This window comes from Pan troglodytes, chromosome 1 (assembly GCF_028858775.2).
Source record: "Pan troglodytes isolate AG18354 chromosome 1, NHGRI_mPanTro3-v2.0_pri, whole genome shotgun sequence".
NCBI classification, from domain to species: Eukaryota; Metazoa; Chordata; class Mammalia; order Primates; family Hominidae; genus Pan; species Pan troglodytes.
In genome coordinates, this window is record NC_072398.2 from 193,549,455 (window position 1) to 193,672,136 (window position 122,682).

At 47.5% G+C, this 122,682-nt stretch overlaps 1 long non-coding RNA gene across 1 annotated transcript; it reads left to right on the plus strand.

The window, feature by feature from the left end:
* Positions 1 to 20,231: 20,231 nt before the first annotated feature.
* Positions 20,232 to 70,659, plus strand: LOC107976294 (uncharacterized). Its single transcript, XR_001720157.3, has 3 exons — positions 20,232 to 20,319; positions 61,889 to 62,027; positions 69,848 to 70,659. It is a non-coding gene; the product is annotated as an uncharacterized LOC107976294 (long non-coding RNA).
* The last annotated feature ends 52,023 nt before the right edge of the window (positions 70,660 to 122,682 follow it).

The following is a 122,682-nucleotide window of genomic DNA, read 5'->3' on the forward strand; positions in this document are numbered from 1 at the left end:
TTTCTTCTTCTTCTTTTTTTTTTTTGCAATGGCACGATCTCGGCTCACTGCAACCTCTGCCTCCTGGGTTCAAGCGATTCTCCTGCCTCAGCCTCCTGAGTAGCTGGGATTACAGGCACACACCACCATGCCTGGCTAGTTTTTGTATTTTTAGTAGAGATGAGGTTTCACCATGCTGGTCAGGCTGGTCTCGATCTCCTGACCTCGTGATCCACCCGTCTTGGCCTCCCAAAGCGCTGGGATTACAGGCGTGAGCCACTGTGCCCCAGCCAGCTTTTTTCTATAATGGCAATAATCAGTTTTAAAATACTGTAGCAGGTTATCTGAATAAGAAGGTCTTTTTTTTTTTTTCCAACCTAATGAAGCTCAGTTGGGGATAGTTGTTTTCTAGAAATCATGTTAATTTTAGGGGTGTAGACACATGTGAACTTGAAGCACACCCCTTATTTTATTTCATTTTTAAGTTTTCCGTTTTTGTTTTTGTTTTGAGACAGCCTTGCTCTGTCACCCAGCATGGAATGCAGTGGTGAGATCATAGCTCACTGCAGCCTCAAGCTTCTGGGTTCAAATAGATCCTCCCACCTTGTCCTCCCAAGTAGCTGGGACTACAGGCATGACCCACTACACCTGACTAATTTATTTATTTAGTTTTGTAGAGATGGTGGTCTCACTATATTGCCCAGGCTGATCTCAAACTCCTGGTCTCATGGGATCTTCCCACCTTGGCCTCCCAAGGTGCTGAAATTACAGGCATGAGCCACGGTACCCAACCTCTTCTCCTCCCATTTTAATAAAATCACCGGGACAGGTCCTTTATAGGAATAAGGCAAACACCACCTGCTTGTCTGGGAAGAGCCCTGGAAGAACGGTAAGTGGTGGAATGCAAACTCAGATGTTAAATATTCTGTTTCATAATGACTGCGTTTCAAGCAGAGTTTGCTATGGATGTGACCTGGTTTTATGGCCTGGGTGGGAGCAGAGAAGAACAGGGATTTTCAGGTGTGGGCAGGCCTGAGGAAGCTTTCATTGGTGGCTGTGCCCTCCCATACAATAGGGACCCTGAGAATGGGTGTACAGTCCAGGGTCCCAAGGGAACACTGTGTAGCTGTCAGTGTAGCCGTGTAGGAACCCTGACTGCAGCAAATGAAGACAGAAGGAGGAAAGACAGTGGTGGGGGTGGGGGAGCAGGGAGACAGAGAGAAAGAGAGACAGACAGACAGAAACACACACAGAAACAGAGACAGACATACATACATACACACACAGAGACAGAGAGACAGAGAAAAAGAGGCAGACAGAAAGAGACAGGCAGAGAGAGACACACACAGAGAGAGACAGACAGACAGACACACACAGAGACACACACAGAGACAGACAGACACACACAGAGACAGAGAGAGACAGAAAAAGACAGAGAGACACAGAGAGACACAGAGACAGAGACACCGACACACACAGAGAGACAGACAGACACGGAGAAAGAGAGAGAGAGACAGAGAGAGACAGAGAAAGAGACAGACAGAAATAGAGAGACAGAAACACAGAGAGAGGGAGAGACAGAGAGAGACAGACAGAGACAGACACAGAGAAAGAGAGAGAGATAGGGAGAGAGACAGAGAAAGACTGACAGAGAGAGACAGAGAAAGAGACAGAAATAGAGAGACAGAAACACAGAGAGAGGGAGAGACAGAGAGAGACAGACAGAGACAGACACAGAGAAAGAGAGAGAGATAGGGAGAGAGACAGAGAAAGACTGACAGAGAGAGACAGAGAGGGAGAGACACACACACACAGAGACAGAGAGAGGGAGAGTGGAGGGAGAGAGAGGGAGAGTGGAGGGAGAGAGAGAGAGAGACAGAGAGAGGGAGAGTGGAGGGAGAGAGAGAGACAGAGAGAGGGAGAGTGGAGGGAGAGAGAGAGAGAGAGACAGAGAGAGGGAGAGTGGAGGGGATGCAAGAGAAGCCGGCAGGAGAAGGAGCGGCGAGACAGTGAGTTGAGAAGTGGCCCCAGGACTGTGTGTGGAACATACAAGCACCTGTCTGGATCCCCCAGATGCCAAAGTATAATTCTCAAAATATTAAAACCATAATTCTCATGCAATACACAGTGAGCACCATCAAAATATTATTTAGCTCAATGAGAGAATCTTTAAACAAGGTGGTTCAAAGAAGAATATGAGAAACTCGCATGAAAAATGATGATGGAATAAGATACTAAATTAGATATGAAATTGGTTGATAGCCTATAGGACATTAAAACCATAACCTTTTGGGATTATTTTCTCTAGTGGATGGAAATCACTTGCCCCTTACCAGTTTTCTACAAGTAAACATCTAATTTTACAGAGACTGGGCCCTAAGCAATAGTCAAATAGACTAGTCAAATAGAATGTCAAACATTCTCATTACTCTAGACAGGCTTGTTGGCCAATGCTTGGGGTGTGGAGAGGAATTAAACCATATTTTTGCCTGTTTTAGAATCTCATGAAGAAATAGACCATGTTTGGTTTGGGTTTTGGGGGTTCAATGTCATTTTAAATGGACTCTGAGAAAAAATATGAGCCACACTTGGATCCCAACATGGTGAGGTGGGGCACAGAGAAGCAGCATCACGTGGTGCCCGTGGCCTGGGGACAACTTGTGGGGGTGAGGAGATGGCCTGTACCCACCGCTGTGCCGGACTTCGAAGCACCTCTCCTTAGACTTCAGAGTCGCATCAAGCTTTTCGTTTTGTGGAGGGTTTTTTTTTCTTTTACAACTTTATTTGTATTTATTTATTTATCTATTTACTTTTTGAGACAGGGTCTCACCCTGTCACCCAGGCTGGAGTGCAGAGGCATGATCATGGCTCACTGCAGCCTCGATCTCCTGGGTGCAGGCGATCCTCCCACCTCAGCCCCCTCAGTAGATGGGACTATAGGAAGGCACCACCACACATTTTTCTATTTTTATTAGAGATGGGGTTTCACTGTGTTGCCCAGACTAGTGCTTTTTTTTTAAATTAAAATTTTAAAATTGTGTTAAAATATACAAAACAAAATCGATTGTTTCAATATTATTTTATTTATTTATTTAGACAGAGTCTCGCTCTGTTGCCTGGGCTGCAGCAGCCTTGAACTCCTGGGCTCAAGTGATCCTCCCACCTCAGCCTCCTGAATACCTGAGACTACAGTTGTGCACCACCACACCCAGCTAATTTTTTGATTTTTTAAATTTTTGATAGAGATGGGGTTATGTTGCAATGTTCTCAAGCTGGTCTCAAACTCCCAGGCTCAAGTGATCCTCCTGCTTTGGCCTCCCAAAGTTCTGGGATTACAGGCATAAGCCACTGCATCCAGCCTACAATGCATGTTAAAAGGTTAAGCACAGGAGGAAACAGAGTAAAACAGGGTGAGGGGGATTGGGAGCGTGTGACGGGGTATTGGGTCAGAGTTGCATCATTGGGAAGACATTCAATAGTCTTGAAGGAGGTGAATTGTATTGGGAGGAAGGGTTCCAGATTGGTGAGAGTACATCAGTTATGTCTGAGGTCAGAGTGAGTGAGGGGGATGGGTAGTGGGAGAAGAACATGACCTTGGAGGCCATTTTAAGAACTTAGGTTTAACTCCAAGTGAGATGGGAAACCATGGTAGGATTTTGAGCATAGAAATGACATGATCTGACTTTTGTTTTATTTTTATTTATTTATTTATTTTTGGAGACAGAGTCTCGCTCTGTCACCCAGGCTGGAGTGCAGTGGCACAATCTCGGCTCACTGCAACCTCCGCCTCCTGGGTTCAAGCAATTATCCTGCCTCAGCCTCCTGAGTAGCTGGGACTACAGGCACGCACCACCATGCCTGGCTAATTTTGTATTTTTAATAGAGATGGGGTTTCACCATCTTGGCCAGGCTGGTCTTGAATTCCTGACCTCAGGTGATCCACCCGCCTTGGCCTCCCAAGGTGTTGGAATTACAGGCATGAGCCACTGCACCCGGCCTGACTTATGTTTTAAAGGATTCACATTGGTCTGTGTGTTGAGAATAAATTGAAGAGGGGTTGAAGAGGCAGGGACAGAAACGGGGAGACCAGTTAGAAGGCTGCCACAGTAATCCTGGGTCACAGGTACTGTGGTTCCAGTGGCTGGTGGATCATTACAGCACAGAGCCTGGCCCCTACCCAGCCTCCTCAGCAAATCTTCTACCTCTACCCCAGCCGTCATCTGCTTGAGGGGAAGCTTGGAAGAGAACCACTGTTACTGAGGACCTACTATGTGCCAGGCATTGTTTTAGGTGCCTTGTGTTGATGACCTCATTTAATCTTCAAAGAGACTTGTGAAGAAGTGGTTGTTCCACAGGCATTTCAAAGCCCATGCTATGGACTGAATTGTGACCTCCCTAAATTCCTAAGTTGAGGCTCTAATCCCCAGTGTATTTGGAGATGGGGCCTTTGGGGTATAATTAGATTTAGATGAGCTCAGGAGGGGGTCCCTCGTGATGGGATTAGTGTCCTTATAAGAATAAACACCCTGGAGACTCCCATCCCCCACCATATGAGGACGCAGCGAGAAGGCAGCTGTCTGCAGGTAAGGAAGAGAGCCCTCCCCAGGGACTGAATCTGCTGGCACTTTGCTCTTGGACTTCCCAGCCTCCAGAACTGTGAGCAATAAATATCTGTTGTTTAAACCCCCCAGTCTGTGGTATTAGTTATAGTAGTTGGAGCTAACTAATAGAGCCCATTTTACAGATAAGGAAACTGAGGCTCTGAGGTGTTAGGTGATCTGACCAGTCAGTTGTGGGGTGGCAGAGCATTGGGCTGGGCTGTGATGGGAGACTTGGGAGTCAGAGAGATTAGGGCTTGAGGGAGACCTGCCTGTGGGGTTGGGGGCCCTGGCATTGAGGAGTTGCAGAGGGACAAGGCCAACTCTCAGGGGTGTCTGGGCCTGGTGGACTCCTGCCTGGGGTGGGGAATGGGAAGGAGAAAGTATCTGGGAAAGAAAGCTTCGATCTGGGTGGTTTTGCGGGGAGTTCCTGCCTCAGCCTCTCTCTGCAGTTTCCCAGGGCCTGGCTCTAGCTTTTCCAGGCATGTGGGGGGTCTCCCTGGGGCCTACTGAGGCCCTTCCTGCTGCCTCTCAGCCTTGCTGGTGGCTCGAGCTGTCCAGGCTTGTGGTCCTGGAGGTGGCAGGTGGTGGTGGTGGGGGATGGAAGGGGAGGAGGGAGGCGCTAGGGGTTCAATCATGACTCCCTGGGGCCTGTTCATTGCTCACTCTCAGAGAAGGTGGTGAAGAGGGCAGAGTGTTAATGACAGTAATTGCTTTAATTTTTTTTTTGGTTTGGAGAGTCATAAAATGCAGCAGCTCGCTTAGCGCTAATCATGGTAATTAGGAGGGGCTGGGGGCTGTGCTTGGACTGCAATTGTTAACTAGGGGGAAGTAACAGCCTGCAAAGACACAGAAGCAAATGCTCAGTCCTCCTTTCTCCTCTCCCCCTTTCCCTCCTATCCCTCTCCTTTCAGCCTTTTATCTCCCCACCTTGCTTCCCTCCTTCTCCCTCTGCCATGCCTCCTCCACCCCGCCCCTTCAGAGGGAGGCCTCTTTGATGGTGGTGGCAGTGGGCAGCTGTAGGGATCCAGGGACTGACCTCAGGTCTGGGGAGAGTAGCTGTTCTGGGGAGAGGGGGAGAATCAGTCTCAAGCAGAAGTCTGTTCTCCCCTGGGCAGCCTCCTGCAGAGCTCCTCTAGGTCTGAGGAGCCTGTGACAGACCAAGTGCCTGTGCCCTTCCAGATGAGCCAGGAGAGACAGAGCTGCTCCCTTGGGCGCAACTGGGGGCAGATGCAGGGAATGGATGGACGTTGGGCTACCCTCTTGCTTCCCTTTACCCATCAACAACCAAGAAGCACACACTGAGCCACTTCCTGAATACCTACTGTGTGCCAGGGTGGAGATTCTTTGGGGGAATCGGACTCTGCCTTGTCCTCAAGGAGCTGGTATGGAAGAAGTAAGGACCATCCAGGGTGGCATCAGAGGCACAGAGCCCAGGCTGATGGTGTCAACCTTGGTAAGTCAGGGAAGGCTTCCTGGAGGAGGTGGCAGGGCCATCAGGGGGGACTTCCCAGAGGAAGCAAGGTTGTGCAAAGTGAATAGTGGTTTCCTGGATGTGAAGGGTAGGGATTCGGGTGGAGGGAACAGCATAGGCAAAGGACTAGAAGGAGGGTACAGGAGAGAGGAGAATGGGAGTTACAGCATGAGAAATGGCTTTAGGCTAGATTGTGAGGGGCCTCAAAGACCCCACCATGGGATTTGGGCTTGACATGCTAGCTTCTGAGACTCTATTTGCCTAGGGTTTGGGGAAGGGTTGGAGTCAGGAAGCTTTTTTTATGAGGAGTGAATGAAAACATGTAGGCAAAGCACAAAGTGGGTGCTCTGTGGATGATGTTGACAATGATAACAAGGTGATCAGCCAAGGATAGTGTCCCAGGGATACGTAGACATGCTCCTGCAGAGACACAAGTAGACACAGACCTGGGAGCTACCATTACACAAAGCACAGAGACAAACACACACCTATCCTCACCCCAAAGACATGTACAAAGTCAGGCTTGACACACCAGATCCACAACTGTGAGTTCATCTTTGAGGGGCTTGCTAAGGCCAGAGGTGTGCCCCAACTCCTTGACCTCGTAACTTTGCTCCCTGGGACCGTGGGCTGCATGGCTGGGGCCGAGTCAGGGAGAACATCCTCTGCAGGTCACCCCAGCATTCCCTCTGCTCTGTCAGAATGTGACCCTTGGCACTACAGCTAGAGAGCCTGAGGCCAGCTATCAATAAGAACTGTCCGGCTGAGAAGCCAGTGGTGGGGCAGCTTTCTGCAGTTAGGGCTGCCACTTACCACCCCAGGCCTGAGTGACTGGTGAGGCAGACACACCTGGTTTGGGGCAGGGAGCTGTTCTACCCCAGGCCAAACTCTTATCCTCTCCCAAGACCAGGGTCTCGGAGTCACTAGGGGCCCTCCCCTGGTATGCTTAGACAGCTCCCCTGGTGAGCTCAGTGTGATGCCTATTATGGGTGGTGCATGTAAATATCTGCTGTGGATGATAAGTGCCTTGCAACCGGAGGGATAGTGGTTAGACCTCAGGGGCTACTTCTAGATTGTGAGGGGGTGTGAGGAACAACAGAGGAGTAAAAGGAACAGCAGCAAGGAGGATCCTGGGATTTGGTGAGGGGCTACATTCCTGGGAGATGTGGGAGAAGGAGCTTGCTGTGTGCCAGGCACGATTCCGAAGCATGTTACATGTGTTAACTCCATTAATCCTTCTAACACTCAGTGAAGCAGGTGTCTTGAGTATCCCATTTTACAGATGCAGAACTTAAGTACTTTGTGCAATTCACACAGCTTGGAAGTGGCGGAAGCTGATAGGAGCCCAGACAGATGGGCCTCAGAATCTGCTCCATCATAGCACTCACTGATGGTCTGGCCCTGTCTGTTTCTCCAGACTGGGAGCTCCTTGAGTACAATGCTAGTGACTCCTTCTCCCTTGTGTTCCCAGGAGCCAGCACAGGGGGAGTACCTGGTAGTTGCTCACCACGTCTGGAAGGAAGAAAGGAAGGACATAAGGAAGGGAAGAAGAGAGGGAGAGACAAAGGAAGAAAGTATTGGAGGGCGGGACGTGGTGGCTCACACATGTAATCCCAGAACTTTGGGAGGCCAAGGCGGGCAGATCACTTGAGGTTGGGAGTTGGAGACCAGCTTGACCAACATGGTGAAACCCCATCTCTACTAAATATACAGAAATTAGCTGGGCGTGGTGGCGTGCATCTGTAATCCCAGCTACTCAGGAGGCTGAGGCAGGAGAATCGCTTGAACCCAGGAGGGGGAGGTTGCAGTGAGCTGAGATTGTGCCATTGCACTCCAGACTGGGCAACAGAGTAAGACTCCGTCTTAAAAAAAAAAAGTGTTAGAGGCAGGGGCTTGTGCAGAGGGTCTTGGGGCATTTCAGACCTCCCATCCTGTCCCTGTATTGCATTCCCTGCCTGTTGGGTGCCCTCCTATGCCTGCCACCACCCCTGGATCCTCCAGGTCTCCCGAAGCTCAGCTGCCTCCTTGTCCAATTTCATTTTCTCACCAGACAAATGAGGGGCTGGATCCGCCTTTCCATTCACACAGGCAGTTGTCAGCTGCAGTGGCATCTGTTCTTGTTGGAAAAATTAAGAAGGAAGTGAAAGAAGCCACAGCCCTAGAGCGGATGGCTAGGGAATCTGGGTCTGGCCTCTCCTGCGAAGACCCTTCCTGTTTCCCGTAGGAGGTGCCTGGGAGGCAGCTCAGGGCCGCAATGGACATGGGTTCTCCACCAACATTCTCTTCCCTTGAGAGGGAAGTGTGGGCCGGAGGCAGTGGCTCACATCTGTAATTCCAGCACTTTGAGAGGCCACGGCGGGTGATCGGGTGGATCATTTGATCCTAGGAGTGGGACCAGCCTGGGTGACATGGCAAAACCCCGTCTCTACAAGAAAATTAGCCGGGCGTGGTGGCACGCACCTGTAGACCCAGCTACTCAGGAAGCTGAGGTGGAGGATCTATTGAGGCCTGGGAGGTGGAGGCTCCAGCGAGCCACTGTGCCGCTGCACTCCAGCGAGCCACTGTGCCACTGCACTCCAGTGAGCCACTGTGCCACTGCACTCCAGCCTGGGCAACAGAGCGAGACCTTGTCTCAAAAAGAAAACAACGACAACAAACAAACAAACAAAAAACCAGGAAATGTGGTTAACATGGTTAACAGTATGGCCTCTGGAGCCAACTGCTGGGCAGGATCCCAGCTCTAGACTGACAGCTGTATGTTTGCTTGGGCAAGTTATCTAACCTCTCCGTACCTTAGGTTTCCCATCCAGCTCATAATAATGTTGTGAGGGTTAAATGAATTGATATATGTAAAACATGTGGAATCGAATACACATCTGGTACCTAGTAAGCATGTGCTTTAGTAGTGTCATAGCTGTTATTTTTTCTCTTCCTTGCCCTAGGGATTGCTTCTCTGAGGGAGGCACTCAGCCTACTGGTGTGGTGCACCCAGAGACAGAAGAGCTTTCTATGGACTGGGCAGGTTGGAGAAGGCTTCATTAATTCTACAGACCTTTATTGATCCCAGGTCCCTGAACCTCCCCTGCCCCACCGGGAACCCCAAGTCTAGAGGGGAGGGAGGCAGACACATAAACAGAGAATCAGTATAAGAGGCAAGTATGTAATGTTCAGGGGAAAAGAGGAGGAAGTGGCTAATGGATATGAAGGCTGGTGGAGGGAGGAGGTCAGAGAAGGCTTCCTGGAGGAGGTGGCATAAGTAGAAAGTAGAACTGCGAATGACAGTTTGCCAGGCAGTCCCAGGGTGGAAGGCCTTCCGGGAGACTAAGAAGAGATGTGCTCTGGGCAGCAGGAGCCAGGCTGTGAGGAGCCTGGGCTTTATCCTAAGGGCAGGAGGGAGCACCAAGGGCTGTGGAGTAGCAAGGACATAGGCAGCTGGAGGAAGGTGGCTTGGGCAGCTGTTGGAAGATGGCTGGGCATGGGAGGACTTGTCAGTTCCCTTCCTTATTCATCTCTGCAGCCCCAGCTGCCAGGACTGGTCAGTCCAGCACAGCATTGCTGGCTACCACTGAGTAGATGAACAAAGGAAAATACCTGTGATCATCTAGGCCTGAGACTGCTGGGACCAGAGAGGTAGCTGGGGTTTTGTAGGAGGGTGCAGAGCTGACGGTTTGTGGACTCTTGCAGAGGGTGTGGGGACTTCTCTTGAGGGCCATGTGCTTCTGGCTCCCCTAACAGCTCAGCCTGGGGCTGCCCTGTGTGGGAGAGGCAGGTCATGCCAGCAGCTGGGCATGACTGGCTCTGTCCAGCAGGGGGCAGCCGCAGTGCGCAGATGGGCGTGCCCGGCACCTTTTCTAAGTGCCACCGGTACTTAGAAAAGGGTCTTCGTGGTGGGTGGGTCGGACCCAGTGTGGCAAGGGCTTCCTTGGCGAGCTGAAGGGCAGAGAGGGGGCACCTTCACACCCTCAGGATCTTGTTGATTGGGGCAGTCCTGCGGAGACCAGGGATGCCCGCAAGACCCTGGGAGGCCTAAGTAATTTTCAACCCTGGGAGCACATTAGAGTAGCCTGGGGAGTGTTAAAAACCCACCCAGGCCTGGTGCCCTCCCCAGATCCCTGAATCAGAGTCTGAGGGTGGGGCTCAGGCACCAGTCATTAAAAAAAAAAAAAAAAAAATCTCCCCTGGCCAGGTGCGGTGTCTCACGCCCGTAATCCTAGCACTTTGGGAGGCCGAGGCGGGTGGATTACCTGAGGTCAGGAGTTCAAGACCAGCCTGGCCAACATGGTGAAACCCTGTCTCTACTAAAAATACAAAAAATTAGCCGGGTGCAGTGGCGTATGCCTCTAATCCCAGCTACTTGGGAGGCTGAGGCAGGAGAATCACTTGAAATCGGGAGGTGGAGGTTGTGGTGAGCCGAGATCACGCCATTGCATTCCAGCCTGGGCAACAAGAGTGAGACTCTGTCTCAAAAACAAAAAAACCCAAAAACAAACAAACAAACAAAAAACTCCCCTGGCAATTCTCTTTTGTTTGTTTCTTTTTTTTCTTTTATTTTTTTAATTGAGACGGGGTCTCACTCTGTCACCCAGGCTGGAATGCAGTGGCACGATCCCTTGGCAATTCCAGTACGCACTGAATTGCCCAGTGGCAGGGGTTTGAGAGGAGTGAGCCAACAAATGTCAGGACCTTCTTTTCCCTCCTGTGGGGTAGGTCTGGGTCATTTAGATCTCATGCCCACTATAGTCACAGCAGGGGGTCCGACGGCCCTTGGCCCTTGGCCTCAAGGCTGAGAGAAGGTAGGGAGCAGGGTCGCCTGCAAGGAGACACCTGCTCCCACCTGCCAAGGACGAGGCATTCAGAGTGGCTGTGGGGTGTGCTCGGGAGTGTGTCTCAGCACCGCTGCGCGTGCGGGGGCACATCCCTGTGTGCAGGTGCTGGGTACCTACGTGCATGCAAGTGTGTCTGTCCGGCATGTGAAGGGGCTTTTGGGGCTGGTTCTGTCTGCCTGGCATGCTGGCTTTTGCCTCTGTGCTTTGTGTATGTGTTGGGACACGAGTGTTGCTCTGCGCCAGCAGCTGTGAGCTGTCTCTGTCTGCAGGTTGTCTCTGCATACACGTTGCCTCTGTGTCTTTTGTGTGTCATGGTGTGTGGCTATCTCAGGGCTGGCCTGTGCACATCTGTGTTCTTGGGTCTTTTAGAGCCAACGACGAATATGAAGCTCTGCTGTTTGAAGGTGTTTTTTCTCTTTCTTTCTCTCCTTCCAGCCTGATCAGTATGCTGCTCCCGTGCAGCCTCCCCAAAGACCACACACTGGCGAGTTCTGTGTGGACAGAGTCAAGTGTGGGCTTAGAAAGATCCACCACAGCCCCTCTAGGAGTAATACCTCCAGTCAGCCTCCCACTAGGTGTGCAGCCGGTCTTGCTGGCCAGAGCCTCCTTGCGGCCAATGCAGCCAGCACCAGGCACCGTGGGCCCACCGAGCGTGCCAGGCCCACCGCCCCTCCCTGCCCACCATGTTGGAAAGGCCATAGGAGGGATCTCAGCTAAGCAGGGCCAGATGGAGACAGAAGGACCTCCCAAGCGGGCCAGTTTGGTGCCACTTTATGTCAATATTCTCTAAATATTTGTACAACATTTATTTAGTGGAGAAGGTAAAATGATATTCTATTAGTTAAAAAAACCCAAGTATATCTGCTTATAATAAAAAATGGAATTTATTGCATGCACCAAGCATCACATACATGTTAACTTAGCCTTTGATATTGGAGTTTTCCCATCATTTATAATCGGATGTACATTGTGATTCACTAAGGATGGAGGTAACTGTTACATAGCTGTGGATACGTAGTTTGTTCCCAGAGATATAACTCTTTTTTTTTGAGACGGAGTCTCGCACTGTTGCCCAGGCGCAGTCTCGGCTCACTGCAATCTCTGCCTCCTGGGTTCAAGTGATTCTCCTGCCTCAGCCTCCCGAGTAGCTGGGATTACAGGTGCCTACCACTAGGCCCAGTTAATTTTTGTATTTTTAGTAGAGACGGGGTTTCACCATATTGGCCAGGCTAGTCTTGAACTCCTGACCTCAGGTCATCTGCCCACCTTGGCATCCCAGTGCTGGGATTACAGGCATGAGCCACCGCGCCTGGCCCCAGAGACAGAAGTCTTTGTCAGGCATTGTTTGGTTTGAAAATTTCAGCCAGCTCTGCAGGCCATGTTTACCCTAAACCAGTACTGCCTTTTTGTGAGTCAGACAAAGGTGCCTCGTTCAGGCAGCTCCAGCCCCGTGGACATGGATATGCAGGTTTGGGAGTGGAGGTTGGCTGGGACCTCCCTCAGCCCTGTGTGTGGTGTGTAAGGGGCACCTGCCTGTGTGTGTGTGGTGGGCAGGCCAGCTTAGATGTGGGAGGGTGGGTGGTGTGTACTGGTTTGTGTGTTTTCATGGTGTGTCTGATGTTTGAGTACAAGGAACGTATGTTGTTTTGGGTGGTGTGGGTCTGGGTGGGGTGTGAGTTGCATGGAGTGTGTGATGTCTGGGTGTTTCCGGGGTAGTGAAGAATGGGTTTTGTGTGAGTGGTGATCATTTTTGGGGACATGGAGGTCAGTATGATATGAGTATCCAGCTGGTGGGATGTCAAGTGCATGCAAGGCAGGTGCCACGTGTGTGATTGTGGCATGTGCCTTCTATTGGGTCAGGTGAATTGGGTGTGCCTGTATGTGTGAGGGTGTGTGGTGTGTAATGCATGCCTGTGTGCATGACTATGAATGGGATTCCCTGGGACAGGTTCAAGGTCTCAGCCCTCCAGTCTAGCATTTGCAAGCCTTGACCAGGCCTCCCCAGGGCCCCTCCCAGCCTTTGGGCTGCCGCTGACGTGGGGTGGGCTCTGAACTACTGCTGCCCCAACCATACTGACCTTGGGAGGCCAGCAGGGTCCTGTCTGTGGGCTTGAAGGAAGCAGTCCTCTACAGTGGAGGGACAGTTGGATGGCAGTTTGCACAGGAGCTGTGCCCTGGCCCAGGAGACCACCTGGCCAGGGCACAGCTCCTGTGCCTATCTGGCGAGCCCAGTTGAGATTCTACTTCCCCACCCCTTACCCCAGACCGTTGTCTGGGTCACCACCACCTGAATGATTGCAGTCACTTTTAATTTGGCCTCCTTGCCTCTCCCCTGCACCCCTTCCCCTCCTTCTCCTATCCACTCTGCTAGCCACCCTGTGGCCAGTATGGTTTCTCAACACTCAAATCTGGGCACAGCCTCTTCACTTAAAACCCTTCTGTGGCCTCCCTACTGCCCACAGGATGAAGGCCAAGCTCCTTGGCCGGGCATTCAAGGCCCCTACAACTGGCCCTCATCTGCCTGTCCTAACTCCTCCCTCCACCCACACCATGCCCATGATGCTAAGGGCCACCTGGCACCATCTCCTTGGATGCCAGTGCAAGGTCCAGCCTCCAGCTCTTTCCTGCGCTGAGCCTCCTACCCCTCTGGCTAGTGCCCTGTCCTCACCCGGCCTGGCCAAGCCCACAGCTTCCATCCCTGGAAGCCTCCCCTGCCCTTTCCAGGTGGAGCTGCTGGCTCCTTACCCAGAGCTAGCTTCAATCCTGGATGGAAGCTGCCCGCTGTGCATAGTCACAGTCAGCTGGGGTGTGTGTCCTCACTGAACGCTGCCTCCTCTGGGGCTATCTCAGGGATGCGTCCGGGTCAGCCTAGCCCCTCAGAATCTGACTCCAGATTCTCGGGGATCCACCCTGAGTGGGGCTCCAGGGCCCACTCGCACACTGGTGAGGGCAATGCTTGGAGATGGTCACGTTTTCTCTCTTGTCTCCATTCAGGCAGGCGGCTGGCCTGAGCTGCCTTGAGACTGGAAGAGACTTTGTCTGCAAGACACTTCTCCATTCAGGTTTTATTTCCCTAAAGCTGAAGCCTCCCCTGGGAATTAAGCTGTGTGATCTGGTAGGAAAAGTGAGGGAATATTGAAAAGAGGAGGGATTCCCCTGACTGCAGGGAGGATGGTTATAGACTCCGGAGACTGGGAGGGAAGGAACATCTGGCATTGCCCAGGCAGAGGGGCTTGTGTGTGTTCCCTGGCAGGGCCTTGGAGGAGGTAGGATTTCCAAGGGGCTCTTTGGGTCCCAGCCTTGCCAATATGCTAAAGTAGCCCTGGGGTTGGGGGTCAGTGGGTGTCTGTCTCAGTCCATTTGCATTGCTATAAAGGAATACCTGAGGCAGGGTAATTTTAAAGAAAAGGGGTTTACTTGGCTCATGGTTCTTCAGGCTGTACTGGAAGCATGGTGGCGGCACAGGTGCTGCCCCAGGTGAGGGCTTCAGGATGCTTCCACTCATGGCAGAAAGTAGAGGGGACATGTGTGCAGAGATAACATGTGTAGACAGAGAGAGAGGGAGAGGGGGAGGGAGGGAGAGACAGAAAGGAAGTGAGGGAGAGAGGGAGGGAGGGAGGGAGAGAAGGAGGGAGGGAGGGAGAGAAAGAGGGAGGGGGAGGGAGAGGGAGGGAGAGGGGTGAGAGAGATGGGGGAGAGACAGAGAGGGAAGGGGGAGAGAGAGGAAAGGGGGAGAGAGAGAGGAAAGGGGGAGAAAGAGGGAAGGGGGAGAGAGAGGAAAGGGGGAGAAAGAGGGAAGGGGGAGAGAGAGAGGGAGAAGGGGAGAGGGAGAGAGAGAGCGGGAGAGAAGAGGGAAAGGGAGGGAGAGAGGGGGAGAGAAGAGGGAGAGGGAGCGAGAGGGGGAGAGAGATAGGGAGGGAGAAGAGGAGATGCTAGATTCTTTTCAACAACTAGTTCTCAGGGGAACTAAGAGTGAGAACTCACTCACTCCCACAAGAATGGCACCAAGCCTCATGACCCAAACACCTCCCACCAGGTCCCACCTCCAACACTGGGGATGAAACTTGGTGGGGCCAAACAAACCCTATTTAAGCCATAGCAGCGTCTCACAGCATCACTGTGGAGTAATGGCCACCATAAGCAAGTCCTCCCCGCCCTGAGCCCTGGCACGACACTGCCAATTCTTGAAACCCAGGGTGCAGTGGTGACGGCAGCTGCGTATGGTGGGAAGTAGGCTGTGAGCAAGTCACGGTGCCCCATCTGTAAAACAGAGATAAGAATACGATCTGCCTCTTGATGTCAAGATTAATGACATAATAATGGTCATCTCTTAAAAGATTGTATCTACCAAGGGCTGTTCACAGAATAACACATCTAATCCTCTTGACAATCCTATGTGGTAGTTGCTATTATTACCCATTTTATAGAAGAGAAAGCTGAGGTATTGACTCATTCAAGTCTTAAATGGGGGATTGGATACAGGTGGTCTGGCCCCAGCCTGGATTCTTAACCACTGCCCCTCTGGTTGAGGGAGGCGGAATCCTTAAACATAGTAAGTGCACAAGAAGTGTTAGCACCGGGCAAGGGAGAACATCCACTTTCAGCAGCACTCGCCTATGATGGATCAAAGCTGAGGGCTGTTGTCACTATGTGACATGTGCCAGATCCTTTCTGGACTGAACTGGAGACCCTGGACCTATGAGCAATGGGATTTGCTGTGTCCAGCTGTGTATAACCACTGGACTCATCCTCCATCCCGCCCTTGGTAGAGTGCTAGTTTTCATCTATGAGTAAAAGAACCACAATAAACTGTCTTCACCCTTTCTGGAATTAAAAAACCTTCAATTTTCCCCTTCAGTGAACTACTTGGTGAATATCTTCACTGTCATATGAACTTCTGGTACATTAAAATACTCAGGTTTTTGTTGTTGTTGTTGTTGTTGTTGTTTGAGATGGAGTCTCGCTTTGTCACTCAGGCTGGGGTGCAGTGGCATGATCTCAGCTCACTGCAACCGCCACCTCCTGGGTTCAGGCGATTCTCCTGCCTCAGCCTCCCGAGCAGGTGGGATTACAAGTGCACACCACCACACCCGGCTAATTTTTGTATTTTTTAGTAGAGATGGGGGTTCATCATGTTGGCCAGGCTGGTCTCGAACTCCTGACCTCAAGTGATCTGCTTGCCTTGGCCTCCCAAAGTGCTGGGATTATAGGTGTGAGCCACCGCGCCCGGCCTGTTTTTTGTTGTTGTTGTTGTTGTTTGTTTTTTAAAGAAATGGGGTCTCACTGTGTTTGCCCAGGCTGACGTGCAGTGGCACAACTGTAGCTCACTGTAGCCTCGAACTCCTGGGCTCCAGAGATCCTCCTGCCTCAGCCTCCCAAGTAGATGGAACTATAGGCGCATGCCACCACACACAGCTCATTTTTAAAAACACTTTTTGTAGGGACAGGATGTTGCTATGTTGTCCAGGCTGGTCTTGAACTCCTGGCCTCAAGCAGTTCTTCTGCCTTGCCCTCCCAAAGCACTGGGATTACAGGTGTGCACCACCATGCCCAGCCTTTCAGATTTTGTTTTATTTTGTTATTATTTAATTTAGTTCTGCTGGTCTTTGTTTTGCTTCTTGACGTTTCTCAATAAATGTTAGCTATGGTATACGAATTTCAATCTGCATACTTAGGTATGTAAGAAATACCATTTTTTTGCCTCTTTCTTTTCTTTTCTTTCTTTCCTTCTTTCTTTCTTTCTTTCTTCCTTTCTCTCTCTCCCTTCCTTCTTTCCCTCCCTCCCTTTTTCTTTCTTTTCTTTTCTTTTCTTTCTTTCTTTCTTTCTTTCTTTCTTTCTTTCTTTCTTTTCTTTCTTTCTTTCTCTCTCTTTCTTTCTCTCTCTGTCTCTCTCCTTTCCTTTCTTCCCTCCCTCCCTCTCTCTCTTTCTTTCTTTCTTTCTTTTTTTTTTTTTTTTTGACAGAGTCTTGCTCTGTCACCCAGGCTGGAGTGCAGTGGTACGATCTCGGCTCACTTCAACCTCCGCCTCCTGGGTTCAAGTGATTCTCCTGCCTCAGCCTCCCGAGTGGCTGGGATTACAGGCATCCGCCACCAAGCCTGGCTAATTTTTTGTATTTTTAGTGGAGATGGAGTTTCACCATGTTGGCCAGGCTAGTGTGGAACTCCTGACCTTGTGATCAGCCCGCCTTGGCCTCCCAAAGTGCTGGGATTACAGGTGTGAGCCACCGCACCTGGCCTTTTTGCTCCTTTCAAACCAATTTTACGGTCCAATATTGAACCCCCATTTCTTCCTCTAGGAATGTGTGAAATTCAGGCTCAGATGCTCTTGGGGCTAAGTTGGAGATGTGCATGCGTGTGTGCATATGTGTGTGTGTGTGTGTGTGTGTGAAAGAGGTGCAGGTGGGGGTTCCTGTAATAGAAGTAGTGTGAAGCTGGGAGCAGACAGGCACCTGAGGGTAGGGATTACTGAGGGTGCCCCCTTAGGAGGGTGGAGTAGATAGACAAGAAGCAGTGAGTTGGTGTAAGGCATGCCACTGAGTGGGAGCTGCTGAGTTCGTGATCCCGAGCCTCATGAACTGTCCCACTAAGGAAGGTGTGGCTTGGTGTTTCTCCTTGGGGATGTGTCTAGGATGTTTCTGCAGACTCATCCATCAGAAGCACACTGCCCTACTCTGACCCCCTCAGAGGACTCTATTTGGGTCTCTGTGAGGGCACTGATCACAGCCTTGGTTAGTGTCTTGGGCTGTGGTGTGCATTCTATTTAATTCAATTCAATTCAGTTTGATTCAATTCAATTCAACAGTGCTAGACTCTGTGCCACACACTGAATTAGACTTAACTCCTGCCTTATGGGGCCTGTAGTTAAGTGGGGCTCTAGGTATGTAGACACAGAATTACCATGCACAGTACTGCCATGACAGTGGGGTACCAGGAGCATTGGGCAAGGGTTTCTAACTCAGGCTGGGGGTCAATGAAGTCAGTGAAGATGCCAGATAGATGTGGTGCCTCAGCCAAGACCCAAGGGATGAAGGGGAGAAGGCTGTGGGTGATGAAGGTGTTTCAGGTATTTCAGGCAGGGGTGGTGTGTAGTGGAGACTGGAGGCCAGAGAGTGTGGGGCCTGGAGATAACTTCTCTAGGTCACAGAAGGATCTGGAAGGTCATGGGGAGATGGTAAAGGAGGAAGTCAGAGGGTTGGGCTGGGGCCTTGGCATGCAAGGCTTTGGAGGCCTTACATTTAAGAGTTTGGGCTATACCTGGGGGCGATGCAGAGCCCTTGAGGGAGAGTGATACATGTGCAGTCTTTAAAGAGCAACTTGTGACTGGGCGTGGTGGCTCACGCCTGTAATCCCAGCACTTTGGGAGGCCGAGGTGGGCAGATCACCTGAGGTCAGGAGTTTGAGACCAGCTTGGCCAACATGGCGAAACCTCATCTCTACCAAAAATACAAAAATTAACCAGGCGTGGTGGTGCACGCCTGTAGTCCCAGCTACTGGGGAGACTGAGGCAGGAGGATCACTTGAACCCTGGAGGTGGAGGCTACAGTGAGCTGAGATTGCATCACTGTAATCCAGCCTGGGTGACAGAGTGAGACACCATCTCAAAAGAAAAAAAAAGCACCTTGTGTGTAGTGTGAAGGGTGGGTGTGAGGGTGTGCTGGTAAATGTCTAACAATGGTCACTTCAGAAAAAAAGCCTTTTGGCCAATTGCTGTGGTGTAAAATACTCCCACTGTGACTGTTCTCGAGGTATCAATGTGATGTTGCTGAACACAGAGTTGGGATGAGATGCTAATGGTCTGATCTCCTGAGCTGGCACAAGCTGGCTTCAGCACACCGCTGGTTGGAGTGGAGCAGGGAGGCCTCATCTATTTCCCTAGAGTGAGAGAGTGAGGGAGCTCTTCTCTCATTCCCTGTCTCCTCTCCCAGCAGCGACCATAAGCCCTGCACAGAGTTAGCTCTGAGGCCAGAAATATTCTGGAAGGACAAACAGTGGAGAAGAGCCCTCAGGAATGTCCTATCCCATTTCCTGATGGGATCCCTGAGAACTGGCTCTCGGAAGGAAGTCAGAGGCAGGAAAGGGTGTCCATGTGATCAGATTTCAGGGCTGAGGACGGGAGGAGGGCATGCTGGGATGGGAAGCTGATGAGCTGATGATAATAATTATGACAATTATGCAAAATACACAAATAATAATTACAGAAAATCATGATTATTATTTGTGGGTGTGAGATGTCTCCAGCTTTTTGGAACTGCACAGAAATGTTGGATGCCCCTTTTCTTGTGGGTGTGTGAGTGTCACATTCAAGCTTTGGCTGTCTGGCAGGAGCTGGGGTTTCCATCCCTCTCCAGACAGCTGTCTCCTGCCCTGGGTCTTGGTGGGATCCAACCTTCTTCACACAGTGCCAGGCCTGAGTGAGCTAGATCAAGTTCAGGAAAGGCAGGGCCTCCTACTTCTAGTTCCCACCTCAGAACCTCACTGAGGACACAGCCATGGGAGGGCTGAACAGGGATAAGGCAATGATTAACCTAGAAGAATAATTCAGAGGCTCAGGAGCCATGTGTCTTCCTGATGAGCTGGTCTCATGATTCATGGCTGATTAGATATCTGACCCAAATAGTGTTAATTAGACTTTCTTTTCTGGAAATATAGGGCTGGGACTGGGAGAGAGCAGGGTTTGTCTGTGAGTGATTGCATCTCTCACTGGGAGGCTGGGATTGGGCAGGTTCTACCCAGCAACCAAGTGGACTGTGGAGTGGGAGAGAGAAAGGACTGACATTCCTGCTGGCCTTCTGCATTCCAGCTCCAGTCCTCTTCCACGAAGTTCCTTGTATCTTTGTAGTAAGAGCCCCAGTGATGTCAGCTTGAGGTGGTGTCTGTTACTTGCAGCTAAGATTCTAAGCAGGGATGTATTGCAAAGAGCCTTGCATGTTTTGGTTTTATGGATCAGAGGTCCTCTCAAGCTAGCTCACTCGAGACACTAGTGGCATAATAAGGGCACTCGTGGAAATCCTACAAGAGAAACTGTCAGGGCTGGGGCCCGCAGGAAACTGAGGCAGACTGGATTTAAGATGGCGCCAGGACCTCAGCATCGGGAGGGAATTTATTAACTCTATTAACACAACTTGTGGTCAATTCCTTGTGGCTGCCTTTCCTGTCCTGCTAACACTTCACCAACTCTTCTCTTTTTCCTTCCGTTCAACCACCTGAGAGAAGACATTCAATTGGCTCAGCTGATGACTATTTTCTCTTTGTGGAGCCTTTTGTGTCAGGCCATGTGATAGGCTATGAGATAGCCTATAGATGGGCTGCCCTTGTTTCAGGTGCTCATTCATGGTCCAATCAGATGCCATCTCTGAGCTGGCCGTCTGGGCGGGGTAGTTTTAAACGGAAGTTAATTTTGTCAGCGTGGAGGCTGGTGAGTCCTGTGTGAATGCCAGGCTCGGTACGTAATTCAGCAGGTGATGGTGAGGCCTCTAAGGTTCTTGAGGATGTGATATGGTCAAAGCTGAGACTTGTGAATATTATCTGGTTGCAGAGAAGAGGTTGGTTGGAGGGTGAGAGGACAGGCAGGGAGGCAAGGTAGGTGGTTGCTGCCTTAGTCCAGTGAGAGGAGATGAGCTGAGCTGGCCTGATCTAGAGCGTGGGCCAGGCCAGGACCAGGGTAGGCAAGTGAGGCTCTGGGGACACCACATTTAAGTGGCCCTGCTCCCTCTCAGGGCCAGCCCTTGCAGGAGCCTCCTGAATTTTGCTTCACTCATCTCATCCTAGACCTGGCCCTGGGCAGGGTGATGGAGAAGACACCTGAATGTATGGGCTCAATAACTGGTGGGTTGCAGGTGGTGAGGAGAGGGACCCTCCTTTCTCTGGGGAATGCTGAGGCTTTTGGTGGTGTGGGCTGGAGATCAGGAAGCCAGGCCCGGAGATGGGGAAGCAGGAGGAGGGAATTTGGGTTTGTGGAGGAGGCTGGTAAGTTCACTTTGGGGTCTGAGGAGTTTGCGATGCCTGTGGGAGGTTGAGGGCAGGGTTTCTAGTAGACAGATGGGAATGTGGGTCTGAAGCTTGGAGAGAAGTCCGAGCTGTAGAGGTGGGCTTTGGCAGTGTCAGCATAGAGTTGATCCTGAGGCACCATGTGCAGAGTACTGGGCACCCTACCTGGCACAAAGCGTGTGCTCAGGAAATATTTCATAAGTAATATGGGATGTCATGGGAATCCACTTGATCCTTCGGGGAGTGTTGTAGGGAGGAATGGGTCTCTAATGGTGAAATGTCAGACAGCTGACAATAGCTTCTGGGTTAGGGGGCATTTGTGAGTAGGAGGGGATTCTTTTGGAGCTCGTTACATGACCCCATGCTTGTATCCACGGATGCACCCTGTTCTCAAGGATCCCTGGAGCACAAATACCTGGCTGAAGGGCTGAGGACTGATATGGTTTGGCTCTGTGTTCCCACCCAGATCTCATGTGGAATTGTAATCCCCAGTGTTGGAGGAGGGGCCTGGTGGGAGGTGATTGGATTATAGGGTCCCCTTGCACTCGTGATAGTGAGTGAGTTCTCACGAGATCTGGTTGTTTAAAAGTGTGTAGCACCTCCCCCTTTGCTCTCTTTCTTCCTCCTGCTCCTGCCATGTAGATGTGCCTGCTTTCCCTTCACCTTCTACCATAATTGTAATTTTCCTGAGGCCTCCTCGGCAGCGTGGAACCATGAGCCCATTAAACCCCTTTTCTCTATAAATTAACCAGTCTCAGGTAGTTTTTTTATAGCATTGCAACAACAGACTAATACAAGGACCAAGAATCAGGGGACCTCCACCTTTGTCTCTGACTGTGACGGTTGCTGCTTCTTTAAGAAGTGGCTTCCTGGTAATTACCCAGAGGTTATGCCTGGTCATCAGTGGAACTGGTAGCATAAAACCCCCACACTTGTGTGAAGTCTTAGGTTTTTTTTTTTTTTTTTTCCAGGGTGGTTTCACATTCATGAATTCATTTGAGATCTATTACTCTCTTGTGAAGGAGAAAGCCCAGGGCTCATCATCCCTGTTCTACAGGTGAAGCAACTGAGGCTCCAAGAGGTTAAGTGGCTAGCTGAGAGCCACAAAGCTCTGGTCAGGAAAGGCTGGCTTGGAATCTAGGTCTGCTTAAAAAAATACAGTCTCCTGAATCTAGAAGTCATTATGTACTCTAGGCTTTCCTTAGATATATAATAATAAGATAACATCGGAGTTAAATAAATGGCTAATGTTTATTAGAGACTTAAATGATGGGTACTGTATTTTACATTTAAACCTCACAACAATTCTATGGGATAGGTACTATCATCCATCTATTGGCAAGAATGCAAAAAGAATGTCCAGTTCTGGCCATGATGTGGGAAGAGGGCTTTTGCATCCATTGCTGGGGACTGAGAATTGCCGTGAGTGCTAGGGAACAAAATCAGCAGTGGCAATTAAAATTTAAAGTACGAACACCCTTGATTCACAAATTGCTCTTTGGGGAGTCTAGCCTGCGGGAATAAAAGCATCAGAACATAAGGATAAATGCACAAAGACATTTACTACTGCACCATCTGTAGTCATGAATGAAACAGTCGAACATCTATCAGAAGGGAAATGGTTAACTGATGGCTGCGGATGGTGACCCAGCTAATGACAGGAGGGAGAACCTTCCAGATGCACTGACCTCAAGGGTGGTTCATGATGTGTTAAGTGAACAAAGCAAGTTTGGAGTAATGTGAATCCTATTTTTATTAGATACATAAATAGAAATTTATTTTTTATTTATTTTTTTGAGACAGAGTCTCCCTCTGTCGCCCAGGCTGGAGCGCAGTGGCTCGATCTCAGCTCACTGCAACCTCCACCTCCTGGGTTCAAGCGATTCTCATGCCTCAGCCTCCCGAGTAGCTGGGCTTACAGGTGTGTGCCACCATGCCCAACTAATTTTTTGTATATTTTTTAGTAGAGACGGGGTTTCACCATGTTGTCCAGGCTGGTCTTGACAAGTGATCCACCTGCCTCGGCCTCCCAAAGTGCTGGGATTACAGGCATGAGCCTCTGTGCCCGGCCAATAAATAGAAATTTAAAAAGCCCACATTTTTTTGTGTGTGTCTGTAAGGGTCTAGAAAATTACAGCCGGCCCTCTTCATCAGGGGGTTCTGTATCCATAGATTCATTCAACCAACTACAGCTCAAAAATGTAAAAAAAAAAAAAAAAAAAAAAAAAAAAAAAAAAAAAAAAAAAAAAAATTTAACAGTAAAAATGAATACAAATAAAAATACAGTATAGCTACATAGCATTTACATTGCATTAGGTATTATAAGTAATCTAGAGATGATCAAAAGTATATGGGTGGGTATGTGTAGGTTAGTTGCAAGTACAATACCATTTTATATTAGGAACTTGAACATCTGCAGATTTTGATATCTGGGGGGGGTCCTAGAACGAATCTCCCTGTGGATACTGAGGGATGACAGTATATGAAAAGATGTGTCATCTGTTGTAACCTCAGGGAGATAAGATTGAAGGCAGGGAGGAGAAGAAAATGAACTTTTCCCACATATCTGCATTACTCAACTGGTATAGCTGGAGAGTCATGGGTGGCTCCATAGAGGTGGTGACATTTGAGTTGAGTGTTGAAGAATGGATGGGAGTTTGCCAGCCAATGAGGCTGGGAATGAGGGTAGGGAATGGCATTTTAGGCAGAGGCACAGAGATGTGGAAGCACATGAGTGGAGAAAGGACAGCAGTGTTGTGTGGCTGCTCACTCATGAAGAATGTTGCTATGAAGATTAAAATGAGAGAATGCAGGCCAGGCGCATTGGCTCAAACCTGTAATCCCAGCACTTTGGGAGGCTGAGGTGGGTAGATCGCTTGAGCCCAGGAGTTCGAGACCAGCCTGGGAAACGTGGTGGAACTCCATCTCTACAAAAAATGCAAAAATTAGCCAGGTGTGATGGTGTGTGCCTATAGTCCCAGCTACTCAGGAGGTTGAGATGGGAGGATCTCTTGAGCCTGGGAGGTTGAGGCTGCAGTGAGCCCTGATCGTACCACTGCACTCCAGCCTGGGCAACAGAATGGGATCTTGTTTCAGAAAAAAAAAAAAAAAAAGCATATGGAACCCCTCGGAAAGGCCACTGGATCTTAGTTCTTGCTCCTGTGAAGCAGTCTAATTCCTGTCATATATTGGAATATGGATTAAGGATCATGTGTGGCAAATGCACGTTAGGTATGGAGTGGGGTGGAGGGTGGTGGGGCATGTGGGCCTCCTCTTCCTTTGTCTCCTTCTTTATTCCTTTCTCCTCTCCTTTAACTCCTTTGTTTTCTCCCTCAATCCCCTCTTCCTTATTTCTCTGTCCTCCAATTCCCTTTCCCTCCCTCCCTTTTGCTATCTTTTTTTTTTTTTTTTGAGATGGAGTCTTGCTCTGTTGCCAGGCTGGAGTGCAGTGGTGCGATCTCAGCTTACTGAAACCTCTGCCTCCTGGGTTCAAGTTATTCTCCTGCCTCAGCCTCCCAAGTAGCTGGGACCACAGGCACTTGCCACCAAGCCAAGCTAATTTTTGTATTTTGAGTAGAGACGGGGTTTCACCATGTTGGCCAGGATGGTCTTGATCTCTTGACTTTGTGATCTGCCTGCCTCAGCCTGCCAAAGTCCTGGGATTACAGGCGTGAGCCACCGTGACTGGCCCCTTTTGCTGTCTTAAGTCCACTCCCTTCAGGTGCCTCTGTAGGGAGAGGATCACAGTGGAGGGAATGTCTTGCTGCAGAACAGTCAGCTGGGCATGCTGTGACCCTTCTCAATCCCTCTGATCTGGCAACTCAGGCAGGACCACAGGCTGTGATGCCAGATCAACCTAGGTTTAAATCCCAGCCCTACCACTTACTAGCTGTGTGACCTCAGGCAAGTGATTCAATGTCTCTGAGCCACTGCTTCTACGTTTATAAAATGCATGTAATGATTTTCTCATAAGGTCGTTGTCAAGATTAACTGAGAAAAGGTTTACATGTAGCATTTTCAAAGATCTAGAGACAAAAATATTTTCTTATTTCTTCATCTCCTTTTAGCTAGAGATGATTCTGGTGAACTCTTTGAACCTCTGATGTTTTGTTTCAGGGACTTCCTTCCTTCCTGCCTAATACTGGACCTTGAATTGTGGATTAGCCATAGTCAGTGTTCAATTCTCTGCATGTTGCAGGCTGCTTCTGCCCTTTCTTCCACTCTAACCCAAAGAAGCAAGTGAATCAAAATAACTCCAGGCAGCAGAGCCAAGATGGAGGAGGACAGCTCTGGGATGGCTAGGGCCCGGGCCATCTCCCTGGGGTGGATAAAGGGGGTGACTGCGGGGGCTGGGGCAGACAGCTGAGGACTTGGAGGCACCACTCTCTGATAAGGGGGTTGTTTCCCCAGCACTCATAGGGGTCCCTTCCTGGCTCTGTGTGTATGTTATGAGGGACATACACACTGGAGAAGGCCCCTTTGTGGTGATGGAAAGAGTTATGAGTTATTAATGGTGTTTGTAGTTGTAAGCGCCACTAACAACCATAATCATGTGCATTGTAATAATGTGTGTAATGAAAGCTCCAGCAATGAATTAATAGATCCGTCATGACTTTGATGACCATGTGAGCGTAAGCTAGTGTACGACTTTATGTTAACAGGCCCAGTACAACCTGGCAGGGAGATGGGTGGTTGAGGGAAAGAAAGGGCCTGGGGCTAAGAGGCAGTCCTGGAATGGGCAGACCCAGGCATGCATCTCTGCTCAGTATCTTCAGAGCTGTGTGACGTGGCACTGTTCCGTTACCTCTCTGAGCCTCAGTTTTCTCATCTAAATTAGAGATGATAATATTCCATCTCCTACAGAGGTGTGACGGTTAAATGAGATAATGCACCTGAAATAGGCAACACCTCTCAGCACCTCCCTTGCTTACTCTCTCCAGCTAGGCTGGTTGCATTGCTGCTCTGAGGAATGGCACCTGTGCACCTGCTGCAGGCCCTTTGCACTGGCTGTTCCCTCCACCTGGCATGCTCTCCCCACAGTCATAGTCATGGGTTGCTTAGTGATGGGGATGGATTCTTTTTTTTTCTTTTTTTTGTGTTTTGAGACAGTGTTTCACTCTGTCACCCAGGCTGGAGTGCAGTGGTGCAATCTTGGCTCACTGCAACCTCCGCATCCTGGTTTCAACTGATTCTCCTGCCTCAACCTCCTGAGTAGCTGGAATTACAGGCATGCGCTACCACGCCTGGCTAATTTTTGTATTTTTAATAGAGACAGGATTTCGCCATGTTGGCCAGGCTGGTCTCAAACTCCTGACCTCAAGCGATCTGTCCCCCTCGGCCTTCCCATGTGCTGGGAATTATAGGCGTGAGCCACCGCACCCGGCCCACTACTGTAGACTTTATAAACACTGTACACTTAGGCTACACTAAATTCATAAACTTTTTTCTTTTCTTCAATAATAAAAATGTAAGATTTTTACTCTTATCTTTTTTTGATTTATAAAAACTTTTGGACTGTTGTAATAACACATAGCTTAAAACATAGACATATACAGCTATATGAAATTATTTTCTTTGTTTATATCCTTATTCTATATAAGATTTTCTTCTTTTCATATATACCTTTTGTAAAAACTGTCAATATAAGCTTTTTTCTATTATAAAATTATTTCCTTTTCTTTTTTTTTCTTTTTAGACTTTTTTGTTAAAAATGAAGACACAAACACACACATTAGCCTAGGCCTACCTAGGGTCAGGATCATCAATATCACTGTCTTCCATCTCCACATCTTGTCCCACTGGAAGGTCTTCAGGGGCAGTAGCACACATAGAGCTGTCATCTCTTCTGATAACAATGCCTTCTGGAATAGCTCCTGAAGGACCTGCCTAAGGCTGTTTTACAGTTAGGTTTTTTTTTTTTCATAAGTAGCAGGAGTACACATTGAAATAACAATAAAAAGCATAGCATAGTAAATACATAAGTCAGTAACATTGTCGTTTATTATCAAGTATTATGTACTTGTACATAATTGTATGTGCTGGACTTTTTTATTTATTTATTTATTTTGAGACAGAGTTTCGCTCTTGCTGCCCAGGCTGGAGTGCAGTGGTGTGATCTCGGCTCACTGCAACCTTCGCTTTTGGGGTTCAAGCGATTCTTGTGCCTCAGCCTTGCAAGTAGCTGGGATTACAGGCATGTGCCACCATGCCTGGCTAATTTTGTATTTTTAGTAGAGATGGGGTTTCACCATGTTGGCCAGGCTGGTCTCGAACTCCTGACCTCAAGTGATCTGCCCTCTTTGGCCTCCCAAAGTGCTGGGATTACAGGTGTGAGCCACCGCACCCCACCCATTGTGCTAGACTTTTACACGACTGTGGCAGCGCAGTAGGTTTGCTTACACCAGTCCTACCATAAAGGCATGAGTAACCTGTTGTGCTATGACATTCCCACTGCTTGACATTATGACAGCTACCGTGTCACTAGTGATAGGACATTTTCAGGTCCATTATAGGCTTATGGGATCACTGTTTGTGTATGTGGTCCGTGGATGAACGAAGCGCTGTTATGTGACACAGGGCTGTATTTACATGGCTTGCTTCGCCTTCTGGCAGGTCACTCCTTAAATGTCACCTTATCAGGGGGAACTTTCTGACCTCCTTGTCTAAAGCAGCAACCCACGCTCTGTTCTCTCTGCTTTATTTTTATTCATAGCTCTTACATATTTATATGTGGTGGTTTACGACTTTCTGGTCGGTCTCTGCCTGTAGACTGTATCACAAGAACAGGGACTATGTTTTGCTTATGGTGGAATCTCGAGCACCCAAAACAGCACCCAGGGTATGGGAGGCACCCAGGAAATATTGAGTCAAGGAAGGGATATCTCCATGACAGGCATAGGGTAAGTGCTCAATAAATGGCAACTGGGGTAAAGCCATGTGAGCAAATGAACAGACACCATCGCAAAGGAGAAGCTATGAGGAAGCTCCTCCGCAAAGGCTGCCTCTGCACAGGAAAGCCCAAGGCATCTGGTTTTCTGCCCTTCTCTCCTCGCTTGCCTCCTTTGCAATTGTTGAGAGAACTGTAAAGCTGCCAGTGATCTTGGACGAGGCTTCCTCCTACACCACGGGGTAGGTATGCCAGTCTTGGGGGTTGTAGAGTGGTAGTGCAGAGGTTTCTGAAGAATGAGGTTCCTGGCCCTGAGCAGCGAGGAGAAGGGGTCTTAGAGTCCTCCTGCCAGACTTCTGGATTCTGTCTAAAGTGTCTCCAAAACTGGTGTGTGCTTGTGTGTGACTGTGGGGGAGTGTGATGAGTCACCATGCGGATGCTGGACTGTGTGTGTATAAGTCTGTATCCTGCGTTTGGTTCCTTGCACAAGTGTGTGGCTGTTTAGCATGTGCTTGCTTATATGTGTTGGGTGAACAATTGTGTGTGTAACTGTACATATGTGCTGGGTGCAGGCCTGTGTAGAAGGTATGACAGGGTGTGAGGGTGCGCGGGTGAGTATGTGTGCCTTGAGGCACAGCTTAAGGGTGAGCTGTGGGAGTGTGTGCATGAAGTTCATGGAGAGGCGTATGTCTCCATGTGAGCAGGTTTGAACATGTTTTATGTGTGTATTCTAGTTGTGAGAGGGTGTTGACAACCAAGTTTGCACACATGGATTGTGTGTGAACTTACCTATGAATGAAACTCTGTGACTGATGGATGAAGGGTTTCTGGGGCCAGGGGTAGTTTGTCCATAAGGACTTGGCTACTGAAGACACCAGTTGTATCATTTTGCTTGTGCTTGTGTTTCTTTTCTTTCTTTTTTCTTTTTTCTTTCTGAGACAGAGTCTAGCTCTGTCCCCCAGGCTGGAGTGCAGTGGCGTGATCTCGGCTCACTGCAACCTCCACCTCCAGGGTCAAGTGATTCTCCTGCCTCAGCTTCTCAAGTAGCTGGGATTATAGGTGCATACCACCACACCCGGGTAATTTTTGTATTTTTAGTAGAGACAGGGTTTCACCATGTTGTCCAGGCTGGTCTCAAACTGCCGACCTCAAGTGATCCACCTACCTTGGCCTCCCAAAGTCCTGGGATTACAGGCGTGAGCCACTGCGCCCGGCCTGTGCTTGTGTTTCAAGCTATCCTGACACAGGGCCATAGAAAGAGGAGTGGATCTCTTGGGAATATCTCTGCTGATTGCCGTCATTTCATTAGAAACACAATTATTTCGTAAGGCTGGGCTAACGGTGTTGGAAATAGCCAAGTGCAGCGCTGGAGTGACAGGGACCACATCCCATTTGATACTAATTGGTTTGATGATGGTAATTGTTGTATTGCAGACAGTTGTGACTATCTCCTAATTTAATATAATCAATAAGGTAACAACAGCTCAATGCAAATGAGATGTGGGGACCCATGGGGCCATTTGTAAGTTATGTTCTTAATGCATTTTCCTAATTAGCTGTAGCAGATTCCCCCCTCCCCCACCTTCTCTGGAGTGTGAGAGAAGTGATCATCTGAGATGCCATGCTTTGCTTTCTCCAAACTTTCACTTTCAGAGAGGCTCAGGGAGAGCTCATCCTGGAGCTCCCAGGAACCCCAAAGGCTTTCTTAGGACCAGCTGAAATGGAGTCAGGGAGTCAACAGTTCAATAGGATACTTCCCTTCAGATTCATGACACCCCCCAGCTTGAACCTATGTAGTTTTTCTGCTTCTTCCATCTGATTGGAAGGTTCTCCAAGACAGGGGTTGTACTTCTTCCCATCAGACTGGCCACTTTGTCACTCAGGGATCTATGTCTGTTTCACTGAATAAAGGCTCCAAATGCCGCTGCTGGTGTTTTATTCATGACAAGCCCTCATGGATGTGCGTGTGTGCATGTATGTATATTGCAGTGTAGCCCAGAGAGTGTGTCAGGAATGCAGCATGCCAGCAGGGATGTAACTTAGGTAGTGGTTAAAAGAGACTCTGGGCCGGGCGTGGTAGCCTACACCTGTAATCCCAGTGCTTTGGGAGGCCGAAGTGGGAGGATCATTTGAGCATAGCAGTTTGAGACCAGCCTGGGAAACATAATGGGACTCCATCTCTACAAAAAATTAAAAAATTAGCTGGGCATGGTGGCGTGCACCTGTGGTCCCAGCTACTCAGGCTGAGGTGGGCCTGGGAGGTTGAGGCTGTAGTAAGCCATGATTGCACCACTACACTTTGACCTGGGCACAGAGTGAGACCCTGTCTTAAAAAAAAAAAAAAAAAGAGTGGTTCCAGACTGCCTGGGTTCAATTCTCAGCTCTACCTTTTACTAGCCAGAGTGACCTTGGACAAGTTACTTGCCCTCTTTGTGCCTCAGCTTCCTCATTCTATAAATGGGGAAAATAATAGTACCTATTCATAGATCTCTTGTGAGATTTAAATGAGTTAATATATTAACTAATTTTAGTGTTTATTAAAGTTAAAAAAGTTCCTTAGTCCCATTAGCCACATAGAAAGTGCTCAATACCCACATGTGGGCAGTGACTAGAGTCTTAGAGCAGATAAAGAATATCTCCATCATGGCAGAAAGTTCTATTGCACAGTGCTGCTGTAGACCTTTGGTGTGGAATGGGTTGAACTCCAAGGAGGTCCCACACTTCTCTAGATTTGGGTATGGATGCACCTGTGCTTTCCCCAAATTCTTATTCAGTGTGTTGCACAAACTCCTCTCCTGTTGGCAGAAAGAGCCCAGCTCTGTGCCACCTCTTGTCACGTTCCCTGCACCTGATGCCCAGGTCTGGAGCCCCAGTTGCTGTTGTACCAGATGGCCCAGGAGTTATTAATGAGAGACTGTGTGTGTGTTCCTGTGCTGGATCTGTGTGCTGTGATCATCATTTTGGGGCTTTCCTTGGGGAAGTAACAAATGGCATCCCTGCCCAGGAGTCCTCTGGCAGGGACCACCTCATAAATCAGTGTGAAAGGCTCCTAGTTCCTGTGGAGTCATCCCACAGCCCCACAGCTAAGTGACCCAAAGACTCTGTGGCTGCCATGGCTTCATTTCCTACCACTGCCTCCCCAGATGTCTGGGCCTCTTGGGTACTGGGCTGCCTTGACTGTCAGCAGCCCCAGGCCCCAGTCCTGGTTCTACCATTAACCAGTGGCCTGACCTTGGAGGAGTCTCCTTTTCTCTCTAGGCCCCAACTTTCTCATCTGTAAAGTGGAAGAAGGGAAGGACCACTACATGATCTCTGTAATGCAGAACAGTGACAGTGAGAGCTGCCTCACATGAGGGTGATACCTGCCCCTGAGAAGTGTAGTATTTGGGATCCATAATCAGTGCAAACTTCCAGCCCAGAGAAAAGACCACAGGCCTGAGAGTCCAGGGCAGCATGGACCACCTGTTTTGGAATCACTTTCTTAAAAATCCAGATTTCTGGGCCCCACTGTGGATCTGCTGACTCGGGATCTCTGTGGATGATGACTGCATTTTCATTGCATTGCCCCAGTAATTCTTGTGCATTGTAATGTTTGAGAACCTTTGTCCTAAGGGCAAGTACTGCATCTCCAGTGCCCTTGCTTCTGGGGAGGGAAGGGCTGAGCACATCACTGGGTGGAGGGTTGAGGGGAGAGACTGGATGGGGGAGGGGTGGTGAGGAAAGCTGTGTCTTCAAGGGGGGCCTAGTCTAAAGCCACATTCCAGCCAGTTTGGCAAACTGGGGTCAGGTCTGGCTCAGAACAGAGCACAAGCCAGTAGGTCTGATCTGAGGGGAAAAGTGGGAGCAGAGGCCTTCTTTTGAGGTGGGGTTGCTTCTCTGGGTTTTTGGAAACAAGATCTGGCCCTGATGGGGTGGGCTGCAGTAACTAGGCAAGAGGGAGGTTGGTTAGTGTAATGGTCAAAATGCACAGTTTTGGGAGCTACACAGCATTTGGTTCAGGTCCGGGCTAGGTAGCATCTTAGCAGTGTGGCCTTAGGCAGGCCACTTAACCTCATCTGTGGAATGGTGACAGTGACATCTACCTCACTGGATTAAATAAGACAACATGCAGAGAAGCCCCAGGCACATTGAAATACTTACATGTTCTTCTGTTTCCCCAGCCAGCCTCCTGAATCCCCCTTGACAAGGATCAGAGTAACATGGAGACCTGGGTAGGATTTAGATAGTAATGATAACTGTCCCTTGCACCACATTCTAGAACTTACCAAGTACTTTCCTGTCCTTTATCTCATGATAGTATGGGGCAATCCTGATGGGAAAACTGAGGTTGAGAGAAATTCAGTGAGTTGCTCAAAGTCACTCACTGGGACATAGGAAAGGGGAGGGGTATACTTCTGCCCTGAGACTCACTATGCCAACTGATTGCTGCTGGTGACAAAGCCTTCTGTGTTAGCCCATTTTGCATTACTATAAAGGAATACTGGAGACTGGGTAATTTATAAAGAAAAGAGGTTTGTTTGGCTCACAGTTCTGCAAGCTGTACAAGAAGTGTAGTGCCAGCATCTGCTTTTGGTGAGGCCTCAAGAATCTTCCAATCATGGCAGAAGGCAGAGGGGGAGCTGGCATGTCACATGGCGAAAGAGGGAGCAAGTGAGGGGGGAGATGCTATCTCTTTTAAACAGCCAGCTCTCTCATGAATGAATAGACTGAGAACTTACTCATTACTATGGGGACAGCACCAAGCTATTTATTAGGGAACTGCCCCCATGACCCAAACACCTCCCACTAGGCCCACCTCCAACACTGGAGGTCATATTTCAACACGAGATTTGGAGGGGACAAAACATCCAAACCGTGTCTCCTCCCAAACCCCTTAAAGACAATTTGTGAGCCCACGTGTGGTGGGGTGGAGCAATAAGGAGACTCCCAGGGAATTTCTGCTTGGTCTGGGCTCCTATTTAGCTAGCTGATGTGTAGGCAAGGATTTCTGGACTGGGAAGCTGTTCTCTACCATTCTGTTTAGGGTGCACTGTTCAGGGTGGGTGTGGAGGGGTGGCTCTGTTTCTCCTGCATCTGACCTTTTGGCCTGGCCTCCTGGGTGCCCAGCCAAGGCCCAGTGCCCCTCCCTGTGGCTGATTCACCACCTCCAGCTGTGTTTTTGGGAAATGAATGGAGAATCAGGCTGCCAGACTGGGAAGGACTGGGGCAAATAGACCACACATGTAGGTAGCAGTTAGCGTAACTGGCCGCATGGTTCTGGGCAGGCAGCTGGCAGAGGTGTTAGGCCAGGGAAATCATGAATTGGGGCAGGCTGGGGGGAGTCCTGGTCAGGCAGGAAGTGAAGCTGGGCAGGCAGCTGGCTCTGCAGTTGGTTGAGGTCAGAGAGGACATAGTGTGGGCTGACAGCTGGTGTGGAGGATGGAGGCGGTCGGGAACCAGCCTCAGGGAAAGGCTCCAGCACCACGGACAGCTCTGGGGAGGCGTCCTTCTGTTGTTCAGATCCCGCCGCAGTTTGAGACCTTTAACTGAGAGTCACTTAAGCCCCTATATTTCTGTGGTTGTTCAAGAGCCTTTGCACACCTCCTTCTTAGCGTGGTCTTTAAGAAGTCACTCTAACAGCTCTCCAGCTCTGTTTCCAGAGGAATGCCCATGACTTTGACCTATTTGGGGTTTCCCTGAGGGGTTCACATCTTTCAAGAGTCCAGTTTGTTGGCGGGTGATCCTGTCATCCTCTGGGGTGCACAGATTTTAGGCCAGGGCCTAGCCAGGGACCCAATCTTGATTGTAAGCAGGCCAGCGAAGTTTGACCTGGCTTGGGGGAGGGATTCTCTGCTTCCCCTCAGCCCAGTCATGGTCCCCACCTCCATCATGTCCCCAGTGCCCTGTACACATGAATCTCCCCCAGCTCCTCTTTTTCCTCTCCTTTTGCTTGTGACTGCTTGAGTGAATCAGGGCTGAAGATCAGAAGTCCCCAGTCAAGGAGCTTTCCCCACTAATGAGCTCTCTGAGGGCCTCAGACAGCCCCTCCCTTTGCCCCGCCCCACCCTGTTCATTTATTTATAACACAGGGCACCATCCCCCACATCGCCAGAGAAGAAAGGGCCAATCAGCTTGCAGTGCTGCCAATCAACGTGAGAACGGGGGAGGGCAGAAGAGGATGACTCAGAGAACTCGCGTGGGGGCAAAGTGAGAAGTACTATAGGCTCTATAATTTATCTCAGCATAATATCATCTAGCCCAAGCCTCTCACATTGCAGATGAGGTGTCTGAGGCCCAGAGCAGTAAAGTGACTTCTTAAATCCACACAGCCAGTGATGACCAAGCCAAGAACTGGAACCTGGGTGTGTTGATTTCCAGTCCAGCAAGATTTCCACTACAGAACATCTTTAGAATGCATTTGTCTTGAAGACTGAAGTGAGGTCTGTGTTTCAATTGACAGCTTGGCATTTTTCTGTCTGTCAACACTTTGATAAATTTAGAAGAAATGGACTTATGTTGGCACATCTGCGAACTAGCAAAAAGATCAAGATTGTCACTGTGATGGTATCTTCACTCTACCATGTTGGAACAAAATAGCAGGTGACATGAACATTTTCAAGGTGACATGGTGTCTTTAAGTTGTAACAGATTCCAACATAATTTGACTTGTGGGTAGAAGTTACCATGGGTATGCCTGTATTGAGTTGACCTGTAGATCAGAGTCACTATTCCTTACATAAGGTGCATAGCTTTTCCCACCATTGACAAGACACTTGGAGGAGGTGGAGAAGTCAGTCTGTGCTTTGAGGGGTTATCATTGTCATTTATAATTATGGATAGAGAGGCATTTGGTGGTTAGTGTTCTAGTTGGACATAGGCCAGGAGAAGCAGAATATGGCACAGTCTATATAAGCCTGACATCCTAGGCCTTCAAAATCTCCTTTTCCATCCATGGATGCATTTCTCTTTCACCGTCAAACACTGGAGGACTGGAGATAACCCAACTGTCCTAGGCCTGAAGAGTCTACTGGGGCTATTTGAAGATGATATTGATCCAATTTCCTGTACTAATTTTTTCCCCCTACATAATCCCAAAGGCCAAAGGGTAGGAGCCTTGGGGGCTTCCTCTGGGGGTTTATCTGATGGATTAGTGCCCATGATCCTGGCAGGAATTGAGGAGGGTGCAGAAGGGGCCTGAGTTCAGCAGCCTGAGTGCTGGAGTACAGACCACTTGAGTGGAGAGGACTTAGAGGATGGTTTTTTCTTACACTGTTTCCTTACATCTGAGAGCAGAACTGACTTTCCCCAGCAAGATTAAGCCCATTGAAATCTTCCTCCTGAACTGAGGCTCTCCTACTGGACACCCCCATGCAGACGTCCACATCATGTCTCAAAATCAGCTCATTTTCCTCTAACCTTGCTCTTACCCCCGTGAACCAAAACAAACAAACAGACAATAAAACCAATCAACCAAACAAACAAAAAACAATCACTCTTGTCCAGGCCTGGTTCAGTGCCCCGGATGGATTTGTCTAAGGTGCCATGGGTGAGCCACTGGCACCTTAGAAGATGACATTGAAGCCCCCATTTCTCACTTTTAGCTTTCAGCCCCCTTGCTACCCTCTGTATCCCTTTGCCTTTTATCTAGATTCTCCATGTACTTTTTTAAGTTTCTTTGACTTATTGCCTAGTGCTTATGATGTGTCAGGTACTATTTAAGTGCTGTAGATGTATCAATTCATTTAATCTTCATAGTAGCTCTATGAAGCAGGAACTATTATCTCTATTTTACAGATGCGAAAACTGAGACAGAGGTTAAATATTTTGCCTAGGATCATACACTAAATAAGCAAAGTCTGCAAACTCTGTTCTCTGAGCACTATACTATGTTGCCTCCCAAATGCCAAACCCATGAGGCATTTGGTTTAGTTTTTTTTTTTTTTTTAGATTCTGTTTCAGATGGATGACCTTGGCTTGCCCAGCCACCCACCTACCCACCCATCCATCCATTCATCCATTCATCTATCCATTCAGCTACCCAGTTCTTCATTCAACAAATATTTATTGAATATATCTACTCTGTGCCCAAGATTCTGCCAGGTGACAGTAGAAGCAAAATCAGAAACAGTCCTTGCTGTCCTAGAGCTGACAGACTTATGGGGCAGACAGATAATACATTAACACACCAATGAGTGTGTATTTATAAGTAGACATAGGTGCTCTGAAGGACAGGGTTGCAGTGCCTTTGCATCACAGCTAAGGCTGCCAACCCAGGCCATGCATCCCATTTCCCAACTTTTTTTTTTTTTTTTTAACGACAAGGTCTCTCTCTGTCACCCAGGCTGGGGTGCAATGGTGTGATATAGCTCACTATAACTTCAAACCCCTGGGCTCAGGCAATCCTCTGGCTTCAGCCTCCCAAGTAGCTGGTACTATGCATGTGTGCCACCACGCCCAGCTCATTTTAAAACTTTTTATAGAGATGAGGTCATGCTATGTTGCTCAGGCTGGTCTCCTGGCCTCAAGTGATCCTCCCGACTTGGCCTCCCAAAGTGTTGGGATTACAGGCATGAGCCACTGCATCCAGCCCTATTTTCCAATCATGACCCACATCTCTGAACTTTCATCAGATACAATTTCCTAAGCCTAATAGTTTTCAGGAGCTTCCATCAGTCCAGGATCCCAATGTAATGTCCAAAGTGTCTTCCTTACCTGCCACAGTTTCCTTGGGATGAATAGCGTCTTCAGGTGTGGCCAATCCTAGCTCTTCTCCCAGCTCAAGGGAGGTAAAGTTTTATTGCCACAAACCTCCTTGGTTATTTGATCATAGATAGCATTGTTTTCCACTTTGAGCAGTGGTAGAAGCTTTTTTTTTTTTTTTTGGGCACGAATCTCTTTGAGAGATTACCGAAAACTAAGAACATTCTTTGCGGAAAAAATGCCTTCCTGGATTCCCAAGCTAGTCAAAAGTAGCCCCAGGTTTGCATCCCAGATTTTAGGACACTTTTTCTTTTTCTTTTTGGAGTCAGAATCTCACTCTGTCACCTAGGCTGGAGTGCAGTGGTGCAATCTTTAGCTCACTGCAGCCTCAACCTCCTGGGCTCAAGCGATCTTCCTGCCTCAGCCTCCTGAATAGCTGGGACCACAGGTTTGTACTACTATGCCTGGCTAATTAAAAAAAAATTTTTTTTATAGCGACAGGATCTTGCCATGTTGCCCAGGCTAGTCTTGAACTCCTGGACTCAAGTGGTCTGGAGGACACTTTTTAAGGCTAAGTGGATTGTGCTGGCTGCGTAATCAGGTGTGACGCCCCTGGAAGTTCACCTCCTGTTGAGATACAGGTGCTTCACCTCCCTCACCTTAGCAGAATTCACTAGTGTTACTTCATCTTGAGTGGTGATTAAAATCATTTATTGTGGGGCAGGGATCTCTTTGAGAGACTGACAAAAATGCACATACTAAGAACAACTTGTGCATGATTTTGAGGGGTTTACAGACCTCCTGTAGCTTATCCATGGATCCTAGGTAAGGAATTTCCAACCTGAGTTTTTCTGGCTTCTACCTCTTGACACAACTTCTGTACCCCTGGGCAATATCCATGCTCAAGTAGCTGGTCAGTGTCTGGCGCATTGTGTGGGTTTCCCAGGAGGGTCTCTAAGATACCATTCAGGATGCCAGGGACCAGTCATGCAAGGGCCAGCACTGATTCTCAGGGATGGAGATGCCGCCTGGTGCTCCTATAGACTAGCCGCAGGTCCACATAACATGGCTGTCAGCTTCATGTCTTCCAGCATAGCTGCTCATCTCCTGTGTGCATCTGCTGCTCTCTGTTAACTGGGCTGATTGAGAGACACCCAAGACTAATCTCACTAATTCTCAGCAGGCAGTCTGAGTATGCAGTACAGGGAAAGCAAGCATGAGATACATGTACTACCCCTCCCGACCCAGCACCCACGACACTCTGCTAATCAATCACAGCGTTCATCCCCACTGGGCACAGATATGGTCTTATAATCCTTCTCAAATAGTAATTTAGGTAGACACCACCAATCCATCAGAGTTGGCATGTAGGATGAAATATATTTGCCATCCTAGCTGCAGGTGATATGGGTTGGGCTCTAGACTCATCCCTTGCCGGTCTCAGATCCCACATCCTAGCTGGCCTAGAATGCCAGGCCTCTCTGTTGGTCTTGGAGAATCCTCAGACACCATCCATCTGGTTAGCCAAGATGTACCCCTGAGGGTGATCCTAGGTCTCCTTCTTTATTCCCCCATACTAATTTGCCCATTCTTCAGCTAAAATGTCTGCAGCATCTTTGTTCTCATCCCAGGCTCACTTTAGGTATCCCAGATCAGACCCTCATTACCTCTAGTCTGGAACTGCCAAGAGTCTCTTTTTTTTTCCTTTTTATTTATTTATTATTATTATACTTTAAGTTTTAGGGTACATGTGCACAATGTGCAAGTTAGTTACATATGTATACATGTGCCATGCTGGTACACTGCACCCACTAACTCGTCATCTAGCATTAGGTATATCTCCCAATGCTATCCCTCCCCCCTCCCCCCCACCCCACAACAGTCCCCAGAGTGTGATGTTACCCTTCCTGTGTCCATGTGTTCTCATTGTTCAATTCCCACCTATGAGTGAGAATATGCGGTGTTTGGTTTTTTGTTCTTGCGATAGTTTACTGAGAATGATGGTTTCCAATTTCATCTTAACTATTTCTTGTCTCCATTCTTACAACCCTTCTAATCCATGCACTATACTTCCTCAAACATACAATGCAACATATTACACCCCTTTTTGAAATCCTTCAGTCCTTTAAAAGAGGAAATCCATATATAGATGAAAACCATGGCATAGATAGCCATTTGCAGTCTGGCCCTGACTTCTTTTCCAGTTTCACTCCTTACCATTCCCCTGTGCTCTAACAAGATCTTGTAATGCACCATTTCCTGATATTCCAGACTTTCCCAGGCAATCTTGTCCTGGTGCATGCTATTTCTTCTGTCTAGAATGCCTCATCTACTTCCCTCTCCCAGCCTTTTTCTCTGCCTGGTGAACTCTTCTTTCAAGACCTTTCTCAAACGCTGTCTGCTCTGTGAAGTTCTATCTGTTCCATGTTGGGTTTGGAATTTCCACTGCCCCTTCCCTCACTCCACCAGCTTCCTCTGCATGTCTGTATCCTGAAATCTTTAACTCTGTTTTGCTCTGTCTAGTAATTACCTGTTTACTTGTGCAACAGTGTTCGATGCATCCCTGCATCTTAGCATCCAACCTAAGACAAATCACAAAGCAGGGAACTTGCCGACATGCACTGTGTGTAACTTGCAGTGGGTGAAGACCTCCAGCCCCCTCTCCCTACCCTAAGGCAGCATTTGCTCTATCATCATATCTTGCCAAGTGAAAGCAGCCTTCACCTTTTAAACGATGGCTTTTCTCCTCCCCACAGAAAGGGTTCCTCATTGAAATTCACCAGGAATGGGCAGTTTCTGACAGAGTCTCTTGGCTGGCCCGTGATATAGCTGCCAACACCCAGCACTCCTGGAAGCAGAAGGGCTTTTGTTCATAAGCCGCAAGCATACATTTTACCACTTCCCGAGATCCCAGGGGAAAAACAATCCTTCCCCTTTTTCCATTGGCCTCTCCAAGGCCCCTCTGGCTTCCCTTTTCTTGGCTGGGAAAATGAAGGGTCTGGGGGGGCCCCCAATGATGGTGGAAATGGGGGTTCGTGAGAGGCCTGTTCAAAGTTGGGGTTGGGGAAAGAGCTGGTGGACTGGGAGGGGTTGGGGACTTCAATTTAGACCAGGGGACCCCAACCTACGGGTCCATGGCCTATTAGGAACAAGGCCACACAGCAGGAGGTAAATGGTGGGCAAGTGAGCGTTACTTGCCTGAGTTCCAGCTCCTGTCAGATCAGTGGTGGCAGTACGTTCTCATAGAAACACAAACCCTATTGTGAACTGTACATGTGAGGGATCTAGGTTGCACGCTCCTTATGAGAATCTAATGCCTGACAATCTGAGGTGGAACAGTTTCATCCCGAAATCATCATTCCCACCCCAAGTCCATGGAAAAATTGTCTTCCACAAAACCACTCCCTGGTGCCAAAAAGGTTGGAGACCACTGATTTAGATGGAGCTCATGCAGGGCAGGAGACTCATCTGCATTATTTGACATAGACAGTGGGCTCCTGGGTGAGCCTAAGTGGTCTGCCGGATTATGGTAAGATGGTGCTTTTGGAGATAATAACAATAACATTACTAAAAATGATATATCATCCACATAACCCTGACTCTGAATGCTTTTCAGAGTGCTGCTGCTCTGAATGCTTTCAATGTATTAACTCCTTTAGGTCCTTAGTGCCAACCTTTGTAGTAGGTTTTAGTATTATCCCCCTCTTACAGATGAGAAAGTGAAGGCCACAGAGAGATTACCGTGTGCTAATCTTTCTTAGGGTAAATGGGGAAACTGAGGCTGACACCACTGGAGGGAGGTCATGGATGAGACTGTATTGTGAGCATAGGAAGAAGAGGAGTGTTGGAAACCTTGGCAGCCTGGCTGTAGCTTTGAGAAAGTCACTTCTGTAAACCTATGTTTTCTACTATGCAGTAGGGTAATTATGCCTTCTTGGAAGACTTAACATAAGGATTGGATGAACTCATATAAGTAAAATGCCCAGCACATTAAAGATAATCAATAAACCATAGTTGCCATTATTAATCACCTAATTGCTCCCTCCTTTGTGCCCTTTCTGTTTCATACACTTCTCTTCTAGAAGCTTATTAGACTATTTTAACTGTCTTGCTGGTATTCTCTGAGCCTCTCTCAAAGGCAAGACCAGCTCTTATCTACCTCTGGGCTCTCTAGCTGGCAGATGGAGGTTACATATGAGAAAATAGACCTGGAAAGGAAGGCATTTGCCCAATTGGACAAGCTGGGAAGTGTCAGGACCCAGGTCCTGCTGCAAGATGCTGCGCGGACTATTTCCTGATCCACGATCAGTGGGGCAGGAGGTGGAGGATCCCATTCCAGGGCCTGGGAATGCCTGGGTGGGAAGCCCCAGGTCCTTGGCAACTTCCAGAGGGGAAAATGGGAATGACAGTCAATGAGCCCTGTTAGGCCCAGGGAGGAGAAGGCTGATAGAGGCTGGATGAGACAGGGCTTAGTGAATGATCAGATGTGAGAGGGAGGGAGAGGGAGGAGTCGAGTTTGACTGCCAGGTTGCCTTGGAATACAGGACACAGATACAGGAGTTTGTGGAGTGGAGGAGAATATGATGAATTAGGTTTTGAAAATGCTCGGGGGAAACAGTTCATGGAGCAACCTCCTGGGTTCAAGTGATCCTCCCACCTCCACCTCCTGAGTAGCTGGGACTATGGGCACCTGCCACCATGCCTGGCTAATTTTTCATATTTTTTATAGAGATGGGGTTTCACTGTGTTGCCCAGGCTTGTCTTGAACTCCTGGGCTCAAGCAATCCACCTGCCTCGGCCTCTCAAAATGCTAGGATTACAGGTGTGAGCCACCATGGCTGGCCAATTTTTTTTTTGATTTTTAGTAGAGATGAGGTCTTGCTATGTTGCCCAGGCTTGTCTTGAACTCCTGAGCTCAAGCAATCCTCCTGCCTTGGCCTCCCAAAGTGCTGACATTATAGGTGTGAGCCACCACACCTGGCAGTGTTCATTACTGTTATTAGCTGCTTCTGCTGCCAGAATGCTGACTTTCTCGCCATTGGCACCCTTTTCCGTTTCAATCTCTCCTATCCCACCAGCACTAGGTACCCAGAGGCCCATAATAGGTGCTCTCAACCTCTTCATCTTTCAGAGACTCTTGTCCTTAAAACATTGCCTCTGGCCCTTTTGGGCAACGGACCAAGGAGGAGCAGAGAGTTGTTATTGTCCTCTTCCAATGAGATGTCACTTGAGTTTTAACTGTGCCTTCATGCCTTGACCCACAGGTGTGACTAATGGTGGGAATGAAGCTATTTCAGGGGCAGAGGGGTCTTTCTGGTGCTGGTCAGACAAACATATCCAGAAGTTATGTTATCTACTATGCCTTTGTGTGTGGACACTGATGATGAGTATAAAACTCAGACTAAGAGAAGATCTGGAACTTCTCACTTGGGATTAAGAGTGGGGTGCTTTATGCTCCTTTGGTTGAGAGGTCTTTTGAGGAGATCTGCAGTTCTCACAATAGGACTAGGGTACCCAGGCATTGTTCCATCTGTCCCTCTCTCCTGCCCCCAGGTTCTGAGAATGCAGGGAGACAATGGACAGCTGCCTGATGCATAGCACGTGTTTAGTAAATGTGGAAGAGAGTAAGGAGAAAGCCATTACCTGAGGATCAGGAAGCCCACATTCAAGTCCTGCCCCTGCCTTTACCAGGCGTCTGCTCTTAGACAAGTGACTTCTCTTCTCTGGGCCTCAGTTATCTATAACACGGGGATGATAATACCTGACTCCTTCAGTGGACCAAACGTAGACCCATATGTTCACTTGGTTAATGCAGAAATAGAAGCCCAGACTGCAGAAGGGGCTTGCTCTGGGTCATGAAGCCAGAGTTTAGCTGCAAAGTCAGTTATGCGGAAAAGCCTAGTCAAGTGTTACAAGAAAATAGGGATCACCTATCAAGGTGCTTAGGCTTTTGGACCCAGGGAAGGGAAGGAAAATCACCCTCTGTTAGATGACTTACAGCTATACTTTCCAAGCCAGTGGGAGTTTCTGAAGGTGGCTGTAAGGCTCAGGGAACCTGATGGCGTGTATGTGTCTCAGGGGTCACAAGCCCTGGTCATATTAAAGATGTAGGCTACCTTTGAAGCTCTTCTCAGTGACTCTCTTGCAAAGTTTTAGGTCTCAACTCAGCTGCAAAATGAATGAACTGCTCATCTCGCCAGCACAGAGCACATTTGGGCCAAACTCCTTGCTCAGTTTTATGGGGCCAATACATCTGCGGAATCACTTACCCGTCACTCTGCAGACGGAATGCATGATTTCGGAAAACTTTCTTTTCCCTTTTCCCAAAAAAACTTTTATTCCCCGGCGGAAATGGTTTATCAATGTCTTTTAAAAACCGCTCAGATCTTCTTGGCAACCCCTGATACCATAAAAGAGTGGCTGTACGAATGCAAATGAATTGGAGGGCATTAAAAAAACTCTCTTGCTTCGGCAGCTGAAGTGGAGAAGGGCCGGATGATGGATAGCACGCGGCTTTCTGCTGAGCAATTTTGTTCTTTTTATGCCTGCCAATGGCTGATGTATTTCATCTTTTGTTTCCTTTACTGCCGCTTAAGAAACCACCCTCAGGCTGGGGGTATGCCCCTGCGCACCCACTTGTTTCACCCCTCGGGGAGGACTCCAGCCAGCTGTTCTGCACTCACCCCTGATTCAGGGAAGGCAGGGATGGCCCAGCTGGAGGGGGCCTTGAGGGAGCACCCCTCCTGGAACTGCTGAGCTCAGTAGAAGAGGCTGCTGAAGAGGCGGGAATCCTTTCTGCTTTCTCAAGGGACATATGCCTCATTCCACGCCACTCCACTCCTGTTTATTGAGGCCTACTTTGTGGTAGGCACTGTGCTGGGCTCTGTGAGGATACCAAGAAGTGAAGGACACAGCCCTACCCTCCATGATCTTACCATCATTTTAGGGAGGAAACTCACCCCAGTTATACACATGGACATGCATGTAGTGCAGCCTTCCCACAGGGACCCACACTTACCCCCATGTGCACAGGTACGTGCTCACACTCATCCACACACCATACAAATGCATGTGGATACCCCACCCCACACAGGAAAATAAGTGCACACATCTGAGCATGCATAGAAACACACACACACACAACCAAGACCCAACAGCTCTCAAACCTGTGTGCATTCATACACATGCACACAAATGCACACATGCTCCTGCATACTCAGAGATGAGGAAGTTAAGCAATAAAACAAAATTATGTGTGATTCAAAGCTGGAATGAGTGGGCAGATGAGAAAGGATTCAGGGAGGCTTGCAGAGGAAATAATGCTGCTGTGGGAATTTAGTCTCAGTTTAGTCTCTTAGTACCTGTGTGGCCTTGGTCAAGTCTCTTAGCCTCTCTGAGTCTCAGTTTCCTTATTTGAAACTGAGGTCCTTCCAGATGCAAGACCCCATGACTTTGTGAAGTTGGTTCAGAAGTCAGTGTGGGTTGCTGTAATAGTAGTAATAATAATGACAGCTAATCTCTATTGAGTACTCACCAAGTGCCACATCCTGTGTTAAGCACTTTATATACACTATTTTTTTAAATCCTCACAGCAATCCTAGAAGATGAGTACTTTTATTAGCTGTGTTTTACTGGTGAGAAACTGCGACTCAGAAAGGTGTAGTTACTAGCCTACGGTTACACAGCAAATAGAGGTAGAGTCTGAATTTGAACACGGACAGGTTGGCTCCAGGGCCTGAACTTTTAGCTTTGTTGAACATACACTGAGTTGAACTTGTGCTGGCACTGGGGACCAGGAGATGAACAACATACAGTCCCAGCTCATCAGAGGCCCACAGTCCAATGTGGAGGTGGCTGCCTGCCAGACTGTCAGCATGAGCTGCGTGGCTTCATGCTGGGGAAGCTTGAGCTCCTGGAGACTCATCTCTCCCTGAGCCATGTGAGAGAGGCTTATTCTGCCCATCTGGGTGTTAGGGCAGCTACCTCAAGGAAAGAAGGTGATGGGGAAAGGCTATGTAACTGGGGCTTTTGCCCTGGCCTCGGTCTGAGCAGCTGGGTGCTCCCTGGACAGACTCCAGAGTGCTGGGATCTGGCCCTACCTCGGGGGACCAGCCAGGTTCCTGCCTTTTCCTGGTGTTTTCAGGACAAAGTCTGCCCAGACAAGGGGATTGTGAGGAACACCCTGTGATTGCTCTTTGAGTGATAATCGCCTCCTCTGGATCAACAGGTTCTCTCTGCACAAACTCGCCTTGACCCTCTCTGATGCTGGGCGAAGCCGACTGGTTCCCCTCCCCAGGCTCTGTTCCCCCTTGCTCGGTTTCCCAGGTGAAGATGATGTGGCTGACTCTCCTCGCTTCCCTGAACGTCATTCTACCTGCCGGTCCCCACAGCCTTCTCGCCATGTGGTCTCTTTCTTGCTGTCTCTCCATAGCCTGCTGACCAATGCTCCTGCCCAGTCCCCCTGTGTGGGTGCCTGTAGTCTCAGCTACCGGGGAGGCTGAGGCAGGGGAATCACTTGAACCTGGGAGGCGGAGGTTGCAGCGAGCCGAGATTGAGCCACTGCACTCCAGGCTGGCGACAGAGCAACACTCCTTCTTAAAAAAAAAAAAAAAAGTTTATTGAGGTGGAACTCACACAACATAAAATTAACCATTTTAAGGTGAATGATTCAGTGCCATTTTGTATATTCACAATGTACAACCATCACCTCTATCTACTCCAAAACGTGTTAGCCACCATCACCCCAGAAGAGAATCCCATACCCATTAAGCAGTTTCTCCACATTTTCCCCTCCTCACAGTTTCTGGCAACCACTCCTCTGCTTCCTGTCCCCATGGATTTGACTTGTCAGTCCCATCCTAAACCCACCTGGCATTCCTCATTACTTCCTGGTGATGATTTTCTTTTCTTTTTGAGATGGAGTCTCACTCTGTTGCCCAGGCTGGAGTGCGGTGGCACAATCTCGGCTCACTGCAACCTCCGATTCTCTTGCCCCAGGCTCCCAGGTAGCTGGGATCACAAGCGTGCACCCTGATGGTGGTTTTCTAACACCTAACTGAATAACTGGAAATTTAATATGTCAAATGGACAAAAGAGAAAAGAGTCAGCTCAGGTGATGCAGGAACCAGGGGCTTCCGCCCAGCTGCCCGGCATCTTCTTGCTCTGCAGAGCCACCTTGGGACCTTCGAAACCACTGGTCTAGAATGAGCCCCATGTTACATGGAAGGGGATCTGAAGCCAAGAGAGGGAAGAGACTTGGCTGTGGTCACCTAGTGACTTAGTGGCATAGCGAGGACTGGAACCAAAATATTCTGGCTCCCTGGCTCCCTATAAAGTGCTGTTTTTTTTTTCCCTGAGGAAACAATTACAAAAGTGATATATTCTTGCGGTAATAAATTCAAACAGTAAAGAAATATAAAGTAAAAACTGAAAATTTCTCTATCTCTATCGCCTACCGCAGCCTCTGGAGACAATCAGTGTGAAAAGTTTGACTGTGTCCTTCAAGACTTTTTTCTCTGTGCATGCACACACACCCACCCACTCACTCACCTATACACATACACACCTACATGAGTTTTTTGTTTGCTTGTTTGTTTTGCAAAAATGCGATTGTACTAGATTTACCATTCTGTGATTTGCTTTTTATGGTAGTTCTTGAAGTTTGGAAGGACCCATTTGAGAGCTTACAACTGGAGTGATACGCCATGGAAAAATGGAAGTATCTCAATCACATTTATGTACCCAAAGAAAGGAACATGGGCCTAGAGAGCCTGAAGGCTGGGCAGGGTTTGTACAGGTGCAGGTAGCATTCCAGGTGAGCACCAGCTGAGCAAAGGCTTTGCAGTGGTGACAAGTGAGCTGAGATGGACTGAAGAGCTTGAGTCAGGGAGGCTGGGCTGAGAGAAGGGGCCAAACTATGAAGGGCCTTGAATGCCAGGGAGAGAAAACAGCAAGGTGTCAACTAAGCAGCGGGGAGCCACTGGGAGAGAAAAATGGAAGTGGTGCTTCTGGGAGAAGGAATATAGATCTCTAATGTGCATGTGTGTGCCTGTGTGTGCAAGTGTGCACACGCATTGGAGATGAGAGGGTTTTTTTTTTTTTTTTTTTTTTTTGAGACTGAGTCTCGCGCTGTCACCCAGGCTGGAGTGCAGTGGTGCAATCTTGGCTCACTGCAACCTCCACCTCCCGGGTTCAAACAATTCTCCTGCCTTAGCCTCCTGAGTAGCTGGGATTACAGGCATCTGCCACCATGCCTGGCTAATTTTTGTATTTTTAGTGGAGATGGGGTTTTACCATGTTGACCAGGCTGGTGTCGAACTCCTGACCTCAAGTGATCCACCCACCTCGGCCTCCCAAAGTGCTGGGATTACAGGCGTGAGCCACTGCGCCCAGCAGATGGCAGGGTTTTGGGTGGAGGTTAGATAGCACTGGCAGGAAGGAGCCAGGCAGGAGGCTGTGGCCCAGTCATGGGTGGTCTAGGCAGAGGCTATGAGAATGGATTCAGAGATGACCTGGAGGAACCCTCTGGACTGGTGGCCAGTTGGCTGCAGAGAAAGAGAACCAGACTGATGTTAGGACCGGATCTTGTATAAATGGCAGTAGGGGTGGCGTCACTGGGCCATTGGAAGTCAGGACTGGGTAGCGTCTTGGGGATGTGGCGTGGAGAGGGGAGCTGGGGGTTTTGGATCTGTTTGCCTCAGGTGGAGGTGAAGGGAAGCCAGGGTCAGCTGCCCCTGGGGCACAGAATCACACTTCCATGACTGAAGGGGGCAGGGTCAAGATAGGCTTACTTGAGAGGCTCTCAGCCTGCCCACTCTCTCCCTCTGCCCCCAGTTTTGAGAGAGATTTTTCTTCTCACTCTGCTTCCCCTCCTGTACTCTCTAAGGACTTACTCTGGCCTTGCCAGCCTAGTTTTCAGGACTCTGAGCCAGAATGGGAAACCAAGCAGAGACCAGACTGGAGGGTGACACAGGGGTGGAGGTTCTAGCTGCAGGGTCCATTTCAGGGCTGTCTTTTGCTGTGGACAATGGAAGTATGAGGGAAATTAGAGAACAAAAGAACCCCAAACCTCAAACGTTTACATCAAGAATTGCTGAGAAAGAGGAGGAGAGGGGAAGAAACCAAGTGCTGGGTGAGAGGGGCAAGAATTTTAAGGTTTGGAGGATGTGAGGTTCTGGGGAAAGGAAGAGAAAAGAAGAAAGGGTCTTTATCGAAGAGTCTAATGGGGTTTTAACTGGATCCTTTTTAGACTTTGAGAGATTCAAGCGAAGATTGGAATTTCCTAATTGCTTTTGGCCATCATACTGTTTCTTTGCGTGTAGTACCAAGGCAAGACTGGGCCACGTGGGGCAGAGGAATTCATTTGGATTAAATAAGAAGTATTTCCCACCCCTTTCACATTTTGTTTCTGAAGATGGGATGCATGTCAAACAGATGTACGCATTGTTAGTAAATGAATGATGGAATTTAGGATTAGTAGTGTCAGAGATAGCAAGAAACATACCAGTTAGCATCTCGGTTGAAGAAATAGGAAACCACTTAAAGTAGCTCAGTTGTAAGGGGAACTTGGCTGTAAGGACATTGAGTGTTTCCTGGAGGGATGTGGCAGGTCCTTGGGAAAGGGCTGGAGCTGGCTGCTGGTGATGCGCTGTCATCTCTGTCTCTGCTTCTCACTGCCTGTCTTCACATCTGTGTCTTGCTTCTCTCCTTCCCTGCAGTCCAGCTTCCTTTGCTACTCTGGTCCATGTGCCAGGGAATCAGCCCCTTCAGCTCTGGGAGCTACATGGAATAACACCAGTGTCTCAGGAGGAGCGGAATGTTTCCCTCTGTTCCAATCCCAGGTTCTTGAAGGATGGTGCTGATTGGCTCTGGCAGGGTGAGATGCCCCAATCCCCACCCCTGTGGCTGGTGAGGTGGAGGGGGCAGGATTACTGGGAGCCCAAGTGGCTGCGGGAGCCTCTAGCTGCAGCCCCAGGACAGGCAGCGAAGAGCTGTCCTTAGAGACTGCTAGGGCTATGCAGGCAACTAGTGGCTGCTTCCTGAGACAGTGCTCCTTTCTTGAGTGCTTAATTACCATCCCAGTCAAGAATGACTATACAAAATCTGATTTTCCCTGCACTTGAAGACAGAGCTGAGTCCCCTGGGTTTCATCTGCGGCTCTGAAGGGGACCCAGGTGGCAGGCAGAAAACAGAGCCCCCTTTGGCTCCAGCCCTGCCATTTCTCTTCTCAGCCCCACCTGCTGGCTTGGGTGCCAAGTGTAGTCCCAGCCAGGAAGGATTTAAGCCCTTGCCCGCTTGAGCCTCTCTCTGCGTCCTTTTCTCTTCCTTGCTGCTTCTGTGCTTTCTCTGACAAATGAATCCAGACCCCGCCCCTGTGGTGTGGACCTGCTGGCCCTAAAGTGTGTCTAGGAGGGGCTTGTTTCCTGCCTTTCCCTGCCCTTTCTCAGTGACTAGACACTAACTCCAGGCTCTGGGGGCTCTGCTGATGCTCCCCCACACATGCTCCTTGTAGCCATGGCTCTGGCACAGTGCCAGGTGCTGGCCTCAGAGGGTCGTGGTGGTGCTGGCGCTGTCTGGGGAAATGACCTTAGTCCTCTTCATGCTCCTTGCTGGGGGCTGGGTTACTCATGACAAACCTGAGCCCATGCTGAGGGCAGCCACAAGCGGGGGCACCAGAAAAGGTAAAACACTTGGCATCAATGAACTTACCCAGAATTTTGCAATCTAAAAACCTAGAAAGCAGGTATTTTAATTTCAAGAGTCATAATAATAATAACATTTAATAGGCTTTCCCTCTGTGACAGGTTTTGCTCTCAGTACTTAATTTATGTTATCCTTAATCCTCACAAACACCTGAAGAAGTAATCTGGCGTCATCCCTTCCTTTAAAGATGAGGACACTGAGGCACAGTAAGGTCAAGTGACTTGCCCAAAGCCAGGATTTAAATCCAGCCAGCCGGTCTCCAGAGTCCACAACCCTGATCACTGCACAGGGATTACAGAAGCTTTTGTAATTCCTGTAACTTTTGTGTCATTTCAAAAAAAATCAAATTTTATTTTGAAATTTATAGTAGGGGAGGGGAAGGGAATGGTACCAAATTCTTTTCAGTTTTTAGGGCATCTAAAGATCTGACCTTGATCTTATCTGCTTTAAGCTGATTTGTTAGTTTTGCTTACAGGGACGTATGGGTTCCACTTCTGGCTCCCCTAATCCAGAACTTTCCTGTCCTGGTACAAAGCTCTGGCCAGGGCTCTGTCCCCTTCTGCTGAGGACCTGGACTTGGCCTCCCCCGTGTGGTGCTGACAGCTCGTGTCTCACTGCGGGATCTTACAAGTGGGTAGGGGAAGAGGTCTGACACGGCTGTGCCCTTCCTCCCACTCCTGCCCTGCTTCAAGGAGCACAAAACCCTTTCACACCCTGCCCCTGTTCCTCGCTGGCTCCCAACAGCTCTGGGCTAGTGGCAGATGGCTCAGCCTCTAGATGGAAGAGCCTGCTCCTAGGAGGCTCCGACACATCAAAAGCAGATTGGACTCCAGACTTTCGCAGCTGAGAGGCGAGTGTCTTCAGGAGGGATGTGTGTTTATTAAACACCTCTGGAGCCAGCAGCTCAGGTGAGGCTTCTGTGTAGGGCAAGTGCTGAGGCCCAGAGAACAGGGGTTGGGTCCTGACTGCCCCAGAGTGGTGGGACTTTTGTGGCAAGCTGTCCCTGGCCTCAACTCCTCATCCGAATAATGGGGACAGTGGTCCTGGAGGAAGCAGGGAGGGCGAGAGCCATGCCCAGGGATGACAATAATGGTGATGAAGATGATAATAATAGCTGACATGTATTGAATGCTTGCCATGTATAAACTCAGTGCTAAGAGCTGTACAGGCGTTATCCACTCAACAGATCTTTATTGAGTGTCTGCATGATGGCAGGCATTGTTTGAAGTGTTTGGGATAATGCCACAACCTTAGTAAACAGTGCTTACTATGAGCAGGCACCATTCCAAGCACTTAATGTATAATACATTCTTTAATCCTCACAACAGCCCTAAAGGTAGGTAGTATTATTATCCCAATTTTACAGCTGTGGAAAACTGAGACACAGAGAGGTTGAGTAATTAACCCAAGGTCACATGGTTGGTAGGTTGGTAGGTGTTGGCATCAGGATTTGAACTCGGCAAGTTGAGCTCTGGTGTTTCTGCTCTTTAATCTCAAATGCTCTAGATGTGAATAAAGCTGCCCTCAAGGATCTGATAGCCACGTGGAAGGAGGTGTGTGTTAAGCAGCTATATATATCTATAAAATGTATTTTCAGATTGTTGTAATTGCCCTAAAGGAAATACATTAATACACTGAGAGAAATTATTTTTTATTTTTATTTTTGAGATAGGGTCTTGCTCTGTTGCCCAGGCTGGAGTGCAGTGGTGTGATCATGGCTCACTGCAGTCTTGAATTTCTGGGATCAAGCAATCCTTCCACCTAAGCCTCCCCAGTAGCTGGGACTACAGGCACATGTCACTACGCCAGGCTATTTTTTTTTTTTTTTTCGTGGAGACGAGGTCTTGCTATGTTGCCCAGGCTGGTCTCAAACTCCTGGGCTCAAGAAATCTTCCCTCCTCAGCCTCCCAAAGTGTTGGGATTACAGGCATGAGCCACCGTGCCCAGACGAGAGAGATTGTTTTAGATAATTTGGTCAGAACATTCAGTCCTCTCCAGAACCTTATGGTGGGTTCATTTGCTGTCCCATTTTCCAGATGATTATGGTGAGGCTTCGAGGGATTAAATAGGGAGCCAGAAAGGAGCCAAGCAGTAACTCAGATTCAGGGCACTGGCCTCTAATACCTGTAGTCCTGGTCACTGCTGTGAGGCTCCCTGTGCTGTGCTTTGGCCAGGCAAAAGAGCTTTCTATAGGGCTTGGGGTGGGTGAGGTCTGTGGGTCTCTCCCAGAGGATCCACCCTGTTCTTTGTTGCAAAGCATCAGGAGGAAATCTCCCGTGTCTCTGACTCCCTTGCTGTCAGCCTTCAGGGCCTGGGGTGTGCACGTGTGTGGCCTGTGTACCCGTGTGGGGTGTGCGTGTGCATGTGCATCCCTGCACTCGCTCATGTGTGATTGTGTATCTGTCTCTCTCCTTCCCTGCAGGCTTCTGCTTCACAGACCATCCTGACCTTTTATTAGGTCACTTTATAATTGATTGAAATGTCCCAGGTACCTTCTCTTAACTCCAGGGTGATTATGACAATTATGATGATTATCAAGTAAAAAAATAAAAAAGAGAGCAAGAGAGGAAGGGGGCTGGGGACTGGGGGTTGGGAATTGCTGGAGAGCTAGGCAGTGCTGTCATTAAGCGACATTGTGTGAGATTGTTCGCCTTCAAAAGGCCTCTGTGAAAAGGAGAGAGTGTCTTTAAAAACAAGGCCCATTATGCAGGCGGCACGGGGTGCACGGTGCTGGTGGGAGGACCATGGGGTGTAATTAGGGCAGTGACAGCTGGAATTACACAGCGTCTCCGCAGTGGTGCCGCCTCTTGGTGGTGGGGGGGTGGTTGGAGGAGGGGACAGGTAATAGCTGGCAAGTTCTGGATCTTTGCCAGGAGCTAGAGTCCTTTGGCGAGCCAGGGTGACCTGGGATTGGGCAGAAGGGGCAGGGAGCGTGGGGCTGCCAGAGCCATTTATCTCTACCAGGAAGGCAGCCTCTTATTTTTGGAAGCCTTTTATGATGGCTCACCGCCCCTTCCAGGCTTTCTGAGCATTCCCACCCCTACAGGGAGTTGGCAAAGGAAAGCCAACTGTGTGGAACAGAGGATGCAGATAAATAATCTCCCAGCCCCCTCTGCACAGGAGTGCAACAGCCTCCACTCAGCTGTTCTTTGAGGAAGGGAAGCTGCACCTCCTGCTGGCCTGCCTGGTCCCTGTGGGGCAGGCTGGTGCTTATCTGCAGGGCTTGCTCCAGTCTCACCATTCCAAACCACAGGGTGGGATTAAGCAGCATTCCCATGGCAGGTGGAAATGTCGGATGCCTCAAACCCTTCCAATCTGCAACAGAATGGGGGTTAATGAGTGACCTAGTCTCTCCTCTTTTTCCTTCCAACACAGGGCCCCTCTAGAGCATCCTCCAGACCTGTGGTCCCATAGCTTCCGCTTATACAACCCCCAGCCCAGGGAACTTACTCCATATCTAACAGGCTCTGGAGCCCGACTGTTTGGGCTTAAATCCCACCATTTATTATCAATGTGACCTTGGGTGAGTGGTGAGTTCTGTCACCTCTTTGTGCCTCGGTTTCATGAAGATAATAATACTCATCTTTATGCCATAGGGCTGTTGTGAGGACTGTCCAAGACACTTGATATTAAGGACTTAACCCAGTGCCTGCCACACAATGAGGCCTCGATAAATGTTCTTCCAAGGTAGCTTAAGCAAATTTTACTGGAAGATAATTCTTTTCTTGCAGTGAGCTAAAATCTGGAAGTTTTTCTGTTGATCCTGGCTCTGCATCCTAGGGCTGTGCAGTTGGTCATTCATTAATTTATTCATTCAATAAATGCATATTGAGTGTCTATGATGTCAGGCCTTGTGCTGGTGAGGGCCTTGTCTGCAGAAAGTTGAGATGGAATTCCTGGTCTGTGCTTCTCCAGCCCCTTGTCCCCTGCTCTGCAAAGATACTGTGGTCTGTACAAGCCCAGTGGGAGGGGCCAGGCCACAACTCTGGTTATGACTTGACCTAAGAGTGCATGGAGAGGCAGGGGTGTTTGGGGTGGGAGGGGCAGTGACAGCCCAAGGCCTGGGGCTTTTCCCTCTCTCAGAGCCACTAGGAGAGGGGTCCTTAGCACTCCTCAACCCCAGGAACCCAGGCAGCTACAGGTGGGCCATTGGCCTTGGAAAAGGCCGAATGTCCCCAGCCCTGGGTCAGTCCCCTGATGCTGTAAACATTTCTGCTCTGAGCAAGCTGCAGCCAACGGACTAAGGGGTCACCACTACCTACTAGAGGGGATGTTTATGTTATTATTATTTTTTTTGACTCTTAACGAGGAAAGTCAGAACCTCTGTTTCCTGGAACTCCTCGCGCTGTTGTTTAGATAAGTTTAAATGAGCTGTGATTAAGCTAATTTTGAGGTAATTAACTTGGGGAAGGAATCCTTCACTTCTTAAAATTCTAAGTGACTGTTCATTAGAAGAGGGGGCACTCGCAGAGGAGCCACGCGGCTTTCAGGAGGCCCGCTTAATTAAAACATAAGGAACTCAGCCACAGAGCAAGGGTTTACCGTCATTAATGAAAAATGAATATTCTTTATCTAATTACACAGCATAATTAATTGGAGTCTCCAACCATGGAGGTGGAGGGGGGCAGAGGAAGCCACAGGAAGGCAGAGGCTCCTGTTCCCACAGACCCCAGGAAGGGTCGGAGCCAGACTCTGGGATCCTCTCGAGGTCTCCTCACCGCTTAGGGCCCAGGCCAACCCTGGCCCAGGATGCAGAAGGGCCGGGTGGGGAGCAGACTCGGCCCCATCTTTGATGCCCCACAGCCGTGGGAGCAGGTTCCTGCCTGGCCCCAGAGGTCTCTTCGGTGGCAGTTTGAGCCTGTGTCAGCCAATCTGCATCCTAGCATTTGATTCTGTATTCAGTAAATTTATCTGGCACCTCGTATGTGCCAGACTGTGAATGAAACAGATCTAAGCCCTGCCCTTCGGAAGGGCACGGGTTTGAATCCTGGCTCTGCTGCTTTTTCACTGCAGTGATCTTGGGCAAGTTCCTTCATTTTCTGTGTCTCAGTTTGCTCATCTGTAAAATGGGATGAACCATAGCACATAACTCAGAGGGTTATTATGAGGATTAAGGGAATTAATATTCATAAAGCACTTAGAACAGTGCCCGGCACATATAAGTGCTCTGTAATAAATGGTTATTTTCTAAATAAGAAAACAAATCGGGATGGGTGCTATGAGGAAAAAGAACAGGATGTATTAAATAGCAAGACAGAAGAACACGAAAGGACTGGCTTTAGAAGTGGCATTCAGAGGGAGGGTGGGAAGGGGATGTGGCTGCCTGACTGTGCCCCCTCCCCACCTGCCAGCCCCACTGTTGCCACCAGGTCCGGATATGCACCTTCTGGTGTCTCTACCTTCCTCTCCATCTTCCTTCTGGGGACTTCCTAGGTCAGCAGCACATTTTGATTCGCCCTCTGAGTGCCCCCAAAACATTTTGCCCAGGCAGGGAGTTCTGTCAAGGCCCAGCTGTCTACAGGTGAGGCCAGCACAGAGCACATGTGAGAAGGCATCTTGGAGATGGTGTCATCAACCCATTTTACTGGTGAGACTGAGGCCCAGGGGACACTGTCAGGGGGCTGGCTAGTGGGGCTGGCTTTCTGATTCCCAGCCCACTACTCTCACTCTCTGTCCAAGGTCAGCCAGCATCTTGCTTCTCTCAGTCTGGCTGGGCTGGCCATCCCCCTGAGTCCAAACCTGATCCAGGATCCTTTTGTCTGGTGCCTGAGGAATCTGCATTGCCCCGCGATTCAGTTTTCTGAGCTCTGGCTCAATGTGCTTTCCAAGAATTTCTTTCTCTTCCTGATTTCCTATCTCTTTTCACCTCTCACTCTCTCTCTGTCATTGCACAGAGCCAGGCACAGAGGCAGCTATTGGGGTTAAAAGATAAATGAGGTCGGCCAGGTGCGGTGGTTCACGCCTGTAATCCCAGCACTTTGGGAGGCTGAGGAAGGTGGATCACCTGAGGTCGGGAGTTCGAGACCAGCCTGACCAACATGGAGAAACCCCATCTCTACTAAAAATACAAAATTAGCTGGGCGTGGTGGCACATGCCTGTAATCCCAGCTACTCGGGAGGCTAAGGCAGGAGAATCACTTGAACCCAGGAGGCAGAGGTTGCAGTGAGCCAAGATCATGCCATTGCACTCCAGCCTGGGCAACAAGAGTGAAACTCTGTCCCGAAAAAAAGAAGATAAATGAGGTCTCACCCTATTTCTGGGCAGGTGCATCCAATCTAGTCACATTCTCTCTCTCTGCATCCTTTGCAACCACTGGGCCCCACTTCTCTCTCCCTTTCGTTTAATCTGGTTTTGAGGGGAACAATGGGGATGCTTTTGCCTATTGCAAGCTGCTGTGGGCATGGGCTCCAGGCCATGCCCACATCGCAGACCAGGCAAAGCAGTGCAGGTAGCATGGGGAGGGCAGTCACCAGGAGGTCCCCTGTCACCTGTCTCCAGGGAGGTTACCTGTCTCCAGGCAGGTCACTTGTTTCCAAGCAGGCTGCCTTCTAGACCCGCATGCTGGTGACTCTTCAGAGTTCTCAGGGTAATTTTGTTCCCTGAAAAGGAGGCCATCCCTGGGCCTGCCAGGCCGCTGCTCTGGGGCCTTGCCCTCTGGTTCTCCTGCCCATTTGGGAGAGCGTCTTTGTCGCAGGAGCTGTGACAAAGGGGGTGCAAGAGGCTTCTGGCTGAGCTAAACTGATCATATTCTGGATACAGCTTTCAGTTAATCTCTGAGGTGTTTTGAGGTTGTCTTTGGGGAAGAGGGAGAAGTAGGCCTGGGGAGGAGCTAGGTGGCAAGATAGAAAAGAGAGAGTGTATCAGGAGGGGCCTTATAAAGATAGACAGATGATAGCTATGGAGAAGAGGCTGATGGGAGAGTGTTGTTAGCTGTCCCCAAGGATTCACCGCTCCAAAAAGAGAATTTGGAATGCCTGCAGCATTTTGGAAAGTCCTTTGTTCCTCCCTTTCTGGGGGAGCCAGAGCCTTCCCAGGGGATTCACTGGGACCAGGTCTCAGATGGGCCAGGAGAGGGGACAAGGGGATGAGAGTGCACTAGTGGCTGCTGTGCAGAAACAAAGCCAGGTTGAGGACATGTCCATAGCTCCTCCTGTTTTGCTAAAGCGCCTCCCAGGAGTCTGGGTCCCTTCCTGGCACAGTGCTGTGCAAACCAGTCTCTTCCCCAAAGCCATGGCCCCTTTCATGCCCCAGTTAACTGCAGAAAATGCATGAATTTATTTCTGCAAAGCTAACCTGAAACAAAAAACATTATATGGGCTGGAAGGAGAAACTTTGTGGGCGGGAGAGGTGGAAAGTCACTGCTCCTGGCCCCTGGGGATCCCAGTCTCTTCAGAACCAGCTGCATACAGCCAGAAGCTGGGGCTGAAACAGACTCTCTGGTTCCTTATTAGCTCCAGGTTCTGCTTAATCTGATGATTCTTGAGATAGCAGGAAGCTCTTAGTTCCCTTCTCACAAGGGCGGGTTTGAGTGAAATCAAATAGACTTCTTGCGTCGTTTCAATCACCTGCCTGAAAGGCTTGATTTAGCTCTCTGGTCAGAAAGATGGGATTCAATCAATATTCATCCAAAAAAGCACATTCTTCCTAAAAAATTACTTTGCATATTATTAAACGGTAGTGACACTCCCATCTCCCAGGGAGCCCCAGCTTGTGTTTTGAGAAGAGGCACACAACACATGGGAAAGTTGTGATTTATTTCTTCACTTTCTTTCAGATTCATTTCACGGCTCTTTTGGCAGATGGGACAAGTGGCATTTGACTTTCCTTTTTTTTTAATTTTTTGAGACAGGGTCCTGCTCTGTTGCTGGAGTACAGTGGTGCAATCATAGCTCACTGTAGCCTCTAGCTGTTGGGCTCAAGTGATCCTTCTGCCTCAGCCTCCCAAGCTGGGTGACTACAGGCATGTACCACCATGCCCAGCTAAGTTTTTGTTTTTTGTAGAGATGGGGTCTCACTATATTGTCCAGGCTGGTCTCTTGGGCTCAAATGATCCTCCTGTCTCAGCCTCCCTAAATGCTGGGATTACAGGTATGAGTAACTGTGCTTGGCTGACTTTCCTGAAGGGAGAAGGAGAAGGTACTGGTGGCAGGACTAGGGAGGCAGGGCGGTGGGGCTACTGGTCAGGCCTGATGGCGTGAAGGTACACCCTGTCACAAAGACACATGCACCAAAGTGGTTTTCATGAAACAAGCCCAGTCTGCACTGACTGGCGGGTCTTTCCCTTGGGAGACACAGCCCTGGCTTTGGAATTGGTCAGAATCCTGGCTGTGTGGCCTAGAGCAAGCCACTTTGGCTTCTGAACCTCAGTCTCCTTAATTGTCAAATGGGGAGAATAGCACCAATGTGGTAGGGTTGTGCGAGGAATAAATGGGACAACACACGTGCAGTTGCTGGCTCATGACAGGCGCTCAGCTAATTTGAGTTCCTTTTTTGGAAGGTTGCTGATAACGTCTTTTTCATTTCTGTATATTGAATGTGGAGAAGGCATTTACTAATTTGTTGAATAAATGGAATTTTTATAAAAAAGAAATTTGTTCAGCTCTGAAATTTTACTTCCGTTAGCTAGAGACGTGAATTGTGAGCTTAAATGGTGCGGTGGCTCATGCCTGTAATCCCAGCACTTTGGGAGGCCGAGGCGGGTGGATCACCTGAGGTCAGGAGTTCGAGACCAGCCTGGCCAACATGGTGAAACCCTGTCTCTAATAACAATATAAAAAAATTAGCTGGGCATGTGGTGGTGGGCACCTGTAATCCCAGCTACTTGGGAGGCTGAGACAGGAGAATTGCTTGAACCCAGGAGATGGAGGTTGCAGTGAGCTGATACGGTGCCACTGTACTCCAGTCTGGGCAACAGAGTGAGACTCCATCTCAAAAAAAAAAAAAAAGTGCATGCTGCGGGCCAGGGGCGGTGGCTCACACCTATAATCCCAGCACTTTGGGAGGCCGAGGTAGGAGGATCACCTGAGGTTAGGAGTTCGAGACCAACCTGGCCAACATGGTGAAACCCTGTCTCTACTAAAAATACAAAAATTAGGCCGGGCGTGGTGGTTCATGCCTGTAATCCTAGCACTCTGGGAGGCTGAGGCGAGTGAATCACCTGAGGTCAGGAGTTCAAGACCAGCCTGGTCAACTGGTGAAACCCCGTCTCTACTAAAAATACAAAAAATTAGCTGGGCGTGGGGTGCACGCCTGTAATCCCAGCTACTCAGGAGGCTGAGGCAGGAGAATCGCTTGAACCTGGGAGACAGAGGTTGCAGTGAGCCGTGATTGCGCCATTGCACTCCAGCCTGGGCAACAACAGCGATACTCCATCTCAATAAAAAGAAAACAAAAACACAAAAATTAGCTGGGTGTGGTGGTGTGTGCCTGCAATCCCAGCTACTAGGGAGGCTGAGACAGGAGAATCGCTTGAACCTGGGAGGTGGAGGTTGCAGTGAGCTGAGATAGATAGTGCCACTGCACTTCAGCCTTGGCAACAGAGCGAGACTCTGTCTCAAAAAAAAAAAAAAAAAAAGTGCATGCTTTGACATGGGTACCTTTGCTGAGGTTGGGGGTGGGGAAACTACAGCTCAGAGGCCACACCTGCCCATTTTTTGTAAGTAATATCACTACACCCATTTATTTGCATATCATCTGTGGCTGCTTTCACACAACAACTACAGAGTTCAGAGTTTGCAACAGGGACTATCTGACCCGCAAAGCCTAAAATATTTACTATCTTGTCCTTTATAGAAAAAAAGTTTTCTGAATTCTGGCTTGGGCCAGTGGTTCTTGAACTTTAGTCTATATCAGAATCATCTAAGGAGCTTGTTAAAACAAATATTGTTGGGCCCCACCCCCAGAGATCCTGATTTAAAAGATCTGTGGCAGAGCCTAAGAATGTGCATTTCTTTCTCTTTCTCTCTCTTTCTTTCTTTCTTTCTTTCTTTCTTTTTCTTTCTTTCTTTCTTTCTTTTCTTTTCTTTTCTTTTTTGAGACAAAGTCTCACTCTGCTGCCCAAGCTGGAGTGCAGTGGCGCTATCTCAGCTCACTGCAACATCCATCTCCTGGGTTCAAGCGATTTTCCTGCCTCAGCCTCCCGAGTAGCTGGGACTACAGGCGTGCACCACCACGGCTGGCTAATTTTTGTATTTTTAGTAGAGATGGGGTTTCACTATGTTGGCCAGGCTGGTCTTGAACTCCTGACCTCGTGATCTGCCCTCGCTGGCCTCCCAAAGTGCTAGGATTATAGGTGTAAGCCACTGTGCCTGGCCAAGAATGTGCATTTCTAACAAGTTCCTAGGTGATGCTGATGCCCATGCTGCTGATCTGCGGCCACACATTGAGAACCACTAGCTTAAGGCTGTTTCTTATGCCTGGAATGCCTTTTCTCCAACTGCCTTTTAAATTGCAGCTGTTTTGAAAGATCAGCTCAAATGCAACCTCAATGACGCTTTATGAACTGGACACCTGCTATATGCCAGACACTGTAAAGGCATTGAGGATACAATTTGGTGGACAAAACAGACACATTGTCATTCTTTGTGAAGCTTTCAGTCTAGTGGGGACATGGACAATGAACAGTTAAAAAATATAAGTACAAATTGTGATGGGTATGATGAAGGGCATCATGAGAAAATTAAAAGTGGAGTCTACTCTACTTGGGGGGTTAGGAAAAGCATCTCTAAGGAGAGACATTTTAGCTGACATCAGGATAAGAGAAAGTCATCCTGGAAAGAACGAGGAAAAGATTCTTTCAGGCAGAGGGAAGAATTGTGCAAAAGCCTTGGAGTAGGAAAGAGTGTGTTGCATTTAAGGGGTGAAGAAAGGCCAGTGTTGTTGGAGTGAAGGAAGAGGACATGATACAAGGTGAGTATGGTGATGTAGGTAGAGGATAGGTCACAGATTGCATTGTTGGCCCCAACTTTTAACCCCTCCCTGCATTCACAGCCTTGCCTCAGTGTCATTGTGGGTGTAGACACCTGTCCTTTGCCTTTGGGCTTGGCCACAAGATTTACTTTGGCCAACTGATATTCCTATAGAAGTTCCAGCCTAGGCCTTGAGAGGATTCATATGTTTTAAATTGCTATCTTGTTTCTGCCAGCATCACCAGCAAAACACGTTAAGGCTAATGTGCTGGTCCAAAGCATGCAGAACGGTCGTTAGCCTAAATCAGCTGATCCAGCTGACAGATGGACATGTGATAATATGTTACTGTTGTTGTTAGCCCACTGTGTTTTGGAATGGCTTGTTTTGGGGATGTTTTGTTACACAGTAGTAGCTGACTAAGACTAACGATAATGAGAAATTTGAGCTTTATTCTAAGTACAATGGGATGTCATTGAAAGTGTTTAACCAGAAGTGTAACATGATCTGGTTTATGATTGCAAATGATCTCTCTGGCGCTGTGAGGAGGGTAAGGTGTATGGAGGAGGCAAGAGACCACCCTAAGCCATGTGTCCAGACTCAGAGCCCAGCACAGTGCCTGGCATAGTAGAGGTGCTCAGGAGCTGTTGTTCAGCCCTCCGTAGCTGGAATGAACCCACCCTTCCCTGTATCCCCCAATACTCTCTTTGGGCCCTCTTACCTGTGACTTGGTGGTAACGGTGCTCATTATACTCCTGCTGGATTTGGGATTCTTGAGGGTAGAGACCTAGGTCCTTCTATATGTCTCCTGGGCCCCTGTAGGCTCAGCTCAGAGCAGAAGTCAATAACCTCCCTGAAATGAATTAATATAAAGGGTTTTTCTACAGCTGCTACAAGTTGGATTTTCACTTCAGTGGTCTCTAATGGATCCAGACACTTAAGTGACTTCTACCAGGTCATGGGGTGGCTTCCTTTAAAACCTCATCAGCAAAGAGGGACTGCTTGAGTGGTTCCCCTTTAGTCCTAAGATGCGTGGAAGTGGATATTGCAGAGAGAGAGAGCTCTGAGGCAAGGAGCAACTGCTCTACGAAGGCTTGAAGAACTGGGCAGGAAAGCCAGCTGGAGCCTATTTACAAACCTTTCCTAAAAAACTAACAAACATGAGTAAACCCACTGTGGCAGGAACACCTGTTCTGTGGGGATGTTTCCTAACACTTTACTTCAAAATATCTGGAAAGCAAAAGCAGCCTGTACATACACTCTCAAACTTAAATAAGCAAATCTACTTTTTTTGGACGAATTTTGACTACCCTGGTTCTCACACTATTTACCCATGAGGCTCAGAGTATTTAACCAAAAAATTTTATGACTTACACTAGGATTATATCCCCAAAGAGCAGGCCAAAAATGGGGATAGACTGGATCCTTCTATCCCTGGAAATTTTATAGAAAGACAAAAGCTTTTTTGTCTCATATTAGTTGGTCTGGCTCAAAGGCAGAAACATTCCCCAGATAGCCTCTGTTGAGCTGCCTGTTTCAGGAAATGAGCTTTACTAGTTCAATAGTTCAACCCAGTGCATCAGAATTTGCTGATCGTCTAATATGCACCCCTCCCTGGGCTAGGCAGTGATGGGTGGCAAAGATGCCTAAATGCCGTTTTGGCCTCAGCAGTCTTAAGCCTGGTAAGGCAATACATTCATTTTTAGAGGAATTATTTAATTAGAGTCAGTTTCTCTGACTAGGTTGAGCAGAGACTGGGTGTGTTTCTTCTACAGCATGGCATTACCAATGCCTAATACAATGTCTGGCAGCACTTAGTAGGTGCTCACTAAAATTTGTTTTATAATCAAGGTATAATCTACATATGGTGAAATGGACAGATCTTATATCCATAAGATATTCCTGATGAGTTTTGGCAAATGTGCAACCAACACCCTAATCAAGATCTACAGCAGCATTGTCCCACTGAAACATAGTGTGAGCCACACAGGTAATTAAAATTTTTAAATTTTTCTAGCAGCCTCATTACAAAAGCAAGAAAAGCCTGGACACAGTGGCTCATGCCTGTAATCCCAGCACTTTGGGAGGCAGAGGTGGGAGGATCATGTTTAGGTCAGGAGTTTGAGACCAGTCTGGCCAATATGGTGAGACCCTGTCTCTACTAAAAATACAAAAATTAAGTGAAGGTGATGGCACACACCTGTAATCCCAGCTACTCAAGAGGCTGAGGCAGGAGAATCACTTGAACCTGGAAGGCAGAGGTAACAGTGAGCTGAGATCACGCCACTGTACTGCAGCCTGGGCAACAGAGCGAGACTCTGTCTAAAAAAAAAAAAAGGAAAAAGAAACAGGTGAAATTAATTTAGTAATATATTTAAGGCATCCATTCCAAGATGGCCAACTAGGAACAGCTCAGGTCTGCAGCTCCCAGCATGATTGACAAAGAAGATGGGTGATTTCTGCATTTCCAACTGAGGTACCTGGTTCATCTCATTGAGACTGGTTGGACAGTGGGTGCAGCCCGCAGTGGGTGAGCCAAAGCAGGGTGGGGCTTCGCCTCACCTGGGAAGCGCTAGGGGTCAGGGGATTTCCCTTTCCTAGCCAAGGGAAGCCATGACAGATGGTACCTGGGAAAATGGGACACTTCTGTCCAAATACTGCGTTTTTCCCACAGTCTTAGCAACCAGTAGACCAGGAGATTCTCTCCCGTGCCAGACTTGGCAGGTCCCACGCCCACGGAGACTTGCTCACTGCTAGGGCAGCAGTCTGAGATTGACCTGCAAGGCAGCAGCCTGGCAGGGGGAGGGGCGTCTGCCATTGCTGAGGCTTGAGTAGGTAAACAAAGCAGCCAGGAAGCTCAAACTGGGCGGAGCCCACCGCATGTCAGCAAGGCCTACTGCCTCTGTAGACTCCAACTCTGTGGGCAGGGCATAGCTGAACAGAAGGGAGCAGAAACTTCTGAAGAGCTAAGTGTCCCTGTCTGACAGCTCTGAAGAGAGCAGTGGTTCTCCCAGCATGGTGTTTGAGCTCTGAGAATGGCCAGACTGCCTCCTCAAGTGGGTCCCTGACCCCCATGTAGCCTAACTGGGAGACGCCTCCCAGTAGGGGCTGACAGACACCTCATACAGGCAGGTGCCCCTCTAGGACGAAGCTTCCAGAGGAAGGATCAGGCAGCAATAATTGCTGTTCTGCAGTATTTGCTGTTCTGCAGCCTCCACTGGTGATACCCAGGCAAACAGCGTCTGGAGTGGACCTCCAGAAAACTCCAATAGACCTGCAGCTGAGGGACCTGACTGTTAGAAGGAAAACTAACAAACAGAAAGGAATAGCATCAACATCAACAAAAAGGACATCCACACCAAAAACCCATCTGTAGGTCACCAACATCAAAGACCAAAGTTAGATAAAACCACAAAAATGGGGAGAAACCAGAGCAGAAAAGGTGAAAATTCTAAAAACCAGAGTGTCTCTTTTCCTCCAAAGGATCACAGCTCCTCGCCAGCAACAGAACAAAGCTGGATGGAGAATGACTTTGATGAGTTGACAGAAGTAGGCTTCAGAAGGTCGGTAATAACAAACTTCTTCAAGCTAAAGGAGTATGTTCTAACCCATCACAAGGAAGCTAAAAACCTTGAAAAAATGTTAGACAAATGGCTAACTAGAATCAACAGTGTAGAGAAGACCTTAAATGACCTGATGGAGCTGAAAAACATGGCATGAGAACTTCGTGACACATGCACAAGCTTCAATAGCCGATTCGATCAAGTGGAAGAAAGGATATCAGTGATTGAAGATCAAATTAATGAAATAAAGCAAGAAGACAAATTTAGAGAGAAGAGTAAAAAGAAACAAACAAAGCCTCCAAGAAATATGGGACTATGTGAAAAGACCAAACTGACATTTGATTGGTGTACCTGAAAGTGACAGGGAGAATGGAACCAAGTCAGAAAACACTCTTCAGGATATTATGCAGGAGAACTTCCCCAATCTAGCAAGGTAGGCCAACATTCAAATTCAGGAAATACAGAGAACACCACAAAGATACTCCTTGAGAAGAGCAACCCCAAGACACATAATTGTCAGATTCACCAAGGTTGAAATGAAGGAAAAAATGTTAAGGGCAGCCAGAGAGAAAGGTCGGGTTACCCACAAAGGGAAGCCCATCAGACTAACAGTGGATCTCTCAGCAGAAGCCTTACAAGCCAGAAGAGTGTGGGGGCCAATATTCAACATTCTTAAAGAAAACAATTTTTAACCCAGAATTTCATATCCAGCCAAACTAAACTTCATAAGTGAAGGAGAAATAAAATCCCTTACAGACAAGCAAATGCTGAGAGATTTTGTCACCACCAGGCCTGCCTTACAAGAGCTCCTGAAGGATGCACTAAACATGGAAAGGAACATCTGGTACCAGCCACTGCAAAAACATGCCAAATTGTAAAGACCATCGATGCTATGAAGAAACTGCATCAATTAATGGGCAAAATAACCAGCTAACATCATAATGACAGGATCAAATTCACACATAACAATATTAACCTTAAATGTAAATGGGCTAAATGCCCCAATTAAAAGATACAGACTGACAAATTGGGTAAAGAGTCAAGACCCATCAGTGTGCTGTATTCAGGAGACCCATCTCATGTGCAGAGACACACATAGGCTCAAAATAAAGGGATGGAGGAAGATCTGCCAAGTAAATGGAAAGAAGAAAAAAAGACAAAAAGAAAAAAAAAAGTAAGGGTTGCAATCCTAGTCTCTGATAAAACAGACTTTAAACCAACAAAGATCAAAAGAGACAAAGAAGGCCATTACATAATGGTAAAGGGATCAATTCAACAAGAAGAGCTAACTATCCTCAATATATATGCACCCAATACAGGAGCACCCAGATTCATAAAGCAAGTCCTTAGAGACCTACAAAGAGACTTAGACTCCCACACAATAATAATGGGAGACTTTAACACCCCACTGTCAATATTAGACAGATCAACGAGACAGAAGGTTAACAAGGATATCCAGGAATTGAACTCAGCTCTGCACCAAGCGGACCTAATAGACATCTACAGAACTCTCCATATCAACAGAATATACATTCTTCTCAGCACCACATCACTCTTATTCTAAAACTGACCCATAATTGGAAGTAAAGCACTCCTCAGCAAATATAAAAGAACAAAAATCACAACAAACTGTCTCTCAGACCACACTGCAATCAAATTAGAACTCAGGATTAAGAAACTCACTCAAAACTGCACAACTACATGGAAACTGAACAACCTGCTCCTGAATGACTACTGGGTACATAACAAAATGAAGGCATAAATAAAGATGTTCTTTGAAACCAATGAGAACAAAGACACAACATACCAGAATCTCTGGGACATATTTAAAGCAGCGTGTAGAGGGAAATTTATAGCACTAAATGCCCATAAGAGAAAGCAGGAAAGATCCAAAATCAAAACCCTAACATCACAATTAAAAGAACTAGAGAAGTAAGAGCAAACAAATTCAAAAGCTAGCAGAAGGCAAGAAATAACTAAGATCAGAGCAGAACTGAAGGAGATAGAGACACAAAAACCCTTCAAAAAATCAATGAATCCAGGAGCTGGTTTTTTTGAAAGGATCAAGAAAATTGATAGACCACTAGCAAGACTAATAAAGAAGAAAAGAGAGAAGAATCAAATAGACGTGATAAAAAATGATAAAGGGGATATCACCACCGATCCCACAGAAACACAAACTACCATCAGAGAATACTGTAAACACCACTAAGCAAATAAACTAGAAAATCTAGAAGAAATGGATAAATTCCTGGACACATACACCCTCCCAAGACTAAACCAAGAAGACATTGAATCTCTGAATAGACCAATAGCAGGCTCTGAAATTGAGGCATAATTAATAGCTTACCAACCAAAAAAAGTCCAGGACCAGATGGATTCACAGCCGAATTCGGCCAGAGATACAAAGAGGGGCTGGTACCATTCCTTCTGAAACTATTCCAATCAATAGAAAAAGAGGGAATCCTCCCTAACTCATTTTATGAGGCCAGCATCATCCTGATACCAAAACCTGGCAGAGACACAACAAAAAAAGAGAATTTTAGAACAATATCCCTGATGAACATCGATGCGAAAATCCTCAATAAAATACTTGCAAACCGAATCCAGCAGCACATCAAAAAACTTATCCACCATGATCAAGTTAGCTTCATCCCTGGGATGCAAGGCTGGCTCAACATACACAAATCCATAAACGTAATCCATCACATGAACAGAACCAATGACAAAAACCACATGATTATCTCAATAGATGCAGAAAAGGCCTTCGACAAAATTCAACAGCCCTTCATGTTAAAAACTCTCAATAAACTAAGTATTGATGGAATGTATCTCAAAATATTAAGAACTATTTATGACAAACACACAGCCAATATCATACTGAATGGGAAAAACTGGAAGTATTGCCTTTGAAAACTGGCACAAGACAAGGATGCCCTCTCTCACCACTCCTATTCATCATGGCATTGGAAGTTCTGGCCAGGGCAATCAGGCAAGAGAAAGAAATAAAGGGTATTCAGTTAGGAAAAAAGGAAGTCAAATTGTCCCTGTTTGCAGATGACATGGTGGTATATTTAGAAAACCCCATCGTCTCAGCCCAAAATCTCCTTAAGCTGATAAGCAACTTCAGCAAAGTCTCAGCATACAAAATCAATGTGCAAAAATCACAAGCATTCCTATACACCAATAACAGACAAACAGAGAGCCAAATCATGAATGAACTCCCATTCATAATTGCTACACAGAGAATAAAATACCTCGGAATCCAACTTACAAGGGATGTGAAGGACCTCTTCAAGGAGAACTACAAACCACTGCTCAACAAAAGAGGACACTAACAAATGGAAGAACATCCATGCTCATGGATAGGAAGAATCAATATTGTGAAAATGGCCATACTGCCCAAGGTAATTTATAGATTCAATGCCATCCCCATCAAGCTACCAATGACTTTCTTCAGAGACTTGGAAAAAACTATTCTAAAGTTCATATGGAACCAAAAAAGAGCCCACATAGCCAAGACAATCCTAAGCAAAAAGAATAAAGCTAGAGGCATCATGCTACCTGACTTCAAACTATACTACAAGGCTACAGTAACCAAAACAGCATGATACTGGCACCAAAACAGATACATAGACCAATGGAACAGAACAGAGGCCTCAGAAATAACACTACACATCTACAACCATCTGATCTTTGACAAACTTGACAAAAACAAGATATGGGGAAATGATTCCCTATTTAATAAATGGTGCTGGGAGAACTGGCTAGCCATCTGTAGAAAGCTGAAACTGCATCCCTTCCTTACACCTTATACAAAAATTAATTCAAGATGGATTAAAGATTTAAATGTTAGACCTAAAACCATAAAAACCCTAGAAGAAAGCCTAGGCAATATCATTAAGGACATAGGCATCAGCAAGGACTTCATGACTAAAACACCAAAAGCAAAGGCAACAAAAGCCAAAATAGACAAATGGGATCTAATTACACTAAAGAGCTTCTGTATGGCAAAAGAAACTACCATCAGAGTGAACAGGCAACCTACAGAATGGGAGAAAATTTTTGCAATCTACCCATCTGACAAAGGGCTAATATCCAGAATCTACAAAGAACTTAAACAAATTTACAAGAAAAAAACAAAAAAACCCATCAAAAAGTGGGCGAAGGGTATGAACAGACACTTCTCAAAAGAAGACATTTATGCAGCCAACAGACACATGAAAAAATGCTCATCATCACTGGTCATCAGAGAAATGCAAATCAAAACCACAATGAGATACCATCTCACACCAGTTAGAATGGCAATCATTAAAGTCAGGAAACAACAAATGCTGGAGAGGATGTGGAGAAATAGGAATGCTTTTACACTGTTGTTGGGAGTGTAAATTAGTTCAACCATTGTGGAAGACAGTGTGGCAATTCCTCAAGGATCTAGAACTAGAAATACCATTTGACCCAGTGATCCCATTACTGGGTATATACCCAAAGGATTATAAATCATGCTGCTATAAAGACACATGCACACATACATTTATTGTGACACTATTCACAATTGCAAAGACTTGGAACCAACCCAAATATCCATCAATGATAGACTGGATTAAGAAAATATGGCACATATACACCATGGAATACTATGCAGCCATAAAAAAGGATGAGTTCATGTCCTTTGCAGGGACATGGATGAAGCTGGAAATCATCATTCTCAGCAAACTATCGCAAGGACAGAAAACCAAACACCGCATGTTCTCACCACAGGTGGGAATTGAACAATGAGAACACTTGGACACAGGACAGGGAACATCATACACCAGGGCCTGTCACGAGGTGGGGGGATTGGGGAGGGATAGCATTAGGAGGAATACCTAATGTAAATGATGAGTTGATGGGTGCAGCAAACCAACATGGCACATGTATACCTATGTAACAAACCTGCACGTTGTGCACATGTACTCTAGAACTTAAAGTATAATAAAAAAAGAAAAAAATTTACCTAACCTAATATGTCCAAAATATGGTCATTTCAATATGTAAGCAATGTAAAATTTATGAATGAGATGTTTTATATATTTTGCCTATCCTAAGTCTTTGGAAACCAGGTTTTATACTTAAAGCACATTTCAATTCAGACTAGCCATGTTTTAAGTGCTGAATAGCCACATGTGGTTAGTGCCTACTGTGTTGGACAACACAGAATCAGAACCTTTTCATCACCCTAGGAAATTCTGATTTCTGCCTGCCTGTGAGTCAATCCCCTTGTTACCAGATGCAACTGCTTTTCTGATTTCTATCACCATAGATTAGTTTTGCCTGTTCTTGAACTTGTAAAGAGCTCAAACTCGTGTGTTTGGTTTCTTTTACTCTACATAATATTTTGGAGATCCATGTTGTGTTTATCAGTAATTTGTTCCCTTTTCATTGCAGAGTGGTGTTCCACTGTCTGCCTATGCCATGTTTGTGTATCCACCTTTAATAAATATTTGTTTTTGAATGAATGTCAGTGCAACATGGTAAGCTACATAAGGAGCCCCGGGCGAAGGACAAAGTGTTCTATGGATTCAGGGTGGCAGGATGACAAGAATTCAGGGGGTTGGATGGCCTAGGGTGGTGTTCTAGAAAAGGGGGGCATTTGGATTGGACTTAAGGAGATACTTAGAGTCTCGATAGGTGAAAGTGGAGGAGGGGAGGCATTCTACATGGAGGAAGTGTCTGGAGCAAAGGCCTGGACCTGGGTGGTCAGGACTGGATTTGGAGAATGAAAGTCTAGAAGAATTAAGGTAGGCTGGGGCCAGATCTGGAGGTCTTGAATGATGCCATAAAGGAGTCTGATCCTTCCAGGAGTACAATCAATTGCTGCTCTGGAGCAGGGACGCAGCCCTAGGTGAGAAAGATCTTCCTGGAAGAGGAGACGCTTGGCACAGGTCTTGACAGATGAGACAAGGTTTCACTATGTTGCTCAAGCTGGTCTTGAACTCCTGGACTGAAACAATCTTCTGGCCTCGGCCTCCCAAAGCACTGGGATTACAGATGTGAGCCACTGCCCCCGGCCTGGATGAGCTTTTCTGTGATTTTCCCAGCATCCCTTTTGCTGCTCATCTTCTTGCTTTGGTCCGGGTTATTGCCTCTATCCAGACCATCCTTCAAGCATCTTCCAGGAGGAAAGCTTCCTGTCACTTCCCTGGCCCTCATCCCCGTGATGTGGTTTCCTCCAAGTCAATCTCATGCTAATGTTTTTCCATTACAGCATCGTATTAACCAGAAGCTGCATTTACCTGGACCATACATCAGCCCGAGCCTGTCTCCAGTGAAGAGTTGGGTCGTGCTGGAGGGACCATTCATCACACCTGCCCAGCTTCTGGAGGCTCTCCTGGGCTTTGGTGTCTTAGGCCAGAGCTGTCACAAACATCCCACATTCACCTTGTCCCTGTGAGGGGAGGGAGCTCCAAGTACTCTCTGGCCTTGAGAAATGGCCCCTGATATTCCATTGCTTCAGCTATGACATCTCTGTAGCATCACAGTCTATGCAACTTGGATAGAGAGAGGCTATGGGTCACACCATCAAATCTGATTGAAATTCATCTTCAATCAATCATGTTGATGTTGTATCTGGAGCTGACCTGGAAGCCTGAATATTCCTGGTCTTATTTACTTCTCACACCAACCCAGCTAGCCCCATTTCAGGGATTACAAAATGGAGCACTGACTTGCTCAGGGTTACTTATGCTGCAGAAAAGGTGCAGATCGAGGGTCGGAACTTGGGTCTCTTGACTCCAACACCAGTGCTCGTGCCACAAAGCCAGCTGCCTCAGTGAGTGGCTTCCTGACTGGATGGCTGGTTTCTCAGGGTACTGACTTGCTTTGAATGTCCTTTCTCCCTTTGCCTCCCCAGAGGGCGGCTTATTTCTTTAAGCTCAAGAAGAGGGAAAAGAAAAAAGGAGACGGTGAAATAAATTTATTGCCATGTTAGAAACATTGGATTGAAGAATTGATCCCTACGGCTAAGTAATTTCCCTCTTTCGTGCAAAATGTAAATAAATCTGTATGGCTTACGCTGAATGATGAGCCCGGGCCGCCGGCTGAATTTCACGACATGAAATGCCCTTCAGAGTCTTGGGCTTCCTCTCCTTGACCCCACCAACGAGCTGTTCTAAATGGTCCTTGTGTTGTCCCTGAAGGAGGGATGTTGGCAGCTCCCTCGTCTTGCCTGCTACAGTTGGGCAGACTTAGGGACGTCTTGCAGAGTCCTTCCACAGCTCAGCTCGACCCTGGCAGGTGTGGCCCAGAACGGCTGATTTCCAGAACCGTAAATAGACCAGCTTAATTATTACTGTTATTCTTTAGGCAAAAGGGGAGGAGGTGGAGGGTGGGGGGTTGGTATCTCAAGTGTGTGATTATGTAACACAGAGCACTCCTTTTCCCTAAAGGTTTCATCTAATTTCTGGTAAGAGATGGCCAGTGTGGTGTGTCCAAATTAATCACGGGGGGAAGCTTTAGTCATACTGCTCTCGTTGTGGTTTAATTTTAGCATGTTTCCCTGGGGTAGCCCTCCTTCCCGGCCTCTACCTAGTCTTAGGTAATTACAAGCCTGGAAAGAAAGAGGGAGTGTTGGCTGGCAGATGCCACCCACTCCTTGGCTGGCTCAGAGACAGAACTTGGCCTCTGTACTCTCCTTCTGCCAAGTGGGCTCCTCTGGGCTTGGAGTGTCAGGAGAGGATTTTATAAAGTGTAGGAGTTTCCCAGGAGACAGATGTCCTGGCCTCTTTGTGTAGTTTTCCATCTTGGAAGGGCCCAGGAGTGCAGATAGACAGCCTCTAAGGAGTTAGGAACTTAGGACCTGAGGAAGAGGATGAAGTCTGGCTTCATGCTGGGGAACTTGTGGTTGCCTCCCAGAAATCTTGATGTGGGACTTCAAGTAAAGAAGCAGGAGCTTCCAGGGTATGTTTGGGTCAGGCTGTGGGGAGGGGGCCAGTCTCTCTTTGCCTGCTTGTTCTTTAGGACAAAGTCTCTGCAACTTTTGTCTTCAGCCCCTGCAAGACTGGCCATCCTGGGGGCAAGGGAGACAGCTCAGCTCATCACTTGGATTCTGCTGATGGCTTTGATTTTCCATCCCCATCAGGAATGAGTGTGGAGGGTCTGCCCAGGTGGGACCCTCAAGTCCCACTCTTTGCTGCTGGCAGGAGTTTATGAGGATCCTGGGTCCAACCCCCATCACTCCTGGTCTTGTATTTACTGCTTCCTAAAACTAAGAGAGCCTTGACAAGGATAGAAATTGGTACCAGGAGCTGGGTTGTATGAAACCACCTGCAGTGGGCATACACCATACTTACTGGTCTTTTTAGCATCAGAACCACCATCCCATGTGTATTAGTTAGGGTTCTCTTAGAGGGACAGAACTAATAGGATATGTATATATCCATATATATGTGTGTGTGTGTGTGTGTGTGTGTATGTAGGGGAGTTTATTAAGTATTAACTTACATGATCACAAGGTCCCACAATAGGCTGTCTGCAAGCTGAGAAGCAAAGAGAGCCAGTCTGAGCCCCAAAACTGAAGAATTTGGAGTCTGATATTTGAGGGCAGGAAGCATCCAGCACAGGAGAAAGATGTAGGCTGGGATTTTCACGTTTTTCTGCCTGCTTTATATTCACTGGAAGCTGAATAGATTGTGCCCACCAGATTAAGGGTGAATCTGCCTTCCCCAGCCCACCGACTCAAATGTTAATTTCTTTTGGCAACACCCACACAGACACATCCAGGATCAATACTTTGTATCCCTCAATCCAATCATGTTGACACTCAGTATTAACTGTCACAAGTCCACCCCTTGTCAACTTGAACCCATACGCACCTCTGAGAGCATACATAATCTTCAAATAAAGACAATAACAAGGTTGTAATTATGGCTAACATAATACAACTATCCTTCGTACAACTGGAAATGCACCAATCCCCAACCCAAATGCTATTACATAAAGTTAACAATACTTACATGCTGACATGAAGTCAATAAATCTTACATCACATTATAAAGGAAAAAGGAAATAAAATGAATTTTTCTTTGGTAGAAGTGTATACATGCATAAACATGTTTTTAACGAAAGAGGAAATACTCATGACAGTTACAGTCTTCATTTCTGCAGCTGGTCATGCGGTTGTAGCTGGTATTGACTACTGCCTTCTACTACTACTCATTCTGTATTCCCTTTGCCTTCAGCAAGTACCTCAGCAGGTCATGTGTGTGTTTGTTTTTTGTTTTTTTTTTTCCTGGTGGGGAGTGACCCAGACCTTCATTCCTGAAGGGTCTGGGCCATCTGTAGTCCTGCCTGGATTGGGCTGTTGTAGTTTCCCATTGACCTTAATCACAGGGCATGGTAATACTAAGAGACACCCTAATGGTCTCCTGTATTCCATGCATACTCTTCCTTACCTCCGTTGTGGAGTAGTAGACTGATCTCATCTTGATAGTCGGGGTCAATCACCCCAGCCAACACTGTAACTCCCTTCTTAGCCTGTTGACTTAAAGGTAGGAGGAGCCCGAAGTGTCCAGGTAGCAATCTTAACTTCCAGTTTAATGAGATCATTGTTGTGTCTCCTGGTGGCAGTGTTCCTCCCTCTAGAACTAAGACCTATAGGCCAGCAGAATGTAATGTTGCAGGAACAGGAACCAAAAATTTTTCTAGTGGATCACTAGGGGTGATGGTGAGTGGTGCCACTTCCACTTTCATCCCTTGATTCCTGGACCTGTGAATCCTGGCTATGGGAAAAATAGTGCCATATATTGGACACTGATTCAGAGCATACACAGCCTTCTGGAGAACTTTGCCCCAGCCCTGTGAAATATTGTCACCTAGTTGGCGTTGTAATTGCGACTTCAGAAGGCCACTCCACCATTCTATCAATCCAGCTGCTTCAGGATAATGGGGAACATGGTAAGACCAGTGAATTCCATGAGCATGAGTCCACTGCTGCACTTCTTTAGCCATAAAGTGAGTGCCTTGGTCAGAGGCAATGCTGTGTGGAATATCATGATGGTGGATAAGGCATTTCATGAGTCCACGGATGGTAATCTTGGCAGAAGCATTATGTGCAGGATAGATAAGCCCGTATCTGGAGTAAGTGTCTATTCCAGTGAGGACAAACCTCTGCCCTTTCCATGATGGAAGAGGTCCAATATAATCAACCTGCCACCAGGTGGCTGGCTGATCACCCCGAAGAATGGTGCCATACCAAGGGCTCAGTGTTGGTCTCTGTTGCTCGCATATTAGGCACTCAGCAATGGCTGTAGCCAGGTCAGCCTTGGTGAGTGGAAGTCCATGTTGCTGAGCCCATGTGTAACCTCCATCCCTGCCACCATGGCTACTTTGTTCATGGTCCCAGTGGGTGATGGCAGGGGTGGCTGGGAAAAGAGGCCGAGTGGTGTCCACAGAATAGGCCATCCTATCCACTTGATTATTAAAATCCTCCTCCACTGAGGTCACTCTTTGGTGAGCACTCACATGGGATACAAATATCTTCATAGTTTTTCACTACTCAGAGAGGTCCATCCATATACCTCTTCCTCAAATTTCTTTGTCATCAATTTTCCAAACATGCTTCTTCCAATTCCCTGACCGTTCAGCCAAACCATTGGCTATAGTCCATGAATCAGTACATAATCGCAGATCTGGCCATTTCTCCTTTCATGCAAGGTGGACAACCAGGTGCACTGCTTGAAGTTCTGCCCACTGGGAAGATTTCCCTTCCCCACTGTCCTTCAGGGATGTCCTAGCAAGGGGCTGTAGTGTTGCAGCTGCCCACTTTTGGGTGGTGCCTGCATATTGTGCAGAACCATCTGTGAACCAGGCCCTGGTCTTCTCTTCCTCTTTCAAGTGATCATAGGGAACTCCCCATGAGGCCATCAGTGCAGCCTGGGGGAGAGAAGGCAGGGTGGCAGGAGTGGAGACCATGGGCATTTGAGCCACTTCCTCATGTAACTTACTTGTGCTTTCAGGACCTGCTGGAGGCCGATCACATATATACCACTTCCATTTGATGATGGAATGCTGCTGTACATGACCCACTTTATGGCTATATGAGTCAGAAAGCACCCAGTTCAGGATAGGCAGTTCAGGTCACATGGTAACTTGACTCATAGTCAAACATTCAGTTTCCACCAAAGCCCAGTAACAGGCCAAGAGCTGTCAAAAAGAGAGTAGTTATCTGCAGAAGATGGCAGGGCTTTGCTCCAAAATCCTAGAGGCTTCCTCTGTGATTCACCTATGGGAGCCTGCCAAAGACTCTAAACAGCATCCCTATCTCCCACTGACATCTCAAGCACCATTGGATCTGCTGGGTCATATGGCCTAAGTGGCAGAGCAGCTTGCACAGTAGCCTGGACCTGTTGCAGAGCTGTCTCCTGTTCTGGATCCCACTAAAAACTGGCAGCTTTTGGGTCACTCAATAAATGGGCTGGAGTAACACACACAAATGAGGAATGTGTTTCTTCCAAAATCCAAATAGGCCCACTAGGCATTGTGCCTCTTTCTTGGCTATAGGAGGCACCAAGTGCAGCAACTTATCCTTCACCTTAGAAGGAATATCTCGACAAGCCCCACACCACTGGACCCCTAGAAATTTTACTGAGATAGAAGTTCCCTGAATTTTCGTCAGATTTGTTTCCCATCCTCTGACACACAAATATCTCACCAGTAAGTCCAGCGTGTTTGCTACTTCCTGCTCACCGGATGCAATCAGCATAATGTCATCCATGTAATAGACCAGTGTGATATCTTGCAGAAGTGAAAAGTGATCAAGGTCTCTCTGAATAAGTCTGTGACACAAAGCTGGAAAGTTGATATACCCCTGAGGTAGGATAGTAAAGGTATATTGCTGGCTTTACCAGCTGAAGGCAAATTGCTTCTGGTGGGCCTTATGGACAGGAATGGAGAAAAAGGCATTTGCCAAGTCAATGGCTGCATACCAGGTACCAGGAGATGTGTTAATTTGCTCAAGCAAAGAAACCACATCTGGTACAGCAGCTGCAATTGGAGTCACTACTTGGTTAAGCTTACAATAATCCACTGTCATTCTCCAGGATCTGTCTTCTGCACAGGCCAAATGGGAGAGTTGAACGGGGACGTAGTGGAATTCCCACCCCTGTGTCCTTCAAGTCCTTGATGGTGGCACTGATCTCCACAATCCCTCCAGGGATGTGATGCTGTTTTTGATTTATTATTTTTCTAGGTAGAGCCAGCCCTAATGGCTTCCATTTGGCCTTTCCCACCATAATAGCACTCACCCTACCAGTCAGGGAGCCAATGTGGGGGTTCTGCCAGCTGCTAAGTATGCCTATGCCAGTTATGCATTCTGGCACTGGGAAAATGACCACAGGATGAGTCCAGGGACTCACTGGACCCACTGTAAGTCAGATCTGAGCTAAAACTCCATTAATTACCTGACCTCCACAAGCCCCTACTTTAACTGGAGGACCACAATGACGTTTTGGATCCCTTGGAATCAACGTCAGCTCAGAGCCAGTGTTCAGTAGTTCCTGAAATGTCTGATCATTTCTCTTTACCCAGTGCACAGTTACTCTGGTAAAAGGCTGGAGGTCTCTTTGGGGAAAGATGGGAGAAAGATTCACTGCACAAATTGTCAGTAATGTAGTGGGGTCCTTCCTCAAGGGGACCTGGCCTCCCCTTCATTTAGGGGGGTTCTGGGTCTCTAAACGGGCTCAAGTCTGGAAATTGATTGAGGGGCTGTGATTCTCTGTTTCTATAATTCAAATTAGTCTTTTGTCCATTTGACCTAGAAGTTTTCTACTTGTATAAATTAAGTAGGAAAGCAGGAGGCTTCCTATCAATTTCACTTCTAGGAACACCATGATTAATTAGCCAGTGCCAGAGTGCTACGTGAATCAGACTATTCTGATTGCAGCTTTGCCTCTGCTGTCCATTATGGTAGCTATGCCCACCTTGCCTTTGATGGTTGAGTGCTGCCACTTGGTCCCTGTCACCTCGAGATCCAATTACTCCCATTGTATTTAAATTTTGTAGTTGAGTGACCGTGGTTCCCACCATTAGTTCTGACATACAAAAAGAGCAATTACAGGGCACTTCAAAGATGCAGGTGCTGCCCTCACAAATCTACTTTGCAAGGCATTGGTCAAGGGTATATCTTCTGGACTTTCCCAGCTGGGATGAGTAGGTCTAAAGTGACTAATCAACTCCACCATCCCAATCTCCCTAAGCCTTTGGATGCCTTCCTCTACATTAAACAAAGGGAGATCAGGCATTTCCAGCTCACTCACAGTGGCCATCTTTTAATCCATAGTTCAGCTAACCATGCAAATAAACTATTAGAACTTTTTTTTTTAACTCCTCGAGCTGCAACATTAAATGCAGAGTCCCTACTTAGTGGACCCAAATCAATAAATTCAGCTTGATCCAACTCTATGTTCCTTCCACCATTATCTCATGCTCTTAATATCCATTCCCGTGCCTGTTCTCTGGATTGCCATTTATATAAATTAGAGAACTCAAACAGTTCTTTTCCAGTGTAGCACACCTCCTCATGGGTCACACTCTCAACCTCATTTCCAGGGTATCACCGGGACTTTAGTGTGGTTTTAGGTCTAGAAGCAAACAGGGGTGTTGGGGGTGGCTCCTGAAGAGAATCGACATTATTTTGCCTGGCAACTGCCTCAGGGGAGGCCATCACTGTTGCCTTAGGCAGCACAGAGTTTATCTCCTCAGGCAACGGTGGAAAGGCTGATGGCAGCATGGGTCTGGGAGGGGATGTTGCCACTACTTGGGATGAGAAAGCTGTTCCTTTTGGCAAAAAAGGTTCATCAGAGTTCACAAACTCGGTGTCCCCAGCTTCATCAGGGTCCTCCCACATGTCCCCATTCCAAGTTTCAGAGTCCCATTCTTTTCTAATCAATGCCCTCACTTTAACAGTAAACACCTGGTGAGGCTATGCATGCACCTTTCGTTGCAGGTCAGCCACTTGCATAAGAGCTTGTGTCTGTTTTTCCACAATTTCAGCTCTTTCTCTACAGGAGATAAGACTCTTACTGAGGACAACCTCAGCAGATTTGAGGCTTAGTATCTGCTTTTGAAGCCAGGAGACAGAATCCCTGATTTCATCATTTTCTTTCATCACTTTGTCAACTGAACTTAGGAGCAGCCAACTAGCTTCATTATATTCCTTGGTTCTCCACATATGGTCAAAGGTATTATGTATCGAGTCACTAAACTCCTTGCCTCTCATGAGTGGTGAATCAGGAGTGTCAAATGCATTTATTTTGCATAACTCTCTAAACAGTTCATGCCAAGGACTATCAGTGTTCTCCATACTATTAGTAGAGTCCTTAGCATTTTTGGATCTAATCATATTAAGCAGTCACCTCCAGAAACCCCAAAACCAACAAAGGAACTCCATCCTTAATATTCTGTTCCTTTAGAACCACTCCTGCTACCAAAATCTGTATTAGGTTCTCTTAGAGGGACAGAAATAATAGGATATCTATATAGATATAGATATAGATATAGATATAGATATAGATGGATATATATATCCATATTTCAACTAACCAAGCAAACATATATGTGTGTGTATATATATATATATATATGTTTATTAAGTATTAACTTACACAATCGCAAGGTCCCACAATAGGCTGTCTGCAAGCTGAGGAGCAAGGAGAGCCAGTCTGAGTCCCAAAACTGAAGAACTTGGAGTCTGATGTTCGAAGGCAGGAAGCATCCAGCATAGGAGAAAGATGTAGGCTGGGAGGCTAAGCCTGTCTCTCCTTTTCACATTTTTCTGACTGCTTTATATTCACTGGAAGCTGATTAGATTATGCCCACCAGATTAAAAGTGGATCTGCCTTCCCCAGCCCATCGACTCAAATGTTAATCTCTTTTGGCAATACCCACACAGACACACCAGGATTAATACTTTGTATCCCTCAATCCAATCAAGTTGACACTGAGTATTAGCCGTCACACCATGTTTGGGAATTCTTCCAGCTTTTGATTCTTGGTGGGAACCAGACAGCCTCAGTAGAGAATCTGAAAACTCACTTGCCTAACCTTCCTTGAAGTTGGGGCCTAGGCTTGGAACTTTGGTTCTGCCAAGCAGACACACCCATCCTAGACTTTGACTAGAGAGTCAAGAAACAGGTACCTACAGAAGCCATTCCTGTGAGACGGCAGCAAAAGCAGCAGCTGCAACTTATTTCTGGAGGCATCCATGGAGGAGGTTCTAGGAAACCTGAAATATGGAAATATGAAAATCGGGGCTGCTGGTGGTAGTGTGGGGCAGAGGGCAATGGGACTCTCCTTCACACCCAGGGATGAAAGGATCACATCTGTGCTTCACTGCAGCGAGGCACCTAAGAAGTGATCCCTAGGAACCCAGATGTGTACCCACCATGGGGTGGCCAGAGACTTGGCAATGTACTTTGTAGGAAGAGTGAAGCAAGTGGTTACTTCTTTGACTTTAAGAGAAGTACAGCAGGAAAGAGATGAGCTCTGGCCCCAGTTTTCTGCAGGATGAGGCAAAAAAAGTCGAAATCATGTAATTCTGCTGCAGAAAACTTTTTCTGCCAGCTGCTGGTTCTCTGAGATCCCTGAGGGCCAGGTCTAAAAGAGAATGCAGGTTGTTCAATGACAGCTTTGGCTAAGTTCTCCAATGGGCCCTGTTGCCAGGGTCAAGGCTCAGGGGATCCCCAGTTCCTGCTCCTTTGAAGCTCTTCCAATGCGGTGTTCCTACTGGACATGGAAGAGTTGTTCTCTCTCTCTCTCTCTCTCTCTCTCTGTGTGTGTGTGTGTGTGTGTGTGTGTGTGTGTGTGTCTAGGACTTTAGCCCAGTATGGGTCTCTGCCCAATAGGCAAGGACAGGACAGATTAGGGCTTTCCATTGCTCTTAGGGGTGAAACCCAAACTCTGTATGACCCAAAAATCCCTGTGGCTTTGGTTATTACCCACTTCTCCAGCCTTAAGTCTTGCTACAGTTTACTTTCTCTCCTTAAGCCATGCTGGCCTTTCTCACAGGCCTTTAGAAAGAGTTAGGATTTGTCCTGCAGATGCTTTACATATATTTTCCTTCTGTCTGGAACACTCTTCCTGCCCTTTCACTGGCTAACTCCAGGCCTTTCTCCATTCTTAAGACCTCTACACAAAATCTGGTTTGTCTTTCTGAACCCAATTCTTTGACTGTGCCATTCTCTGTACGTTGAACAGATCTATTACCTCCTTTTGTGTAGGTGCTGTACGTCTATTAATGCAGCCTCTGAGCACTAAATTATTTTTGGCAGTAGGTTCATGGGATTGACTCAGCTATCCTTACAGACGTTTGATGTCCCTGGAACTGTCCTCTCTTTCAAGGGCTATGAATTCAAGTTTGCTCATGTGCAGCTCATCTCTGAAAACAGCTGGATCTGGCTTCAAGGCTGGTCCGCATCTTGCTTGCTCTTATTCCAGGCTCTTTGGCTTCTCAAATGCAAAGCTGCTGTTTTGTGCTTCTTGCAGCTTACTTTGGCTCTCCTTGTGAATATAATTGAAATTTCACAGTCATCAGTTTTTAAAATGATTTTCTGCGCTTTGGAAGTCAGTGCGAGTCACAAAATGTCTTCAGAATATTCTCAAAGCTTCTTGCAGAAGTGAATCTGTTTTCTTCCTGCCTTTCCACAAGCATTTGCTAAGCCCCTACTGTGTGTCAGGCTCTGAGCTCAGTGCCTGGAGGAGGAGGGGGATGGGAGACAAAGGAGGATGGGGCAGGGCCCCGCCCTTGCTGCAGTCTAGTGGGGAACTCAGACAAGCACGCTTGCATCCAGGAGCAGAGACAGCTGTGATAAATACCAGGCAGAGCGTCCAAGTGCAGCGGGAACACAGAGACCGGCAGATGGTGGGTGGGGGAAGTGTGGGATGCCCTGCTGGCTTGATCTTGCCCCTGTCTGGAAACCATTGCTCTGAGTTTCTAGGTTACAAATGTGGAGATGTTTTCAAGGGACTGGGAAAGTTTTAGAATCATTCTGCCTGGAGACAGAGAGATGGCTATCATGACCTTTGTGTGATTTTAGTCCAGCCACTGCCTTCTTATCTAGACCTTGTCCATGCTCTCATCTCCTTGTGAGTATGTACACGCTGGTGCCGGTTCCCCTGCCTGGAGTAGATGTCCCTCCCTGTCACCTGTACAGATCCCTCCTTAGTCCCGCTGTCTCTGGGAAGCCTTTCTTGGCAGCTCCAACTGTAGGGAGAATGCCTTTCCTGATGCTCTGGGTGCCCTAGGGGGCCACTGGCCCTTTAGCCCCACCTTGGACAGCTCCAGAATCCTTTTTCTCTGGGCTCTGTACTGGAATCCCCTGTTCTGCCAGGCATCATTCTTTTCCAGCATCAGTGACATTGACTGAGAGTCATCGGAGTGTGGTGGTTAAAAGCAAATGCAGTCAGATAGTCACTCCACAGTGGAGAGACCTAGAAACACCAGCTTAACCATGTGGTCAAGGTGACAAATCATGCTGGTGTCATGCGGCCCCTGATACGATGTGAAGAGAAGGGTGCCACACCTCTGTGGTATGCTTCCCCAAATCTGTAACTTCAGACTATTCATAAGAACATATCCATCAAACCTACACTAATGAATATCCTGTAAGATACCTGATGCTGCTCTTTAAAAGTATCAGGGTGGTTGGGCATGGTGGCTCGTGCCTGTAATCCCAGCACTTTGGGAGGCCGAGGTAGGTGGATCACCTGAGGTCAGGAGTTTGAGACCAGCCTGATCAACATGGTGAAATCCCATCTCTACTAAAAAAATAAAAAATACAAAAAATACAAAATTAATTGGGCGTAGTGGTGCATGCCTGTAATCCCAGCTATTCTGGAGACTGAGGCAGGAGAATCGTTTGAACCTGGGAGACAGAGGTTGCAGTGAGCCAAGATTACACCACTGCACTTCAGCCTGGGCAACAAGAGCGAAACTCTGTTAAAAAAATAAAAGTGTCAGGGTCATGAAAGACAATGAAAGACTGACAAATGGTCACAGATCAGAGGAGACGAAGAGACAGGATGACTAAATGCAACGTGGGATGCTGGATTAGGTCCTGAAACAGAAAAAGGACGTGAGTGGAAAGACTGGGAAAATCCTAATAATGTCTGTAGTTTGGTTAATAATAGTGTGCCATGTTAATTTTTAAATTTTGATAAACATACCATGGCTAGGTGAGACCTAAATATTAGAGGAAAAGGGTGAAGAGTATATGAGAATTCTCTGCTCCATCTTTGTAACTTTTCCATAAACTTAAAATTATTTTAAAATAAAAAGCTAAAAAAGGACAAGTGTTCTGAACTAGAACACATGGCCTCAAATCCAGCCCCTCCACTTCCTGGCTGCTGAACTTTAGACATGAAACTCAACTCCCTGAGCCTCAGTTTCCTCATTAGGAAAACAAAGGCCTATTTTTCCTCATTTGGAAAACAGTGCCTATCTCAGTAGTCTTGTTGAAAGGATTAACTGAGCTAATTATGAGGTACGCACCTAGAAAGTGCCTGGCACACAAGAAGTAATCAATAAGGTTTCACTGTTATTATTGTTATTGATGAAGGAGGAGTTCCAACTTCTACAAGGTGGGAGGGATGGGGAATATGCTGGGTGACAGAATTCAATAAGGTATGAATAATTCAACATGATTCAGTTAAATAAACATCTACTGACTTTGTCTGTGTGCCAGGCTTTGCACTGAGGAGAGAGAAGTCAGATCTGGTCCTTGCCTTGGCGGGGCTCAGACATGAGTTTGGGGAGTCAGACCTGGATGCAGATGATGACACTGTGGGGTACGTGGAATCAATCAGAGGCAGGTTGAAGTGGCCGTGAGGTCAGAGGCAGGAGCTCTTTTGGAGTCTGGGACTGGGTGAGGAATCCGAGAAGGCTTCAAGGATGTGGTAGCACTTGAACCAGGTTTTGATATATGAATAGGAATTTTCTAGTGATACGGATGTGGGCGTAGAGTCCTAGTAAGTACATTATGGGTAACTTATGGCATATGCTTGATGATTGACCCAAGTTATTTCAAATCTTCTTCTCTGTGCTGCAAAGTGGGTACTTTTTTTACCCATTATGATGGGGTAACAGAAGCCCAGGGAGGGAATGGGGTTTCTCCAGGTTATAGACCACTAGTTGGCAGAATTCAGATTCCAACCCCATCTGTCTGACTCCCAAGCCACCTGCCATGAGGAAGGAGCAGTGTGCCCCAAAGTGTGGCACCACTAGGAGAACAAGTGCTGGTGGTGTGGTGTGATGTCGTCTTCCAGGTATAGAGGAGGAGGAGGGAGACAGGCTGGTGAGATGGGGCTGGGCAGTGCCTGGGGGACCCTCACTATTCCCAGGAGTTTGACTCTCTGATAGGTCCAGGGAGCCACAGAAGAGTTTACCCGGGGGCACAGGGTGGCCAGATCTGTGTTTTAGACAGCACACCCTGGCTTCAGTGTGGTGTGCCAGGAGGCAGAGTGAAGGCAGGGACCCCACGGGAAGAAGGGGAGGGAGCTGATGGAGAGGAACAGGCAATGAGAAGGCAGCATCCCGAGAGACCCACCAAAGTGAAATGAAGGAATGTGAGAAAAATGTGGCTTTACTAAAACAACCGTGAAAAAACACAGGGGTCCTAGTAGACCATGACCTTTGTGTGATCCAGCCGAGTGATGTGGCTGCCCCCAGGCAGAGGGACCTCTCATAAACAGAGAGGCAGCAAGGTGCCAGTCCCCCGTTCTTGTCACAGGCCACTCCTAGCTCTTGAGCTCAGTGCGTCTGGCTGTGTTCCAATGCTGTACTCCAAAGGGCCCAGAGACACAGTGGGGGCTGTTTCACATGAGGGTGGCCTTCCGAATCATACCCAGGAAAGGGCAGTTGAAGAACCTGAGTGTTCAAACCAGAAGAGAAACAACTTAGCAGAAACAGAGCAAAGGGGCCTGTGAGCCCCAGAGGACAAGCAAGGGGCGTGACAGTGAGTCTGATTTGGGATTTCCCTGAACTCACCTCTGTTCCTTCCGCTTCATGCTGCTTTCTCTGAAGCTAGAAGTCCTTTGCTTCTGTGGTCCACAGGGTGGGTGGAAGAGGCCCCGTCCCACAGTTTCTGAGCTCCAGTTGCCCAGTGGGACTTGATCTCCACCCCGCTCCACCTCCAGTTTCCCACAGTCCTCAGGGAGGGACTCATCGGTGCAGCTGGAAACGGGGCTGGACAGAACCCAGTAGGTGTGGCATAGCTCACCTATCTGAACCCCTGTATCTGGGCTCTTCCTGAGTTCATAAAGTCTTATTCACCAACCTGAAGTGGTTTTGGAGGAGGAGGTCTGGAAGCAGAGGGTACGTCATTCCCTGAAGATCTGTCCTGCCTAGAGAAGCTGGGACTTCTCTCATTCTGGATCAACATTAGATCGCATTTGCTCATTATTTGCTCATTTTCCATGACTGGAGGCATTTCCGATGTTTGAACACTGAGACTCTGTGCCCCTAGAGTCAGGGCTTATGTTTGGGGAGCCACCCTAAGCCACAGCCTCTGTGGCTGCTGTGTCCCTGGACTCTCCAGGGTGTGGGGTTGTGATGCTAATTAACTATAAACAGTGGGCTTGAAACTGGAATTTTTCTGGGCTCCAGGTCCCTGGTCATAGCATCGGATGCTCATTAAACCACAGGTAGATGAATTGGCTCTGTGGATGCTGACTGTGCAACCTTAGGGAGGTGGCAGCAGCAGCTGGGATTCCAGCTCCGTGAGGTGCTGACAACACAGTGGACAGAGTCGCTGGCACAGGTGTTGGCATGGTTTCGTGGTCTCATGCAATGGGCCCAGATCCCAACTTCTCTCTGTTTCTCCTCCCCTGCCACCCCCAGCCCCCAACACACACACACACAATCCTGGGAACTGGGCATGAGGGATCCTGGCTCTCACTCCTCTCTAGCTAACTAGCTGTGTAACCTTGGGCAGCCTAAACTCTCGGGGCTTCAGTTTCTACAAGATGAGGGGTTGGATGGGAAGATTCCAGAGCCTTCTTGGCATAGAGTTTCCCGTGAGATAGAGATGCCAAACATCAGATCAATCGTGTGGAGGAGGTTCTAGAACCCGAACCATCCAGACTGTACCAGCTGGGGAACACAGCCACCATATTATTAGTCTTTGATTGTAAGAGCAGCAAGCTCTATCTGCTTTTTGCGAGGGCTCCCCTTCCCCCTGAAGTCTCCCCTGGCTGGACAAGTTTGCTCTGTTGGGTTGCTGGGGGCAGCAGGCTCTCCGATCTATGCCTTTTCTTTAACTCTGTTCTTCCTGGGGAAGCCCTCTGTGCACTGTCATTTGCAGGTGGTAATTGGTCACTGCTACGCGGCTCACTTCTCAGTGTGAAGACCACTTCCTGGGCACTCTGCCTGGCACAGCTGGCCCTGCTTCTGCTTCATCCCTGCTCCATGTCCCTTAGACCCTGCCGCAGGGCACCAGAGCTGGGGTGGAGAGAAGGCCCACCTCTCCTTCTTCCTCCTGTGTCAAACCTGGCTGTGTGGGCACCAAAGCAGCTCAGCCTGGGCCCAAAGTCTCACACAGTCCTTCGTGAAAACAGCTCCTTCATCTTCTGGGCTTTACCCGCTCCACTGAATTCAACCTCAGCCCAGCAGGTTGAGCTAGGGCAACAGATGCCATCTTACCCCATGCCTCTGCTGTTTTCTCAAACTTCCTTTCAATGCAGAAAAACACTAGAAGCTCCCAAGCAGATCAGCCAGCGGTGGGTAAAGAGGAGGTGATCACCTGAGCTGCTCCACTCGCTGGAAGCATCTAGTATCTTGCCCCAGCCCAGCCCTGCCCGGTCACTGCCAGTCTCTCTATTTGATTTCTGTCCCAGTGTTTACATCAATCAGAATTAACCAATGTTTATCAAGCGCTTATTGTGTAGCCAGCATGGGGGAAATTACTTTTTTCTTAAAAAAAAAACAAAAAACTTTTCTTTTCTGTGATATTTTTTTCTCCCAGATCTCTCAGCCTTTTGGAAAGGCTGCCTTGAATTATTCAACCTGCAGTACAGATCTCTGGAGAACATAGCCTCACAGCTACTTTAATCACTAGAAAGGTTCAGAGTCAGTTATAATCAGCTGGAGTCAAGGTGGAAATGCTCATCTCTGGCTTGAAAATAAGATCAAAAGGAAGACCAAGGAGGAGATAAAATCTGAGATGAGAAATGGAAGTTGTTTTCCAGAAGCTCTTAGGTCTTTCTCCTATTTCCCAAGGGGGTCACAGATCTGAAGCCCCAGCCCCTGGGAACTCTGCTTCCCTTGAGGCACACTACTGTGGATTTCTCTGACCTTTTCTTATGTCATTGGGAAGCCAGTCACACCTCTGCCAATTCAGGGACAAGTTGAGTGAGATGGGACCTCTCTCTGATGGAGGTTTGGTGGACAGCTGTTATCTTCTAAGCATGTGTGAGTAAAGGGAGGTGGAGATGAAGATGGGGATGAGCAGGGGAGGGCTCTTTCTACCTTGAGCTAACCTGGGATTGGGCATGTTCAGGCAAGGGCTGGGGGAATGGAGGGGTGGAGGGCTGGCTGGAGGGAATCTGGAGACATCACTAGGGTGGGAAAGCATCCCAAGGGAGGGGAGAGTGGGTTCTGCCAGCTTGCTCTTAGGGGAGAGGCAATTCTGGGTGCTCACCTGAGTTCCTGCTTGAGTCCTTGGAAAGTGATGGGGGAGAGGACTGCAAGGAGAAACAAGGAAACGTGTATTAGTCTGTTTTCACACTGCTGTAAAGATGTACCCAAGACTGGGTAATTTATAAAGAAAAGAGGTTTAGTTGACTTACATTTCCATATGGCTGGAGTGGCCTCAGGAAACTTACAATCTTGGTGGAAGGGGAAGAGGCATGTCTTACATGGCGGCAGGCGAGAGAGCTAGCAAGAGCAGGGGAAACTGGCTTATAAAACCATCAGATCTTGTGGAAACCCCCTCACTATCATGAGAACAGCATGGGGAAAACCACCTCCATGACCTAATCACCTTCCACTGGGTCCCTCCCTCAACACGTGGGGATTATGGCGATTACAATTCAAGATAAGATTTGGGTGGGGACGTAGCCAAACCATATTGAGGTATTTTTGGTAAAATCTCTTAGGCTCGGAATGGTCCCACTTGTGTCATCTGTGTCTGAGAGTGTGGGGGCCGTGGTCCCCAGCTTATCTCGAGGGCTTCAGAGAATGCAGAGCAGTGCTGGTGGGTTGAGGGCCCAAGTTTTTTGTCCCACTGATGGCTTGATGGTGACAGGCCCTCACCTGCAGCAGCTGGGGGGCACTGAGGCAGCTCAGGTGGGACTCAAGGAGACCTCTCCCCTCTCCCCCGTTGCCCACCATACTCTGCCTGAAGATGGGTCAGCATTGACGGCAAGAAACTGTGCCCCCTCGCCACCTCCAAAGGAGGAAGGATGCTTGTTGCCTAAGTGAAGGAGCCCCTGGAGGCCACAGCTGGGGCTGGTGGGTGTGCCCTCCTCTCTCTTGCAGCCCTTGCAGGAGATAGGATGGAGTGTTGGGCAGGGCTGTTTCCAGTGGAAGATCCAGTTCTCTGCCTGTGTTTCTTTTCCCTCCACTCTCCCAACTAGTAGGTCTTGCGGGGGTGGAGTGGGGGCACTCTCCTTTACCCCCATCTCACTGCTGCTTTCTCTCTAGTCCTTGAGGGCAGGGCGGGGGTGGGGCTTGTGCTGGAGCCAGGTCTTGTCTCATAGTAGTGAGGCCTGAGGTCAGGTTGGGAAGCGGGTGACTTAGCCTAGCTTAGGGAAAGGGGTCCTGGGTGGGTCCAGCCCAGTGTGCTTGTATTAGGGGTTGGGACTGGAGCCCAGCTAAGAAGGTGCTGGCCCTGGGTCTTCCTTGGTATGTCTCTTTTCCCTAAGGGCCTTTCAGGAGGAGGGAGGTAGCTGGGCCAAGGCAGGATTTGGGAATTCTGGAATGGCTTCGATGTCATCCTAACAATTCAATCTCAGTAGCACTCCAGTCATAAAACCCCAACCCAGTGGTGGTGGAGGGTGCTGGCAGCCTTAAGAGCCTGGGGCAGCAGCATTCTTGGCCCCCATATCTGTGCCCTTTGTAGTGGGTACTGGCCATGGCCACAGGAGCATGGGCAGCAGAGGCTGTGGCGTCAGGTCTCACTGATGGATTCAGATCAGGAAAGGTGGCAAATGTCAGCTGTAAGGTGGCAGCTGAGAGGGTGTGTTTATGGGCACATGTGAGTTGCCCATGGGGTGCCCAGGCTGTCTGGGGTCAGTCTCACTGAGCTCTGTCTCTGACCAGCTGTGTATCCCTATCCTCTCAATGCCTCAGTCTCTTCACCTGTAAAGTGGGTAGAAGATTGGACTCAGGATTAACAAGCGAATGCATGCGAAAGCACTTGGCAAAGTGCCTGGGATGTAGAAAACCCTGTGAACAGCTCTTCATGCTCAGTTGTGTCTCTGTGTCCTCTTAGAGACTGGAAGTCCTGCAGCAGCACATGGAAGTTATAGCCAGAGGAATACTGCTTGTTGCTGTGATTGTAAACTCCTTCGTACCCCACAGGCTTGGGGGTTGGCTAGAAAATATTGGGTAATTAGAAAAACATTTTTTTCATTTGCAGAGCAGTGAAGCCACAGCAAACGGATGGGCCTTGCCCTCAGCATTTCCCCGTTTCAGTAGAATCAGCAAAAAGTCAATTACATCCTATTATAAACATGTACTGCACAAATGAAAAAAAATGAATGCTACAGAAGGGTATAGATTCCTCCACCCTGGGGGGCTGTTGGCAGTTTGATGCATTCCCTTCAGACCTACCCTTACATGTGTGCAAACATATGTCATATGCAATCACCATGCTTCTGTCCCTCCTTCTTTCCCTCCCTCCTTCCGCCTTTCCCTCCTTCCTTCCTCCTTTCCCTCCCTCCTTCCTCCTTTCTCTCCCTCTCTCTTTCCCTCCTTCTCTTGCTTTCTTTCTCTCTTCCCCTTTCTCTTCTTTCAGAGAAGAATCATACCACAAACATATTATTGACATTGCTTAGTACTGTTCTTCCCCCCCCCCCCCATTATTGTGTCAGGTACATCTTATATCAATACATATATTTCTATCAAAATCACCCCCACCCCCACCATATTCTCAGAAGATTTAAGGAATAAAAAGGGACAAAAGCTTTTCTTAGGGTTCAAGGGACAATCTAAGAAAGAAATCACTTTTATAAAAGCCTTTAAAAATTATTTTCCCTGGTTAAAACATTAATGTACTTTTAACCCTCCTCTGTAAAAAGCATTATGTATCTCATAATCTCACTACTCATACATTATCATTGTTAACATTTTGGTACAGTTGTTTCTAGTCTTTTTTCTATGTTCACTTTTTTTGTGTGCTTGTGTGTGTGTGTGTGTGCTTGTGTGTGTGTGTGTATTTAAACAAATTAGAATCACACCATAACATTTGTAATTTGTGTTTTCTACTTAACATTATTTCATAGATGTTTTCTCTCACAGCTATGTATTATATGGGCCCAAATATCTGGTAGCCAAGCATATAAGGGCCTGATTTTCCCATCTGGAAGATTTAATTAAAAGTTTTGGGGCCAACTTGAGTAGACAAATATTTAGGGGTAGAGCTGAAATCATCAAATGCTAACTGACAATGTTTAATTGACAAATTCAGTTACACATAGACATTTAAACCACATATAAAATATGTTAAATTTAGAAAGATTCATTTTTCCATTTCACATTTCACCAACTCTGTCAGCATCTTTGACATCTGTGCTTCCATCTTCCCTGGGGCTGCTTTATGAATTACCCAACATAGCTGTCCGGAGCACACCATTTTCCCTTTTGTCTAACTTGTTCGAGATTAAGATGCAATGCTTTTAAAATCTGTGTACAATGTTGTCTCTGGCAATTGTATTTTAAGCCACGAGTACCTATTTGCATAACATTAGGGCAGTCTTTTCATTTGTCCCATAAGTGTGTATTCGTGATACCCACAACATAACTGCTTACTGGATTGCTTCTCAAAGTGATCTTTAAAGGCTTGTTTACAATGACAGCCAACACTTGCAATTGTGAGGTTGTAACCCTGAGAATAATTACTAAATCTCTTAAATTCCTTTGCCTCCTTTTTGCCAGTTCCCACAGGTAACCCCTATAAACATCCCCAACTAGCATTGATTGAGGTCAGGTACGGCTAATGTGATTTCCCCAAACAGTACTTTGTTGTTTAAAATAAAGTAACTAAGAAAGAGTATGCTTAATAGGAAAGTCATAGTAAGAATTTGAATTTAAAGAGATTTTCTTTTTTCTAAGATAATTGTGGGAAAAATCCCCATGTTACATTTGGAAATACATGATGTACTTTTAAAGACAAGATTGATGGAAGCATGGCTTTCCATCTTTTGGCCACATCCTAATTTATTTAATCATTCCTCTATTGTTGGACAGTTAAATTATTTCCACTTTTTTGCTATTATAAATAACAAGGCACATTCTCGTACTTATATCTCTGGCACATTACAGATTATTTCCTCAGGACAAATTCCCTCAGGGTCAAATGGTGTGGATATTTTTAAGAATCTTGATACATCATGCCAAATTGCCCTTTAGAAAGGTTGCATCAATTTATAATCCCACCAACGGTGAATGGTGCTGGGCATTTTATAATAAATATGGAACATTTCTGAAATTAATGGGAAAATGCTTCTTCATAAACTCATTTGGCTTTTCTGTAGAGTCAATTTATTGGAACTATAGGAGTCTTTAGAATTTACCTGGTCCAACTGGTTTTCCAATACTCTTGCATACGTCTTGCAAAGGGAAACTCTTTACTCCAAAGGAGCCCTTGCTAGAATTGGATGGTTATGACCTTCTGTAGTTCAGCCAAAGTATGCTTCCCTATAGCTTGCACAATTAAACAGATATTTACTGTGCTCCTCCAATGTGCACCCAGCCTAGCTCAATGTTGGACACACCCACTCATTGGAGTTGGGGGATAGGGAAATTGAGACTAATGGGTATCAACTCTGAAGCTGGGTACCAACTTTGAAGCCAGGCACCACAGCAGGCACAACTCCATGAAGCTGACGTTATTGTGCCATATTTTAGAGATAGAGAAATTAAGGTTCAGAGAGGTTAGGCAACTTGTCCAAACTCACATAGCTGGTAAACTGATGGGCTGGGATTAAACCCAGATCTGTCTTATTTTCTAAGACCCCATATTGGCTTTCCTAGGTCTTCTGTTTTGGAGCTGCTGAAAACGAGTTTGCCCTACAGGATAGAGTCTCCTTACCTGCCACTCCCTGCCATATCCAGAGAGCATACATGCCACAGTTGTCAGGACAGCCCTGATTTCAAATCTCCTGTCTTGTTGTCCCACAAGTACTCCCACTGTGGTGGTTTGCAATGAGTCAACTTGGTTAATCTGCAATTCTGCTTTCCTGCGTGGACTCAGGTTAGAGTTGGGCAAAGAGGAAGCTGCTCAGGATTGGAAGGTGGGAGAGAAGCATCAGCCATCACTCTCTGAGGTCGCCACAGTCAGATGGAGTGACAGATGAAGAGATGCCTGGTGGGTCCCAGCTTGTCCTCGCTCTTCTCCCTTTGCCTCCAGCTCTTCTCCCTGGCTACCTACCCTGTTGGCCAATGGCGGCTCATGCTCATCACCAGGCATGTGGCTGCAGACACACGGAGCTGGGAGCCATGCAGAGGCACCGGCTCTTCACAACCCTCTCTGCCAGCACCCGTTTCAGGGTCCTCCTTTGATGTTGGGTGTGCTTGGCTTCTCCAAGTGACAGGTTAGTGCCTCCTCTGGGCCTCCAACTGATCTTCCGGACCTTTGCTTCCGCAGCTTCCCTCAATTATGCAAATTCTAGGTCTGATTCCTAGAATAAATACTGGATCTCAAAGCACTCACAGGATTCTGCTCCCCTGGCTGAACTCTGGTGGAAGTGATGTCATGTGACTTCAAAACTAGGCCTTAAGAGTCCTTGCCGTTTTCCCTGTCCTGAGGCCACATCATGCTGTGAAAAAACCCAACTTAGCAGAGGCTGAGAAGTTACACGGAGGAGAATGGAAGAGCCCTGGTCAATACACACAATTGTGAAAAAAATAACTCACTGTAGACATTTTTTTTAGGCTGAGAAAATATTTTCCTATTAATTGGTTGATCTGTCATTATATTCCATTGCATAGTCAGTGAAAATATACTAAGTAAAGTTTAGTGTAACCATATTAGAATAATCTAAATTTGAAGATATTTATTAGCTTTATTAACTTATACAAAATAAAATTCACTGCCTTTTTATCGTGGTAAAATATAGACAACATACAATTGACCATTTCAGCTACTTTTAGGTGTGCAGGTCAGTGGCATTAGGTACAGTCACATTGTTGTATAACCATCATCGCTATCCACCTCCAGAACTTTTTCATCATTCCAGACAGAAACTCTGTAGCCATTACACAACAATTCCCCATTCCCCCACCCCTTAGTGTAGGTTTTCTTTTCCCCATTTTTTTTTGAGAAAGGGTCTCACTCTGTCACCTAGGCTGGAGTGCAGTGGCAGGATCGTGCTCACTGTAACCTCCAACTCCTGGGTTCAAGTGATCCTCCCACCTCAGCCTCCTGAGTAGCTAGGACTGCAGACGTGTGCCACCAAGCCTAGCTTTTTATTTTATTTTTTGTAGAGATGGGAGGGAGGCTGGCTGTGTTGCCCAGGTACCCTCAGTGTAGTTTTAGGCCACTAAATTTTGGGGTACATTGTTACACAGCCGTAGATAACTGAACATTCATACTTGGTGAGGTCATATGCTCTAATTTTCTAGTTTAAAAAATAGTTTCTCAGGCAAAACTATGGAGATGGTAAAAAGATTTGTGTTTGCCAGGGGTTCTTGGGGTGAGGGTGGGAAGGTATGAGTAGGTAGAGCATAGAAGATCTTTAGGGCAGTGAAAATGCTCTGTATGATACTATAATGGGGGTACCCAGAGTGAACCATGATGCAAACTATGGACTGTGGACTCTGGGTGGTGATGATGTTTCATTGTAGGTTCATCAATGGTAACAAATTCCTTTATACCAAATGAGTTACAGAGGAATGCTGGTCTAACAGAGGAGAAAGGTGCCCAGAGAGAGGGTCCTAGGAAAAGCATCTGCAGAGGGAGTTGGGTCCAGCCCTCTTAGCTTTGGGGAGGACAAGATAAGTAAACACAAGGATTCACTAACCCATTCATTCATCATTGCCATTCACATTCATTCATGATTCACAAGGATTCACTAACCCATTCTGTCACCATTGCTGTTCACATTCATTCACCATTCACAAGGATTCACTAACCCATTCGTTCACCATTGCTGTTCACATTCATTCGCCATTCACAAGGATTCACTAACCCATTCATTCACCATTGCCTTGCACAATGTTTGTTTCATTCTTAGCTATTTGCAGGGTACTTACTGAGCTCAGAGTCTCCTGGTGCTCTAGTGGGGGGCATAGATAATGGGGGAGGCCAGGCATGTGTGGGGCAGAAGGCATATGGGAAATCTCTGTACCTTCCTCTCAACTTGGCTGTGAATCTAAAAAAAAAAAGTCTTAAAAAATAACAACAACCAAAACATAGTTGCCCAAACTCTGTGTCTCCTCTTCACTAGCCCAAATAGCACTGGAATATTTTCTTCAGCTACTTCTCACGTGGCGAGCTTTCAGTTCCTCTCCACCCTGGTGAGTCGGCCCTGGGTCCTGGGCCTCACCTATTTGCCTTAAAGTGGGGCCTGCACAAAGAACATGAGGCTCTAAGGATCACGTGTTGGAGCAGCACAGTCCAGGGTAGAGTTTGTAAACTGATGGCCTGAGGCCTCATCAAGCCCCCAGATACGTTTCATTTAGCACACACTATTGACATGCATAATGGTTGAAAATAACTCGAAATTGTTTTTAATGTTTAAAATTCTAGAGATTCACATACAAATCTGGATTTCTGGTTTCTCTCAAAAATAAGAAGATTGGGCCACACTGGACCACATTCCCAAGATACAGAGCTCTTGGCTGGCTGAGTAGAGGTGGCCCCTATTGGGGGCAGAGTTGTGCTCTCTAGCCTTTTATAATCCAGACCAGGCCCAGCTGTGCTGACTTCCCAACCCCTTACACCAGCCCCTTTACTCCTGTGCTCTATGTGCTGCTAGACACTTGGGCATTTGAGTTTCAACATCTAGTCTAGAGAAATAGCCACCTCCCATGAGTGGGCCTATGCTTCTGTTAATATGGCCTTAGGGTTCTAGCTGTTTGGCCTCTACACTCTGAGCTCAGAGTCTCCTAACCCTCTGAGCTTTTCTTGGGAACTTGTCCTATGACATCTTGGGCACTGTATTAGTCCATTTTCATGCTGCTGATAAAGACATACCTGAGACTGGGCAATTTACTAAAGAAAGAGGTTTATTGGACTTACAGTTCCATGTGGCTGGGGAGGCCTCACAATTACGGTGGAAGGTGAAAGGCACATCTTACATGGTGGTGGCAAGAGAGAGAATGAGAGCCACGTGAAATAAGTTTCCCCTTATCAAACCATCAGCTCTCATGAGACTTATTCACTACCGTGAGAACAGTATGGGGGAAACTGCCTCCATGATTCAGTTATCTCCCACACATGGGAATTATGGGAATACAATTCAAGATGAATTGATGTATTGAATTGATGTATTGAATTATGGGGGTACAATTCAATATGAGATTTGGGTGGGGACACAGAGCCAAACCATGTCAGGCACGATGCTTAAAGGAGGACATAGGGGCATTGGCGAGGTTTCCACATTTTCTTGGAACTGAGGGAGAAAAAGAGATTGTGGCAAGCAAGTGCCTGGCTGAGGTTTTGTGATGAAGGCAGGGGTTTGATTTCAGGACCATACTCTGGCCTAGATCCTGGCCTGACACCTCCTCCCACAGCATGGAATTACTATTACCACGTCCAGGGCTCCCTGACTGGCCATTGCACTGTGAGCTCCAGGAGGGCAGAATGGTGATTTCCTAGATTTCCTAGAGGCTGGCAGTACAGTTTTGTTTGTTTGTTTGTTTGTTTTTTGTTTTTTAGATGGAGTCTGTCTCTGTCACCCAGGCTGGAGTGCAGTGTCATGATCTCAGCTCACTGCAACCTCTGCCTCCTGGGTTCAAGAGATTCTCCTGCCTCAGCCTCCTGGTAGCTGGGATTACAGGCATGCACCACCACACCCAGCTAATTTTTGTATTTTTAGTAGAGATGGGGTTTCACTACATTGGCCAGACTGGTCTCAAACTCCTGACCTCAAGTGATCCACCCACCTTGGCCTCCCAAAGTGCTGGGATTACAGGCATGAGCCACCATGCTCGGCTGTAGTAGAGTTTTAATAAGTATCCGAGTAACACATTCAAAGGGGGAAACAACTGAAAAATTATAGAGGAATGCTGGCATGATAGGAGAACAGTGCCCAGAGAGGAGACCCCAGGGCGAGCATCTGCAAAGGGAGCTGGCTCCAGTTCTCTTAGCCTTGGGGAGGTCGGGATACACAGATGAACCTGGGACGTAAACACAGGATTCACGAACCCATTCCTGCATTTGTTCTCAGCTACATGCAGGGTCACTGCTGGTTCTGCATGTGGTCACTGATACTCAGTGATGGGGCAGGGAAGGTCCACTTTGACTGAAATAAAAGGTCTGATGGAGCAGGAGGCTCCAAACCCATGGAAATGCTCACACCTTCTCTTGGGAACTTAGGGCATTGGTGGGCATCTAGCTGAGTGTTCTCAGTCCTGCCTTCAGAGTTAAACAGTCTCATGAATCCATGTTCTGCCACTTTTTAGCTGTGTGACGTTTGGCAAATCCATGAGCCACAGTTTCCTCACCTGTAAAATGGAGAAAGTACCCACTTTCTGGGTAATTGGGATGATTTTCTGAGATATTTATTTGAAGCACTCTGTAGAGTGCCTGGCTTGCCCCAGCCCTTCCATGAATGATGGCTTTTTTTTTTTTTTTCCTGCTGTCATTAGAAGGCAGGGGAAAGATGCTGAGGGACCATGGCTGAGTGGTGGGTCCCAGCCTCCTGGGGAAGATGAAGGATGTGTCCTGGTGCAAATCATCACACAAGCCCAAAGGTGGGCGACCAGAAGATGGGAACAGCAAAGCCCTGGACACTTGCTGGACATCTCATTTGGTTGGACAAAGAGGCCTGAAGCGGTCTTGCCTGTTTTTAGTTTCTCTGAGAGGAGAGGGAGTGGCTGGGGGGAACTGGGTCTAATTCTATCCAAGATGAATGGAATTAGTGATGTGGAAAAGACACAAACTTGGAAAAACATGAACAAGTCAAAGTGGCGCCTGGAAAGGGGAAAGTCAGACTCTCTGGAAGTTGGAGGGGGGCTGCCGGGAAGTTCAGATACAGGTTGCACGGAAGTCTAAGGCTAAGGCATGAGAGGGAGGACCAAGTGAGACAGCAGGTGGGTCAAGAATGGGATTCTGGGTTGGGCGTGGTGGCACATGCCTGTGGTCTCAGCTACTCGGGAGGCTGAGGTGGGAGGATGGCTTCAGCCCAGGAGATTGAGGGTGCAGTGAGCCGTGATCGCATCACGGCACTCCAGCCTGGGTGACAGAGCGAGACCCTGTCTCTATTTTTAAAAAATGGGATTTTGCCCACACAATGGAGGATGATCTCATAAGTGTCAGGTGACCAGTGGTGCCCCTGCCATGGGGCTCATCTATCACTTGTTACTGGCTTCTGGTGGGTGCTGCTCAGTGGGGCATATGTGCAGCAGACCTCACTATGTGGACCTCTGGGCCTCTCCAGAGCGCATTCCCCATTTACACAGCTGGAGGGAGATCACCAATAATCCTGTTGCTCAGCACCTCCTTAATCTGCACCTGCTGGTCTCTAAGCTCTCTCCAAGTGGGCACTTTGATCAGGCACAGCTCAGGACCCACTCATGCGGAGAAAGCACAGTTCTAGGCCTGCCTTCCTCACCAAGCAGGCATTCACTCCTCAGGTTTGTGGAAACTCTGGCACCAGGGCTGGCATTTCCTAGATGAGGCAAACGAAGAAGAACTAGAGCTGGGGTTGTCCTCTCTTCCTCCCAGGATGACTTTTTTTCATGTTTTTCTAAATTGCATTTTAAAATCTTATTTATGTTATTATTATACATTTGCATCATAAATTCTTTAAAAAAATTTTTTTTTATTTCCACACTTTTTTGAGGAACAAGTGGTATTTGGTTTCATGAGTAAGTTCTTTAGTGGTGATTTGTGAGATTTTTGGTGCATCCATTACCCGAGCAGTATACACTGAACCCAAAGCGTAAGAATGATACAATGGACTCTGAGGACTCAGGGGAAAGGGTGGTCAGGGGTGAGGGATAAAAGACCAGGATGGCCTTCTATAGAGTGTGGCACCTACTGTTTGGGAAATGAAAGAAGTACTCGAGCAGGATGTCCAGCCATCTCCCTGCACTCAGGAACTCTGCAGGGGCCTCTCCTGTCCCTCCACCTTCTCAGTGGGTCCTGCCAGCTGTCAGCAGCTGTGTCTGCCTCTTTCCTTGCTCCCATCACCTGCCTCAGGCCCCCTTTATAGAGGGACGAGGAGCAGGTAGGTGTTCATAGTAGAAATCGTGATGTTTGTGTGTCTTCCCTCTCTGGCCCTGCAGAGCACAGCCTCTCTTCCATGCTGATCTCCCGATTGTCTCAGGGCCCTACCAACCTGAGGGAAGAGTAGCCAGGCTGCTTATTGAGCAGATTCTTCACTAGTGGCTGCAGGACATCTCTCCGCCCTCCCCATCTTGACTGTGGAGTTTGGCAGCTGAGGCATGGTGCTCCTAGTCTGATCCTAGTCTGATTAGCTCTTGGGGATGAGCTTGGATAGTTCCAGTCCCAGGAGCCATGTGGATATGACCTCAATGGATGGACAAAGTTATATGAATTCTTATGCCAAGGCCTGGGCCAGTCCTTCCTGCTGACTCTCTTTCCAAGCCATTATGCCAACTCCTTCCTGCCCTCCTCCCCAATTAACGCCATTAGCAGTGAGAATGGAGGAGATCCTCCTGGCCTTCTCTGTAGCCTGATCGTCCACAGCAGCTTTTCATTGCACCCCACCCCACATTCTCTTTTGCTTCAGCCTAGACCGTTTCGCCAGTCTTCCTGCTAAATACAGTAAGGATGCTACAGTTTTCTCCTGCCTTTTGATGCATTTTCAGAAATTCAACTTCCACGTCTCTGCTACTATCCACAAGAAAAAAATACCCATTCAGGTGCCCTAAAGCAGCTGCCACAGGTCAGGAGGAAGTGGTCTTGAGCCCACGGGTAGGCTCTGCTCCAGAGTTTGAGAGCATTTCTTTTATTTCCACCAATTCTCAATCTCAGGGACCCACTCCTCTTATATCAGGGTGCATTGTGGGGGCTTCCTTTTCTAGGGATTGTCAGCCTCTGTTATGAGTACACTTAGCTTTCTTTACTTTTGGGTGCCATTGTGGCCTTATTATTTCTCTCTCTTTCTTTTTTTTTTTTTTTGAGACAGAGTCTCGCTCTGTCACCCAGGCTGGAGTGCAGGGCGCGATCTTGGCTCACTGAAACCTCCACCTCCTGGGTTCAAGCAATTCTCTGCCTCAGACTCCTGAGTAGCTGGGATTACAGGCACCCGCCACCATGCCCAGCTAATTTTTGTATTTGTAGTAGAGACAGCGTTTCACCATCTTGGCCAGGCCGGTCTTGAATTCCTGACCTCGTGATCCACCTGCCTTGGCCTTCCAAAGTGTTGGGATTACAGGTGTGAGCCACCGTGCCTGGCCTATTTCTCTTTCTGGAGTCTCTCTCTGGGTCCAAACCCATAGAATGTATGACACCAAATCAAGTCTCTTTCTGGACTTTTTCTGGAGTCTTCCCATCATCCTGGGGAGAGTCAGTCATCTGAGCATCTGGCCTGCATCCCTGTCTCCATACTCTCTGGTGGTGCCTCTGGGATTCTCTCTTCTCCTTCATCAGCACCAACACCCACCACCCCTGTGAATTCTTTCCTGAAGAAGGCCCACTCATGCTCCTGTCTTCTTTCAACCTTCTGAGATCACAAGACTCTAATGCTGCCCTCTTTCCCCATTAATCTCTCCATCCCCTGCACATAGCCTTTTGGCTCCAGTGTGTATCCCTAAATTTCACCCCCCAACTTAAAAAAATAGAGACAGAGTCTTGCTGTGTCACCCAGGTTGGAGTGCAGTGGTGTAATCATAGTTCATGGCAGCCTTGAACTCCTGGGCTCCAGCAATCCTGCCTCATCCTCCCATGTAGCTAGGACTACAGGTATGCGCCACCACACCTAGCTAATTAAAAAAGTTTTTTTGTTTGTTTTTTGTTTGTTTGTTTGTTTGTTTTGGTAGAGACAAGGTCTCGTTATGTTGCCCAAGTTGGTCTCCAACTCCTGGCTTCAAGCAGTTCTCCTGCCTCGAACCCCCAGAGAGCTGGAGTTATAGGCGTGAGCCACTGTACTTGGCTCTAAATACCCTTTTAATCACCAAGTTCAAATTCCTCCAGAGATGACTGTGGCCAACTCCTAGGATGACTGGCTAGCCAGTGGAGTCAGATGTTTCCTCTTTGACCAAACATCTGTGGCTAGGTGGTGATGGGGTCATGTGATACAGAACATGGCTGGTCCCACTCAGTAGAAGCATGGGAGGCCAATGATGATGAATACCTTTAGTAAGGGAACACAGGCCAAACATGCCCTCCAAAACCCACCAAACTGTCAGGGCACATCCTGGCTCCTGCCCCCTTCCTGCTCACAGGGACAGGGCCTTAACACCTCCATGCTCCCAAGATAGGATGGTAGCAAAGCTGAGCAGCTAGCTGCCCATTCAGAAGGATCAGGTGGGGCACCCCCAGGGCTCAGAAGGGGACATGGAGGAGTGATTCCAGGAGATCCTGAGCATATTCATCCCTGCAGACAGGGACTTTCTTGTAGGCTCGTGGCTGTGGGCTTCCAGTGTTTGTGCAGAGCACCTGCAAAGGCCCAATGGCTGATTTAGTCCTGAAAACCGGAGGTGCCTACTGAGACGCCTGGGGAGAAAAGGGCTGGCTTCTGGAATGGACTTTAAGAAACTGGAGACTGTCTTATTTGCTGAGTAGGGTTGAGTTGCAGAGCTGATGACCCACCTAGATCTCCTCCTGTGGCATCTCTAGGAATGGAGATGTCTGACAAAAGGCAGCAATGATTCCCTCCCACACGTCCCACTTTCTAGTAACCATTTCCTTCTACAGAGGGGCTGAGGCAGACCCCAGCCCTTAGGGCAACTGGGCGGGAACTCCAGGTTGGCTGTGGAATAGGACATTCCAGGCTTTGCTTATTCCAGGCCTGGTTTTCTTAATATAACTCACAAGGCTATTGGAATACTTTTTACATTTCTAAGATATTCTTGGAATGTGACTTGTGGGTGCATAAAGAAAACCTTGGTCCGAGAAACACAGACATGGGTTCTAGTCCCTGGTCTTTCAACTTGCTGTGTGATCTTGGGCAAGTCCCTTCCTCTCTCTGAGCTTCCATTTTCCCATCTGGATAATGAAGGGATTGGAGGAGATAATATGTAAGAACCTCACTAGCTCTCAAGTGAGCATCATCACAAAATCATTCGTGTTTATTGAATGTTTCTATGTGCTATGTATGTGCTTACCTGCCTTATCTCACTGAATCCTATAATTATTTGCCCATCTTTTTTCAGAGGAGACAATGACAGCTCAGAGATGTTAGGTAACACACCTAGGATCACACAGCCAGGACATGGTGGGGCCTGTCTGATTCCAGAACCTCGGTGGACCCTTCTAGAGGAAAGGGACTGAAGACCAGGTTCTCACTCTCGAAGGCATCAACAGCTTTTGGGGCTGCTCATTGGGCCCCAGTGCTGTCCTTGCTACTTACAGTAGGATGGAGTCAGTGCATTTATTAAAACTCTGTGGGGTTTGAATCATCTTGCCCTGTCGTCAGATAACACATAGTCCATAGGCCTGACAGTCAGACGTCATGCCGTCCCTGAACCTCATTTATGTCCTCTAAATGCCAGAGCTGGATGAGGTCCTATTTCTTTCACGGGAAGGGCCAGCATCCTAAGGAACTGCAGTCAGATGAGTCTTTTTCAGGCAGCACTTTCTTCATAACCTTCCAACATGTGAAATGGCCCTTTCACCACATGCTGGCGCCGGGGATTTTTTCTTAAATTAAGAATTTGATACATTCCTTCAGTTCCCCTCTAGGGGTTACAGAGAGCAGAGAAAGTGATGCCTTGAGTTAATGTGCAGGTGTGGTTATGCATTTTGAAGGAGCTCTTGACAATCTCCAAGAAAAAAAAATGTCCCTAAATGACCCTCTGTTTTTGGTGAGAATTGCTAACTTGTATAAGTGCTGAAGGGAAGTCCAAAGCCTTTCTCTTTGAGGGTCAAACGACAAAGTGGAAGCATGTGTGTGTGTGTGTTTGTGCACATCCATGTCTGTGTGTATATGTGTGTGTGACTGTGTGAGTGTATTAATAAATGTAATGAGTGTGTTCTTGTGTGTATATGTGTATGCACATGTGTACACACAAATGCGTGTGTTTGCAAGCTCGTGTGTGTATTGAGGGGTGTAGTGGCATTGGGACTGAGCTGTTCCTAGTGAGTGCTCTGCAGAGGAGGGGGCGCTACACAGGCAGTCTGTTTTGCTGGGTGACCTTGCAGCCTCCCACAGGGCTGTTGTGAGACTTCTTCGCCATGGCTCACGTGCAGAGGTGTCTGCCACACGGTACCCTGCTGGCTGTTCCGAGCTGGGGAATCAGTCACCCTTCCTTGGTGAGGGCAAACATTCAGGGAAGGTAGAAGGAGGAGGTCCTGGGAAGGGGGAGTGGCAGGAAGTAAAACAAATGGGAGCTTTATCCTGGCTTTGGCAAATTACGTGGCCTCTTCGTGCCTCAGTTTCCTCATCTGAAAATGGGATATCATTAGTCCCTACAACTAGGTTGTTAGGAAGATTAAGTGAGTGCTCATGGAAATGTCTGGTGCATGGCAAAATCATGATTAATTTTTTCCATGCATGAGTTTTTATTGAAACTATACATATATATGAATTAATAGGCTTTATTTTTTAGAATGCTTTTAGGTTTATAGACAAATTGATCAGAAAGTAAGGAGAGTTGTCATATATCCCCTTCCCATCAGTTTCTCCTACTATTCACATCTCATATTAGTGTAGTACATTTATTACAATTGATGAACCAAGATTGATACCCTGTTATTAACTCAAGTCCTTAGTTTACACTAGGGTTCACTCTTGACGTTGCACATTCTACAGGTTTTGACAAATGCATAATGCCATGTCTCCACCATTAAGGTTCCACTGCCTTAAACATCCTCTGTGTCCTTTGTAAATCCAGGTAGCCTAAAAAAATAAGGAAAACAGAAAACTGAGAATAAAAATCTTCTGTGCTCTGCCTATGTCTTCCTCTTTGCCTCCAACCCTTGTAACCCTCGGCAACCACTGGTCTTTCTACTATCTCGTAGTTTTGCCTTTTGAAGAATGCCATAGAGTTGGAAACATGCAGTATGTAGCTGGTTGGGATTGGCTTCTTTCACTTAGCAGTGTGCATTTAAGCTTCCTCCATATCTTTTCATGGCTCAATAGAGCATTTGTCTCTATCATTGAGTAATATTCCATTGTATAGATGTACAATGGTTTATTTATCCCTTCACGCCAAAGGACATCTTGACTGCTCCAAGTTTTGTCATTATTAATTTTGTAACACCTGGCAGGCCAGTGTCCTGGTTTCAGGGCAGGGACTTTAAAATCAGACTGAATATCTCCACACTCTGCCTGTGCCACTAGTTGGGTGATCTAGGGAGTTACTTAATCCTTTTGACTTCCTCCCTCTGAAAAATGGGGCTATGATAAGGCTACACTGCTGTTACACAGACACCTACACTGTGATGGCTCAAGCTAGATGGACATTTTTCTCTCTCAGGTAATAGTACAGGTGGGGTGGGCTTCAGGTCAGCAGGGGGCACTGGCCACACTGGGTCAATTCAGGGACCCCCGCCCTACGTTTCAGAATCAGGCTTCCACAGTAGCTCTAATGGTCGCAGTCCCAGCCAGAGGGCAGGAGGTAGAGGGTGGGGAATTCACCCACTCTCTCAGCTGCCCTTGCCTGGAAGTGCTGGACATCACCCTTGCTCACATGCTTTGGGAAGAACTTGGTTGCATGGCCTCACCACACTGCAAAGGAAGCTGGGCAATGTAGTCACGTGTCCAGCTTTAATTGTAATTAAATGAAAGAGAGAGTAGTGTTTGGTGGGCAGCTGGCAGTCTCTGCCATGTAATAAAACCTACTTTGTAGGTTTGTGATGAGGATTAAAGGAGGGAATTTGTATAAAGCCCTTAGTTTAGTGCCTGGTGCATAGTTAATACTCAATACGTGTTAGTTTTTTTCTATGATTATTCGCTAGGAATTAAAGGGTCACAGCATTTCTGAGCTGGGGGCCTGTTTTAGTCTGCTCAGGCTGCTATAACAGAATACAGATACTCCTTGACTTATGATAGGGTTATGCCCTGATAAATCCATTGTAAGTTGAAAATATCATAAGTTGAAAATACATTTAATACCCCAACCTACTGAACAGCATCGCTTAGCCTAGCCAACCTTAAACGTGCTCAGAACATTTACGTTTGCCTATAGTTGAGCAAAATCATCTAACACAAAGCCGATTTTATTAAAAAGTGTCGAATATCTCATGTAATTTTTTGAATACTGCACTGAAAGTGAAAACCAGAATGGTTGTACAGGTACTCAAGTAGAGTTTCTACTTAATGCATATTGCTTTTGTGCCATTATGAAGTCAAAAAATAATAAGTTGAACCCTTGTAAGTTGGGGACTGCCTGTATCCTAGACTGGGTGGCTTATATACAACAGAAGTTTATTTCTCACAGTTCTGGAGGCTGGGAAGTCCAAGATCAAGGCACTGGCAGATTCAGTGTCTGGCAAGGGCTCACTTCCTTGTTTCTAGATGGCACCCTCTTGCTGTGTCTTCACATGGTGGAAGGGGTAGAGAGCTCTGTAGGGTCTCTTTTGTAAGGGCACTGATCCCTTTTATGAGGGCTCTGCACAAACATTCAGTCTATTGGGGTCTTTTGAAGTGATCTAGCCTGGTGGGTTTCACACTGTGTTCAGATGTCCCCTTACAGACCTCTCAGAGACCCCCTGGGGGGTGCTGGAAGACCAGTGAGAGTCCAGCCCCCACCTGGTTTCAACCAGAGATGCTCCTACCTTACCTATTTCACACACTGGGTTCTGTGTAAGATTTAAATGAAAGAAAAGGGTCTGCAGCTTAAAAAAATGTAAAAACTAGAAATACCATTTGACCCAGGGATCCCATTACTGGGTATATACCAAGAGGATTATAAATCATGCTGCTATAAAGACACATGCACACGTATGTTTATTGCGGCACTATTCACAATAGCAAAGACTTGGAACCAACCCAAATGTCCATCAATGATAGACTGGATTAAGAAAATGTGGCACATATACACCATGGAATACTATGCAGCCATAAAAAAGGATGAGTTCATGTCCTTTTTAGGGACATGGATGAAGCTGGAAACCATCATTCTAAGCAAACTATTGCAAGGACAGAAAAGCAAACACTGCATGTTCTCACTGATAGGTGGGAATTGAACAATGAGAACACTTGGACACAGGGTGGGGGAAATCACACACTGGGGCCTGTCGTGGGGTCGGGGGAGTGGGGAGGGATAGCATTAGGAGATATACCTAATGTAAATGATGAGTTAACGGGTGCAGCACACCAACATGGCACATGTATACATATGTAACAAACCTGCACATTGTGCACATGTACCCTAGAACTTAAAGTATAATTAAATAAATGAAGAAAAGAAAAAGAAAATGTAAAAACACTGGCCTGGGGCAATTTTTGGAAGTCACACAGTGGGCTCTCCCACCTCCTGTGAGCCCCAGCCTCACTTCAACCTTGCCTCTTGGTTAGAATGGTTAAGGGCTGGCTCCAGCTTCATCAGGACCACCAGAGGAGACATGAGTGGGGACAGTGATGAGGACAGAAGAGACAGGAGAACAACAGTCCTCCAAGGCTACAAGCTGAAGTCAGCCTGGAGTTCATCTCCAGTTACCGGCTGCCCAGCCCCCCAATTGGGATGAGGACTTCTTAATCTGATTCTCCTGGCCCAGGGACCCGGGCGGGCAGGCCCAGGCTCTGGAAGCTGCAGAGTGCTCAAGGCCATGGGTAAGCCACACATCTCCTGCCTGTCCTTGGGCAGGGCTTTGCTCCCAAGTCCAGGACTTCACATCTGTGCCTGATGCATTCTGCCCTGGCATGCTGGCCCCATGCCCAGCATGCCAGCCTATCCAGATGGCTTGAATCAGCTCTATTGTCCTGAGTATTTGCTTTGTCTTCCAGCCTTATGGCATCTGTGAAAGTGATGAACTTACCTCCCTGTCATCTGTGCTAACCAGAAGGCCGCGGGGCACAGTAGTTAGGAGCATGGGCTTTGGGGTCAGACCCCATTTCAAATTCTGGCTTGTCCACCTATTTGTGTGTGTGACCCTAGGCCTTCAATTGCTGGTGGGGAAATGGGGGTAACACTACCTTTCCCAGAGGGTTCATGCAAGATTAAATAAGATAACCCATATGAAGCCTTTAGAGTAAGTGCTCAATAAATGGCAGCTATTGTCAGTGATTTATGAGCCTTGCCAAGAGAGAAGGCTTAACATACTAAAAAATATATTATAATAAAAATACAGACTTGCTGTAAAAGATACCGGAGGATATAAGTAAAAGTCTCATCCCTGTCTTGTCTTTTCTTATCCACCCACCTCCGCATACCTCTCCAGAGGTTACACTTCTTAAATCATCTTTAATGAGCCACAAACCCCTCAGTGACTGTCAAAGAACCTTGTTACACTTTACCTTATAAACTCCCTCACCTCTGGCCCTGAGCTCCCTTTCCTCTCTCCTCCTGCCAATCCTGTCCCCTCTCCCCTCCTTCTCCTCCTTCAAGTTCCAGCTACATTGAACTGCTGGTCCAGATGCCAAGTCTTTGCATGTGCTGTTTTGTCTGCTTAAAGTGCCTGTCCTCCCTTTCTTTTCATCAAACTCCTACTCACTCTTCAAAACCCAGTCCATGTGTCTCCTCCTCTTTGTGAAACCATTCTTCACCTCCCTTAGGCCCCACACCATCCTGTTCTGGAATGGTCCAATACAGTCCTCTTGACCCCAACTTGGCTAAGGGCTGCTCCAAGGCAGGGAGCTGGGTCTAAGCCTCTTCCCTTCTCCAGCTTGGAGCCAACCCAGAGGAGATAATCAGAGATAGCCTTTGAAGGACTAATTTTCTTGAGGTTTATGTTTACATGCTAACCAAAAGGCTTGTTGGTTCAGCCTTGTAGTTCTAATTTCCCTTTTGTTGGAGGGACCTCTGAGCTAGGGCCAGCCTCAGCCCTGTGGCTCTGATGAAGCCAGTTCTTCCTGGAGATGGATTAGGGTAAATTTAGTGAAGTTAATGGCCAGGGAGATATAAAGGGCTTTGCCCCACAGAACAAGCAGAGTGTGGACTCTGTCTCTGTGATGAATGGAGGACCCCCTTCAGTGGAGCCATGGGGAGAGAAAGGGAATGCTAGTGTTTCTCCTTCCATTGCTGTGGGCCTCTCGGTAGGCTCGGTTGGGTGGGGCTCAGGCTCCTAGTTGCCCTGGCCCTTAGAATGGGACTTGTGCTTGTGACTCTGGAGTTTGGAAGCAGTGTGAGGAGGTGCAAAGGTCTAGAACTTTCTGCCAGAGACCCTGAGGGCTCAGTTGCAGCTGATGTCTCCCCTGCAGCCCCACTTACATGGGTCTGGAGAAAGCCAGGTAGGCACGTCCCAGGTTGGTCTGGGTGCCTTGGCTCAATGCCTGTGCTCTGTTAGCTTGTCTCACCTTGACAACTCTTTGGCCCTGGGACAGTTAGCTTGCCATCTGTTGCACTCTTCCCTTCTAAGTCATTGCTGCCATTTCTGCATGTCCAAATCCAGCTCATATTTCAAGACCCACTTCAAACAGTCTCCACTGTGAAGGCTTCCCTGATTTCCTTACCTCTCTCCCCATACTGGGATAGGTTTTTCCTTCTATCAATTCTCAGGACACTACACTTTGGGCATTTATGACCTCAAATCTACCTATTTTTTTAAGTTATAAAATTAATGCCTACTTATTTAAAAGGTCAAACAAAATAGAGATTTATACAATGCATTTTCCCCTCCCACTTCTGACTCTTCAATTCCCCACTCCTCACCCAAGTCCCCAATAACCCTTGTTAAGGATTTTGAGTGTTCCTTACATGTCTTTCTCCATGATTCACATGCATGTGCACACTCTTATGCATACACACACACACACGCACTCAGACATGCACACTCGCACACACACACACTGTGACCAGCAGCTTCTGATGTGGCTCCCAGTGATTCCCACCTCCTGGTATTCATCCTCTTGTGTTATCGCCTCATCTCACATGTGAGCTGGACCTAGTGACTTGCTTCTAATGAACAGAACACAGCAAAATCAACAGGATGTCACCTCTGTGATTAGGTTACAAAAGACTGTGACTTCTGTCATCTTGGTATCTTCTCCCTGGCTCTTCTCATGTGCTTACTCTGACAGAGAGGGCTGCTTGGCAAGGAGCTGACGGTGGCCTGAAGCCAACCATCAGTGAGGAACTGAGGACTTCCATCCGAAGGCCCTTGAGGAGCTGAATCCTGCTAACAACCACACGAGTGAGCCTAGAATCAGATCCTTCCCCAGTCAAGCCTTCAGATGACTGCAGCCCCAACAGACATGTTGAATGCAGCCTGTGAGAGACCCTGAGCCAGGGCACTCAGCTAAGCTGTGCCTGGATTCCTTACCCACAGAAGTCAGGAGATAATAAATGCATGTTGTTCCAAGCTGCCAAGCTTTGTGTGTGTGTGTGTGAGAGAGAGAGAGAGAGACAGGGTCTCTCTCTGTCACCCAGGCTGGAGTGCAGTGGCGTGATCTTGACCCACCTCAACCTCTGCCTCCTAGGTTCAAGAGATCCTCCCACCTCAGCCTCCCAAATAGCTGCGACTATAGGCATCTGCCACCATGCCTGGCTAATTTTTATATTTTTTGGGTAGAGACAGGGTTTCACCAGGTTGCCCAGGGTGGTCTTGAACTCCTGGGCTCAAGTGATCCTCCTGCCTCAGCCTGCAAAGTGATGGAATTACAGGTGTGAGCCACCATACCAGGTCTGGGTGATTTATTAAGCAACAATAGATTACTATTATACCTTCTATGCTGGTGCTTTTATTTCTATAGGATAAATTCATAACAGTGGGATTGAAGAGTCAACAGGTATATACATTCTGTTAACAGATGGGATGATATTTCCTTCCAAAAATTGTAGCAATTCCTGTTTTCACCAGTTCATGCCTTTACATCTTCATCAAAACAGAATATTATCAATCTTTCACGCTTTTTGCTAATCCAGTGGGTTTCATGGCACCTTATCATTGTTGTAGTTTGAATTTCCCTTACTACTAGGGAAGTTGAACATTGGGAGCATAGAGAGATGGACTATAATTTTTTTCTTGTATTTTTTGTCCAAATATATGTGTGTGTATATATATATATTTTTCTTTTTCTTTCTAAAAAAGGAAAACAAGATGCATGTGCGGAACGTGCAGGTTTACAAGATACATATGCAGAACTTGCAGGTTTGTTGCATAGGTATACGTGTGTCATGGTGGTTTGCTGCACCTATTGACCCATCCTCTAAATTCCCTCCCATCACCCCCCACCCCCAACAGGCCGTGGCGTGTGTTTTTCCCCTCTCTGTGTCCATGTGTTCTCAATGTTCAGCTCCCATTTATGAATGAGAACATGTGGTGTTTGGTTTTCTGTTCCTGTGTTAGTTTGCTGAGGATGATGGTTTCCAGCTTCATCCATGTCTCTGCAAAGGACATGATCTCATTCCTTTTTATGGCTGCATAGTATTCCATGGTGTATATGTACCGCATTTTCTTTATCCAGTCTATCATTGATGGGCATTTGGGTTGGTGTCCAACTATATTTTATTAGACAAACATTTGTTGAGCCCTTACTGTGTGCCAGGTACTGTTATATAGTTGAGATATTAATAAGACATGGACCTTGCCCTCAAAGCTTAATGGGAAAGATGAACATATAAAAATATATGAAATATCATAATAAGCACTGAAATAAACATTTGCACCCACTGTTTTGGGAACACAGAAGTCAAAAAGATCAAAAATTTCTGGGGTTTCTTAAGACAATAGGTGGAAGAGTGGGCATTTGAACAGGGTACTGAGGGAAATGTAGGAGTCTGTCAAATGGGGAAAATTCAGAGCATGGGCAAAGACCCAGAGGCATGAACATGTTGGTGTTCAGCAAAGCTGGAATAGAGGAGGCAGAGTGATGGAGCAGGTCAGTTAGGGCTGATGGGGAGAGGATCTGGATGCTATGCTCAGGGATTTGAACACTGTCATAAAGATTATAGGGAGCCCCTGAAGATTGTTCAGTAGAAGAGTGACATGACGGATGACACGACTTGGGTTTATTTGTGCACATGCCACGTCTCACTGACTGAAGGACGTGCGCGTCCTGTTCTCTTCCTCCGTCCAGGGTCTACATCGGTTTCACCTCTGTCTCTCCCAGCACACAGCAGGCATCTGCACAGGTTTATGGACTGAATGAAGAATCAGGTCCTGACCCATGGATGGGACTGTCCAATGCAGGCTGAAAACATCGGTGTGGCTATGAGTGAAGAGCCATGAGCTAGGACATGAGGGATTCTGGAAGCAAGAAAAGGAGTCCGAAACCAAAAGATGGTGGAGAGTCTGGAAACCCTCAGTCATCCAGGTCTCACGTGAGTCTCCTGCAGCTGACCACAGGCTGGAGCACTCTTGCTGCTTTTCACATGCACATGCATGGGTTTCTCTCCTTGGAGCTCCTTAGAGGTGTCCTGAGGTCTTGGCCTCAACAGACAGATGACTTCCTCCTTCTTCTCCTTTGCCTTGGCATCTTCTCTCCCTAACCAGCCCTGATGAAGGTGGGAACCATCCTCCTTGTTATATCTTTAATAAGACTAGATGTTCTCAAGGAGGAAAGAGGATGAGCTGAAAGACGCCCTTCACATTTCTCTTGTGCAAAAATCCTCCCCTGACAAATATAGTTCTTTCCCCTGTACATGAACCCCAATCGATTTTCCTGTCATCAGAATCCCTCAGGCATTGCCAGCCTCCTAATGGTAACTGCTGAGGACACACTGGACTCCTGTTGTTAGCGGGACTGCCAGTGGTCATGGCTGTGTCTGTGACCTACCACTACAGGATTAGAACAATTCTGCCAACAAAGAAAAAACCTCTTATTTCTCGAGCCTCGCCTACTGTGTGCCAGGCACTGTGCTCAGTGCTTTACATTGGTGATCTGGTTCGGTCTTCTTGATAGTCCTGAAACACTTGCATTATGATGATCAGCACTCCCACTTCACAGGGGAGGAAAGAGAGGTGCAGGGAAGTTAAGTAACTAGGCCAAGGTGATGCTGCTACCAGCAAGTGGGCCAGGACCTGCGCTGACAATGTCACCTTGCTGTATGGGAGCCCGGTGCTCTGTAGATTCACACAGAGGCTTTAACCAATTCAAACCCTCCATGGTGGGTTCTCATCAGTGCCTTAAAGGAATATGTTTGCAGATGGTACCAAGCCAAGCTGGCCATTGGTGCAGTGTTTCTGCATGAGTCTCCCCTTACAGGGACCAGGGGCAAGGGATTGGCTTCCTTCCCTGGTGTTTTGTCCAGAGACAGATGAGCGAAAGGGGTTGGTCTGAGACAACAGCCCTGATGGTCACTCTACCCTTCAGCCAGAGGCAGGATGGGATTGTGATCCAGAGGTTTAGCTGAGCCTTAGACATCAGAAGGAAGCTGGGGTCCCGGAGGAGTGAGCTGCAGGCAGGAGAGCAGGGTCTGGGGTGAGTCCTGGAATCACAGTCAGGGGTCTGTCCAGGGCAGTGGGCACTGATGAGGGCTTACAGATCCTGGGTTGGAGGAGCAGCTCAGAGCACCTTGTGGGGCATTTATCTTCGTCTTCATGTTTCTGATTTAGCTTTTTTTTTTCTCCTTCTGTCCTCCTCTTTGCTCTCTTCTTCCTCCTCCTCTTCTTTCAATATGGAAATATGATTGTTTTTCTGAAGATAAAAGTTCATGCTCTTTGTAAAAAAAATCCAGACAGTATAAAAGTTTAAAGACAAATGTAAAAATAATCCATACTCCCCACCATCCAGAAATAGGCCCCATGACATTTGGGTGTGCAGTCATTCAGACTTTTCCTGTTTGCCAGAATGGTGTCAGATCATACAAACTGGATTCCATCCTAGCTTCTCACTTTGCAACAGACCATGATTGCCCCAGCAGTATCTGTAGAGGTACCTTGTCATTCCATGCTGTATGGGCTTCCATTTTTGGATGCATCATTGTTCATTTAGATCTTATTGGTTGTACTTCTTTTCTAAAATACAGATGTGTGTGTTTCAAGGGACTTGGTATGGAAAATACTCATGTCCTCCGGCTACACATGTTTCTTCCTCCTCCTCTCTGAACTGCCCCTGGATAGAGGTCCCCAGAGTTCGAGATGGACAAAGAGAGGAGGGAGAGGCTCAGTGTCCTCAGAGAGCAGGGGAGTGAGATAATGAGAGAGAGAGAGAGAGTATTCCGGGCACCCAGCTGGCAGGATGACTGGATGTAGGCGAGGGGGACATCGGGACGCGTTACTTGAGTGGGCAGCAGAGCTGGGGCGATGCCTAGGCTTTCTTGGGCAACTTGACATTCTAGATGAAAAAAAATCCCTGGGCCATGAGAGAATGAGATGCCAAACTTCACTTCATCCGTCAAATATGCCTCTACATCCATCCTGTGTGCCAGGCTCAGTGCCAGGCACCAGAGATATGGAATCGAATAAATCATGGTCTGTGCAAAGTGCTGCATGGGAATGGAGAGAAGGGATGAACTGTGGCCTCCGTGGGGTGTTAGGGAGGACAGCATTTGAAGGAAGGCGCAGAGTGGAGACGGCTGGAAATTCCAGACTAGAAGAATAGCCTAGATTGGCAGTTAGGTAGAAAAGCAGAGCTCATGACAGACATGTGGGTGAGGGTGAGGAGGAGGAGAGTGGTGGATGGCAATTAATCAATTGAGGCTGATTAGGACCAGGTCTTGAAGAGCTTTAAATGTCATGCTAAGGGATTTATTCTGTTGGCCTAAGGGAGACTTTGGAGGATTTGGAGCATGCAAAAGATGTGATCCCTCTTGCCACCCGTGTGGAAGACGGTTGGAGGGAGGAAACTGGGGCCAGGGGACCAGGCTCATGGCTCCACATGGCCCTCGGGAGACAGTGAAGGATTGGAACCCAGGCACGTGCTTTGGGGGTAGAGACAATGGGGCCAATGTATGAGAAGATAGCGAGATAGAGGGGACTGGTTTTGGTGACTGAGCAGATGTAGGGGGCAGGGAGGGGGATGGGGAGGATGCAGGCAGGACAGATCTTTGACTTTCCAGCATAGGAGGCTCCTTGAGCTAAGACAGATTGCTGGGTGGTGTTCCAGAGACATGGCAGCAGGGATTTTGCTGTTCTCTCTCATGCGCCGCCTAGGGTGGTAGGAGTCAGCAAATGGCCGGTCTTGGTTTGTGTTTTGCTTTCACGGTGGCTCACGCCTGTAATCCCAGCACTTTGGGAGGCCGAGGCAGGTGGATCACTTGAGGTCAGGAGTTCCAGACCAGCCTGACCAACATGGTGAAACCCCATCTCTACTAAAAAAATGCAAAATTAGCCAGGCGTGGTGGTGCATGCCTATAATCCCAGCGACATGGGAGGCTGAGACAGGAGAATCACTTGAATCTGGGAGATAGAGGTTGCAGTGAACCAAGATCACGCCATTGCACTCCAGCCTGGGCAATAAGAGCGGAACTCCATCTCAAAAAAAAAATTATTTTATGTACAAAGAGCTAGCATGATTTCTTTCCTTGAGTGGGTGCCTTGGCTAATCTACTCAAGCCCAGCTTCATGAAGACTACCTGCATCCTCCGACAGAAACATAGCTGCACACATGGAGGCCGTATTTCTGGATCAGACCCTGCCGGTTTGAGCAGACGTGACAAGAGCAAGAACCCTGGCCGAATTTTTGTTGGTGGCTCCAGTAGAGCTGCTGGTGACCCATCTTGCTTTCAGAAGTGCAACGAGGCAAAAGGAAAAGGTGCGTTTTGTTTCTTGTTCCTCATAGGCTCAGAGGCTCACTATCAAGGGGGCATTGGAGTTCACCCCTTCGTTTTACGGATGAGGAAACTGAGACCCAGAGAGGGAAGTGATGGGCTCATGGTCACATAGCAAGTCACTGGAAAAGCTGGGGTCACATCCCAGGCACTGTGATTCCTGGGACAGGCTGGTTCCAGCTCACAGGCTGGTGCCATGACCAGCTGCAGCAGTAGCTGTGGGTTCTGGAGCCAGATGCACCTGGCTCAGATCTGGGCTCTGGGCTTACTAGCTGGCAACCTTGGGCAAGTACATTACTCCTTCCCCTCTGAGCTTCAGTTTCCTCACCCTTCAGGTAAAACTAGCAATCCTCATCTTACAGCATAATCATGAGGACTGAACAGGACATGGTAAAAAGATGCCTTGTATTGCACTAGCCCATAGTAAGTGCTCAGGAAATGTTTTGCATCTCTTCTTTCCGCTCGTCAAAGCTTGGCCTCAACATTCCAAATCCCCCATTTCGGGGCCAACCTTTTCACTTTTAACCAAGATCTTACAAAATCTTCTGAAATGGCCAGGTTTTGAGTTACCTTAAACTGCATATCTTCAGGCGAGCTTCTTTATTTTTACTAATTAATTAATTAATTAATTAATTTTTGAGACAGAGTCTTGGGCTGTCACCCGGGCTGGAGCGCAGTGGCATGATCTCGGCTCACTGCAACCTCCGCCTCCCAGGTTCAAGCAATTCTCCTGCCTCAGCCTCCCAAGTACCTGGGATTACAGGCATGCACCAGCACACACAGGCAATATTTTCTATTTTTAGTGAGACAGGGTTTCACCATGTTGGCCAGGCTGGTCTTGAACTCCTGACCTCAGGTGATCCATCCACCTCAGCCTCCCAAAGTGCTGGGATTACAGGCATGAGCCACAACGCCCGGCCCAGGCAAGCTTCTTAAATTCTCTGGGACTCAGTATTTTTATCTCTAAAATGGGGAAAATAATCCCTACTTCCCAGGATTTTTTGGGAATTAAACAAGACAACACAGATGAGATACCTAGCGTGATGCCTAGCCTGTGGTAAGTGCTTCGTGAGCAGCAGACATCTCTGAGTAGTGATAATTTAAACTCCAAGGAGGCAGAGGCGAACCCATGTATGCCCTTGGTGGGGCCACACCTGCATCAGAAATCCTGACAAGCATGTGCATGGCATTTCATGGGACCCTCCAGTGTGCCCTGCAGCAGTTTAAAAAGGCTGATTTAGGAGGAATATTCTCCTCTGCTGTGTCTCTTTTTAAACTTATTTTGCTTTGATTTCTCCATTTGCTACTAACCATGTATGAGTTACCTGCCTCTGTGATCTGTACATTAAATACAACTGTTCGGTGTGAGGAAGAGGCTGTGTTCGTTCATGGTTTTTTTTAATTTTCTAATAATAAAAACAGAGCTTTTAACATCCTTTGGGCTACTGTGCAATCTATTTTTTTTTTTTCTGTCTCAATAGAATTGGAAGGGACTTTGGGGTGGTCAGTGACCTTGGACACTCTGGACTCCTTTGGACTCAGATTATCATGTTTGAATTTCATACTGTGATTGACATCTCCTATTCTGTCTGCTCTAAAGAGCCATCTACCCTCTCACACTGAGAATAAAAGCCAAAGTCCTCAGCCTGTTCTGATCTCAGGGCCTTTGCATGTGCTCGTCCCTCTGCCAGGAATGCCATTCACTCAGATATAATCCTATAACCACTTTCTTTATTTCTTAATAAATATTACATGTAATATTACATATTATTTATAAAATTATATTATAAATGTTATTTATAATAAGACATATTTTCCTATTTTTTTTATTAGTGAGGCCTCTCCTAACCACCTTATGTAAACCACCTCTCCCATCTCTCTCCCCTTCCCCTGGTTTACCCTGACAGTGTACTTACCACTGCCTGTCATCCCACTGTGTATTTATTTATTGTCTTCCTCTAGACTCTGAGTCTGTGAGCACAGAAACCATGCCTGGTTTTGCTCACCATGCTATCCTCCATGCCCCAGCCAATTTCTGGCCCAGAGTAGATGCTCATTAAATCATTGTTGAACGAATGCTCAGCTGTGGGACTTGGGGTTGGGTGGCTGAGGAATGGCACCTGGGAGGGGTTGCTGAGGAGGCTGTGGGCCCTGGTGATTTCTCATTGACGCTTTTCTCACTCAATCCTTGGGTCTTGGAGAGATGGGAAGTGGCAGTTGACTCTGGGGCAGCTGTTTAAGTCTGACATAGCAGGAGCCAGAAAAAAAGGTGGCCGTGCATGGGCGGCCATCCTATCTGCCAGTCAGAGACGCTCTGCTGCAAGGGCGGGGAGTCGGGGAGGGTCCCTGGGGCCACCCTACCTTCCCTCGTCCTCCGTTTTACTATAATAACATCTCACCTTCACCAAACACTGACTGGGTCCAGGCGAAGTTCTTTTTTTTTTTTTTTCTTTTTTTGAGATGGAGTCTCACTCTGTCACCCAGGCTGGAGTGCATTGGGGTGATCTCCGTTCACTGCAGCCTCTGCCTCCCAGGTTCAAGCAATTCTCCTGCCTCAGCTACCCGAGTAGCTGGGACCACAGGCGCCCACCACCATGCCCGGCAAATTTTTGTATTTTTAGTTGAGATGGGGGGGGTTTCACCATATTGGCGAGGCTGGTCTCAAACTCCTGACCTCAAATGATCCGCCTGCCTCGGCCTCCCAGAGTGCTGGGATTACAGGCGCAAGCCACCTCGCCTGGCCCAGGCACAGTTCTAATTGCCTTATGTGGATTAACTCACTTAATCCTCGCAACGAGCCTTTGAGGGTAAGCACACATAGCATCCCCCACTTACAGGTGAGGAGACTGAGGCACAGGCACTTAAGTAACATACCCAAGACCACACAGCTAGTTCATGGAAAAACTGGAATTTGAAGCCAGGTAGCTCTGGCTCGAGGACCCCTGAGATCAAAATCACTGTGCTGGAGCGAGCCCCGCTGTGCCAGAGCCAGAGGGAGGAGGGCCTGGCCTGAGCTTCTTTTGGAGAAACTGGGCTAGAACTTAGGCCTCCTGACTCTGGGAAGGGACTCCTACCATAACCTCACAGAGGGTGGCTGAGTGGGAAAGGTGTGGGGTTTTCAATCCTGTCCCAGCCAATTCAGCAGCAGTCTCTAGAATCCTGCTGGGCCCAGAGGGCTGCAAGCTGGAGCCCCTGCCCTGACAGCAATGGGCACTGAGGACGAGGCCAGGGTCACCCATGTTCCCTGGGCCCACCCTTTGTCCTTTCAGTCTTACTAGAAAGAACTGGGGCACAACCCCAGCTTCTCTGTCCTCAGCCTGTGAGCCTGGGGAAGGGGATGGCAGAGTTGACAGTGGCTTATCTAGGTGACATCAGAATTGCAGCCACCTGGGCTTAGGCTTCCCAGACTTGAAGCATCTGCTTGTCTGTGAGTTTTGAAGCCGCCCCAGCCCTGGCCACCCTGCTACCTGTCTCCAGGGTCTTCTTGCCTTGGGAAGTTCAAGGCACCTGGCAATACCTTGCTATGGAATGAGTATCCTGCCTGGAGCCAGAATAGCTGGATAGACATTAGGCTCTGACACCTGCTTGCTAGGTGACCCAGGGCAATTTGCTCAGCATCTCTGAGTCCCTATTTTTCCATCTCTAAAACTGTTTAGCTTTTTAAAGGGCTGTTGTGAGAATTTTCTTTATTTTTATTTTTATGTTTTTTTTGAGATGGAGTCTTGCTTTGTTGCCCAGGCTGGAGTGCAGTGGTGTGGTCTTGGCTCACTGCAACTGCCACCTCCCAGGTTCAAACGATTCTCCTACCTTAGCCTCCCAAGTAGCTGGGATTACAGGCGCCTGCCACCATGCCTGGCTAATTTTTGTATTTTTGGTAGAGATGGGGTTTCACCATGTTGGCCAAGCTGGTCTCGAACTCCTGACCTCAGGTGATCTGCCTGCCTTGGCCTCCCAAAGTGCTGGGATTACAGGCATCAGCCACCATGCCTGGCCTAGTTTGAGAATTTTATGTGATAAATTAAGTCAGAGCTTCTCCAGCTTTTCCACTAAAGCAAAACCTAATGGCAAAAGAGAGTAAGCTGTATCCTGGGTTTTGAGGGTATAGCTTAAAGCAGATAGCCACAAGCTCAGAATTTATTTGAAGTCTTACTGGAGCTTAAAAATTCAGGTGCGTTTTGCATCCTGCTTCATAATGTATCCATGTTGTTTCTTTTAACACAGTGTTTTAAGTTACTTACCATTGGGTAATTTCAATGCCAGCAAGATGGGCCGTGTTTGTCATGTGGCTCTGCATATTCCCTGGCCCACGGGTGGGAGCCCCCAAGGGTTGTGTGTATTCAGTTGAAGAAGCATTCGTGTAAGTAAAAGTGCTCTAGAAAGAACAGAAAAAAAGCGACATAAAGGTCAGAGAGTTTTAATGTGAATGTTGGCAGTAATGGAAACACATCCATCAGTTAGCAAGATGGATGAACGGAAGATGAGAAAGGGAAGGCAAGGGGAGAGGTGGGAATAGAAATGGGATGGGGCGCTGGTCAGGCAGTGAATGCAAATCCCAAATGGGCCAGGCTCGCTCCTAAGCAAAGGGGGAAGATTCAGAAGCGGGGGTGGGTTGAAGCCCAGGACGCTGGTCAGCAGGCACTGGGGCTCCCTGGCTTGTCTGTTATGCCATTAGAGGAAGCCACTGGCTTCTGCTGTTACAGTGGGTCATATACTTACTTACTTTTTTTTTGGCTTAGGGTGGCTTTCCTGCAAGCCTTACCACCACCACCACCACCACCACCACCACCGCCACCGCCACCGCCACCGCCACCGCCACCACCGCCGCCGCCGCCTGCCGCCGCCTGCCGCCGCCTGCCGCCGCCTGCCGCCGCCTGCCGCCGCCGCCTGCCGCCCTCTCCCCCTGATGTCCTTTTTTAGCACCAGGGGTGGTCTCTCTATATTCCTTTCATGGCCATGGGGCTTAGTATGCAAGGTCCCTCCAGCAACCTCCCAAAGTCCTCCTTGCTTGGAGACCCTTTGTGTCAATGCTTACTTGGAGACCCCTCGTGTCAATGCTCACCGGAGGGCTATGGCAATGTCCCATAATTCTTCAGGTGGGTATGCAGATTAGGCTCTGCTGTGACCTGGGCACAGGTGCAAACCTTTAGTCTCCTTTCTGCTCCTTTTGGTATCTTTTTAAAAATTACAAAGCTTCCATGCAGAAATGTGCACACGTCACAATATTACAAAATGTCTGAAAGCAAATATTTCCCAAAGAATTGTGGGAACACAAACAAACACCTTTCTTTCTTTGTTATTTCTGGATGAAAGCAGATAATAAGTTACCCTTTTCACAGTCAATGTTCAGTGAATTTTTGGCTACATTTTTCGGAGCAAATATAAACAGGGTAAGTTAAAGGCATGGATTATTGCAAAATAAAATTGGGATACATGAAGCTTAAAAGTCTTAATTTTAAACTAGTCCTCACAATAGACCAGAACTTGATCCTCTCTAATTCTTTGCAAACAGCGTTTGCATTTTATTATCAAATGTGTCTTATATCAGCGTAGGATGAGATTTGGCTCATGTTTTTGCATAAATATAATAAAAGGAGGCTTCCGAGTGAACATAGATTTGGGAAATAGTGTTTACTTATTTCTCTCAATTCAAAAGAGTGTGAACTGGAAATTTTTTGTTTCAGTAATTTTTTCTTTTGAACACAAAGGCTGTGTATTGTTTCTTTCTACAAAGAACACAAGCCAATCTGGGGACAATTATGGTTTTGTATTTCTCTCTGGGGAGCACAGGCTCATGCTGTGAACTTGCCAATCAGCAAACCAGGCTCCATGCCACCAGATGGGATGTGAACTTGGCATGGGGATGACCAAAGTCCTGGGATCCAGACTCAGGACAGGCAGCTAGCCTCCCCTGGGGCAGGCAGGGACCAGAAGAGCCTCCAGAGGGTCTTGTAGAACAGAGGCAGAGCAGGAGAGGACAGAAAGGACAGGGAGACAACCAAGGTATGAGGTGGGAAGTTCTAACATTCCTGTTTGTGCTATTCCGTCCTTCCAGGAATTACAGGTAGGGGAGATGCTGGTTTTGGGTGAGCTCTGGAATTTCAAAGAGGTTACCTTGGGTCTAGAGCAGATAGGAAACTATAGAGAAGCAGTGAAGGGCCTGGAGTCAGCCAGACCTAAGCCAGACCTGAGTCCTTTCTCTGCTGCTCATGGTAGCTCTTGACCATGGGCACTTGATGTCAACTCTTTGAGCCTCCATTTCCTTGTCCTGTAGAATGGGGTAATAATAGGACTTCAGAGGATTGTTGTGAAGGTTTACTGGAGAAAAGAAAAATGTGTAAGAAACACTTTACTTGGTGCCTGGTCCATATTTGCCAGCTCTTGGTTGTTAGTTCAAGCTGAGCAGAAGCACCCACATGCAGAAGGATTTGACAGTTCTGGACCTGGTCCTCAGTCTACTTTGCATTAGAGTAAATTATGTATGTCTGTCGTGATTATAGTTAGAAGCTCCCAGAGGGTTGGAAACTCCAAGCTCAGATACCTCAAATACTAGGTAATTGTGTTTTGAGTTGCACTAAATTTAATTCCTCCTTTAAACCAGTAATTTCAGCTCCACTGGTTACCTTCCTTTTTTTTTTTTTTTTTTTTTTTTTTGAGATGAAGTCTTGCCCTGTCACCCAGGCTGAAGTGCAATGGTGCAGTCTCGGCTCAATGCAACCTCCGCCTCCTGGGTTCAAACAATTCTGCCTCAGCCTCCTGAGTAGCTTGAATTACAGGCGCCTGCCACCATGCCCAGCTAATTTTTGTGTTTTTAGTAGAGACGGGGTTTCACCATATTGGCCAGGCTGGTCTCGAACTCCTGACCTCGTGATCTGCCTGCCTCGGCTTCCCAAAGTGCTGGGACTACAGGCGTGAACCACAAGCGCCGGGCCCCCTTTTCAGGGTTGTTTCTGGCAGGGGAGGGTCCAGGTTCTTGACCACTTGTTGTCTTTTTAGTACACTCTTCCTGCAATATGCACTCATTGCCACCAGGTGGCAGTAGAGTCCCAGGCCGCTTTGGGGAGCCGGGCCATAGCAAAGAGGATTTCCATCCTTGGGAGACATTTAAAAATGGATTTCTACTTATTAAACCAGTTCAATGAGATTAACCTACTTACCACCCTCAACTTTAAGCATGGCAAGCATCAGAGCAGCTAATGAGACAAAATACAAAGTGTTTGGTACACTCAATTATCTTTTCTGGACTAATCCCTAAAGAGCGTCTAATCCGGTTCTCCCATTCCTTAGGGAAGGCATTCTCTTCTCTCAACACTCAGGTTCACTCCACTTGGTGTCACCACTCCCTGTAGCTTCCTTTTGCTCTGGCGTTTGTTCACTCGTTCAGCCAACCGTGAGGTGCATCTTCTCTGTGTGGACCCCATGCAGGGGAGTGCTCAGCCTGGGGAGGGAAGGGGAAGGGCTATGGAAACAGAGAGGGGGGTCACAAACCCAAGTGCCTTCCATGGCCATGGTGGTAATGGAGATGGGTGAATTGGGTCTGGGTAAGAAGAACAGGGAGTTGGGGAGGGGCAACCTGGAGACTTGGGGCCCCACCTAGAGGGTGGCAGCTGCCACTCAGTTCCACGTGATTGTTGCAAGGTGGGAATGTGGCACAACACTGCCATATCTTCCTATTCTTCAAGATAAATTAAATGTTTAGGTTTTAAATATATAAAAATATATATAAATATATAAAAATATATATATAAATATATATATAAATATAAATATATATATAAATATATATAAATATATAAATATATATAAATATATAAATATATAAATATATAAATATATATAAATATATAAATATATATAAATATATATAAATATATATAAAAATATATATAAATATATATATAAATATATATATAAATATATATAAATATATATATAAATATATATATATAAAACATCTCTTACTTTAAAATTGTGGGCCTGCTTTGGCTCTCGTGCTGTGAGTTTGAGACTCCGAAATAGAGGCTTATGGCACAGTGTGATAGAGTGGTAAAGAAGCTGTGTCCAGAGAACTGTGGGAGCCCAGAGGAGGGAGCCCCAATTCTGTCTGGAGCATTCATTCATTATTCATTCAGTAAATATTTACTGCATTCCTATCGTGTGCAGAATGCCTGGGATTCATAGGCGAACAAGATACACAGAATCCTTACCTCCATGGCGTGCACAGCCCATTAGGGGAGGCAAATATCGAACGCTGAATGATGTTATGTATGATTTGGTTGGATATTGTATAGAATAATCTGAGGGACAAATTTACAGTGCAATGAGCGTCCGCGGGTGGGTCAGGGAGGCCTTCCCTGAGGAAGTGATGTTTGGTCTGAGATCTGAAGGATGAATAGGAGTATAACTTGTCCATTAACCAGGCCAGCCACTGGCCATTTAGTTCCAGAAATGAGCTAAATGCCCACTGGGGAGGGTATAACTCAGAAAGGGCCATGATTTGGAGAAGAAGACACTTGCTGGGAAGGTGTCCCAGATGGTCAAAGTTGGACCCTTTTCCTCCATAGAATGTGCAGGACAGAGCAGAAATCCACTGGGGAAGAGACGAGGGAGCAGAGCAGCTTCCCTGCTTCCTTCCACCCAGAGCATGTGCTGTGAGAGCAGTGGGTGCCCAGGCCAGCAAAGGAGAGGCTTTGGGAGGGTCTGGGGAGAGTGGACAGCTCCTTCAAAGACCAGAGAGAGGGTCTCAGGCTAGCATTTTGGGAAGGAAAATTGGGGCAGAGAATGGAGGTCCCCGGCTCTCAGGCCAACAAGATTCCAAATTCCATCAGAAGGATGAGCAGTGCTCACAGGGGAGCTGAAGGCTGAGGACTCTGGGGCTGAGGAGGCTCCAGGCCCACAGTTACAGCAGGAAGGCTTGGAAGTCAGGTGCACAAAGTTTGACGTATAGGAGAATAAGCTCTCCTGATCTGGTTTTGTATTCTGTTTCCCTGCTGATGAACTGCGTGATCTTAAGCAACTTACTTAAACTCTCTGAGCTTCAGCATTGTCATTTGTGGGATGGACATTTTCTGTCTGCTTTGTGGATGAGGTGATTAAATGGGATTAGGAAGGTAAGGGCCTAGCACTGTGCCTGACTCGCAGTTGATGTTCAATAAATTTGTGTTCCATTCCTCTGTCTCCTGCTCCTCTTCCAAGTAGAATAATTGCTCCCAGGAAACTCCTGTCTTCTGTTGCTCTCACATCCACCAACCCCAGGGCACAGCCCCCAGGACCTCAAAGTCACAGGTCCCCACTCCTGCCTGTGTCTCCTCTCCATCCTCTGCTTCATCCGGGGCTCACCCTGGCCACTCCTTTTGCACATACCTTTTTATAAAATAGACTACACATTCAACAGCAGACACAATCATACGTTTCCAGAATATCCTCTTTGGAACAGAGAAAAATAAGTCATGCTCTCTCCAGTCCTGGATCTCTAAGAGCATGGGTGGGGAAGGAGAGTTGTGCTGAATCCTGGCTCTGACATTCCCCAGTGTGCAACCTTGGGCACCATAATATGCGGAAAGGTGAAACAGTTTACAGATGCTACTGTTTTTATTTTGCAGGATGTTTTCTGATATGAATACTGAGGTCAGGAGGTTTTCCTTAGCACTTATTACTTTTTTCTATTAAGTGGAGGACTTGGGTGGTTTCCACCCACGGACCTGATTGTTGAATGAATTTAACAGTCTCCATCAGTCCGCAAGCAAGCGCACCCTGGTTTTGCCGTCTGCTCAGCTAGTGTGAGGCTC